Consider the following 144,179-nt stretch of genomic DNA (forward strand, 5'->3'; position numbering starts at 1 on the left):
TGAAACAACCTCTTGGTTTCGAAAATGAAAAATTTCCAAATCATGTGTATAAGTTGTCTAAGGCATTATATGGATTAAAACAAGCATCTAGAGCATGGTATGATAGGCTTAAAAACTTCTTGTTAGATAACTATTTTTTTATGGGAAAAACGGACACAACTCTCTTTGTTAAGCATAAGAACTAAGATATACTTATTGTTCAAATTTATGTTGATGACATTATCTTTGGTTCTACTAATGAATTGTTATGTAAAGAATTTTCATTGTGTATGAGCAAAGAATTTGAGATGAGTATGATGGGAGAGTTGAAGTACTTCCTTGGACTCCAAATCAAACAAAATGAGGAAGGAATTTTCATAAATCAAGCCAAGCACGTGAAAGATCTACTCAAAAGATTTGGCTATGATAATGGAACGGCAAAAAGCACTCCAATGAGTACTACCTGTTAACATAAATATTTATTTATTATTGATTTTGATGATAACAAACTTGATTAAGATTTTGATTAATCTTTTAAAAGCTCCAAATAGTTTTCATATACTTTTATATCATCATTCTCACTTTATAAAGGCTTTATATTCTATGAAATTATTGTTGGTTATTCTCATGATAATGGTTTCAATTAAAAAAGCTTTGAGAATTTTGATAAATAACAAGTATTGCTTAAAATCCTGAAAATGGACCTATTCAACAAGTTTTGAGCCATAGTATAATTTTATAAAGTTTTGGGACCAAACTATAATTTTATAAAAATAGTTCACTGTAGCAGTCACTGTAGAAAACAGCGATCCGACATCTTGATAACGGCTCACTGACATTGAACAGAATTGAAGATTAGACTTTGGACACTAACGACGATCCGACATCTAGATAACGGCTATCCGACAATTTGAAAACTCAGCCCAACAGTCATATTGACTAGTCAAACGGCGATCCGATATCTAGTTAACGATGATCCGACAGTGAGCAGAAAGTCAATAACGGCTAGTTTTCAGCTCCAACTATAAATAAGCTCAATCAAATTCAAACTTTAACGATTCCAACAATTATTATTGAGCAAAGTCGTGAGCATACAACATTCATTGAGCCTTAAATTCCTGTATTCATCTCATTTACTCACACTTTGAATCTTCATTTGTAATCAAACACACTGTGTGAGAGAGATTTATTTTGTAACATTCTTTAAAATCAAATTGAGTGATTGTAAGTGTTGGAATACACTTAGGTTAAGAGATTGGGGATAATTTCTTGTTGTAAAGGTTTATTGACACCTTAGAAGTCAAGTGTAAGCATTTGAAGCCTTGGAGGCGTGGACGTAGGCGAGGTTGGCCAAACCACGTAAAAATCCCCTTGTTTGAATCTCTCTTCCCTTATCTTTTTATATTGTGATAAATTTGTTTATTAATTGCTTTAAATTCGTTTTAGATTTGCATTGAGTTTTTTTTTATTAGAATTGAAAAATTTTTAGAATCTCAATTCACCCCCCCTCTTGGGTTGCATAACTAGAATTTCAGTTGGCATCAGAGCCTTGTTCTCTTGTTAGAACTTAATCGTCTAGAGTAAAAGATTCATTGCAACCCTAATTGACTCAACCTTTAGAGAAGGACAATGCACAACTAGACCACCGTTCTAAAATGCAAGTTATGCAACCCAAGAGGGTGGGTAAATTGAGATTTTAAAATTTATGCAATACAATTCGCACAACAATTTAATCTATTGCCTTAATCAAATCAAAAACAATAAATTCAATCAAGCACAATATTAAAAGAGTAAGGGAAGAGAAAACAAACAAAATGATTTTTACGTGGTTCGGCTATCCCCGCCTACGTCCACGCCTCCAAGCTCACCCGGCTTGAGGATTTCACTATCCAAGCCTTCCAAGGCTTCAAATATTTACAATTGACTTCCAAGGTGTAGAGGTGGCAAAAATACCCGCCCGGTCCGGACCCGGACCGTACCCGGGTGTTGCGGGCCGGGTAATATCCGGCTCGGGTATGAAGCCGGGTCGGTCTTGGGCATCACTTGATAAACCCGGAACCCGGATTTTATTAAAAAAAATTATAAAATATATATTATTTTAAATATTTTATATTTATTTGACTTATTTATTATACATATATAAAGTTTTAAAAACTTAAAGTTGATATTTTCATGTCAAATTTTATTGAAATAAATTTAAAACTTATAAAATTATCAAAAAATAAAAAATATATACACATAAAATATTAAAAAATATAAAATCCGGGTACCCAGATTAAAACCCAGCTCGGACCCGGACCCGGACCGGTTGCATCCGGGCAGGGTCCGGTCATGGCAATACCCGGACCCGGCCCGGGGTTTTGCCATCTCTACCAAGGTGTCAATGGACCTTTATAACAAGAGATCATCTCCCCAATCTCTTCACCACAAGTGTTTATCACACTTGTCCACTTACAATTTGATGAGAAATGAAAATCACAACAATGAAACTCTCTTTAAGAGTGGATAACAAAGTATAGCTCAATAATGCTTCAATAAATGATGATTTGCGAAATGGAAGCTCAATATATGTTATATGATCTTATTTTTGCTTGCATTAGTTCTTAAAATGAAGTTGGAGTTGAGTTTTTATAGTTAAAGCCCGAAAACTAGCTGTTATAGCCAAATTCTAGTACCCAAGTAGTTAGCCGCTTGTAACAGTGATATTACCGTTATTTTGAATTTTACTACAATAATACTGTTCACTAAAATTATAGTTTGGCCCAAAACTTTCTATAATTCTATGATGACCCAAAATGTCATAAAACTTTACAAATAGGTCCAATTTCAGAATTTCCCAATAATTGTTGTCTTTCCAAAACTTTCTAAAATTATGCTATGGCCCCAATATATTATTATTTCTCAAAGAGGTCCTTTTTAACATAATACCCATATTTTTTAAAGTTCTCAAAAGCTTTCACTTTAGTCCAAAATATTCATAAATTATAGTATGGCCCAAAACATTTCAAATGTTTGTAAAAAGGTCCAACTCCGAAATTCAATAATAATACTTATTAAAATCAAAGATTTCAAAACTTTGCATTTAAGTCCAAATTACTCAAATCCACAAAATACTTTACCTTATAAAAATAAAACCGTTTAGTTTATGAAAAGTAATTATTTAAATTAATCTCTTGAGCTTCTCAAATGCTAAATCATACATAAATTAAATCATATCGGCTTTACAAGAATTTATCACACTAATTTGTTCGTTGAGCTCTAAACTTTATTCTTCATTTGGCCGTTGTCCGTTGAGTGTCTTGAGCTTGATTTCACTTGATTCACTTGCATAAATATTACTCTTAAAAAACTAGTGAAAATGTGAAATACAATATTTATTAAATCATTTAATACATATGTTTGTTATCATCAAAATTACATTATGTGTAGCCCTTTAGGCTAACAATCTCCCCCTTTTTGATGATGACAAACATCTCATGTATTTTGACATATATACTCCCCCTTAATACATGGCATATATAATTCAACATATAAATCAAATTCAAAACTCCCCCTGAAAATATGGTCTATAACAATTTGTAAACTCCCTCTTAATATTTCAAAACCATGCACAAATACTTCAAGATCAAAATAGAATTCAAAATACATGACTTCTCCCCCTTCATCATCAAAATTACTATGAATCCATGCTTATACCAAAAATAACACTTCAATGATTAATCAAGAAACAAATAAGAATTAAGCATGCAATTAACCAAAGAGTCACAACATTTCAAGAATTCAGAGAATATCATCCAAATATCACATAACAATCATCCTCAATCTATAATTAAGAGCCTGTTTGGTATGGCTTATTTAAGAGCCATAAGTGCTTATTTAATCGTATAAGCACTTTTTAAAATTTTTTATGGTATTTGGTTTTTTTTTAGTAGAGTTTTTTTAGCTTAAATAAGCTAATTTACCTCTACTAGGAAAAGCCCAAAATTTGAGCTTTTGGGAGTAGAGGTTATAAAGCTTTTCTAAATATATATAATATAAAAAATATCACATAGTTTAATGGTTCAAAAGTGCTTTTTTTATTGACAACCAAACACCCAATGACTTTTTGTCCAAAAGCTCTATTGGTATAAGCTCTACTGCTATAAGCTCTACTGTTATAAGCTCTATTTAATAAGCTGTACCAAACGGAGCCTAAAACAACAATGCATATGAAAAATGTAATGCAGAATTAAACTAAGAACTGAAATCAAGATGAATATGGTGGATGTGGAAAATGAGTTAATATGAACTTTGGATTGTCTCTATGATGTTTCTCGCACCTTTTGGCTATTTGTTTTCCTTTGGATTTTTCATAACCAACTATTACGGAAAACAAGAATACGCTTAAATACCCAAATTCGGATGTTCAAGATTTTGTGTGAAATGGAAGTGTTTGAGTCAATAAAATTTGATCGTAGAGATGATTTAATGCAATGTATGATATTAATTTGATCAAGATGAGCTAAAAATAGCTTGAAATGTAGGAGAAAGAAATGAGCAAGCTTAGATTTTGATTTTGAGATTTGGAGAAACAAGTGATGATTTGATGATTTGAAAGTTAGAAATAATTTGAATGAGCACTTTTGGCATAAAAATGGGTGAGAAATGAAGAAAATTTGAATGGAAATGGAGAAGAGGCTGTGGGTAGAGAGAGAGTGATGAAAGGTTGAAGAAAGCATGAGAAAGGGGGAGAAAAAAAAAACCCTTAAACCCGTGACCAAGCGGCTAACCGCTTGGGGGCAAGCGACTAGCCGCTTGCTCTCGGGTTTGGGACAGCTCCCAAGTGGCTAGCCGCTTGGGGCAGGCGGCTAGCCGCCTCATGGCTGCCCTTCTGTACCATGTTCACTTTCCGGCTTATTTGATCAATCCCGAGGTCATTTCACGATTCCGAAACATCTCAAAAGCCATTTTAATGCATGAATCATAATTATAAACATTCAAAATATGATTAATTCAAACATTTAATTCATCCATCATGCATATATTTTACACAATCATTAAACATATATGCATTCAAAGATTAATAAGCATATCACTCATTTATCATGCTTAGGCATTACCTAATAATTAAAATCAAACAAATTCATCATGATGAGTTGATAAGCTATCATCATATATATATAACCATGCATCATGATAAAGCACTCAATGTTAAACACAATGATAATTCAATCATGTAAACATACAAGTATACTTTCACAAATTCAACTACTATCCATTTTTCATGATCCACTCAACATGATACCAAATGAATTATTAAATACTTACTAAGCTTAAAAGACCATCACTTATAATCAATAAGGCAATAGTTGTTACCAAAACAATTAAATCATATTGTCTCATCATTTTTGCTTACACCATGATCAAGTGATTATTCTCATAAGCTTTTATCAAGGAACTCTCCGCCATTCCTTGATTGTGGTGCCTACAAAAAATATTCAAGTTGTGTGCTTTGGTACCCAAATATTCTTGGATCCTTGAGTGTTAGCAATGGTTCCTTTTGGAACCCAAATACATGTTACTCCATAATATGCATTTCTTTTAACCGGACATCTAAGCTTCATGTGACCATTTTGATTGCAATAATGGCATACAATTTGATCATTAATGGAGGTAGTTTTAACAAAATAACTCTTATAATATTTTTATTTCAAATTTGGCTTATAACCAATCTCTCCTTTATCAAACACACATTTTTGTGAATTAAGCAAGTTATCCAACATCTTTTGCCTATTTGTGAATTTTAACAGAATTTGATTTAGCTCATTGCTCTTCTTCTTAAGCACTTCATTTTCTTTCATTAATTCATCAACATATAATTTCTCATACTCATATGAAGTACTTTGTTTGCATTTAAATGTGCAATTCTATCAACCAACATTTTATTATCTAACTCTAGTCCTTTAATCTTTTCATTTAATGAATCATTGCATTTTTGTAAAGCATCCTTTTCATTTTAAATCTTTGACTTCCTCTATGGCAGTCCTTTTTGGTCTCCATTCCTTAGGTAGCGACCTAATGATTTTCTTAACTTTCTCGCTATTTGAAAAGGTCTTTCCTAGGGCTCCTAGAGTGTTCACTATGTCCGTAAATCTAATATACATAAAATACACACTCTCATTTTGTTCTATTTGAAACAATTCATATTGTCGAGTGTACCTACTAATTTTAGACTCTTTCACTTGATTCGTGCCTTCATAAACAACTTCAAGTTTGTGCCAAATTTCATTAGCACTTTCACCACTAGATACTCTATGAAACTCTTTCTTATCTAGTGCACAAAACAAGGCATTCATAGCTTTGGAGTTTAGAGAATCTTTTTTCTTTTCCAATTTATTCCATTCCCATGAAGGTTTTGAAATATCTTCCCCGACTTCGATTTTAGTCAAAGGCATAAATGGACCATCACAAACAATTTCCCAAATTTCATAATCTAAAGCGTGTAATAAATTCTCATCCTAGTTTTCTCTTTAACTCTAGACGATTAAGTCTACACAAGAGCACCTTGCTCTGATACCAAATGAAATGCAAGTTATGCAACCCAAGAGGAGGGGTGAATTGGGATTTTAAAATTTATGCAGTACAATTCGCACAACAATTTAATCTATTGCTTTAATCAAATAAAAAACACTAAATTCAATCAAGCACAATATTAAAAGAGTAAGGGAAGAGAAAACAAACAAAAGGATTTTTACGTGGTTCGGCTATCCCCGCCTACGTCCACGCCTCAAAGCTCACCCGGCTTGAGGATTTCACTATCCAAGCCTCCCAAGGCTTCAAATATTTACAATTGACTTCCAAGGTGTCAATGGACCTTTACAACAAGAGATCATCTCCCCAATCTCTTCACCCCAAGTGTTTATCACACTTGTCCACTTACAATTTGATGAGAAATGAAAATCACAACAATGAAACTCTCTTTAAGAGTGGATAACAAATTATAGCTCAATAATGATTCAATAAATGATGATTTACGAAATGGAAGCTCAATATATGTTATATGATCTTATTTTTGCTTGCATTAGTTCTTAAAATGAAGTTAGAGTTGAGTTTTTATAGTTAAAGCCCGAAAACTAGCCGTTATAGCCAAATTCCAGCACCCAAGCGGTTAGCCGCTTGATTTATCCGGCTAGCCACTTGTAACAGTGATATTACTGTTATTTTTGAATTTTGCTACAACAACACTGTTCACTAAAATTACACTTTGTCCCAAAACTTTCTATAATTCTATTATGGCCCAAAATGTCATAACACTTTGCAAATAGGTCCAATTTCAGAAATTCTTAATAATAGTTGTCTTCCCAAAACTTTTTAAAATTATGCTATGGCCCCAAATATACTATTATTTCTCAAAGAAGTCCTTTTTAACATAATACCCATATTTTTCAAAGTTCTCAAAATCTTTCACTTTAGTCCAAAAATTCATAAATTATAATATGGCCCAAAACATTTCAAATGTTTGTAAAAAGGTCCAACTCTGAAATTCAATAATAATACTTATTAAAATCAAAGATTTCAAAACCTGCATTTGACAGCCTGCATTTTCCAAATGGTTAACTGGCTCAACGGTTTCACGAGAAATTTATGGGAAAAGTGGTAACTCCCTCTTTCTATATTGATATCAACGATTTCTCTGATATTACTATATGTGGTAGAACTTTGCCTCAAATGCTAAGACAATGGGATAAAGCTTTAGGCATTGAAGAACGAATCTATGAAAATTTAGTTAAGGTGTTTTACTGTAATATGGAGATTTCTGTTAATCGAAAAGATAGAGTCGTAACACATGTTGGAGGTGTTAGGATTGAGTTCGATATGTTTGAGCTTAATCGTATTCTTGGAATATCATGTGAGGGGTTAAATCTGTATACTGTTAGAAAAGAGCTTCACTTTAGTCAGTTTACTCACATTGAGGGAGTTAGGAATATCTGTAGACGTCGCGATCTCTCTAACGAGGTCTGCTCATTGTCCTTTCGGTCTCAATTGTTACCTTTCCAAGTCCGTATTCTTCACAGTATTCTCCAGCACATAATTACACCCAGGCATGGACATGCTGATGAGGTGACTAGATTAGATGTCGGTTTACTTGACTCTCTCATCCGAGGAAGGCAAGTGCACCTTTCATTCACAATTGTGCGTCATATGCTCTCTACCACCGCAGTGTCTAACAGGTCTCTTCCATGTGGTAGCATTATTAGTAAGATTCTACGATACTTTCATGTTCCTTTGACCGAACCTGTCTATGTTGAGACCAAAAAGTTGGGTAGGGAAATAATTTCGGGGATTGGTTTTCATTTGAGGCAAGGCAAGTGGATCAAGGTTACCTCCTCTAAGAATAAGGATACTTTGGTAGCTCCGGATGATAACCGCATGCTCAATGACGTTTATTCTGAGGATGAGTTACCCGACTTTCGTCTTGGCGCTAGACCACGTGCCCCCCGCCGAGCAGCAGCAGAAGTATCATCCTCTCAGGATGACGAGCCAGCCGAGCCAGCCGAGCCAGCTATGCCTCCTGCAGCATTGACCGTTCCTGAGGATCGCATTTAGCAGCTTTTCGACAGAGTGGATTTCTTGTCCCAGCAGCAGCAACAGCTTTAATTTGACTTTGCGACCTTTCGGCAGCAAATGTTAGATCAGCAAATGGAGTTACTTGCTAGCCAGCGCCGTATTCTTGGTCACCTTGGTTATGATCCCGGCATTTCCTCTTCACCGCCCCTATCTTAGTTTTCTGCACCTTTGCATTTCGCACAAACATTACTCATCTCATGTAGTTGTTGTGGTACTTATTGATTTTGATTATGCTTGTGATGCTTTTATGATGTTTTTGTTTGATATGTGGACTTTATTTATGATTGAGTTGATTTTGATGATATGTTTTGGTTGTTGCTTATGATTATGTTGATTTTGTTGGTATGGAGGTTGGTTGCTAAATTGGAATTTATATGGGAGTGTTTTAATTATTTTTGTTGTTAAGGATATGTTCATTTTTAAGGGGAGATTCTACCGAATTTTTTTTTTTACCATGGGTAATTTCTAAACTTCTCTTTTTAATCTTTTCGCGCTTATTTCTTTTTTATGATAAAGGGGGAGATAATTTATCAATTTGTTCTGTTAAATTTTTATTTTTTTTATGAGGTCAAAAATTGATGGGCACATATTTAGGGGGAGTTAAATTCTATAAATATTTCACTTAGGGGGAGCACATATTTAAGGGGAGCAAAATTGCACAAGTATTTTCTTGAAAAGTTTGTCATCATAAAAAGGGGGGAGATTGTTAACATAAATATTTCTTTATTGTTGATTTTGATGATAACAAACTTGATTAAGATTGATTAATCTTTTAAAAGCTCAAAATAGTTTTCATATACTTTTAAATCATCATTCTCACTTTATAAAGGCTTTATATTCTATGAAAATGCTTTTGGTTATTCTCATGATAATGGTTTCAATTGAAAAAGCTTTGAGAATTTTGATAAATAACAAGTATTGCTTAAAATCCTGAAAATGGACCTATTTAAAAAGTTTTATAAAGTTTTGGGCCATAGTATAATTTTATAATGTTTTAGGGCCAAACTATAATTTTGTAAAAATAGTTCACTGTAGCAGTCACTGTAGAAAATGACAATCCGACATTTTGATAATGGCTCGCCGACATTGAACAGAATTGAAGATTAGTCTCTGGACACTAACGGCGATCCGACAATTTGAAAATCCAGCCCAACGATCATATTGTCCAGTCAAACGGCGATCCGATATCTAGTTAACGGCGATCCGATAATGAGCAGAAAGTCAATAACATCTAGTTTTCAGCTCCAACTATAAATAAACTCAATCAAATTCAAACTTTAACGATTCCAACAATTATTATTGAGCAATGTCTTGAGCATACAACATTCATTGTGCCTTAAATTCTTGTATTCATCTCATTTACTCACACTTTGAATCTTCATTTGTAATCAAACACATTGTGTGAAGAGATTTATTTTATAACATTCTTTAAAATCAAATTGAGTGATTGTAAGTGTTGGAATACACTTGGATTAAGAGATTGGGGATTATCTCTTGTTGTAAAGATTTATTGACACATTAGAAGTCAAGTGTAAGCATTTGAAGTCTTAGAGGCTTTCTTAGTGGAATCCTCATACCTGAAAAGCTTGGAGGCGTGGACGTAGGCGAGGTTGGCCGAACCACGTAAAAATCCCCGTGTTTGAATCTCTCTTCCCTTATCTTTTTATATTGTGATAAATTTATTTGTTAATTACTTTAAATTCGTTTTAGATTTGCATTAAGTTCTTTTTATTAGAATTGAATAATTTTTAGAATCCCAATTCACCCCCCCTCTTGGGTTGCATAACTAGAATTTCACTACCATCAAGCTAGACAAAAATGAGAAAGGTAAGGAAGTTGATATCAAGACTTGTCGAGGTATGATCGGATCCTTACTCTACTTGACTGCTAGTAGACCTGATATTATGTTTAGTATATGCTTGTGTGCTAGATTTCAATCTTGTCCTAAAGAGTTGCACATGCTTGCTGTCAAACGAATTTTTCGATATTTGATTGGCACCATTAATCTTAGTCTTTGGTATCCTAGGGGAACTCATATTGACTTAACTTGTTATTCAGATACCGACTTTGCCGGATATAAGGTTGATAGAAAAAGTACTAGTGGGACATGTCACTTCCTAGGTCATTCACTTGTCTCTTGGTTTAGTAAGAAGCAAAACTCGGTTGCTCTTTCAACCACCGAGGCTGAATATATAGCCGCTGGTAGTTGTTGTGCACAAATCCTTTGGATGAAACAAACTCTTAGAAACTATGGTATTAATTTTGATCAAATACCTGTCTTATGTGACAATACTAGTGCTATTAATCTATCCAAGAATCCCATTCAACATTCTAGGCCTAAGCATATAGAAATTAGGTATCACTTCCTTAGAGATCATGTTTAAAAAGGAGATGTTGTAATTAAATTTGTTTATACTGAAAATCAACTTGCAGATATCTTTACAAAACCTCTTAGTGAAGAGCATTTTATAAAGATAAGACATGAGCCTGGAATGATGAATGTTGCATCTTGAATTATGATTTGTTGATTAAGTTGATACGTTTGTTCTTGTATGCATTTATGTTTCATTTATATTTAAATGGCTTATTGAAAAGTTTTAAATCACAAAATGATTTAAAATTGATCAATTTTAAGCCAAAAATAAAATGGTGTGTATAATACAAGTCTAAGAGTCAAAATGATTTCCAAAGATTAACTGTCTTTCAACCGGAAAACCATTTTTCTTAATGATTATTCTTTGGATCACATTCGGATAACCAGATTGGAAATCCGAAAAGCCAGATTTGTAAAGCTTCTTTTTTGCCTTAAAACCGGACAACCAGTTCTTCAAACCTGTAAGCCGAATTGCTTTTGAAAATTTTTTGGAAAATATCCAGTCAACCGGTTAGGGAATTCGGAAAACCAGTTTCAGTTTTTGAACTCACTGCATCATAACCGGATAGCCGGTTATCTAATCGGAAAAGCCGAATTTGCAAACCCTTTTTTTGCCTCAAAACCGGACAATCGGTTCCTCTATCCGGAAATTCGAATTCGCGTAACTAATCTACTGCCTCACAAAGAGCTAGCCGGTTATGTAATCCGGTAAGCCGAATTCGTGAAGTTCTGCCTCAAAACCGGCCAGCCAGTTCTTCTAACTTGTAAGCCGAATTCGTGTGCCATATAAACTGTTCTTCTTTCTCCTTCATTCGGCCAACCGGATAGCTCTCTCTCTCTCAAAGCCGTTTACTTCTCACTCTTTCCAAAATCCATCATCTTCCTATTTTTCCGAATCAAATTGAGTCACAAAAATCATTCCCCATCACTTTGTATGCTCTAAATCATCCTTAAACTTCATTTTCTTCACCTAAATTTCTAGATCCCAAATTCAATCGAGGTTTTCAACCAAAATTTCTCTCTTTAGATTTCATATTCTTAGGCAATTTTTGAACCGAATTACAGCGCACAATCTCTTTCAATCCTCATCATCTTTCTTCTCATTGATCGTTTTAACTTCAAATCAATCAAAATCACAATGTCAAGCTCACAGTCGGTTCGAGGAAAAGGCAAAGAACCGGTTCAACAAACCAACTAGTCATGGCAAGAAGGGGGCAACTTTGTGTCCGTACATTTTCAAAACAAGCATTTAGTCAAACGGTTTCACCAAAGCTTCATGACCCGTGAAGTACGCTCTTCATTTTTCGTTTTACCGGATTGGCTTCATAGACTCAATATTAGTCATAGAAATTTGTATCAATTGTTGGAAGAAGTTGGTTGGATTAATGTACTTATGATTCAGGAGAATGTGTATCCCGACTTAGTGAAAGTGTTTTACTCGAATATGGACATTTTCGAGGAGAAAAAGAATCGAGTAATCACTATGGTTGGAGGAGTGTTGATTGATTTTGATGTTTTGGAGTTAAATTCAATTCTAGGATCCTCCGATTATGGCTTAGAAATCTTCTCGCCTAGGAAATCTTCCAAACTTGATAGTTTTGTTCATGTTGACGCCGTTAGAAATATATGCCGGCATAATGACCTTTCTGTTGAAAATTGCACCATTCATTTTCGCACTCAATGCCTATGTCTCCAATCTCGGATTTTGCTTCGTTTTATTCAGTCTATTGTACTTCCTAGATCAGGGCATTTGGATGAGGTTTCTCATATGGATGTTTCTTTGATTGATTGAAACCTGCGACGTCGTCCGGTTAATTTGGGGTATACCATTATCCGAACTATGCTTTTCATTCCTAACTTGATTACTCATTCCCTTCCGTATGGTCATTTTTTCACTCGGATCCTTAAATACTTTAAGGTTTCGATTAATGAACCATCATGCAAACCCTCTAAGAGTATCGGGGATGAAGCTGTATATGCCTTAGGATTTTAGTGGAAGAATAGAACTTGGGTAAAATTTACTGAAAATAAGTTTACTTTTCTTGCTCCGAGTGATGATCGGTCACTCAACGTTGTGGTTCATGCTGATCAACTTCCTGATTTCTCACTCTCATTTCGGGGCCAGTGTAGATGCCGAGACTCTCCAGTGTCTGCCTCTGCATCCGCTTTACCTACTTCTAGCGAGGTTACTCTTTAGCAGCTTGTGGATGAGGTGAGGACACTCTCTGTGCAGCAGACTGAGTTTCAGCAGCAGCAGCAACAACTCATTCATGGATAACGCCTCCTCTTTGGGCACTTTGGCATTCCATATCCGTATCCTCCTCCATCACCACCATCCTCACCACCTCAGCAGTCTCTTATGCTTGTATTTGGATACACCTACATTTCATTTACTACTTTATGTACTTTTATTTTCGATTATATGGATGGTTGTTATGTTGTTGGATTATGTGTTTGTTTTGGATGATATGGATCTGTTTTGATTGTTTGTTATGTTGTTTACTTATGTTTTGGATATTTTTTAACTAATATGCTTGTATTGAGATTTTGATGATTGATAGGGGGAGCTTTTATTATTTTTTATGATAAAGGAGGATATATAATATGTAAAGGGGAAATATGAGAAATTCATTTGTTCTAAAAAATATTCATATGCACTTATGCAGAGGGAGTCTTTTAAATCTTTTTGAAATTAGTCTCTAACCTTGCATTGATTAAGGGGGAGCTTTTCATAAATAAATTAAATTTTTATAACGTGTTTTGTCATCATAAAAAAGTGGAAGATTGTTAGTCTATATGGCTATAAATATTGATTTTGATGATAACAAACCACATGTTTTTGGTTGAACAAAAATTTGTTCATTGTGCTTTTATAATAAGAAAATGATTTTATGGAGTTAAGTTGTTTTTTTCAAGTTGTGGACCAAAATGAAAGAATTTTACAATCTTTGATTTTAATAAATATTATTTTCAATTTTAGATTTGGACCTATTTGAAACTATTTAAATATTTTGGGCCATTCTATAATTTCACATAGTTTGGGCAATACCATAATTTCACATAGTTTGGGCGATATCATAATTTCAAAAATTTTTGGGATTAACAAAGTATTACTTATAAATTCCAAAATTGGACTTATCTAAAAAGATTGATAACGTTTTGGGGCATAATACAATTATATAAAGTTTTGGGGTCAAACTATAATTTTAGAAAATAGTGCACTGTACCCATTACTGTAGCAAGCAGCTAACCGGATATGACAAGCGACTAGCCGAATTTTGGGCAGTAAGCTTTTGGAACATAAGCGGCTATCCGGATTTCGCAAGCGACTATCCGGATTTCAAAAGTGGCTATCCGGATATGAAAAGCGGCATGCTGGATGTTCTGAAATTCAAGTTTTTGTTGTAATGGTAACATAAAAGTGGCTAACTGGATTCCATAAACAGTAAGCCGGTTATCACCAAAATGTGCATAACGGCTAGTTTTTGAGCTCAAACTATATAAACTCAAATCCAATTCATTTTCAAGCTCTCTAGAAAGCAAAAACAAAAAGCACACAAAATATGTTGAGCTCTCAATTCGCAAATCATTATGCATTGAATCATTTTTGTTCTTCAATTTGTACATCTACTCTTTCAGAGAGTTTTTGTAGTAATTTTCATTTCTTCATCTTAATTGTGAGTGTTTGAGTGTGTGAGACACTTGAGTGAAGAGATTGAGAGATAATCTCTTTGTTGTAAAGGTTCATTGACACCTTGAAGTCAATTGTAAGCATTTGAAGCCTTGGAAGGCTTGGATAGTGAAATCCTCAAGCTTGGATCACTTGAAGGCGTGGACGTAGGCGGTGATTGTCGAACCACGTAAAAATTCGTGTGTTTATTTCTCTTCTCTCTTACTCATTTGTTATTGTGCTTTTATTGAACTTATTGCTTTCAAATTTTTTAAGGCGTTAGATTAGATTGTTGTGTGGTTTTGTTAGGATAATTTTTAAAATACCAATTCACCCCCCCTCTTGGGTTGCACACTTGTATTTCAGAGATTGTTGGCCAATCAACCTAATTCTAGAAGGACTTGGACGTTAATTTGAGACAAGACCTATGTATATATAACAGCATTCGGCTGCAAGAGGGGAATGCATACGGGCACGCAGAGACGCATAAGTTGGAGATATTGGGTGGTGGTCACCATATCATGCATTCTTTTGGTTTTATTGTTCTCCATCTAGTATATTAGGGTTAAGGATGATGTCTTGTTCAATGAAATAAATTACTTTGTATTTAACTAATTGTCCCTAAATATAAGCCTTAATATTTATGGTTTTTATTTCATGTATTTAATTGGATATTGTTAAATATTTTCACTAATTCTTTTGTGCATTATTTATTGTTAGAACTAATATTCAACTAAATTTATGCCTAGGTCTATAAAATTTATACAATTATCTTTGATTCAACGTCTTTCATTAAATTATTTAAATGAGTGTTCAAGAAAACTAACTTTTTGTTATCACACCATTAAGCAAAAAAAGAACATACATAAAATTACTTTCAACTATGCTAGAATTATAATTAGCTTAGATTACTTTTAGTTCTCCTTACATTAACAATTTATTATTTTTGGTTCTCCTAGCTGTTGAGTATTAGAAAATGTATATTTATAAAGGAGAAAATTATTATTTTACATTTCAAGTCTTACTAACACTTCTACTTTTATGTATTTTAGTCTCTTGTAATTTAATTATGTGTGTTTTATTTTAATTAAGTATTTTATATATTTTAGGGGTATCATGGTCATCTTACAATGAACGAGAGTTCAGACAGCAAAACGGACGTCAGTTTGAACTCAGGACAGTCGAAAACCTTAGGATGAGCGTAAAAGGAAAAATGGCACTGTTCATATGTACAGTACTATTCACATGTACGGTACTGTCTACATTACTGTTCACGACACTGTTCACATAGACGGATCGATTACGTGGCATTAACTGATGATGTGGCATTGACTGATGAGGTGTGACGATCTTGTTGGCCTAAAATTCTTATGTACTGTTGATCGGTGATGTGACAGCATGTTAATGGACCAAAAATCGCGCGTACGGTACATGCATATACACAGGATTATAACCAAACCGCGTCACTGTTCAAATTGCGTCACTATTCAAACCGCGTGGTCAAACCATGTGGTCAAACCACGTACTGTTGACTGATGACGTGGCGCAATCCTGAGCGTCCGAAATGTTTTTGATCCAATGACCATGATTTACTCAATGTATCTAGAAAATGGGGCTCTCCCCCCCTAATTTGGCATCCCTGAATTCATTTTTGAGCTCAATGTTCTGTAATTCCTTCTCCTTCTTGTAGTTTCTACGTATTTTAATAAATTTCTATTTTACCCTAGTTCAATTATGAGTAGCTAATTTTCTTTCAAACTTGTGTTGAAGGTGAAGTCTCAACATGTACAATGGGCTTTATTTGGTAAATTTATTTTCTCTTCCCCTCTAATTTTTGTGGATGTTTTGACTTTTCGTCGAAAAATAATAATAATACCGCCCTGGTTTCACCGGCTCCTTAGTACAAGGTTATTATTATTTGACACGATAAGCCCTTAGCACCATATTGATTAGAGTGTGGTTCATGAGGTGTGATTCCCCCCTCATGATTTAATTGGTACTAATAAGGAATATTTAGCCCATGGTGCATGTTGATGCAGATCCAGATACACAAGCGCTTCAATTATAAATTACTTTCACCACAAATCCAACCACCCACATAGAAAATTAATTCTACACGTAATTAAAATCCACCTCCTCGTGGGATCGATACTTATCTCCATTAATCTATTCTACAATAGATTCGTGCACTTGCGAGTTTAATAAAATTTGCACAACAAGTTCTTATAATTTTTTTTCTTATTTAAAAAAAAAAGAGTGAATCTGCATTCTAAGGTTAGTATTTCTTTTCTTTTTCTCTTCTTCAAAATTCTGTAATTTAATTTTCAAGTTATTTTTTTGTAATTTTTGGTTTATCTTATTAATTTATTTTAATTTTAGCTAATTGTTTTCACGAATTTTTTTTTAGTGTGTTTTCATAGTAAACACTTCACACACACAAACACGTTAAAAATAAAGTGAAATGGATTTGCAACAACAACAAGCACCACAGGAGAGGCCATTTAAGGATTACTTCAGTCCCTTAGCTAATTTGAGCACATCATGCATAAGTGATAACTCTCTGAAATGAGAGTTATCATGGCACTTTTAAACTTAAATCAATAATGCTTAGAAAGTAAATGATGTGTTTCTATTGCATTTTTGTTACATTTTGCATAAATATTCATTTTAGTTTAGTCTTAATAAGTTTTGCTTAATTTAAAGTAATTCGTGCTTAAATTGTGTGCATAATTGTAGGTTTCCAGAAGCAGAATTCATGGAAGGAATGTTGATGCAATAGGCTTGCAAAAATAAGAACATGACTACAAAAGAATTGAAACGAATCTGGAACAGTGCAGTTGCTGTAGCCGTTGCTGTAGCAATCATTGCTGTAGCCGTTGCTGTAGCAATCATTGCTGTAGCCGTTACTATAGCAATCCTGGAACAATTCCGTGCAGGATACTTGCAGAATTGCAATCTGCAGTTTCCTAATCTAACTTATGCGCGCCCTAGGCTTCCGTTTACCCTAATTTTCAGTTATCAAAGAAGCACACATCATAAGGAATAGGGAGAGCCGTCACCCAAGGAGAAAACACAAAGAAACAAAAGAAAAACAAGATTCAAGAGAGAGATTGAAGGCCACACAAGAGGAAAAATTGCAGAGATCAATTGGGAGCCCAATCCTTCTTATCCTTCTCTTGTTTTCGTGTTTTCTATTTATTCATGGGGATGTGTTTCATAGCTGAAACTTTGTTCTTTATTTTTCTTTTGCAAACCATGAACTAAATTTAATTGTGGTTGAGTGATAAACAATCTTGATGGTTTATTGACTGAATATATGTGTTTCTGCATGTTTGCTGTAGCAGTTTATTTTGATAGTATTTATTTTTATTCATTATTTCGGTTGATCACCCATTTAATGATACAAGTTAGGAGAGAAACGCAAAAGCACCTATCTTAGTGGAACATATCAGAGCAATACTTGGTTTTAGATTGGGTTTCCTAGATTGAGTTTAACTTATCTCAAAGGGGCCATGCTTAATCTAAAATTAGTGATGAACTAGACATAGGGATTCACCTTGTAGGGTAAATAGAACCTAAGCATGTAATGCTATATCTTATGTTGGCATAACAATTTATCACTGTTAGGTTACATATAGATATAAGATATCCAACATACGACGGCTAAGGATGCATAAAGATTCTGCCCAGTGCTGTAGCAGATACTGCAGCAACCGAGCCAACCATTAGAAAATAATCAAGACTATTAGGAGAGTTTATTCACTCAACTACTTTATATTCCCATTGATTTTATCCTTGAGAATGATGTGATAATTTACTTTGTTGCATTTTACTTATTACGTTTTGATTTTAATTAGTATATTAGTTTCATTAATTGTTTTTATTTTATTTTAGCACAAAATCTACACTGTTAAGATTGATGTAGCAAATCTGATAACATCAATCCCTGTGGAGACGATCTTGAATACTCATCACTTTATTACTTGTTGTGTACACTTGCACATTGACACCAATAGCATTAGTATTTATACACCAACAAGTTTTTGGCGCCGTTGCTGGGGATTGATTGTTCATTGTGATTTGTGAAATTAGTTTTAACGGTGCTAAGTTTTAATTTTATTTTGATTTGTTTATTTTGTTGACATAGGTGATCTAGCAACCCTTGCATGTGCAAATATAAATCTATTGAATTCCAATTTGATCCAGAAATTGAAAGAACCGCAAGGAGATTGAAAAGAGAGCATCGGGAATTACAAGCTGCTGTAGCAATGAATGATTTGCAAGATTTGAGAAACTCGAACCGTAGAGAAGGGATACAACCAATCAATGTACATGAAGGTCTGAATGGACAATGTGTTCAAAGGCAACCAGGGAACAACAATATTATTCACATGGCGAACGATAGAGATAGAGCCATTCAAGACTACGCAGTGTTGACTCCTCAAGCCATACATCCGGGAATAGTTAGACCCGACGTTCAAGCTGACAATTTTGAACTCAAACCCATGATGTTTCAGATGTTTCAAACAGTGAGGCAATTTAATGGTTTGCCATCCGAAGATCCTCATTTACACCTTAAGTTATTTCTGGAAGTGAGTGATGCTTTCAAGATTGCTGGAGCATCGCAAGAAGCATTGAGACTCAGACTTTTCCCATTTTCTTTGAGAGACCGAGCAAGAGCATGGTTGAATTCTCTACCACCAGATTTTATCACTACATGGAATGATTTGACTAACAAATTTTTGATGAAATACTCCCCGCCAACCAAGAATGCAAAGTTAAGGAACGAGATCACATCTTTCCATCAACTTGAAGATGAGAGCTTGTGTGATGCATGGGAGAGATTTAAGGAGTTACTCAGAAGATGTCCTCATCATGGTATTCTTTGCTGCATATAGTTGGAAACTTTTTATAATGGTCTCAACCCAAGCACTAGATTGATGGTGGATGCTTCAGCAAATGAGGCTTTGTTATATAAGTCTTATAATGAGGCTTATGAAATTTTGGAGAGGATTGCTAACAACAATTATCAGTGGCCATCAACCAGACAAGCTGCAACAAGAGGAACAATATGAGTTCATAACATAGATGCCTTGACAGCATTGTCAGCCCAAGTAACTTCATTAACAAACATGGTGAAAGTTATGACCACTGTTCCAGCAAGTGTCAACCTAGTTGCCGAGGTCTCTTGTGTTTATTGTGGAGAGGGACACTTATTTGATAATTGTCCTGGGAATCTAACTTCAGTCAATTACATGGGCAGCTTCAATAAACAGAACCAGGACAATCCATACTCAAACAACCCTGGATGGAGACAGCACCCGAACTTTTCATGGAGTTATCAGAACCAGACTGCTACAGCACCTAGTGGACATAACAGACTTGCTCAACCACCTGGATTTTATCAGCAAAATCAAGAGCAAAGAAACATTAATAATGATCAACTTAGCTCCCTTGAAGCTTTGATTAAGGATTATATTGTGAAGAATGAAGCGGTTGTCCAAAGTCATGCTTTATCTTTGAGAAACTTGGAAAACCAAATTGGACAGCTTGCTACAGCATTAAGCAACAAACCTCAAGGCAGTTTACCTAGCAACATAAAGAACCCAAGAAGAGAAGGGAAAGAGCACTGCAAAGTGATTAACTTGAGATATGGAAAGGATATTGATAGTTCAGTTGGTGTACAAAAAAGAAGAATTGAGTCCAACAAAGGCAAAGAGGACACTTAAGTAGAGAAGGAGTCACAATTTTTCACTTTTCAAAATGCAAATCGACACATCTCTACTACAGCATCTGCAGAAAATTATGATCCAACACCTAGTGGTGAGGCAGCTACAACATTAACATCAACAGAACCGAGTAAAGCAAAAGAGAAGCAGTCTGTACAACCTGTTGCAGCACAGCAGTTTAGACACCCACCACCCTTCCCTCAAAGATTTCAGAAGCAACAACAAGACAAACAGTTCAGCAGAATCTTGGGAGTGTTGAAACAACTACATATCAATATCCATTTTGTGGAAGTTCTAGAGCAAATGCCAAACTATGCGAAAATTTTGAAGGATATTTTGATAAAGAAAATAAGACTTGGAGAGTTTGAAACATCTGCTTTAACACAAGAGAGCAGCAGAATGCTTCAGAGTAAGATACCACAGAAGATGAAGGATCCAGGAAGCTTCACAATCCCATGCTCCATAGGCACTAAATACAGTGGCAAAGCACTTTGTGATTTAGGGGCTAGCATCAATCTCATGCCTTCATCAGTGTTTAAGCAATTGGGAGTTGGTGAATGTAGACCAACAACAATGACTTTACAACTTGCTGACAGATCTCATGCATATCCAGAAGGAAAGATTGAAGATGTGTTGGTGAAGGTGGATAAATTTATATTTCTGGTGGATTTCATTGTGCTAGACTTTGAGGCAGACAAAGAAGTGTCAATCATTCTAGGGAGACCTTTCTTAGACACAGGAAAGACTTTAATTGATGTTAAAAAAGGAGAATTAACCATGAGGGTGAATGACCAGCAAGTTACATTCAATGTGCTGGATGTCATGAAGAGTCCCGATGAGATTGAAGATTGTAATTTTATCAGTGTTGTGGACTTTGTTGTAGTAGAGAGATTACATAGTTGCTGCAGTAAGGAAGAAATCAGTGCTGTAACATTTAAAGAACTTGATGATGAAGATCATGAAGCAGCTAACATAGCATGGTCAGGGGAGAAGCAACCCTTCAGAATTGACGAGCAAATCCAGCAAAGGGAACTCACTCCATACCAACAAGAATTCAAGGTTAATAGGCTGAGAGTGAAGCACTATATGGGAGATGATATGAACAACCTAAAGAATGATCGGTTCTTGAAGGATCTAGGTTGAGGAAATAAGAAAGGTCAGGCTGAAAGACCTAAAATCAAGCGCTAATTGGGAGGCAACCGAATAAGGGAAGTTGTTTCAAGTTTTTATGGCATGGAATTTAGCATTTAAATTATTTAATTTGTCTTTTTGTTATTTTAATTGTGCATCTAATTTTTTATGTCTTTATGTTACATTGTAGCAAGTAAAAAAAAAATGTGGGCAAAAAGAGTAGGAGGGAATTACTGCAGCATCACTTACAGCATAACATAGCAGAAGATTCTCAAACAACAGAGGCATTCTTGCTTTTACAGCAGCAAATGGATTGATAAGATTTTATGATAAGGAGCGTTTGAGAAGTGGATCAAAGAAGAAGTGACCCTTTACAGCCTATGCTGCAGCAGTGCTTCCAGCAACAGGGGAGTATCCCCATACCTACTAGTTTATTTTACTTCTTTCTGCAAAACTTTTCTTTCATTTAGTGTTAATTTTCTAATTCATTCTACATGTCCTTTTATTTAGAGTATGCATGTCTGGTTTATGTGGTTTTGTTTTGTGTGATTGTGAGGACACAGCACCACTCAAATTTGAGGGGGGGGGGGTTGTGTTTCTGAGTGCATGTGTTTATGTTTGTGTTGTGTGTTGTGTGAAGCTCTGTTATCTAATATTTGTGTATAGATTTGAAAACCTAATGAAGATAAATTGAGTGTTATTCAGTATTTATGAGAATGCCAAGTAGAGATAGTTATAAATGGAGGTTGAAATTCTGTCCCGACACTTAGACTTTGGTTGAGTTTTATGAGAATGATGTAGCAGAGCCAGGAAAACAAAAAAAAAAGAGTAGAAAATATCTCAAGTTTGGGGGAAAATTTTTGTTGGATTGTGCCTGTTATTAAATAAATTCTGCTCCAATGGTTTAAGTTGTTGAGTAACCAAGGTTGAGTATGCACCCCATATGCAAACTTGAGTCCAAAGGCAACAAGAGCTATGAGCAGTGCTACAACAATTATATAAAAAAAATTATGATGAAGGAATAAAAAATAAAGAGGTATGCTGCCTAGGATACTGAGTAACCTGGTCTGTTCATGACCCCCATGTTCAACCTTGAGTCAAAGGCATCCAAAGGTAAGACATAGATATAACATCCTGAATGCGTTACTGTAGCAACTCTGACATGTACTTTGAATGAGTAATTGGGTGTCGTCATTACAAGTGATAGGCATTCACATGAAAGCTCAATGTTGCATTGAAGGGTTTAACTGAAAAAAAAAATATTATTGTTGTAGCACAATTTGAGTATATTTGTGATTTCTGCTCCCCCATATGTGAATATATTTGTGTTCTACCTTTGAATTATATGCAATGTCTCTGTAATGTTGTAACACCTCTAGAATTTGACCAAAGTGGCACACACACACTTTGGACAGAATGAGGCCTAAGTCTAAAACTGAACTGCTATGGCTATTTTGTATGATTAAGAGTGTGATCTGAGGGTAGAAGAATCCTTGCAAATTTGATGACAGAGCTAAGTTATTTGTTGCATGATTGTGTGATTGAAGTGTGAATGTTGTTGTCATGACTTGAGGACAAGTAATGGTTTAAGTTTGAGGGTGTGATAACTCTATGAAATGAGAGTTATCATGGCACTTTTAGACTTAAATCAATAATGCTTAGAGAGTAAATAATGTGTTTCTATTGCATTTTTGTTACATTTTGCATAAATATTCATTTTAGTTTAGTGTTAATAAGTTTTGCTTAATTTAAAGTAATTCGTGCTTAAATTGTATGCATAATTGTAGGTTTCCAGAAGCTTACAATTCATGGAAGGAATGCTGATGCAATAGGCTTGCAAAAATAAGGAAAGAACATGACTACAAAAGAATTTAAACGAATCTGGAATAGTGCAGTTGTTGTAGCCGTTGCTGTAGCAACCATTGTTGTAGTCGTTGCTGTAGCAATCCTGGAACAATTCCGCGCGGGATACTTGCAGAATTGTGATCTGCAGTTTCCTAATCTGACTTATGTGCGCCCTAAGCTTCCGTTTACCCTAATTTTCAGTTATAAAAGAAGTACACATCATAAGGAATAGGGGGAGCCGTCACCCAAGGAGAAAAACACAAAGAAACAAAAGAAAAACAAGATTCAAGAGAGATTGAAGGCCACACAAGAGGAAAAATTGCAGAGATCAATTGGGAGCCCAATCCTTCTTATCATTCTCTTGTTTTCGTGTTTTCTATTTATTCATGGGGATGTGTTTCATGGCTGAAACTTTGTTCTTTATTTTTCTTTTGCAAACCATGAACTAAATTTAATTGTGGTTGAGTGATAAACAATTTTGATGGTTTATTGACTGAATATATGTGTTGCTGCATGTTTGCTGTAGCAGTTTATTTTGATAGTATTTATTTTTATTCATTATTTCGATTGATCACCCATTTAATGATACAAGTTAGGAGAGAGCCGCAAAAGGGCCTATCCCATGATACAACATTCTATGGCCTAGAAAATGAAGACCCATATAATCATCTAAATGATTTTCATGCTGTTTGTCAAACTTTTAAATATGAGAAAATTTTAGATGATGATGTTAAACTCAAACTATTCTCATTTTCTTTAAAGGATAGAGCGCGTTCATGGCTCAATACATTGGCTGCTAATAGCATTACATCATGGGAACAAATGGTAATGAAATTTTTGAATAAATATTTTCCAGTGCATAAAACCAATGCTATTTGCAGGAAAATCTCAGAGTTTACTCAAAGAGACGACGAGCAGTTTTTTGAAACATGGGAGCGATTCAATGGGCTACTCTTGAAGTGTCCACATCAGGGGTATGAGAAATGACACCAATGCCAATACTTTTTGGAGGGATTATTGCCGCATGTGCAAGAATGGCTAATGGCAACAAATGGAGGAGAGCTAATGTCAAAAAGTGCATCAGAGATTTGGGAATTCTTCCAGTGACAAGCGGATAATTCCCAACAACGGAGTCGATCACTCAAGAATACTAGAAGAATTAAGGGAGTAAATGAGGTTCACATTAGTGAGTCAAGTTCAGAAATTAAAGAAGTCAAAGCGATAATTGAAGGTCTCTCTTGACAAATAGCATCGTTATCGACTGGTAAATCAACATAGCCACATGACCATGACTCATACTCAAATCAAGCCAATGCCATAAGTGTAATGAGAAAACTATCAAATTACAACCCATACTCCAATACATATAACCATGGATGGAGAGACCACCTTAATTTTTCATGGTCTCAATGATTCCAATAGAATGGACTAGCAGCTCCAGCTCCACCAATGCAACCAATTCCTCAAGTTCCACAAGCTCCTCAAGCCTATCAGCCCCCATTTAGACTATACAATCAGAATTAGAATTACTCTCAACCCAGACCATGGAAGGATTCATTCCAGAATCTCAAGAATCTTACTCACTCCACAATTGAGCAACATAACCGCACCATTGATGAACTACGAAATGAGATGAGAGCAGACTTTAACTCACAAGCCCAATCAGTTTCAAACCTTGAGAAGATGGTGGGACAACTTGCTTCTTCAGTTCAAACTGTTGAGAAAGGCAAGTTTTCAAGTCAACCAGTGCCTAATCATAAAGGAGTGCATGAAGTAAGTACCAATTCACCACAGCAGCACGGAGAGGTCAAAGCTGTCATGACCTTGCGAAAATGGAAAGAAGTTGACAACAAAGTAAAGATGCTAATGACGAAAACAAATCAAATTGTACCTGTAAATGTTGAAGACTCACCACCGGAGGAGAAAGAAGAAACCGACCCATGAGAATATGTTCCTAAAGCTCCTTTTCCTTAGAGGATAGCTAAAGGAAAGAAGGGAAAATCCACAGGTGAGATTCTTGAAATCTTCAAACAGGTAAGTGTTAACATCCCTTTATTTGATGCTATAAAATAAGTGCCATCTTATGCCAAGTTTTTTAAAGACCTTTGTACTAAAAAGAGAAACATTCACGTTCAAAAGAAGACCTTTTTAACAGAAAACGTTAGTTCTATACTTCAACACAAAATTCCTCTAAAAGACAAAGACCCAGGCTCCCCCATTATCTCATGTAATATAGGGAACTACACAATTGAGAATGCTTTGTTGGATTTAGGAACTTGTGTAAATCAATTGCCTTATTCAGTATTTGCGAAACTTGGACTGGGAGAATTACACCTAACTCCAGTGGTGTTACAGCTTGCAGATCGGTCCACGAAAATACCTCGTGGTATTGTAGAGGATGTGCTTATCCAGGTAGACAAGTTTTATTTTCATGTTGATTTCATTGTAATTGACACTCAACTAATCCAGGATTCAAGGAAGCACATCCCCATTATTCTAGGCTGACATTTCTCGGCAACTGTCGATGCTCACATTCAATGCAAGACTGGAAATATGCAATTGTCCTTCGGCAACATGACTATGGAGCTAAACATTTTCAATATTGTCAAACAACCTCACAATGCAGATGATGGAATTGTTGATGTGGATTTAATAGAAACAATAGTTGATAATACAAACATGTTTAACTCACTTTGGTTTGGATTTTGATATTGACAGATCTGTCAATTAGGTCAACGCCCTACTTGACTCAGCACCACCCATGGACACTAATAAATGGAAGTCAAGAGTTGAACAACTAGCACCATCTGAGAAGAAACTCATCCCATCATCAGAATCACTACCGAAACTTGAGCTCAAACCATTACCCAACACTCTAGAATATGGATTTTTTGGGAGAAGAAAGTACTCTGTCGGTAATCATCTCATCATCCCTAAATGACGAACAAAAAGATAAATTGTTGGATGTTTTAAAAGAGCACAAAGGAGCATTAGGATGGACCATAGCAGACATAAAAGGTATAAACCCAGTAGATTGCATGCATTACATTCATCTTGATGAAAATACTAAACCTACTAGGGAAATGCAACGTCGGTTAAATCCTAACATGAAAGAAGTTGTTAGAACTGAAGTCCTTAAGCTATTAGATACATGTATCATTTACCAAATTTCTGATAGTTCATGAGTCAGTCCTATGCAAGTTGTCCCTAAAAAGTCAGGAGTCACAGTAGTTACCAATACTGATAATGAATTTATACCCACTAGAGTGACTACAGGATGGCGTGTATGCATTGATTATAGCAAATTGAATTCTGTCACACGTAAAGATCATTTTCCTTTACCATTTATCGATCAAATGCTTGATAGATTAGCAGGCCATGAATTTTATTGCTTTCTAGATGGCTACTCAGGATATAATCAAATTCTTATAGCACCAAAAGATCAAGAGAAAACCACTTTCACTTAGCCTTTTGGCACTTTTGCATATAGGAGAATGCCATTTGGATTATGTAATGCACCTTCTACATTTCAGCGATACATGTTGAGCATTTTTTATGATATGGTTGAACGATTTCTTGAAGTCTTTATGGATGACTTTTCTGTCTTTGGTGACTCGTTTGATCAATATTTACATCATCTAACACTAGTTCTGCAGAGATGTATCGAGAAGAACTTAGTCTTAAATAGGGAGAAGTGTCATTTTATGGTAAAACAAGGTATTGTTCTCGGTCACATCATTTCGAGCAAAGGTATTGAGGGTGCCAAAGCCAAGGTGGGTCTCATTTCTAATCTTCTTCCACCCAAAACAGTCAGAGAAGTAAGATCTTTCCTTGGGCATGTTGGTTTTTATATTGAAAATATTTACTTGCATATATGATTCAGATTCTCCTCCGTGGGTTATTTGAAACGAATCATAGAATACTCAAATTAGTGCTTGGGTGAATGAGAAATCTGACCTCAAATAGCGCCACTGATTTGAAAATATGAAGAAAAAAATCTCACATTGGATTTTAACTAACTAATACCCTTTCTTGAAACCTATTGGCTTCCAAGTTCACTTGCAAAACACACGAAAATTCAAGTGATTTTTTATTCTTCTTTGCAAATATTCTCTAGCTTTAAGCTTTAGTATGATAGAGTTCAAACATTTATTTGATGTTCGCTGGAATAGTAAGGTTATGCTACCAGCGCTATTCGAATCTGATGTATCATGGGAGACAAACACCAATATAATTCAAGCACCGTTGTGTCGGTGCCAAATTTGTTTTAAGGACATTGTATCCTTATAGGCCTCGAAAATAGTGGTTTTGTCTTATTACATATTGTTGAACAATATGTTATATCTTTGTTGTTTCAATTTATTTATTTATTATTATTATTATATAATTGTTATAAGTATATAAGAGGCTTATTAGTAGGCTTAAGTAGTGCACTAGAAAAGTTTAGTCACAAACACTATATACATTGCCTAAGAGTCTAGGTTTTAAGCAAAATTATTACGATCCTTCCAATATTTTTTAGGAACCTAGCCGATGTATTTTTTCACATAAAATGGACATTCTTATATCATTTGCTAATTTATAATAATATACCAACAAGAAGATGTAAAGAAATAGAGATTAACCGTTAAACAAGAAATAATTAATTAAGAATATAAATACCTGTAATTTAACCGTTTCATCATAAAGAACTAAAGATGGAATAATATAGTGCATGGCATTAAGCAACGGCCATAAGTCGAGCCTGGTTCATTTTGCACAGCTTGTATGAAGCTCGAAGTCATGACACCCGTCACTTTGCCTGTAAAAGCCTGCTTACACAGTAAATTCCAGCCATCCCGTGAAATTACTAATGATATGTCATTTATGCTCCTTTCTACCAAGAGTTTTGGTTCGCTCACGTGGGATACAATGTGAACTGATTTGAGACAATTGAAAAATAAAAAAGCACGGATACTTAATTTTTTTTTTAACAATTATCGTTAGTTATGATATTCGAAATTGAAATATAAGATTTCCAGTACTAATATCTATTAGAAAAGAAAATTAATTTTTTTTATTTCTTTGTATTGTTTGCCATAAATAATGATTTCATTTATGTTTTTTTTTTCAAACCAAAGGAAAATTTTGTCAAAATTGAATAAGTGTCAAAGTTACATCAGAGTTCGATAAAATGGACTCCCCTTAGACCTGAAATGGGAGGTAGGATGTAATAAACCCGCCATATACTTTGGAGATTAGGTAGAAAAGAGAGATGGTCTAATATGAACCTTTTTAGAGAATCTAATTGTTGGGAAAATATGCTCTTTAAAAGCATATGTGTTTATTTAATTGTAATAAATATTTTTTTTATGAATAAAATTAATGAGGTATTTTATTCAAATATCTTAATTGCATTAATATTTATATTAAAGTCCATTTAATCATATTATATGTATTTATGTGATCACCATGTGGATTCACAGAAGACATAAATACAAGTTATCTTATGATTAAATAAATTTAGTTCGCAGTTGGTAAATAAAGTTGGGCACTTTATTTAGGTATAGACTGTAATGAATTCATTGAATGATTTGTCTTAATCATGTATGAATTTATTGATGTAGTACGACTACATTGAACAGGATCACATATGAGATTTAATTAACCTTGAAATGACTGTCAGACTTATTAAATCTCATAGGCATTGATTTTACTGTAATCTTAATCTTGAGTTAGTTATGATTTCATGATTGTAATTGTTATTCCATTTGAGTTACCAATGGGCACGACACATAATTGTGGCAAGATTACTCGGTATCTTGGTGGGAGCAATTATGAGTATTGAAGTTATGGATTAACAATATAGAATTTGTACAACACATCTCTATAGAAAAAGCAAGTAACGTGAGTTTTGTTTTTAATTATTTGGAGCCTAGGGTTTTCACTAAAGTAGATATAAAAGGCTTATTTTCCCTAAAGAAAAGTCAGAGCAGCCACTTTATACAGATCAGAGAAAAAGATTTTTCTCTCTATTGTTGAGAGAAATTTTTTCTCGTGCTAGTTGCTTTGGTAGTGATAAAGGCGCCCACACGTCAAGTGCAGATCAAACTTGAGTCATAACCTGGAAGATCATTGGTGACAGTTCATGATCGAACAAGCGTGGTGGTGACAGATCGTGATCTAACAGGCGTGGTGGTGACGGATCGTGATCTGGGAGCCTAAATCACTTCAACGGAAAAATCCAAATCAGATTTACAAGGTACGATTTCTAGATTACAAATTCTTATATATTATATGAGAGCGATCTTAAAAAGGTTTTATAAAATATTTAAAAACCTAATTTTTTCCAACAATTGGTATCAGAGCCATCTCATAGTAATATATAAGAATTTCGTATGAAATTAATCTTGATATTTATGTATTAGAGTGGCACAATTTATTCAGATGTATATTATTTGTTTAATATATGAATAAAGCATGTTTATGGGTTGTCTTAATTCATGGTTAGATTTTTCGTTGTATTTTTTCTTTGGATATGTAACAAGAGGGGTGGTTTTTTATCATCATGTTTCTCTCTTGATTTATTTTACTGTTATAGAATTTTTGTAAGCCAAAATTGTCCTAGGAAATTTGTAAATCAATCACGGGCGGCATATCAAAGCGACGGAGGCCAAAAATTTCGACAGCGACCACCGACCAGCCAACGTGCGGTACACGCTGGAAGCGCATGCTGGCAGTGCACGCAGCAGGCAGCACACGCTGCCAGCAGTGCGCGCAGCAAACGGTGCGCGCGGCCAGCCTGGCTAGCGGCGCGTGCAGCAGCGGCGTGCGCAGGGTTGGTTTATTTCCGGCGTATCGGCAACGGCAAACTCGGCGTTGATGGCGGCTATCCGTTGAGAAAGGTCTAAACAATGGTCGTTTGTGGAGATGGCGGCTGGGGAAGAAGAAAGAAAGAAAAATATGATTTTAGGGTTTAATAGTTTTTATCATGGAGGTCCCTATGGTTTCATAATTTTTTCTTCGAGCAGAAATGTTTAAATTTTTTGCATTTAAGTCCAAAAACAGTTTTGGGCTTAATGAATCCTAGTTTTAGGACCAATTTCAATAGGGCTTAATGGATTAAAATGCATAGATAAAATTGAATACACTAAATTTATTTTTGGTCCAAAAGTTTTATTTTAATAAATTTATTTATTTCCTTTTCAAAATTAAAATTGGACCAATTATAAATTTAAAAGCCCAATTTCCCCTAGTCCATTAACAAAGACAAGCTTATGAAAAGATGGACATTGACAAGAAGCCCAATGAAGATTAAGCTTAAGGTTAATGTATTTTTTCATTATTAGGAAAGCCATGAATTAAGATTATTTAATTATTTTTCTATATGTTATGTTTTGGATAATAACATGCCATGATAACATGTCATATAGAATAGGTAGTGTCACTCTATGCATAATGATACATGTCATTCATTAATAATGAATCTCATTATATTGTTTGAAATTTGCACATGCTTAATAATAGTTGATATCATCTAGATAATATTATAGAAAGCATGCAATTAACAATATGTATGTTTTAAAAAGGAAAAACCAATTTTAAAATATTGAGTGGGAGAGGGAAAATTAAAGATAATTTTCCTACGGGCTCCATTGTTAGTTCAATAATAAAATTATATATATACCTCGACTTCATGATACGGTGATGCTCCCTACGGAGGGTATATATATTAGATATTTTATTTGATGAACTTCTTCAAAGATAAAATTGAAATATTTTTCAATCGATTGTTCGCCCCAACGGTGAATATTGATATGAAAAATACGTAAATTGAAACAATGGTTATACACTCAACTAAAATTTGTTATTAACCTTCCCAACGAAGCTCTGTTAATAAATTTAGGCCCAAAAGGATAACGATAATTATTTATCATGTCTCTACATGAAAGTAAATAATCTAATGGATAATTGGGTCTAGTAAGTGTAGACATGACTTCCCCAATGGATAGCTTGTCAAAGCGGTACTAGATTATCGTTACAATAAATTAAAATGCATTTATGGTTTTTTTGTATTTTTGTCATTTGTTGTGAATATTGTTTCAAAGTATTTATGCATGTCTATTTTTTTTTTTTTTGAAAAAAATGTCTTCCATCAACCCATTATTAACTATCCTTGTTAAAAATGAACTCACTGGCGAAAAGTATTTAGATTGGAAATGCAATCTATTTAATATTCTCATTGCTAAGGGCTGCAAATATGTGTTGACCCAGCCTTGTCCTCCTGAACCATCGTTATACGATTATAGAAATCAGAGGGAGCCTTATGAGAAATGGTGCGAAGCTAACAAAATGGCTAAGTGCTATATATTGGCTTCGATTTCTGTGGAACTGCATAAGAAGCATTGGAGCATGGAAACAGCCACTGAAATAATGGCTAGTCTTCATAAGATGTTTGGGCAAAATACTCATTTTACTAGAGAAGCAGCATTAAAACGTATTACAGATACTAAGATGGAAGAGGGCACAAAAGTTCATGATCATGTCCTCAAAATGATGGACTATTTGAATGAGGTAGAGATTCATGGTCTTCAAATCAATGATAAATCAAAGATTAATATGGTGATTGAATCTTTACCTGATACATTCAAAGAGTTTAAGGTCAGTTATATCTTAAACAATAAAGATATGACCTTAATTGAATTAATGCACGAACTACATGCTATAGAAGAATTTTATCATAGCAGAAAACTTCCTGAAAAAGGATTCTCTTCAAGGCTTAAGTCGAAAGACAAGAATGAGCAAGCAAGAGTTGGGATCGGCAAACTGTCCACTAAAAAAAGTGGCAAGCCAAAAGGCAAGTGTTACAAATGTGGACAGAAGGGTCACTGGAAGAAAGATTGTCCTAAGATTATTAAAATCAGACATAGGAAATCTTTAAGCTTCCTAATTAGTTCAGATTTCTATTGATTCATACAATAATGAATTATGAGATAACTAATCTTATTTGTAATTCATTTATTTGGTTTTCAGGAAACCAAGAGATTAAGTGAAGAAAGCTTCAAACAGCAGTTGAGGACATGCTAGTTTATATCAATTGAAAGGCTAGATCAATTTTACAAGACCTAAAGTTTTGATATTTGTCTTTATTTTTCCAAATATTAGAGGAATTTAATTTCGGTGACTTATTTTCATAAACAGGAGTACACTGTTATTTTTTGATCCTCTGTTTATTATTTATTTTGGTTATTTATAAAGACAATTTATATCATATAAGTCCATTGATCTATTCAAAGCAAGATATAATGATAAAGAGTATATGCATTTATCTAAGAAAAGAAATGTTTCTTCAAACCAAAATCACCTCTGATATTTATGCTTAAGTCATATAAACTATAATAAGATTTTAAGAAAATGATTAATGATAGACTTGTTGGCCTATTAAGATTGATCATTGTAACTTTATAAATCTTATTTAGAAAAGGAATATGATGATGATGCTTGTATTTGATGATTTAGTGCATACAAATGTATACGGACTAATCAGTTTACATGTTATAAGAGGTTATAAGTATTCTATCAATCTTGTTGAAGAATATTCATTTTATTTATGTTTGTCTAAATGTGTCATGATTCCATTGCTTTTGAAATTCAAAAGAGTAGGTGGATAAGACAGAAGCAATTAGACAGGAACATAAAAGAACTTCGATATGATCGAAACAAAGAATGTCTCTATGGAGAATTCAAGCACTATTTGGTTGTCAATGAACACTATGATACAATAGTGTAATTAAATGGAGAAACAAGATTCTTTTGGATAAAACAAGATATATACTAAGTGGTTTATCATTTACCTTTTTGATTCCAGATACTAATATTTAAAACTACAAAGTTTATTGAACTTAGTTTCATCTATCTCGGTGTCTACTACTCCAAGAAATTATGAAAAAGTCACAAACATGGTTTGAGACACATTCGTATTTGGAGTTTACTAGTATTTCTACTAGAATCAAAGGTAGAGAAGATGGATTTCTGTTCAAAAGCTTGCATGTTTAAGGTATCTTAATGGAATAAGGGAAAGTCTGAATTATAGTCCTCAAGATAGGAATGTATTTATAGACATATTCTTTACTTTTTTTGAGGAAGACTATATAATGACTTATAACCTACGAGTAAGGTAAAACTAGAGAAATAAAAGAGATCAGGTTGATGCAGCTTTCAACACCTGTTATAGAACAGGAAGAACAACAACAATCGGCTGATCACCACAGGATTATCCTTGAACAACCATCACTTTTAGAACCTCGTCATAGTGGGAGGGTAACTAGGTTACCTGCGAGATACATGTTATTGAGAGAAACCTATACGACGATCTCAGTTGAACATGTATAAGATCCCACTAGTTACAACGAAGCTCTAATAGACAAAGATGTTGAATTTTGTAAAAAGGTCATGAATCAAGAAATGGAATCTATGTATTCCAATAAAGTCTGGGAACTTGTAGAGGCACCAAATGGGGTAAAACCTATAAGGTGCAAGTGAATCTACAAGATAAAAAGAGGAGTAGATGGAAGGGTGGAAACATTTAAAGCAAGATTAGCAGCCAAAGGGTTTACTCAGAAAGAAGGAATCGATTATGAGGAAACTTTTTCTGTGGTTGCTATGCTTAAATCCATCAGGATTCTGCTCTCCATTGCTGCAATGCTAGATTATGAAATTTGACAAATGGATGTTAAGATAGCCTTTCTTAACGGGCATCTTGAAGAAGACATCTACATGCATCAACCAGATGGATTCGTACAAAAGGCCAAGAACACATGGTATGTAAGTTGCAGAAATCCATTTATGGATTAAAGCAAGCATCCCGGTCATGGAACATCAGATTTGATCAAGAGATTAAATCGCTTGGATTCATTCAGAACATTGATGAATCATGTGTGTACAAGAAAATTCAAGAAAAATCTGTAACCTTCCTAATTCTTTATGTAGACGATATTCTCCTAATTGGAAACAATATAGGAGTATTGACTACAATAAAGAGTTGGTTAGCGAAACAATTTGATATAAAAGACTTGGGAGAGGCAAGTTATATTCTTGGTATCAAGTTATTACGAGACCGGAAGAATAAAACTTTAGCCTTGTCTCAAGCGGTCTATATCGATAAGATATTGGCTAGATTTAGCATGGAAAATTCCAAGACTGGTTTATTACTATTTAGACATGGAATTACATTCTCTAAGGATCAATCACCTAAAACATCTGAAGAGATAGAGAGAATGAGACGAGTTCCCTATGCAGAAGCTGGGGAAGTCTCATGTATGTCATGCTTTGCACTAGGCCAGACGTCTGTTTTGCGGTATGGATGGTTTACAGATATCAATTTAATCTTGAACCTCAATACTGGAATGCAGTCGAGCATATTATAAAGTATCTGAAAAGAACTAAAAATTATATGCTTGTGTATTCTGGTGACGAACTCATTCCAGTGGGTTATACTGATTCTGACTTTATGTCAGATAAGGATTCCAGAAAATCAACTTCCGGCTATGTGTTTACATTAGGAAGTGGAGCTATTAGTTGGAGGAGTGTGAAACAATCTTGTATCGCAGACTCCACAACTGAAGCTGAATATGTGGCTGCATCCGAAGCTGCAAGAGAAGCTGTATGGCTCCGCAAGTTCCTACAAGATCTTGAGGTGGTACCTGCTGTAACTGCACCCCTTAAACTATTTTACAATAATAGTGGTGGGGTAGCTCAATCTAAGGAACCAAGGAACCACAAGAAACAAAAACATATTGAGAGGAAGTATCATCTTATAAGGGAATAGTGTAGAAAGGTTATATGACAGTACCCCAAATGGCATTAGATGCTAAATGACAGATCTTATTACAATGGCCATTACAGGGAAACCTTTATAACCTGTACTTAGAGCTCTAGAGCATGTGCAATATGCCAGATATGCTTTAAGAGCTAAGTGGGAGATTGTTGGGAAAATATGCTCTTTAAAAGCATATGTGTTTATTTAATTGTAATAAATATTTTTTTCTGATTAATAAAATTAATGAGGTATTTTATTCAAATATCTTAATTGCATTAATATTTATATTAAAGTTCATTTAATCATATTATATGTATTTATTTAATCACCATGTGGATTCACAGAAGACATAAATACAAGTTATCTTATGATTAAATAAATTTAGTTCGCAGTTGATAAATAAAGTTGGGCACTTTATTTAAGTATAGACTGTAATGAATTCATTGAATGATTTGTCTTAATCATGTATGAATTTATTGATGTAGTACGACTACGTTGAACAGGATCACATATGAGATTTAATTAACCTTGAAATGACTGTCAGACTTATTAAATCTCATAGACATTGATTTTACTGTAATCTTAATCTTGAGTTAGTTATGATTTCATGATTGTAATTGTTATTCAATTTGAGTTACCAATGGGCACGACACATAATTGTGGCAAGATTACCCGGTATCTTGGTGAGAGCAATTATGAGTATTGAAGTTATGGATTAACAATATAGAATTTGTACAACACATCTCTTGATGGGTTTTCGGCACTTGATCATAGAATTCTTTGGCCAGAGTGTGTAAACATATTTAGTATGTTAAAAATGATCATTAGAGAAAACCAGTAAGTATCAAGGAATAAGATGTTATTAAATTGATTGGACAGTTGAGATATCAATTTAATTAACGATGTGGTACAAAGGATTGTGCAGTAAAGAAATCAATGTGGCTTGGGACGAATTATTATTCGAGCATACAATTATGGAAGTCAGTTCCTATCTTTTAGTGGAGTAGATTTGGAATTTAATAATTGGGCTAGTTTAATTACAAGCCTAATCATTGTAGCCACTATTGTATGTTCCCAAATGATCCCCGGGTTAGCTCATTTAATTGACTGCACCACTACTGGATTAATAAGCAAGATAACTAGCTATTTGGGTCAAAAGCCTAAATATATCATTTAGTGGGAGGCTCCATTTAATTAGCTTGTGTGTAAGGGTCCTTATGTTATTTTACAAGGTGGGTCCTCTATAGAAAAAGCAAGTAACGTGAGTTTTGTTTTTAATTATTTGGAGCCTAGGGTTTTCACTAAAGGGAGATATAAAAGGTTTATTTTCTCTAAAGAAAAGTCGGAGCAGCCACTTTATACAGATCAGAGAAAAATATTTTTCTCTCTATTGTTGAGAGAAAAATTTTCTCGTGCTAGTTGCTTTGGTAGTGATAAAGGCGCCCACACGTCAAGTGCATATCAAACCTGAGTCATAACCTGGAAGATCATTGGTGGTTCGTTATCTAACAAGCGTGGTGGTGACGGATCATGATCTAACAGGCGTGGTGGTGACGGATCGTGATCTGGGACCCTAAATCACTTCAACGGAAAAATCCAAATCGAATTTACAAGGTACGATTTCTAGATTACAAATTGTTATATATTATATGAGAGCGATCTTAAAAAGGTTTTATAAAAAATTTAAAAACCTAATTTTTTCCAACAATAATAACAACTAATGAATTTCTACAACACAATGATACTACTGAAGTCGTGGCATAAGAACTTTAAGAACTTAATTAGGTGACCTCAAGTTACAAGGATCCTAATTCGGCAAATGACAAATTGCATACGAAAATGACCATTAGCAAACAACAACTGTTCTGCTAGAATAATTTGTCAAATGCAATCGTTGATTAAAAAAAAAAAGAGAGAGAATGGGCCATTTATTTCAGTTAATGAAACTGATATAAATACAAACTCTTAAACAAATTACTGCCTCACCAAATTACTGTTGGATTGATTTTCACATGAATTCACTTTATTAACTATATATATTAAAATTTTATATTTTAACTAACTATTAGTGTATTGCCACATCCATTTCTAGATATAATTTATACAAGAATTTCTATCCTTATGATTGCTCAATTAAATATTTAAGGGAAAAAGAAGGGTATAAAATTCTTGGCGCTCACCGAAGCACTTGCTGAGGTTTGATGATCATCACAAGCACTAAAGGATATGGCTATCCCGCCGCTTGTTCCATTTTTACGAACAGCTGCTGGAGATCTCTGATATTCCCGTTGGTAGTGTCCTTCCCTACTCACATACATTTAAAGATTTACTAGAATTCTAAGAAAAATAATAAATTAATAAAACATTAATCATAAAGTGAAGTATAATTAACCTGTTAATTATCCTGTACATAAAGAGTAGGTCAAGTACAGTTCCACTAAAACAAGTATCAATGACAGCATGAAGTTTCACACCACGGGGCAGCGGCCTCACAATTGTGGCGTTAATTTCATCATCAATTATAGGGCCCTCCGTTTCAAAATCAATAGGACAAATCGCTTCATCGAACCCATCAATCTCATCGAGGTTATAGTCCTTTTGCCTTAATCCATGAAAAATAATGAGTCTCCAGGTTGGCAATCCTGGACTAGCCATTTCATCGCTGATCGCATGTTATGTTTTGTGGGGATCATTCCGGGATTCCTCTCATGTTCTGCATAATCATATGAACTAAGATCATGATTCAAAAGCTGTCGTTTGTTTTTTTCATCTGAACTCTAAATGTATGTGAACGTATAAATCAAAGATATGTTTAATTTTATATATACTTTTTACATATGAATGTAACATGGGAGAAAAGTTGTTTTCACATATTTATTATTGAAAATAATTTTAGGAGGGAAAGATAAAGTTTTATAAAGTAGATATTATCGTTTTTCATGAAAATAATATTAAATGCATTCAGATTAAGGGCTAGTTTGGGATTGTAGTGACCGGCACCAGTGTCTATGCGACCAATTGCTGGAATGGGCCTTTGGAATTTTGAGGGCAAGAGCTGGAGTTTGATGGATAGTATGGGAACAGTAGTGTCAAGGGACAGTAACTGTTGGTGGAAAATTACTTGGGACTGATCACTGTCTGAATCATCAGAAGAATTCTGTAGTGAGAACACTGTTTCATCATTGGGTTCATCTTGTTCAGAGAAGTAGGATTCCAGTTCATCCTTTTCTAGAGAGTAATCAGTAGTGCCTTGAAGATGCTCAACTAGCCGAATATATTTTTTCCTTTTGTTGGGACAATCTTTGGCGTAATGGCCTTTTCTCTTGCAGATGAAACATCTGCTTGATTTTCTCCGTTTAAAGTCTCTGGAAGAAAATGAATTCTTTCTAAAGAATCTGTAAGGCTTTCTGGATCTACAAGGTCTGGATGAAAATTCTAGATTTTTGAATTTCCGAAAATGCCTTTTCTTCTTAGAACTGCATCACAATCCTTTTTCTTCTGACATTTGATCTGCAAATAAGGCTTTTTGCAAGCACTTTGGAATGGTTCTTTATCTTTCAACAGTTCTTTGAAAAACTGTTTCTGCTCACAAAGTTTGTCAAGACAAGTTTTGGCAAGCTGAAAGATTTTTCCAAGAGAGATGTTGTCAAGAATAAGATTGGATGCCGTGAGTTGCTGCTGTATGTCTGGTTGGAGTTCTTCTGGTAGGGAGGCCAGAAAGACATGCTTTAATGTCAGCTCATTGAATCCATTAAGCTTATAGAACAGCAGGGACATTCGTTTGTAATGGAAATCAAGATCCTTAGCATTGAGGGAACATCATTTCATGTTGAGATAGTCCCAGCGTGCAGCTTCAAAAACTACAGAAGGGTCTCCAAGGAATTGATCATGGTGAACCGCAAGAGCACTTGAGACTTCTGGTAAATCAACAAACTGTAATTGGCGGTAGCACCCTAAAGAATCAAACCAATCTCTTAGAGCACCCATAAAATGAGTAGCAAATTCTCTAAGGACTGATTGAGTTGTGGCACCTGGCCGTAGCATTTGGAGGTCAATCCAGGTGGACATTTCATTAAGTCGGTCTCACCATTTATGAGATGGAAGATCATCAAATGTGAACCATGGGCCATTCGATGATTTTTGACTTGTAGAACTGGTCTGGGCTTGAGCGGGAGGGGGTTGGTTTGTGGCAGAAGATTCAGGCATTTCTTCTTCAACTTCGGAGGGAATATCAACATATGGTTCTGTATGAGAAGTTTGGCCTTAGGTAGGTTGGTCAGGTTGAGCCATCAAGATTCTAGTGATATCAACATATGACATTTCAGAGTCGCTGGTGGATGTTGAAGATTCTGTATCAGTTTCGGTATGGCTATCAGAAACAGCTAGATTTGAATAAGAAGTTTGGTCATCTGAAGAAGATGAGTGGTCGACTTAGTGGGCACTAAACTGTTGCATGGGTTCTTTATCCTTGGATTGGATCGGAGGTTGGGATAGAGGGGCTGATGGAGGAGCTGGCGGTGATGCCGGCGTATAACCAGGAGAGGGTTGGCCAGGGATGGAAATAGATGAAGGATGAATTGGGACAGGTCGCGGTGGTGGTCTAGGCTTTGGTTTTGGTTTAGGTGGTGGTTGTAAAGGGTGGTCTCTAAAAAGAGTATGAGTCATGCCAAATAACTTGGAAGGATCATACTGTTTGATCGGGGAAAGCATAGAGGCAAATGGGTGATAAGTTGGACCGATGGAAGGGATAGGAGGAGATGTGGTAAAAATGGTAGGTCTTTGTTTTTCAGATTCAATCTGATCAAGCTCAGCTTTTAAGCATCTGATTTCCCTTTCTTTTTGGTCAAATTCTGGGCCATAGTAGCGCTGGGCAAGCATAGTTCGTAACTCAGAATCGGAATCGAGTGGATCTGCTGCATCTGTGCAGCAATGGAGTCAACTTTTGTCTCAAGTTGTTCAGTTCGCAAACTGATTTTGTCAACTTTGGAATTGATATGCAACAAAGTATCATTCTGTGCTCTGGCATTTTGGGTTTGCCAGTTGAGGACTGATTCAAAAGGTTTGGGAGGTTCAAGGTGGCCAGATGAGGTAATTGGTGAAGGGACAAAGGGTTTGGACACAACATTTCGGTGGGAGTCGGTGTGAGTTTCTAAAGGAGGAAAGGAAGAAGAGTAATCTGAAGAGGTGGAAGAAAACATCATACAAGCTAGTGGTTGGGCAATAGGTGGTGAATGTGAGATAGGAGATGGAACCTCAGGTTTGTAGTGCTTTGCAATCCATCGGAGTTCAGCTTTATAGATAGGTAATGAAGTTGGTGGAGGTGGAGGATCTTGTGGTGGTTGGGGGTCATAGTGGTGACATGAGATTGGAGATTTTTTCTTTTTGGGTTTTTTTTTCCTTGTGTTGGTATAGTCATCGTCCTTTTCCCAGTCATCCCAATAGGGACAATCTGGATCACACATGCCGGAGCCAGGGGCATCCCATAGGAAATGGCCATTTTGCTTTGCTGGATAAACAGGGTAGCCTTCAGTATTGAACCCTGTAATGGGCAGATCTTCCTGGGCTGTCTGAACAGCTGTGATCATTGAAGAATAGGTAAAGGAGAGCCGAGGAAGCTCTTGTGGAGCACTTGGAGGTGGTTTAAAAGTCATTCGAACTGTTCCATCTTGGCGTCTTTCAAACAGGCTTTCAGATGTCTGAATTGGAGCTGTATACTTATGAAATTGTTCATAGTTAGAGATCCATTCAAGAGGCATAAGCTTAATGAGCTCATGACGTGGAATTTGTCTTAGGATTTGGATTATGGTTGGGATCTAGTCAGATTCGGCTAATACCATGAGGGTATCAGAATGGTGTTCTGGAGTGGGGAGATCTAAGGCATGATTTTGAAGCCTATAGACCAATTGGTGGTGTAAGGTGGCAATTTTGGCAGAAGAAATTTGTTCAGCACCTTAGATCTGAACTTGGACTTTTAAGGTTGTGGGCAAATTGGGGTCTTGGAGAGAAAGGTTAAAGTTTGGAACAAAGGTGAGTAAAACACTGCCTGCATGAAGAGTTGTGAGGACAGTGCCAATAACAACATCTTGGTACTGTTTAAACCAGGTATCAAGCATGGCAAGGTGAGCTGTAACCGGTAATCCCTTTGGTAGTGTCGTTAAGGTGCACCAAATTTAAAACCTTACCACTAATATAAATAATTAGTACAGAGTGAGTAAGGATCGATCCCACAGAGACTATGCTAGTTATATTTATTATTAACTCCAAAGCAAGATTTAAAATAAAATAATAGTAGTAATAATAATAGTAATAATAATATAAATTAATCTAATTAAAGAAAATGCCAATTAAAAATAAAAGGGGGGTTTATGAATTTTTAACTAAATAGTAAGAAATAAAGAAATTAAAATTACGAACAAGAATTTAATAAAAACTTTAATTAAAGGAGAAAGAAATAATAATGATGAAAACTTTGGTTAAAGGATCATTCGCCACCACCAAACATGCACATAATATATCAATTCTATTATCAATTTATATTGAAACTATCAGTCGTAGACAACAATAAGTTCTGTTAGTCTCAATCTTTCCTTAGTGTGTCGTTAGGTAAAATAAGCTCTTCACCTAATCTCTAACCATTAAATAATTTAAAATAAGCTCTTTAAATTTAAGATAATGGAAGCATTAAACAAAGAAAGATATTAGATTGATCTAGGCAATAAACACACAAGCTCGGATTATTTAACCTAGGTTATGTTCTTCAATTGAAATCACTAATTCCAACTGCTACTAATGATTAAAATATCAAGACAATTACGGATCAAGAATTTTAATTTAGCAATAATATTTATTCAAGTCCTATTTAATTGGCCACTTAAATAAAACAAGAATAAACCATGAACATTAATTATAGAAGAACATAAACAATCTCAATTAAATAAATTGAATGATAGAATTTAAATTTAATTGCATATCATGTTTAGGGTTTTGAATTCACCCTTAACCAAATAAAAATCTAGCCTAACATAATTGAATTGGGAATAAGAGAATTGACAAAACCAATCATGGAGATTAATTCAAACGGCTGCCTTTTTTCTTCAATTGAATTCCTTCTGGCGTCTTCCTTGTTTTTTTTTTTCTTGCAGAATTGGATCAGCCCCTGCTCTCCCTCTTCTCCCTTCCGTCCAGCAGCTGTTCTCCTTTTATAATGCTAGTTGACCGAATTCTTCTCCAACAAATCCAAAGAAATCCTTTTTCAATTAGAATTGAAATCCTTTTCCAATTTAACGCCACCCAAAGCCATTAATTCCAACTTTTGAAAGTCAATTGTGGGCCCGTTTAAATGCTTTCCACTTTTGCAATGCCATGCACGTGTACTCCAATTGCCAATTGGAGAACATTAAATCTTTTAATTATTCAACATTTCTCAATTGGATTAATTGCTTTGATTTTTGTCTTCCAATTTAAGCTTCATTCCTTCTCAATTTGAATTTCTTCATGCCTTTTTATTATCCACAATCTCCAATTAATTTCCTATTCAATAAAATAATACAATGAATTAAAAATAAGAAATAAAAATAACTAGCAAATATATAAAAAAAATAAAATATATATATTAATTAATTCCCTATTAAATTAAAAATTAACTAAAATAACTAGAATATTTAAGATCAAAATAAGAAAAAGATGGAGAAATTAAAAGCAAAATATATGGAAAATATGCACTTATCACCCTTTCGTCCATGAAGAGTAAGGATTAATCAGATGCCTCCAAGATGAAGATGAGTATAACCTTCTCGTTTCCAATTGGAAAGTAACTCTGAGGGGATTTCGAGAGTAACATATTGCTCAGCAGAGGTGGCTTGAAGAGCACATTGATCCAGGCGAGAAGACTGGATATATTCTTTGGGGTGAGGCCGTCTGGTAGAGATGAGAGTGCGTATACTGCTGGTAAAGGAGCTAGGTCGTTTGTACAACTGATAAGGGCTGAGGAGAGGATAGGATGACTCACTAATTTGGGCAGATTCAGGGATGTAGGAATATTCGACAAGGTTTTCGATCTTATGAGTGGTATGAGAAGTGCAAGATCTGGGCAAAGAAAGAGTAGAAGAAATAGTAACAGGAGTGGAAGATGAAGTGGAAGCCATGAATGAGAAGTTCTCTCTCTGCTCCTGAAGACTAAAGATCAAAATAGAAAAAGACTTAAATCATACCATTTTGATCAGGAAAAGAAGTGTTTTGAAAACAGAAAAGTTTCAAGGACTGGTATGGCTCTGATACCAAATGAGGATACCAAATGAGACCAAATGAGGTATCTGTACATGGCGTTGTTCTACCAAATCTACGACAGCACAAGTCTGTCCTTAGGGCCAGTAGCCCGCAAGTTCTGGTTTCCAGCCGATATACAGTAAAACTTAAAACATTTCGTTTGAGGTTATATAACCTAAAACAGACTTTCCTTATCTTAAAACAGGGTACCAAACCGTTTAAGAAATTATCATAAGTTTTCTGATGCACAAGATCCTTACTGGAAGGCAAGTGCAGAGCATACTTCCTTAAGTTTTCAAAATGAACAAATTCAATTCTTTATTCTTTTTCTTTCTTTAGATCTTCATTTGCAGAGAGAGAGAAGAGAGTTTAGAAATTCATGGGTTTTGAAAACACACGAGAGTTTTTTTCTTGGAAAACTTCTATATCTTACAAGCGAGGGAGAATCCTTTATATAGGAGAATTCTCGGGGAGATAGGACAGGACCCCTATCTTTTACAAAAGCAAAAGTAAAAGATACATCATGACACAACTTTAATTATTACAAAGTGACAAAGTGTGCTTTAATAATTAAAGCATGACTTTGACAAAAGCAAAAGCTTAAAGTAAAAGCAAACTTTAATAATTATACAAGACAAAAGCATAACATAATTATTACAACAAGACAAACTACTTTATGGAGAGCGGAGGTTCATGTAGTCATCTTCAGATGAGCTGTCTGTTTCATCTGGATCAGTATCATGAGAGTTATCTAAACCGTCAGCAGCAAGCATATTAGGAATTATACTATTTGACGCTCTACTGAATCGGTGTGACCCCGCTACTGATGGACCATGGACTTGCGGCTCAAATGGCTGAAACCTGGTAACAACTTGGCAATTAGGACATTGGCCAGTCACTGCCTGATGACCACATCTGTTGCACCTTTCTGTTCTACTTGCCATTGGTTTGATTGACAAGTTATGCTTGAGTTTGCGAATTGTGATTGGATACCTATTCTATCATTTATAGTTAATATTTGAAAACTAAGAATAAGTAGAAGCGAATCAGATTCACATTCACTTGCTTTTTGGTTTGGTCTGGTGAAGTTTCTTTGAATCTAATTCTGCCCAATTTTCTAATGGATTCGGTCCTGACAAGAGGAAGATAATTTTTTTGAGGATAAAATAATTAATGCCCGTCTTGACAAAGATATAAGGCAGGGAATTCGACCTGTCTAGCTAGAGATATTCTTTTAATCCAAATAGGCATGGCACAAGCTTGGCACCACAAATATAAAGTACTTTCTCAAACTCAATTAATTATTTAATGAATCATTTTACGGTCTCTTTACTAATGAATAGTCGGACTAACCAGCTGAATGCATAATGTGTTATAATCGAAAGAGTAATGATATAGTCACAAACTCTTGTACAAACTTATTTTGTACAAACTGATGTGGCATGATAAGATTGGTTGAATTAAATATCACTTGGCCCACGTGATTTGTTTTTATTATTTTATATTTTCATTCAATTAATGAATTAATGCCACGTCAGTTTGTATAAAATAAATTTGTACAAGAGTTTGTGGCTGTATCATCACTCTAATCGAAATAAGGGAAATTAAAATAAATTATTTATTTTGACAGTGGGTATTGGAATTGGAATTGGTTGTGCAATATTCCTATTGATGTGCGTACTTTATGCTAGAATGAAAATGAATTTTTTTAAAATTTACTAAAATACCTTTTATTAATTATTGTACTTAGTATTATTTGTAATAAGAATAAAGCAATAATGAAACTAAAGCAATAATAATAATGACAATAATATTTACTAAAACAATAAAATTAATAAATTTTAATAATGATAATATTAATAAAAATAATGTTAACATTAATTAATAATAATTAAAATAATAAAGTTAATATAGTTTTGACGACGATGACGACGGCGACGATGATAATAATAATCATAATTTTTAATAATGATAATTGACAACAAAAGTGTTGATTTACTTATAAATATAAGAGTATCTAATTATAATACAAACTAGTGAGTTTGGAGTTGATTCAATGGAAATCTGAAAATCTAGGAGTCAATTATTAAATAAAATTAATTTGTTATAAAAGAAACTATTTGTTTTAAATGTGATAAACATTACAAGATCCACTCTTGGTATTTAAATTATACTCATAATACTCTCTCATATTACATTTTATATTTGTTTAATTCTAATATGACTTAATTATTAATTAACTACTTATGGATAAATACTGGGATAAAGTACATAATGTGCCACACCAACATGGCATTTCGATTCGACATTATGTCTAAACACCATATGGATCCAAAGTGGATATAGATTTAAAGATTAAAACAAAATAAAAATAATGAAAAATATATAACATGTAAATAATAAAATATAAACTTGAGAAAATAATTAATTTCATAATTTAAATCCTTTACCTTAAAATATTAACCATTTATATTTACAAATAAAACACTATTTTTATTTCCCAAACATTTGAAATATACTACAAGAAAATTAATTATTCAAGAAAAGAGAAGAAATTATTTTCTAAGCTTCTGTGTTCCTTTTCTTCTCTCCAATTCTCCTTTCTTCTCCCCTCTTCTTTTTATAGGCCCAATGCCTCTTCTCATTCTTATCTTATTAACTTTTAATTTGTTTTATTATTATAAGGAAAGAAAGAAAGATACGGCAACAGTCAAAAGTGGTGGCCGCCACTTGACTATCACTTTATCAATTGTCTCCACCCCCCCTAATCAATGCTATCTATCTTCTTTGTTTTCTCGCTTTTCGCTTTGATTTCTTCTTCATTTCTGAAATATATCTATAACATAAAATTAAGATAAAATTAGCATACTACAAATTAATTTAACGTAAAATTATATTAGGGGAGCATTAAATGAATCAAAATTGTAAGTAAAAAATTGATAAATTTAACCTTTATTAAATGTATATTTTCTAGTGTTTATCACACTCTCAACCAGCTTATTGCTAGTCCTAAGCAAATTATGCGATAATATATAGGAATTCAAACCTAAATTGAAATCCTTTTTTTTAAGGCAATTGTGTTTACTTTGCTTAAATTAATGACAATAATCAAATAAAAATATAAGTATTATATCTGTGCTAAAAAAAATCATTCTCACATCAATCATTCACAAAAATCAGTTAGGTAAACTATTACAAATGATTAATTATCAAAGCTATATTAATCAATGCCACTTTCAAGAATGTCACTCTCAAAAGAAAATAAACCCAATAAAAACGGTCACTCCAAGGATTGATAGATTGGGAGATAAAAGAAAAATAATATCATATATTCTCACCAAGATGAAAGAATAATGTCTATATCTTAAAAAAATATTATTTCAAATCAAATGAATTACTAGTCAAACTAATAATATTATTTGTATTCAATTTTATACATCACCACATCTTTTAATCTATAAAACTAGCTTTTACTTCAAACTATAGTTCTATAAAATCAAGGACTTTTAATAGGACGTAACATAGCAAGGGACATGGCTAACAAAGAAGGGATAGTAAGAAAAGTAAAAAATGTGTTTGAGAAAAATAGAGAAACTGCAAGGTGCTTCTCACTTTCATTCATTTATTTCTATTTTTTTATTTTTTATTTTTATGATTATTTTAACTCTTTTTTGGGTGATGCATCACATTTCTAAAAAAAAATCATCTATATATTTCTCAATCACGAATAGGTAATGGAAAACATAAAATATAAGGTAATACTCCAAATCAGTGTGGGATAGGATCATGGTAAGTTAACAAACAAAATGTATATATATATATATATATATATATATATATATATATATATATATGTATGTATGTATGTATGTATGTATGTATGTATGTATGTAGTAGGCTCAAAAGGGGTAACTATAGATACTTCAATAGAGATGGCTAGAAAAGGTTGAAGTGGATCAATGATGGCCTTTCTATCATTTTCTAGAGTTCTAAATAGCCTTTCATACATATTATTTTAATAGACTTTCAGATATAGCAACACAAATAAAGCTTTTTTAAATTTTTTTCATTGGTTGACTTTAAAGAAAATATAGAACTCATGTATAAAATAAGCTATGAAAAATAGTAAAAAAAGAAAGCAGGTTACTCTCCATGAAAAATTATAGGGTCAAAAACTCACTTCAAACTTATTATGAGATTTACATTCCTTCAAATAACTCAATCAATGTCACTCACCAAATCTTTCAATTCACACTTGTCACCAACAAGAACATGCAAAGTGGCAAACATGGTGTAATATAACTCAAAGCCAAAGATAATACAAATACCATAATTTAGAAGTCATCATGTCATCCAATGTTAAAAGATCACATGAAAAACATTAATTTTTTTTCTTTTTTAAAGTACCTCACTCGCAAATCTATTGTAAACATTGTCCTCAACGTTTGTACTCTAAAGATATACATGCAAAAAGGCGAAAAAGATAAAGAAAACATAAATAACAAAAGAAGAATTTGGAGAGACCACACCTGAATTGGTTGGAGAAGCTTAAAAAAAATGACAAAGAACAAGAAAACAGTAGAAAATAATTTTTCTTTGTTTTTATAACAAACCAAACATCGTCGATACTAAGAGGTGCGTTTCTAGAGCTGTTAGACCCTATATCCAGCCATCTTCAATTTAAGTTTATCCAAATCTAGTAAAAACATTAGCAGGACTAAGAATTTAGTAAAACTATATTAGACGCAACTATCAATTATTCCACAATTGTTAATTATTCCCTCCCCAACCAGAAAGAAGTGGAGTTTAGAAGACATTACCTTAACATTATAAGAGAAGATATCTACAAATAGAGAGTTAAATTTAATTTGCGCTTCTTATTAGGACTACTACCAGCTTTAATTGACCTGATCGAGCACCAAGGTCTTGAGATCTAGCCCTAGTTTGTAAGTTCATAAAATATCAAGTACTTGGTTAGCAGTATTAGCACAAATAAAGAGTTTTTTTTTACTATTATTGAAATGAAATGATTCTTGATTGCATGGCATTATAAAAGTTATTAACATTTAGCAAACCAATGGGTTTTTAATGAATGTTCAAATGGGCCCAAAATATAAATATAATCAATGCCTCAAAAGTTGCAAGATCTCCTAAAAAGAAAATGAAAGCATCTACAATATTTCACATTTAAGATATTCTCTCTTTCATACTTAAGACAATTAACTCCTCTCTACTTAGTAGGTCGGCCAAACATTCCAAAGGTTTTAAGGCTGTTGAGATGATGCCTAACACTTAACTTACTCTAGTATAAGCAGCTTTTGAGACAAGATTTGATAACCCTCGTTCACCCCCTCTATATGCCAGGTATATTTTTTTTTCTATTAAGACTCAACCAATATCTATAGCTGCCTCATTGAATTATTTGTATTTGCCATAATGAAAACCATAAAGCATACAAAACGTTGTTGAATCGTTTGCTTAAAGCTGCTGCCATGGGGAAAATTCTCAAAAATAATTTATGAGTATTTGAAAAAAGCTCGTGTTTAAAGACCTTAGTAATAGGTACAATAATACACATATGTAAATGAGGTGGTGTGTTTGTTAAATGAAGCGTCAAGCTGATGGCTCAAGACTTAAAGGCAAACAGTAAAAAGAAACCAGCATTATTAGATATAAAATCACACCATTAAAAATAATAATGTAACAAATAAAAGAACAATATAATAAAAGGATATTTATTGGTAATTATGATCATGGTTACATTTAATAATGGCTAGAACGTCCTCTATGGGTTCGGGATAGGCTTCTGATCCAATTTTCTTATAAGTTGGCAAATAGGGTCACTTATAGTTAGATTCTAAGACTATATCATAAAGTTCTTTCTGGACTAATGGACATAACTGGGAAATTGCATGCTATATGTATTAGCTCTTTGTCTTAATCTTGTCTTTCATTTTTGTTGGACACTATGCCCAAAGATGTATAAGGACCTCCGTTGCTGTTTTTTTGGGCACATTTATGGCAAGAAAATTAAAGTTATTTAGCTCTTTGTTTTCTTAAATAGCTTTGTTTTCCACAACTAGGCATGTAGGCAACTAATTTTAGAGGTAACTCTTGCTAGTTGTACTTTTGTTTAGATTAACAAACATATGTCAATAGGAATGTTATTTCTCATTGTTGTGTAAATTTTAATGTACTCGCAAGCGCACAAATCTATTGTAGTATAGATCTATGGTGACGAGTGTCGATCCCACGAGGAGGTGGATTTTAATTGTGTATAGAATTAATTTTGTAAATGGGTTGTTGGATTTATGGTGGAAATGATTTGGTATATGCTAAAACTTAAATTAAAATGGCGAGAATAAATTCTAAAATTGGAATTGCAATGGCGAGAATAAATTGAAGCGAAATCTATTGAAATGACGTACTTGGGTATCTGGATCCGTATCAACATGCATCATGGGCTAAATCATCCATATTAATGCCAATTAAATCATGAGGGGGGAATCCACACCTCATGAACCACGCTCTAATCAATATGGTGCTAAGGGCTTATCGTGCCAAATAATAATAACCTTGTACTAGAGGGCCGGTGAAACCAAGGCGGTACTAGACAATAATATTATTATTTGTCGACGAGAAGTCAAAACATCCACAAAAACTAGAGGGGAAGAGAAAATAAATTTACCAAATTAAGCCCATGACACATGTTGAGACTTCACCTTCAACCCAAGCTTGAAAGAAAATTAGCTACTCATAATTGAACTAGGGGCAAAATGGGAATTTATTAAAATATGAAGAAAATACAAGATGGAGAGAGAATTATAAAAAATGGATCCCAAAAATGGATTCAGAGATATCAAATTAGGGGGGAGAGGCCCCCTTTTTATAGATACATGGAGTAAATCATGGCCATCGGATTAAAAACAGTTTGGACGCTCAGGATTGCGCCACGTCATCAGTCAACAGTCCACGGTTTGACCACGCGGATGAACAATAACACGGTTTGACCCGACTTTGAACAGTAACGCGGTTTGACCCGGATGAACAGTAACGCGGTTTGGTTGAAAATAATCCTGTGTGATGCATGCACCGTATGCGAGATTTTTCGTCCACTGATATGCTGCCACGTCACCATCAACAGTATATAAGAATTTTAGTCCAATAGGATCGTGACACCTCATCAGTCAATGCCACGTCATCGGTCCGTCTATGTGAACAGTGTCGTGAACAGTAACGTATACAGTACCGTACACGTGAATAGTACCGTACAAGTGAACAGTGCCATTTTTCCTTTTATGCTCCTCCTAAGGTTTTCGACCGTCCTGAGTTCAAAAGTGATGTCCGTTTTGCCATCTGATTTCTCGTTTATTGTGAAATGACTATGATGCCCCTAAAATACATAAAATACTTAATTAAAATAAAACACATGTAATTAAATCACAAGAAGGTTAAATACATAAAAGTAAGGGTTGTTAGTAAGACTTGAAATATAAAATAACGGTTTTCTCCTTTATAAATATGCATTTTCTAACACTCAACACACCCGCCAACCAGCTTATTGCTAGTCCCTAGCAAATGAAGCGAAAATAAAATTCAAATTCAAAATGATTTTTTTTTTTTAAATTTAGAAACACTCGTGTTTATTCAATCATATTAATGATAGCAATCAAATAAAAGTATAAGCATTATCTCCAGTCTAAAGTAACATCACACCCACATCAACCATCCACATGAATCAGCCCAGTAGACTTTGTTATAGCTACTTTCAAGAATGACATGTCAAACCCCAAAATCTCACTGGAAGTAGTGACACTCTCACAAAGAAATTAAACCCAATAAAAATAGTCACTCCAATGAATGATAATTGAGAGAAAATAATGAAGAAGTGATATCACATGCTCTCACCAAGATGAAATAAATATGCCCTCAGCTTAAAAATAATACTATCTCAAGTCAAATAAAAACTGTTAGTCAACCCAATTTATTTATTTATTTATTTTTTATATGCACCACTACATCTTTTTAGCCCATATAACTAGCTTCTACTTCAGATTATAGTTCCCTAAAATCAGGAAGGACTTTTATTAGGATGTAACGTAGGCTAGGGACATGGTTAACAAAGAAAGGAAATAAGGAAAACAAAGTGTATGTTTGAGAAAAATGCAGAGAATTTTTTTTTTTTCGGAAGTTGCAAGGTGGATTTCACCTATTATTGTTATTTTTATTCTTTTGAAACAACAACTTTTGTTTCGTTGTTTTTTTTTTTTTTTTTTGCTATAACTTCACTGAACAACATAATTATTTACATTTTCTCAAACATAAATAGGTGATGGAACTTATAAGATATCGGGTAATACTCCAAATCGGAGTGGGTCAAGATGATAAGTTGACAAAGAAAATGTTTTTTTTTTTTTTTAAAGGCTCAAAAGGGTTAACTATGGATATTTAATAAAATGGATGGCTAGAAAGGCTCAAACGGATCAAAGATGGCCTTTCCATCGTCTTCTAGGGCTCTAAATAACCTTCCATATCTATTAGTTAGATGGGCCTCCAAATGTAGCAACACACTTTTTTTTTCTTCTTTTTTTTTAATTTTTATTAAGGGTTAACTCAAAAGAAATCTAGAGATCGTGTATACAATAATAAACTGTTAAGCTGTATAAAGAATGGGCAAAAGGGTTACTCTCCAAGAAAAATGATAGGCTCAAAAACTCACTTGGTACTTATTATGACATGTTCATTCCTTCAAGCAACTCATATATGTCTCCGACATCAACATGTAGAGTAGCAAACATAATGTAACATCACTTAAGACCAAAGATAATACAAATACTAAAATTTAAAATTAATCATGTCACCCAATGTTAAAACAAATCACACAAATTTTTTTTTTTAAACAACATTCTACCCCCCAACCTATTCTAAACATGAAAGGAAAATATGCATGCAGAAATGTGAAAATGATGCATAAAAACTAATTAGAAAAGTTACACGTAAAATGATAGAAAACGAAAATGATTTTTTATTTTTTTTAAAGAAGATGCGTTTTTAGAGGAACTACACTCCATATTCAGCCATCTTCGACTCAAAAGTTGGAAAATGTATATTTATAGAGGAGAAATTAAAAAGAAGAAAAACAAACATAAACACATAATAAAGAAAAAGAAAATGTCTGAATTTTTTTTTAAGTTTTTTTTTTAATTTTTTTAAACGATGAAGATGCGTTTCTAGAGTCACTACACTCCATATTCAGCCATCTTCAACACAAAAAGTTAGCAACAGTTAGTTTCTACAACAAAAAATTAGTAAAAACTTAACCAAAATTCCACAATTGTCGACTATTCCCTCCCCCCAACCAGAACGAAACATTGTCCTCAATGTTTGAAATGAAACATTGTCCTCAATCTTCAACACAAAAAGTTAGCAACAGTTAGTTTCTACAACAAAAAATTAGTAAAAACTTAACCAAAATTCCACAATTGTCGACTATTCCCTCCCCCCAACCAGAACGAAACATTGTCCTCAATGTTTGAAATGAAAGAAGTAGAGTTTAGAAGACATCACCTGGGTGGTGCAACACAGAAGAAAATATTTACAGGCGGAGAGTTAAATCTAATTTGTACTTCTTACTGCTGCTACTGTTACCATCATTATTTGGACGCTCCAACACAAAGGTCCAGGGGTCTGGCTCCGGTCTATAAGCTTGTAACAGATCAAGTAGCTCATTAGCAGTGTCAGCACAAATAAAGAGTTTTTTCATATTAGCGGGAGTGAAATAGTTTTTTATTGTATGGTTAAGAAATGCGATAAAGCCATCATAAAAGTTATTGACATTTAACAAACCGATAGGTTTTTGGTGGATGTGCAGATGGGCCCAAGATGCTAGCGTGATAAGTGCCTCTAGTGTTGCAAGATCTCCTGGAAGGAAAATAAAAGCATCAGCATGATTAAGCATTTAAGTTATTCTTTCTTGCATACCTGAGACGACTAACTCTTCTCCAGTTGATGAGTCAAACAAACTGCCCAATGGTTTTAAGACTCTTGGGATGATGCCTAACACTTGACTTCCTCTGATAAAAGCTGCTTCTGAGACCATTTTTTATAACCCTCGATTACCTCCTCCATACGCCAAGTGTAATTTTCTCGCTGCTATGCTTCGACCAAGATCTATGGCTGCCTCAACGAACTCTTTATGTTTGCCATATGTAAATCCAGAAAGCACACAAATGTTCTTGAATTGTCTATTGGGAGTAGCTGACATTGTGATACTTCTCAAAAACAATTTGTGAGTGCTTGACAAAAAAGAAATCACATTTAAGAGTCTTGGTGATAGTGGGTCATGGTTGTGTATGAGGTAATATGTCAGTGTCAAATAACGCGTAAAGCACGTGGCTCGCAAGTCAAAAAGAAAACAGTAAAAAGGAAAAAGCAAACAGTAATAAAATTATTAAAGACAATAATGCAAACAATAAGACAATAGTGAAATAAAATAACAATAAAGTAAAAGGATATTTACAGGTAGTTGCGACTGTGGCTCACATCTTCCTCTGGTTTTACGTCCAGAAACGGCTTGAACGCCCTCTATGGGTCGAGGATAGGCTTCCTATCCAGTTTTCTTATAAACTGGCAAACAGGGTCGTTTATAGTCAGATTCCCGAGACTATATCGTGCATGCTCTTTCTGGAATAATGGCCATAACTGGAGAATCGCTCCTTGCACATATCCACTGGGATGCGTTTCAAGAGACAAAAGGATATCATCCAATGACTCCTTATTCAAGCCATCCCTAATGAATTGAATCTTATCTTCCCTGTTATCAGACACCATTCCTGCCGATCGTACTTTAGCCTCGATTAACCAACGGATGTCAGCAGGTATGTTATTCCTCAAGAGTAATCGCATGCGTTCGGACCGAGCTTTATAGATCGTAAGGAGGGCATTCTGAGGAAGTGAAGGGAATCGCTTGTGAAGCTTCGCTAGAATCTCGTTTCTGTCCATACCTTCGCCTCAGAATATCAGTTATTATGGGAAACTAAAGTAACCGACTTGATTGTCACGGAGTACCGTTATCCGCCACTTCACCGGGGTAACAAACTAAAGCACACAAATAGAAAAACAAATAAAAACACAATTAAAATCGTCCTCTTATTGAATTTACCTCAAGCTCCAACTGGATGTCGTAAACACTTCTCTCAATGTCTTTGAGTTGGCGTTCTAAACCCTCAACATAGGCTACTAACTCTGGTGGTTGTAGAGCCCAAATGCGTTGTGTTTTACAAAATTGAATCTGCCTTTTGAGATGAGTTTTGACACATTGAAGTGGTTTAAGAATGTTCAGGAGGAACGGTCTAAGTATAAGACTCATGATTAAAAATGATAAGAGAAAACTTAATGGTAAAATAAACACACACTTATGCAAAAACAATTTCAATTAGCAAAAGAATAATAATAAAAAGAAAGAAAGAAAAATCAAATCAACGAAAAGAAAGAAAAAAAATCAATTCAAATTTGGTGGGTCACTCAAATTTATTTCGGTGTCTTCGTCATGTGGTTGGTACTCTAGATATGGCTTTAATCTTTGACCATTAACTTTAAACGTGACACCGTTCTTTGGGTCCTTAATTTCAATTGCCCCATGTGGAAAAATAGTATGAACAATAAAGGGACCAGACCAACGAGAGCGTAGCTTACCTGGGAATAGGTGCAAGCGAGCATTGAATAAAAGCACTTTCTGACCTGGAGTGAACGATTTCCTCATAATTTGCTTATCATGGAAGACTTTCATTCGTTGCTTGTAAATCTTGGCATTTTCGTATGCATCATTGCACGATGCTCGAGTTCTGCCAGCTGTAATCTTCTTTCTGAGCTGGCTTGCTGCATGTCAAAATTGAATTTCTTGATGGCCCAATATGCACGATGCTCGAGTTCCACAGGTAGGTGGCAAGCTTTTCCATACACTAGCCTATAGGGTGACATCCCAATCGGGGTCTTGAAAGCTGTTCTATATGCCCATAAGGCATCATCAAGTCTTAATGACCAATCTTTTCTGTCTGGCCTCACCGTCTTTTCTAATATGTGCTTTATTTCTCGATTGGAGATCTCAACTTGGCCACTGGTTTGCGGATGATACGGGGTCGCCACTTTGTGTGTGATTGAATACTTTGTCAAAAGAGCTTTGAATGCTTTGTTACAAAAGTGGGCACCACCATCACTGATTATTGCTCGAGGGAATCCAAAGCGTGAGACAATATTGCTTTTCAAAAATCCTATCACCACCTTGTGATCATTGGTTCTAGATGGAATTGCTTCTACCCATTTCGATACGTAGTCAACAGTAACCAATATGTATTGATGGCCAAAAGACGGGGGAAAGGGTCCCATGAAGTCGATACCCCATACATCAAAAATCTCAACCACTAAAATTGGATTTAGTGGCATCATATTCCTTCGCGTAATGCTCCCCATTCGTTGACACCTATCACACGAAGAACAAAAAGTGTAAGCATCTCAAAATATAGTTGGCCAATAAAAACCACATTGTAAAACTTTAGTTGCTGTTTTCTTAGCACTGAAATGGCCTCCACAAGCTTGTTCATGGCAAAATGAAAGAATATTCTGAATTTCATTTTCTGGGACACATCGTCTAACAATTTGGTCTGCACAATACTTGAACAAATACGGGTCATCCCAAAAGAAATTCTTTATCTCTGCAAAGAATTTAGCCTTATCTTGCTTGGTCCAATGCTCTGGAAGTTGACCTGTAACAAGATAATTCACGATGTCAGCATACCACGGTAATACTTCCACATTCATCAATTGTTCATCAGGGAATGACTCATTTAATGGTAATGGCTTTGTAGTTGTGTCAAAATGGAGACGAGAGAGGTGGTCCGCCACAACATTCTCTGTGCCTTTCTTATCTTTGAATTCCAAGTCAAACTCCTGTAAAAGTAACACCCAACGAATTAGTCTGGCTTTTGCATCTTTCTTTGTGAGAAGATATTTAAGAGCAGCATGATCCGTGAATATAATTATTTTACAACCAATGAGATATGATCGAAATTTTTCCAATGCAAACACTACTGCTAGCATTTCTTTTTCAGTAGTTGAATAGTTCAACTGTGCATCATTCAATGTCATACTAGCATAGTAAATAACGTGGGGGATTCGATAAACTCTTTGTCCTAATACTGCTCCTACTGCATAATCAGATGCATCACACATGAGCTCAAATGGTAAGTTCCAGTTCGGGGCCTGAATGATGGGTGATGATGTCAACAACTGTTTTAATTTTTCAAACGCCACAAGACATGAATCATTAAAGACAAAAGGTGCATCCTTAGCAAGTAAATTGCATAAGGGTCTAGAAACTTTGCTAAAATCTTTAATGAAACGTCTATAGAAACCAGCATGCCCAAGGAAAGATCTTACTTCTCTGACTGTTTTGGGTGGAGGAAGATTAGAAATGAGATCCACCTTGGCTTTGTCAACCTCAATACCTTTGCTCGAAATGATGTGACCGAGAACAATACCTTGTTTTACCATAAAATGACACTTCTCCCAATTTAAGACCAAGTTCTTCTCGATACATCTCTGCAGAACTAGTGTTAGATGATGTAAACATTGATCAAACGAGTCACCAAAGACAGAAAAGTCATCCATAAAGACTTCAAGGAATCGTTCAACCATATCAGAAAAAATGCTCAACATGCATCGTTGAAATGTAGCAGGTGCATTACATAATCCAAATGACATTCTCCTATATGCAAATGTGCCAAAAGGGCAAGTGAAAGTAGTTTTCTCTTGATCTTTTGGTGCTATGGGAATCTGATTGTATCTTGAGTAGCCATCTAGAAAGCAATAAAATTCATGCCCTGCTAATCTATCAAGCATTTGATCAATAAATGGTAAAGGAAAATGGTCTTTACGTGTGACAGAATTCAACTTTCTATAATCAATGCATACACGCCATCCTGTAGTTACTCTAATGGGTATCAATTCATTATCAGCATTCGTAACTACTGTGACTCCTGACTTTTTGGGGACAACTTGTACAGGACTGACCCATGAACTATCAGAAATTGGGTAAATGATACCTGCGTCTAATAGTTTAAGGACTTCTGTTCTAACAACTTCTTTCATGTTAGGATTTAACCGACGTTGCATCTCCCTAGTAGTTTTAGCATTTTCATCAAGGTGAATGTAATGCATGCAGTCTACTGGGTTTATACCTTTTATGTCTGCTATGGTCCATCCTAATGCCCCTTTGTGCTCTTTCAAAACATCTAACAACTTACTTTTTTGTTCGTCATTGAGGGATGATGAGATGATTACCGGCAGAGTGCTTTCTTCTCCCAAAAACGCATATTCCAAAGTGTTGGGCAATGGTTTGAGCTCGAGTTTTGGTGGTGATTCTGATGATGGAATGAGTTGCTTCTCTGATGGTGCTAGTTGCTCAACTCTTGACTTCCATTTATTAGTGTCCATAGATGGTGCTGAGTCAAGCAGGGCATTGACCTCATCGACTGATCTGTCAATATCAAAATCCAAACCAAAGTGAGTTAAACATGTTTGTAAAGGATCACTAAGGTTTGAAACAAAAGTATCATCAACTAATGCTTCAATTAAATCCACATCAACAATTACATCATCTGCACTGTGAGGTTGTTTGGCAATGTTGAAGATGTTCAGCTCCATAGTCATGTTGCCGAAAGACAACTGCATATTTCCAGTCCTGCATTGAATGTGAGCATCCGCAGTTGCCAAGAAAGGTCGGCCTAGGATAATAGGGATGTGCTTCCTTGAATCCTGTATTGGTTGAGTGTCAATTACAATGAAATCAACAGGAAAATAAAACTTGTCTACCTGGATAAGCACGTCCTCCACAATACCACGAGGTATTTTCGTGGACCGATCTGCAAGCTGTAACACCACTGGAGTTGGGTGTAATTCTCCCAGTCCAAGTTTCACAAATACTGAATAAGGCAACAAATTTACACTAGCTCCTAAGTCCAACAAAGCATTCTCAATTGTGTGGTTCCCTATACTACATGAGATAGTGGGGGAGCCTGGGTCTTTGCATTTTAAAGGAATTTTATGTTGGAGTATAGAACTAACGTTTTCTGTTAAAAATGCCTTCTTTTGAACATGCATATTTCTCTTTTTAGTACAAAGGTCTTTAAGAAACTTGGCATAAGATGGAACTTATTTAATAGCATCAAGCAAAGGGATGTTAACACTTACCTGTTTGAAGATTTCAAGAATCTCACCTGTGGATTTTCCCTTCTTGCCTTTAGCTAACCGCTGAGGAAATGGAGCTTTCGGAACATATTCTCGTGGGTTGGTTTCTTCTTTCTCCTCCGGTGATGAGTCCTCAACACTCACAGGAACAATTTGATTTTCTTTTGTCACTGGCATCTCCACTTTGTTGTCGACTTCTTTTCCTTTTCGCAAGGTCATGACTGTTTTGACCTCTCCATGCTGCTGTGGTGAACTGGTACTTGCTTCATGCACTCCTTTAGGATTAGGCACTGGTTGACTTGGAAACTTGCCTTTCTCAACAGTCATTGCCAAGGTCTGAACTGAAGAAGCAAGTTGTCCCACCATCTTCTCGAGCCTTGAAACTGATTGAGCTTGTGAGTTGAAACCTGCTCTCAACTCATTTCGTAGTCCATCAATGGTGTGGTTTTGTTGCTCAATCGTAGAGTGAGTAAGATTCTTGAGATTCTGGAATGAATCCTCCCATGGTCTATGTTGAGAGTGGTTCTGGTTCTGATTGTATGGTCTGAATGGTGGTTGAGAGGCTTGAGGAATTTGAGGAATTGGTTGCATTAGTGGAGCTGGAGCTGCTGGTCCATTCTGTTGGAGTCCTTGAGACCATGAAAAATTGGGGTGGTCTCTCCATCCAGGGTTATATGTGTTGGAGTATGGGTTGTAATTTGATGGCTTTCTCATTACACCTATGGCATTGGCTTGATCTGAGTATGAGTCATGGTCATGTGGTTCTGTTGATTTAGCAGTCGATAACGATGCTATTTGTCGAGCAAGACCTTCAACCATCTCCTTGACTTCTTTGATTCCCGAAGTTGACTCGCCAATGTGAACCTCATTTACTCCCTTAATTCTTCTAGTATTCCTGAGTGATCGACTTCGTTGTTGGGAATTATCCGCTTGTCGCTGGAAAAACTCCCAAATTTCTGATGCACTTTTTGACATTAGCTCTCCTCCACTTGTTGCCATTAGCCATTCTTGCACATTCGGCAATAATCCCTCCAAAAAGTATTGGCATTGGTGCCATTTCTCGTACCCATGATGTGGACACTTTAAGAGTAGCCCATTAAATCGCTCCCATGTTTCGAAAAACTGCTCGTCCTCTCTCTGGGTAAACTCCGAGATTTCCCTGCGAATAGCGTTGGTTTTATGCACTGGGAAATATTTATTTAAAAATTTTGTAACCATTTGTTCCCATGATGAAATGCTATTGGCAGGTAAAGTATTTAACCATGAACGAGCTCTATCCTTTAAAGAAAATGGGAATAGTCTAAGTTTGACATCATCGTCTGAAAAATTCTCGTATTCAAAAGTTTGACAAATAGCATGAAAATCGTTCAGATGATTGTATGGGTCCTCATTTTCTAGGCCATAAAATGTTGGGAGACAATTTAGCACACTAGGTTTTAATTCAAAACTCCTAGCAGCTACATTTGGGTATCTTATGCATGATGTGCTCAAATTAGCTAAGGGACTAAAATAGTCCTTAAATGGCCTCTCTTGTGGTGCTTGTAAATCCATTCCAAATTTATTTTTAATGTGCTTTTGTGTGCGAAGTGTTTTTTCTAATTCAAGGTTTATAGGTTCAAGATTAGGTAACAATTTAAAAGAAATTATTCACAAAAATTAATTCTATGAATTAAAATTACTTACCTCCCCGGCAACGACGTCAAAAACTTATTGTGTAAATTTTAATGTACTCGCAAGCGCACGAATCTATTGTAGTATAGATCTATGGTGACGAGTGTCGATCCCACGAGGAGGTGGATTTTAATTGTGTATAGAATTAATTTTGTAAATGGGTTGTTGGATTTATGGTGGAAATGATTTGGTATATGCTAAAACTTAAATTAAAATGGCGAGAATAAATTCTAAAATTGGAATTGCAATGGCGAGAATAAATTGAAGCGAAATCTATTGAAATGACGTACTTGGGTATCTGGATCCGTATCAACATGCATCATGGGCTAAATCATCCATATTAATGCCAATTAAATCATGAGGGGGAAATCCACACCTCATGAACCACGCTCTAATCAATATGGTGCTAAGGGCTTATCGTGCCAAATAATAATAACCTTGTACTAGAGGGCCGGTGAAACCAAGGCGGTACTAGACAAGAATATTATTATTTGTCGACGAGAAGTCAAAACATCCACAAAAACGAGAAGTCCTTTAAAATGGAATACTAACGTTGGAGGTTGTGAATCCTAAAATGATTTATAAAATTATATTAGGCCTCTTAGGTGAAATTTTACATGCAGAAGTTTTTTAAGATGGTCAAAAAGGGTTTGTCTTATTGACGTACTCATGATGTATACTAAAAATGATGAAATGATGAAATTTAATTGTCAAACAACACACTTAAATGAAGACACAACATGAAATTCAAAACTTAAACAAGGAACAACATGATGCTTAAAAGATTTGCATGCTCATCATTCAAGACGTAGAAACAAATGATAAAACAATACAAATGGTAAAACAATAGTAAAATGAAATGAAAAAATGTTAAACACCCATTAAATGTGCAAAAGACTTAATCAAGATTTGGCAGGTCACTCAAATTTATTTCGATGTCTTCTCATACATTTGATATTCCATTTATGATTTTAATCTTTGACAATTAACTTTAAACCCGACTCCGTTCTTTGGATTCTCAATTTCAATAGGCCTATGTGTTAGAATAAAGAGATACATGAACCATAATTTTGATGATAATAAACCACGTATTAAGGGTAAAATGGTAAATTTATATTTCACAATCTCACTAGTTCTTGAAGGGAAAAATTTATTGAAGTAATACCAAGCACAAGACACGCAATAGACAACAGCACGATCAAGGACGAATATTAAGAGTACTAGCTTAAAGTGATCTCCATTGCTATAATCCTTTTAAAGCCCGTATGATTTAATGTATGCATGATTTAGCATTCAGTCATCTTTTCTCATTAACTAAAGGTTTTATAATTATAAACAAGTAATTTTATGAAATTGGTTGTCTTTCAAAATAATGGGCTAAAATGAAAGGTCTTGAAAACTTTGATGTCGATAAAGTATTGTTTGAAGTTCTAAAAATAGACCTATTTGCAAAAGTTTAAAATGTTTTGGGACAACGTATAACTTTAAAAAGTTTAAAGGAAAAACTGAAAATTTAGTAACCAATTAATTTGTAGCGGCTAACCGCCTGAGGTCTAAAAACATAGTGGTTGGCTAGCTAAATCTAGTTATAACACCCTAGAAAAATCCTACATTGGCAAAGCTCAAGAGAGATGCTGGGTTTATAAGGGGTGATCCATTCCTTCATTGGCAAGACTTGTTTTGGGGTGTATGGACGCCCTAGAAACAAAACCGTGTAGGCCTTGTTAAGGTCTAAAATCGACAATATCTTACTAGGTCTGGGCTGGGCCAAGACAGATGGTATCAGAGCAGCTCCACTGTCCTCTTGAGCAATGCTGGGGCAAACCTCAGCAAGGATGCTGAGTCCTTAAGGGGGTGTATCTAACACCTTAGGCAAATCCCACATCAGCAAACCACTGGAGAGATGATGGGTTTATAAGGGGTGATCCGCACCTTAATTAGCAAGACGTCTTTTGGGGTGTATGGACGCTTTAGAAATAAAATTGTGTGGGCTTTGTTAAGGCCCAAAGCAGACAATATCTTACCAGGCCTTAGTTGGGTCATGACAGATGGTATCAGAGTGGCTCTGCGTGTCCTCTTGAACGATGGTGGGGCAAATCGCAGTAAGGACGCTGAGTCCCTAAGGGGGTGTATGTAACACCTTGGGCGAATCTCACATCGGCAAAGCACTGAAGAGATGTTGGGTTTATAAGGGGTTATCCTTACCTTAGTCGGCAAGACTCGTTTTAAGGTGTATGGGTGTCCCAGAAACAAAACTTTACAGACCTTGTTAAGGCCCAAAGTAGACAATATCTTGCCAGGTCTGGGTTGGGTCGTGACAGTGGTAGCACCCTACGCGAATCCCACATCGGCAAAGCACGGGAAATATGCTGGGTTTATAAGGGGTGATGAACACCCTAGATTGGCAAAATGCTTTGTGGAGTGTATAGGAGCCCTACAAACAAAACTGTGTAGGCCTTGTTAAGGCCTAAAACAGACAATATCTTCCAAGGTTTTGATTGGGTCATGACAAATTGTATCAGAGTAGCTCCGCGTGTCCTCTTGAATGATGGTGGGGAGCATTGACTTCTGGTGAAAGCCATGACTTGGGAATCCAGTATCAGTAAACTATGTGGGTAATTTTAACCGACAGGCTCAAAACAACTTGTACTCAAATACTTACAACCCTAGATGGAAGCAGCACCCAAACTTTTTGTGGAGCAATCAGAATCAGAATGCTCTAGCACTGAGTGGACAGAACAAAAATACTCAACCATCTTATTTTCATCAACAGAATCAAGGGCAAAAACACACCAGCCATGATCCTCTTACTTCATTGGAAACCATGATTAAGGAATACATTGCGAAGAATGAAGCAATTGTTCAAAGTCAAGACGTATCTCTAAGAAACCTGGAAAACCAAATTGGATAGCTTGCGCAGCAATAAGTAGCAGATCTCAGGGAAGCTTGCCCAGCAACACAGAAGATATAAGAAGAGAAGGAAAGGAACACTGTAAAGTAATCAACTGAAGATCTGGAAAGAATGTTGATATCCCTGTTGATGTGTCTAGAAAAAGGTTGGAACTTAATTCCTCACAAGAAACACCTTAAGAAGAGAGCATGTTACAGGAACCCAACCACCAAGATACTGGTGTTAGTGGTCAAGCTGTAGCAACTATGGAAGGGAATCAACCAATGAATAAAGAAAAAGAAGTTGCAATACCAGTGGTAACAACTTACAACAAATTAAATGAGCAAAGATCGGTACCTCCTGAAGCTACCCAGCAATTTAGGCATCCACCTCCTTTCCCACAGAGATTCCAGAAACAAAAACAAGACAAGCAGTTTAGTAAATTCTTGGAAGTGCTGAAGCAATTACACATCAACATCTCTTTTGTGGAAGCATTGGAGCAAATGCCTAATTATGTGAAATTCCTAAAAGACATCTTGGCAAGAAAGAGAAGGTTGGGAGAATTTGAAACTGTTGCTTTAACACAGGAAAGCAGTCATTTGCTCCAAAGTAAGATTCCTAAAAAATTGAAGGATTTAGGAAGCTTCACAATACCACGTTCCATTGGAACTACGTACAATGGCAGAGCACTCTGTGATTTGGGAGCCAGTATTAATCTGATGCCATTATCTGTATTTAAGTAGTTGGGAGTAGGAGAATGCAGGCCAACAACAGTTACTCTGTAATTAACTGACAGATCTCTGCAATTAGAGACCATCCAAGGTTATATGTGTTGGAGTATGGGTTGTAATTTGATGGCTTTCTCATTACACCTATGGCATTGGCTTGATCTGAGTATGAGTCATGGTCATGTGGTTCTGTTGATTTAGCAGTCGTTAACGATGCTATTTGTCGGGAAAGACCTTCAACCATTTCTTTGACTTCTTTAATTCCCGAACTTGACTCGCCAATGTGAACCTCATTCACTCCCTTAATTCTTTTAGTATTCCTGAGCGATCGACTCCATTGTTGGGAATTATCTGCTTGTCGTTGGAAGAATTCCCAAATCTCTGATGCACTTTTTGACATTAGCTCTCCTCCACTTGTTGCCATTAGCCATTCTTGCACCTTCGGCAATAATCCCTCCAAAAAGTATTGGCATTGGTGCCATTTCTCGTACCCATGATGTGGACACTTCAAGAGTAGCCCATTGAATAGCTCCCATGTTTCGAAAAACTGCTCGTCTTCTCTCTGGGTAAACTCTAAGAGTTCTCTGCGAATAGCATTGGTTTTATGCACTGGAAAATATTTATTTAAAAATTCCCATGATGTAATGCTATTCGCAGGCAATGTATTGAGCCATGAACGAGCTCTATCCTTTAAAGAAAATAGGAATAGTCTAAGTTTAACATCATCGTCTAAAAAACTCATATTTAAAAATTTGACAAACAGCATGAAAATCATTCAGATGATTATATGGATCCTCATTTTCTAGGCCATAAAATGTTGGGAGATAATTTAACACACTAGGTTTTAGTTCAAAACTCCTAGCAACTACATTTGGTATCTTATGCAAAATGTACTCAAATTAGCTAAAGGACCGAAGTAGTCCTTAAATGGCCTCTCCTGTGGTGCTTGTTATTGTTGTTGCAAATTCATTTCTCTTTTATCTTTAATTACAATGTATTTGTGTGTGCGAAGTGCTTTTTTAAGTTCAAGGTCTATGGGCTCAAAATTAGGTAATAATAACCTTCAACCATGCATGCAAAAAATACAAAAAAAATGGGAACAAAATAATTAAAAATAAAGAAGAAGGAGAAATTACGATACTAACCTTATCACGCTATTACACCCTTTATATAAAAACACACTAAGAAAAATACGTGAAATAAATTAACTAAAATTAAATAAATTAATAAGATAAATGAAAAATTACAAAGAAAAATAACTTGAAAATTAAATTACAGAACTTTGAAGAAGAGAAAAAGAAAAGAAATTCTTACCTCAAAATGTAGATTCATTTTTTTTTTCTTTTTTTTAATAAGAAAAAAATTACAAGAAAACAACTAAAAGAAATTATGTACAAAAATTAATCTACGAATTAAAATAACTTACCTCCTCGGCAGCGGCGCCAAAAACTTGTTGTGCAAATTTTATTGAACTTGCAAGCGCACGAATCTATTGTAGAATAGATTAATGGTGACTAGTGTCGATCCCACGAGGAGGTGGATTTTAATTATACGTAGAATTTATTTTCTATGAGGGTGGTTGGATTTGTAGTGAAAGTGACTTAGATTATCCTAAAATTTGAATTAAAATGGCGAGAATAAATCGAAGAGAAATCTATTGAAATGACATACTTGGGTATCTGGATCTGCATCAACATGCACAATGGGCCAAATATTCCTTATTAATACCAATTAAATCATGAGGGGAATTTCACTCCTCATGAACCATGGTCTAATCAATATGGTACTAAGGGCTTATCGTGCCAAATAATAATAATCTTGTACTAAGGAGCCGGTGAAACCAGGGCGGTATCTAGACAAGATTATTACTATTTATCGATGAAAAGTCAAAACATCCACAAAAATTAAAGGGGAAGAGAAAATAAATTTACCAAATAAAGCCCGTGGCACATGTTGAGACTTCACCTTCAACCCAAACTTGAAACAAAATTAGTTACTCATAATTGAACTAGGGCAAAATGAGAATTTATTAAAATACGTAGAAAATACAAGATGGAGTAGGAATTGCAGAAAATTGAACTCAAAAATGAATTCAGGGATGTCAAATTAGGGGGGGAGGCCCCCTTTTTATAGATACACTTAGTAAATCATGGCCATCAGATTAAAAGCATTTTGGACGTTTAGGATTGCGCCATGTCATTAGTCAACAGTACACGGTTTGACCACGCGGTTTAAATAGTGACACGGTTTGACCACGCGGTTTGAACAGTCAAACAGCTTGAATAGTGATGCGGTTGGTTGTAAATAATCTTGTGTATATGCATGTATCGTACGCGCAATTTTTGGTCCACTAACATGCTACTACGTCACCGATCAACAGTACATAAGAATTTTAGTCCAATAGAATCGTGACACCTCATTAGTCAATGCCACATCATCGGTCAATGCCACATCATCATTCCGTATGTGTGAACAGTATAGTGAATAGTAACATGGACAGCGCCGTACATGAGAATAGTATCGTGCATGTGAAGAGTGCCATTTTTCCTTTTATGCTCCTCCTAAGGTTTTCGACTGTCCTGAATTCAAAATTGATGTCTGTTTTGCGGTCTGATCTCTCGTTCATTGTGAAATGACCATGATGCCCTTAAAATACATAAAATACTTAATTAAAATAAAACACACATAATTAAATCACAAGAGACTTAAATACATAAAAGTAGGAATGTTAGTAAAACTTGAAGTATAAAATAACGAATTTCTCCTTTATAAATATACATTTCCTAACACTCAACATTAAGCACTTATGCTTTATTTTAAAACAAATCCTAATGAACTTGGCATGAAAAATAAAATTTATACTCCTTGAAATATATTTCACCTTGGCTAAGGATTTCTCATGCCAATCTATAATATCTTATAGGGGATATCCTTTTTGTTTATTGCAAAGTGATGAATTCTGATGTGGTAGTAATTTATATATTATTTTTATGTTTTCTTAATTTAATTTTATATTAAATTATATTTTATTATGTTAATTTTATCATAATTTGTATATTTTTTTATTTTAGGTATAATTTAGGATTAAAGAAGAATTAAGAAATACGGTTTTGACATCCATTTGCTAAATCTCATAGTCATAATATGCTGTTATAGCCAATAAGATTCTAATGGACTTCAGTATGGCTACCGATGAAAAGGTTTCCTCATAGTCTATACGTTGTGTTTGATGATAACCTTTAGCAACCAACCTTGGTTTATAGGTCTCTACTTTTTTATCTAAGCTTGAAAATCCACTTGCATTCGATAGGTGTAATACCTTTAAGTGGATCCACTATAGTCCAGACTTGGTTGATTCTCATAGAGTCTATATCTAAATCCACGGCTTGAAGCCACTTTTAGAGTTGATATATGATATTGCCTCTTCACAACTAGGAGGGTCGTCTCTATGATCTTTATCACCCAATAAAAATATGTCATTCATTTGATGAAGTAAATTATATCTTTTCGGTGGGTGAATTACCCTACTAGATCTATGGAGCTTTTGTGTCCCTTGTGTTTGTACTTCAACAAACACTTCATTAGATTTATCCTTATTAGAATTCTCTATTAATTCTAATTTTTCTTCCTTGTCCACTTTATTGAATAAACTCTTTTTCAGGAAATATGGCATTTCTACTGACCACTATCTTTTGGTCAGATTTAATGTAGAAGTAATAACCCAAAGTTTCCTTTGAGTATCCAATGAGCCTCCCACTATTCGCTCTAGCTTCAAGTTTCTCACTCATGAGTGTCTTGATAAAAGCAGCATATCCCCAAATCCTAAGATGATTTAAGCTTGGTTGTTTACCATGTCATATTTCATATGGTATTTTAGTATAGCCTTGGAAGGTATTCTGTTTAGTACATATGTTACAGTAAGGAGAGCATATCCTCGAAGAGAAATTAGTAAGTCCATATAGCTCACCATTGATAGCACCACGTCTAAGAGTGTGCGGTTTCTCTTTTTGGATACTCCATTAAGGAGGTGTCCATGTGAAACAATATTATTTTCTTTACGGTATGATTGAAATTCTCCATTGAGATATTCACCATGCCGATTTGACCACATGATTTTAATAACCTTTCCAACCTGTTTCTTTACTTCATTTCGGTATTCTTTGAACATTTCAAAGACTTCAAATTTATGCTTCACTAAATACAAAAAACTATACGTTAAGTGATGATCAATAAAAGTTATGAAGTAGTATTATCCACCCCTTGCCATTTCATTAAATGGCCCATACACATTCATATGTATGATTTCAAGTAAATCAACGACCCTTGCATTTTGTCCATCGAAGGTTGCCCTGGTCATTTTTCCTTGAAGACATGATTTACAAGTTGGATAAGGTTCCAAACCAAATGAACTTATCAATCCATCTAAAGTCAATTTTGTGGCTCTATCTTCTCCAATATGACCTAGTCTTAAATGCCACTTAAACTTAGGGCTTATTTCTTCTCTTTCACATTTATGTATTATGGTATTTACTTTCACAACATGCTCATTATTTTCTTTCATGTTTAGTACATACAGATCATTATCCAAAGTACCCTGTGCAACATATTTATTCTCATGATAAATTTTACAAATTTTATTTCTGAAATAAAATAAGTAGTTGTCTTTGCATAAACATGAAATTGAAACTACCTTTGTGTAACACTCCACCTATTAAAAAATATTTAAAACCTCATTAGTTTTTAATAAAAATTTTATACAGTAAGCAAAACGTCTTTACAAAATATAGAAGGTATACAAAAATTCCTTGGTTTATATTTCAATAACTTTATTATCACATAAAGCTAAGATATTTATTTTTTTATTGAAACAAAGTTAAGCTCATCATAAAATCTAAGGTTTTTTATGCCCATATACACTTCGCCTCGATTAGGACTTGGCGCTAGCTTGCCTTACTCATCATTACCTGCAACGTAAGGACTTTATGAGTTAATGCACAATAAGATAACACTTTGATGCATGTATAAGGACCATATTAAGTTTTTAAAAGAACTTAGAAAAAAAAAAACAACTTTATAAGGGCTCGAGGCATGTTGCACGACAAGGCGAGCACTCTTATTCTTTAAACAATATGCCCTGGGGCCTAATTAGTTGATCGTTTGGACGTTACGTATTGCCATCCCCAAAAGATTTCTTTTTACTTGGCTTTGAGGGCTTGCCCTCCTTGGGAACTTTACCTCCTTGTAGTACAACAACCTATTTTTGATAAATTCATTTTTTTAAAATTTCTTCTTATAAAGTAATCCATGAATTGTTTGTGTTCAATGCAACTTATATTATAACATGTGAACTTCTTGGAGGCGGCAGCGCCATCCATATAGAGATTAAACAAAATGGGATTATAATATAGGTGACAGATCCGACCATAGCAAGGAGTAAATAAAAAATATCACAATATAGGTGGCATAGTTGACCATATAAAATTTAGAGTCTAACTAATAACATCATAGTAGCATCACAAAATAATGAATTAGTTAAAACTGAAGTTAAATTTGAAAAGAATTTCCCTACATTGTAGTTGAAGTGTTACTTACCTCTCCATGACTTCTCTAGACCTTTCTAACTTGATTATTCCTCTACACTTGATGTTATAACTTATAATAAAAGAGGATTGAATTTCTAGGTTACATAAAAAATGAAAGGGGTAGGGGTATTTATATGGTTTCTAAAGGCTAATGGACGATTAGGATTTTGCCACCATAACTCTTGATTAATGGTTGAGATTATCCTTCATTAATACCTTACTAAATTCTGGATTTCCTAACTATCTCTACAAACTTCTCTTACATCATCACTTATGTCATTGCTTATGTCATCATTACTTAGAATTAAATATTATTATAATATTTATAATTATTTTAGTATTTAAGAGGACTTGTTGGTTTAAAAAAATCTATCATATTCAAGTGAGAAAGTTTAATATCGCAATTTCAAATAAAAGACATACAATATTATTACATAAAATTAAGAGATTCCTTAGTTTATACGAATGAACAAAGGAAGTGTGGACCAAAGGAATTTTCTAGCTAACCACTAAAGACAACGCTCAAATAACAATAAGAGAAAGGGAACGTCAGTGGTCTAAGATTAGAATAGAAGGAAGCACCCAAAGAATCATCAGACGGAAGTCCTACAAAAGCAAGGGAGCAATTAATGCGATAGAACTCACCTTGGAGGATGTCGAGCTAACACTAGAACATGTTTTAAATGTGGAAGGGAAGGACACTTCCTCAAGGACTGGCTAAAAAATGGTACGCAACAGCAAAAGGCTAATGCTCGAATATTCACTCTCACCAAGGTAGATGCAGAAGGAAACCCCTCAGCAATATCAAGTGCACTATCTATCTCTGAAACTCTTGCACATATGCTAATAGACTTAGGAGCTACACATTCATTTGCCTCACCCGTATTCATCAAGAAAATCAAAAAGGTCCCTGACATAATAAATAGGTCTTTTAGTGTCATGGTACTATCGGCTGACATATTGAACTCAAGGCAACTGGTTAAGGCATGTGGGTCAGCATTAGTGGTCATAACCTATGTGTTGACCTAATAATCCCGAGATGCATGACTACAATGTAATTCTTGGCATGGATTGGTTATTGAAGCACCATGACAAGATAGATTGCAAGAAAAAACAGGTAACTTTTCAACCACCACAAAAGAAATCATTTACCTTCAAATGAGGGTGTAAAGAGAAAAAAATGCTTGTCATTTCCGTCTTAAAAGCAGCCAAACTATTAAAGGGAGGATGTCAAGGGTACTTGGCAAGTGTGGTCATTGAAACAAGAGAGAAAAGGCTTGGAAGATATTTCAGTTGTGAACGAATTTCTTAAGGTCTTTCTAGAAGAACTCCCAAGATTGCCACTGGATTGAGAAATTGAATTCACAATTGATTTGTTACTTGGAACTACCTCCATCTTAAAGGCGCTCTATAGCATAGCCCCATTAGAATTAAAAGAGTTAAAGAGTCAATTCCAATAGTTACTAGACAAAGGCTACATACACCCAAGCCGTTAACCATGGGATGGCACCAGTACTCTTCGTTAAAAAGAAGCATGGATCAATACGAATGTGCATTGATTATCGAGTGTTAAATAAGGTGACTATCAAGAACAAGTACCCGCTTTCACGCATCAATGACCTTTTGATCAGTTGCAAGGAGCATCAATATTTTCAAAAATTGATCTACAATCAGGATATCACCAATTAAGAATTAGAGAGGCAAATATTCATAAAACATCATTTAAAACATGTTATGGACACTATGAGTTTGTCATCATGCCATTTAAGGTATTTAAAGACTACCTAGACAAATTTATTGTGGTTTCCATTGACGACATTTTGGTCTACTCACCAACAAAGGAAGAGCATGCTGAACATCTAATGATCACACTTCAGACCTTAAAGAAGAAGTAACTTTATGTAAAATTCAAGAAATGTGAATTTTGGCTTGAAAAGTTATATTCCTAGGACACATCGTGTCGAATGATGGAATCTCAGTAGACCCCTCAAGGTGGAAGCTGTGAGCCAATGGTCCTGACCGACTAATATAAGAGAAGTAAGAAGCTTCTTAGGTTTGCCTAGATATTATCAAAGATTTGTAAAAGGTTTCTCTAAGATCGCAATGCCATTGACACAGTTGACAAAGAAGAATGTCAAGTTCATGTGGACGCCAAAATACGAGGAAAGCTTCGAAGAGCTAAGAATTCATTATGCCAAACCCCATTAGGGGTGGGCATTTTACCCGACCCGACCCGACCCGACCCGATAAATTTCGGGTTCGGGTCGGATCAGGTCGGGATCGAAACCCGATCGGTTTGAAATTTACAAACCCGATCGGGTTGTGATCGGTTCGGGTCAAACCCGACTCGATCCGAATACCCGATCGGGTTCTTAAAAAAAAAAAAAAAACGTACTGACCCGAATTGACCTGATTTCAACCGACCCGAACTGACCCGAATTGACCCGAACTGACCCTATTTCAACCGACCCGAATTGACCCGAACTAACCCAAATTGACCCGAACTCAATTCTACCCATTTTAAATCCAACTCGATCCAACCTGAACATAACCCGAATTAATGACCCGACCCGAACCGACCCGAATATAGTTCGGGTTAGTTCGGGTCGGGTCATTAATTCGGGTTATGTTCGGATTGTTCCTTGTCTAACCCGAACAACCCGAAACCCGATCGGGTTGACCCGAACCCGACCCGAACCCGATTTTGCCCACCCCTAAACCCCATGTTTGTCTACAATATATCAAAATTTCAAAATATAAAATATGGATAAAATTAGATGGAAAATAATTTAATTTATATAATTAAAAATAAAATTATATTTTTTTACTAAGAGTTTCACATTCCTCTAACTATTAGTATTTAGCTAAAACTATTTGAAATAAAGGGAATTGTTAAAAATAAAAATAATAATAATAAAAGCCTTTGAAAATTGAAAATTGAAAATTAAACTAATTTTATTTATTAAAAATATATTACAAAGAGAGATGAGAAGAAGAATTTGAGGGGAAAGAAGAGACGGAAAGGTGCATAGAGGTGTGTTCCCCCCCCCCTCTCTATTTATACTAATACATGATTAATCCATATCACATAAATAAATAAAGTTAATTACATCTTAGCCATATATTGTCCCACTAACAAAACATAAACCTACATTAATCCACTCAAACACATCCAACACATTCCACTAACAATTACCACACCTAACATAGTAAAAACTTATAATGTCGCAATTACCACATTTACCGTAGTAAAAATAAATTTACAACAAAAGTCGCGGATCCTCTCCACAATGACCTAATTTCTCGGACTTCCGGAATTCAAATTTGACATCCATACATTTGTTTGGAGCTCAAATTGCGAAAATTATTATTTTTACCTAATAAACATACAAAAATACACAAAATCAAATATTTAGAAAAATAATTAGAAATTACATAATTACAAAGGAAAATTATATTATAAGCACAAAATAACATTTTTACCCCTTAATAAACATACAAATTTTAACACTAATCAGCTATGCTAGAATTCGAATAACATTTATTGACTTGCTCAAAATGTTTGAAATGTGATAGTTGTGCTTGTATTTAAAAATTGCATAATTAGTAAATCCTTCTTTTGTAGTTTGAAATATGATAGTTGTGGATCTTGACCTAGAGCTTAGAATTCATAGCCTACAGCAACAGCACAACCTCTAGCAAAGCCTGATTCTGACGATTACGATATGGACACTGATGAGCATCCAATGCCTAAGGAGCCTCCAGTTTTTAAGGGAGTCCTACAACAGTTGATAGGTGAGGTTCGATCACTTTTTGAGCGGTAGCAGCAACTGCTTCAGTCTCAATTTGCTACTTTCTAGCTTTAGCAGCAATGATTATCGATCAGCAGTAGTAGCTTCTAGGCCCATTCTTTCTACCCTCTGTGTTCCACCTCCCAACTCTCACCACATCCACCACAATAGCTTTCATTATTTTCTATTACTTTACATTTCACATAGACATTTATCATTTCACGCCAAACTTTTGAACTTTGTTTACATTATTTTTTATTTAGATAATTTAATTATATTTGGATTACATGCATTATCTTAATTGGATTCTACGTTTACTTGGTTGATTTGCCTATTTACTTTAGTGATATTTGAATTTTGAATTCTCAATTTGCTTTGATGCCTTGAGATATATAACTTTTTGATAAATTACTGAAAAACTTTCTTGAGAATATGCTTGTAGGGGGAACTGATGTTAATTTTAGATTACATTTTTTCTTGTTCGGTAAACCTTTTTCTTCCAATATCCATTTTCCATCAACTGCATAATTTCTTTTTTATAATGAAGTGGGAGAGAAGTAATTGATCTCTGTAAATGATTTAAACTGGTATAACTTGCTAAAATTGGCAATTTTCACAAGTTTTAAATGTTATAATATACGTAAGGGGAGTAATTTTGAAGTCATAAATACTTGTCAGGTTGTCATCATAAAAAAGAGAGAGATTGTTGACATAAATATTTTTATAACTTTGATTTTGATGATAACAAATTATGTATATCAAAGGTTAAAAATGTTGAAGTTTTTAAAACTAAATGACATTCTTAGGTCGTATAGTGTTTTGGGACAAAATTGAGGTTCTGGAAGTAAACAGATAACTGCTAACTCTGCAACAGTTAGTTGATAACTTGAGGTTACATTTTGATTGATTCTAGATTATAACAGTTAACCGATAATATACAAATAGCAACCCGACTTCGATTAGTGAATGCTCTGAAATTAAAAGGTAAACTGACAATTCCAAATGATGATCCAAAAATTCAAATTTTACCATAACAGTTACTTGGCACAACTCAAAATGGCAAACCAACTGAGGTTAATGGAGATATGATCATTTTTAGAAAGTTAATAGTGGCGCTACTGTAAGAAAGGCTTCATAAGGTTCAAACTAGAGAGAAGTGCTACAACTACTATAAAGCTTATTATTGCATATTAAATTGTCTTAAGCTTAAATTAGTTCATTCCTTCATTAAATCACACATTGAGCTTTCATTTGTAAACACATATATTGTGTGAGTGAAAATATGTGTAATCTTCATTTCAACATTAAAAATTGAGTGATTGTGAGTGTAAGAAATAATTGAGATAAGGGATATGAAAGTCCTTAGAGTTGTAAGGGTCCATTGACACCTTAGTAGTTAAGTGTAATCTTGCTAGAGTCTTAGAGTTATAAGGCTTGTATAGTGAAATCCTCAAGCACGGTGATCTTGGAGGCATGGACGTAGGTGAGTTTTGTCTAACCACATAAAAATTCTTTGTTCGATTCTCTTTCCCTTATCTCCTATAAATTCATCTGTTATTATATTTTTTATTTCAAGTTTGTAGCATAAATTTGTATTGAATTTTAAACTTATTGTTAAATAACTTCTAGAAACCCAATCACCCCTCTTGAGCTGCTTAGTTAAACTTTCGTAATTTATTACTCTGATTCTCTGTCACTTGGGAGTTAATTTTAATTAGCGTATTAGCATGCATTTGTGAGAAACTATCACTCAACCTCCCTTAATCAGTCATGGGGACCCCAATGGACATCACATGGCCCTTAATAATAATCACTCAAATCAAAGGAACCTCAAGACTCACTAATAATAAGCAATCGCCAACTCAAAAAGGAGAACCCACAAATCTTATCTTCTCCCTTAAGCTTATCTTGACACTCTCTTGTTGCTATCATAGTCCCTAAGGACAAATAGGCGTGTCGCGATTAGGAAGCTCAGAAGGGTCCCAACTTTTTGACCAAATATCAAGAGAGACCAAAACATGTCATCTAGAGGGGGACCACGTGATTCTTGAGTAAACAATGATCCTTTAATGAGAAATTGCCACTTCTCATTGAAGAAAAATTCAAAGGACCTTAAATATTTGAACTCTAATTGAAAGTATGTAAATGACCCTACATAAAGGGAGCCACCACCAACCAGGTTCCATTACTTGTCTTGAGGGACCTAAGGATGCCTTACGAATCCTATTATATAAACCAAGCTTAACCTAAGAGGGGGCTTTTTCCCTTTTTCATTTCTTCTCCCTAGCTTCTTCTCCATAATTCTCTAAAAAAATGGACGTCTTTTACCTTTCCTACTTTTTTAAATGCTCTCCACCTCTTCCATTCTTATAGCTCTCGTAACGCGACACCAAATATCATATAAACTCTAAACCTCCCATCTCTACTACGCATCTCTCTATAAAGAGGTCGTTTTCATCACTCTTTATCTCAATCCTCATCTTCTTAAGAGGCAACCGCTACTTATAAACTTCTCTATGGCAAGAAAAACATAGCCAACCTCCTCATTATCCTTTACATATAAGGATACTCCATTGAAGTACCTTCACAGAAAAACATAGAGCTCCTCTTGACGGGCCTAAGAGGAAGAAATGCTATGAATAATCATTTAATGTTACTGCTTGTAATGTAAAGAATAATTTTTAATATTATATTTTATGTATAGCGGATGGGTTGTTAAGAAACTCCTTGGGTACATAGGCCATAAGCTAAACCACATAAATCTTAGGGAAATTATCATTCATATACCCTATATTTGCTCTGTTATCAAAAACTAGTACAACACTTTGAGGGTGTATCAATCGTCCACCCTTAGTTGACAAAATGTATTAGCCGACCACCAAACCGTTAGTTTCCGTTTGAAAGTTAACGGAATTATAGTGAATTGACGATTTTACCCTTGAAAATTATTACTTGTATACCCTTAAATTATCACTTGTATCATATGAAAAGACCAAATTACCCTTTTGACGTCATCATACTTAAACGGCAACTAACGGTTTGGTGGTCAACTGATACATTTTGTCAACTTAGGGTGAACGATTGATACACCCTCAAAGTGTTGTAGTATTTTTGATAATGGAGTAAACTAAGGGTATACAAATGATAATTTCCCTAAATCTTATGTGTCCTTTATGTTTATCCTAATATATGCCTTAAGCTCCCTCTAGGGCATCCATGAAGTTGTAATGCTTGCCAAGAGCATCCTTCGACCCTCAGAGCTCCCTTGCGGACCCTAAAAGCCTTTTAAGGCTCCTTGAGCCCCATACAACCCTTTCAGGCTGCCTTAGGCATAGCATTTTAAGCTATCTAGAGCACTACGTCACTGATGGATAAGTATATTGATATATTTTCCCTTTAATTATATATTTGTTAGCCTTTTATTTAAAATTTTAGCTAATTAATCTATTTTTATTTTATAGTGTAATAAATTAAAGATTACATAATAAATTATGCTTAAAGAAATGAAATTAGAGAGAAGTCGAAGATTATTTGAATTTAGTAATAGTGGGCTTATGGCTAAATTGGAAGTAAAATTTAGTGGCCCAATAGTTTCCTTGTTGATTATAGATTTGGAGAAGGCAAAGAGCATCAAATAAGTCAGCCACCACTAACTATATAAGCCAAATTTTTGCTTTTGCATAAGAATACATGAAAGGAGAAGAATAGATGAACTACGAGACAGAGAGAAAAATTGAAGGCCGTAGCTTCATAATGGCTTCCGTTAGTCCTAATGTCCTCAACCTCTTCATGTCTTTCTGATATTTTATATTAAGGCTAAGAATGAAGACCTATTCAATGAAAGAAACACTTTTTCACTCAATTAATTCCCTATATGTGTGCTTTAATGTTTATAGTTCTTGTATCACATGTTTGGTCGAACATTATTCAATCTTTTCACCAATTCTGTCATGCATTATTGATTGTTAAAATTAAGATTTGACTAAATTTATGCTTGGATCTATAAAATTTATATATGATTATCTTGAATTTTGTGTTTTTTATTAAATTGTTTACATACAGTGCTTAGGAAAACTTTGACTCTTTGTTATTCAGTATGTTTACATATGATGCTTGGATATCATACTATTAAGAAGAATATGAACCTATATAATATTAAATTTAATTGAGCTTAATTGTTATATTCATGAGTAAACATAGATTGATTTGGAGTTGTCACTCTAAAAGTAAGAATTGATTGGTAATTAGACAATTGTTGAATTGAACTGTGGTAGATTCTAAAATCTCAGTAGCTTCAATCTCTTGTATTCTTATGTTAATTGACTTGCCTTTAATTTAATTGTATCTTTAGTTTTAATTTTCTCAAGCAAGATATTTTCTTTTCTAACTAGGGTAGAGATTTAATTAGCTTAGATCAAATTTGACTTTCCTAAAAATTGACAATCCCTATGGATTCATCTTCCTTATTCTTAGTCTATATTCTAAAAGATTCATGCGCCCGTGAGTACATTAAAATTTACACAATAAATTTTTGACGACATTAATGGAGACTCTATTAGAAAGATTAATTTGATCTAGGTTGATTTTATTTTCAATATAGTTGTAGTCTCAAAAAAAAAAAACAAAAACACAAAAAAAGGAATAATTTTTAAGTTTTTGTCAATTGTGCACTTTGACCAACTCTTGGTCAAAGTCACATGAATTCAATTTCATTGTTAGACCAAAACCAGCAAAGAACCAATTTTGATCCCCCAAGATCCACTCAATCGATCTTTAATCTAAGAATGGTTAATAATCAACACGAGCTTGATGATGATAATAGTATTATTATCAAGAAACAACAGAAACCAAGTTAGCAGAAACCAAGGATTATAGTGGTTCGGCCGCAATCTTTATTGTATATGAAGCCTTATGGCTTCATATACAATAAAAGATTGATGTTGACACAACCCTTAGAGACCAGCACATTGATATTGTTTTGTTAGTAACAAACCCATAAATTTTCTGCTTATTTTAATAGTTTTACCAGTCGTTTAAAATAGCCTTTGGACATGTGTTAAACCTGTTAGCCTATATGACTATAAAATGTTATTTTGATGATAACAAACCACATGTTTTGGATAAACAACGAATTATACATTATGTTTTTATAACAAAAAAAAATGATTTTATGAAATTGGTTGTTTTCAAGTTTATGGTTTAAATTGAAAAGTTTTTAGAACTTTTAAATCAACAAGTATTGTTTAAAATTTTGAAAATGGACCTATTTGCAAAGTTTTATAATGATTTGGGCCATAGTATAATTATAGAAAGTTTTGGGTAAAATAGTAATTTTGGAAAATAAATGTTTGACTGTAGCAAGCGGCTAATCGGATTCACCAAAGCGGCAAATTGGTTATCAAGCAGAAGCTCTCTGAAGTAAAAATGGCTAACCGAAAAATGAAAAGCGACAAACTGGATGTGTAAAAATTTAAATCTTTGACTATAATGGTAACATAAAGCAGCAAACCAGTTAACATAAAGCGGCAAGTTGGTTATCATCAGAAATTCAATAACGGCTAGTTTTGGAATGGTTGTCAGCCTAAAGGGCTACATATTATGTAATTTTGATGATAACAAATATGTGTCTAAAGTGATTTAATAAATATTGTATTTCACATTTTCACTAGTTCTTGAAGGATAATACTTATGCAAGTGAACCAAGTGAAATCAAGTTCAAGACCCTCAATACACAACGCTCGACCAAGAATAAAGTTTAGAGCTCAACGGACACATTATTACCACAATTCTTGTAAATTCGGTAAGATCTAAATATGTATGGTTTAGCATTTGGGAAGCTCAAGATTTTGTTAAATAAATTCTCATTTTTAAATAAACCAAAGGTTTTGCAATTATAAGCCAAGTATTTTATGCAATTAGTTGTTTTTCAAGATGTGGACTAAAATTAAAAAGTTTTGGAATCTTTGATTTTAATAAGTATTGTTTTGAATTCTGTATTTGGACCTATTTACAAATATTTGAAACATTTTAGGTCATATTCTAATTTCTAAAAATTTTGGGGCTAAAGTGTAAATATTAAAAATGGACAGAGAGTTAATAGCTAACCGCCTAAGGGCTAGCAGCTAGCTGCCTGAGGAAAATTTCATATTTTCAAAATTTTGACAAAATTGAAAAAGTTTTGAGGACTTTGAAATTTGTAAGTATTATGTTAAATTTTGAAAAAGGACTTCTTTGAAAGATATTATTATTTTTTGGGTCATATCACAATTGAAATTCTAGTTATGCAACCCAAGAGGGGGGGTGAATTAGATTTCTAAAAATTATTCAGTTCTAATGCAAACCTTAATGCAAATCTAAAATGAATTTAAAGCAATGACTAATAAATCAATCACAATATAAAAAGATAAGGGAAGAGAGATTCAAACACAATGATTTTTACGTGGTTCGGCCAACCTCGCCTACGTCCACGCCTCCAAGCTTTCCGGGCTTGAGGATTCCACTAAACAAGCCTCCAAGGCTTCAAGTGATTACAATTGACTTCCAAGGTGTCAACAAACCTTTACAACAAGAGATTATCTTCAATCTCTTAACCCAAGTATATCCCAACACTTACAATCACTTAAAACAAAAGATTACAAATTGTTTTTCTCTCACACAATATTTAAGATTACAAATCAATGCCCAATGTGTGAATAGATGAAGAATGAATGTGTTTAAAGCTCTTTGAAGATTGTATTCATGAATATAAGCTCAATGATAATGTTGTGATCAACTCTTGTTTGAATTTGAATGAACTTATTTATAGTTGGAGCTGAAAAATAACCGTTACTAATTTGTCTGCCCGTAAACGGATTGTCGTTAACCGTTAACGGTTAACCGTTTATTCTGGTCAAAGTTACCATTGGGCCAAATTTCAAATAAATGGTTTGCCGTTTATGCTTACCCTTTCACCGTTAAATTCCAGAGACCTGCAAGATAAACTTCAGCTATCCGTTTTTACTAAACGGTTAAAGATTAGCACGAAATGACATTCTGGAATTTATTGGTTAGCCGTTTATTATTAACGGTTCACCGTTTATTTCCAGTAACCTGCAAAACACATTAGCCTTATCCGTTTTTCTTAACCAGTTAGAGCTTAATCAATTTGTTATTCTCTGGATTTAATCGGTTAACCGTTTCAAAGTAAAGGTGAACCGTTTACTTCCAAAATCATAGTTTTAGCCAAAAATTGCAGGAAGTCATTTTCCAATTGAAGTTTGACAGATATCCATCTTTTATGAACAAAATAAGAAAGATTATAAGGCTTTCTTTTATTAATGTATAACTCCAACATTTAATCAAAAACATTTAAAGTTTGTTATGATCAAAATCAATATTATGAACATATATAGGTTAACAACAATGTTAGAAAGTTTTGGGAATAGTGAGCATTATTTAGAAAAATTCTGGAGTTGGATCTGTTTGTAAAGTTTTATGACTTTTTTGGTCGCAGTAAAATTATGAAAAGGTTTGGGCAAAAGTGTAATTTTGATAAATAGGGTTACCATAGCAAATTCAAATTATAATGGTAACTTAACTGTACTGAAGAGGTGAGTCACCTAATTAAGCGGCTCGCCATTTACTTGCTGGAATTTGCCTCCAATGGTAGTTTTTGGGCTTAATCTATGTAAACTCAAATCCAACTTCAATTTTGAAACTTTTGCAAGCATAAACAAGTGTAACAACATATTTTGAGCTTCCAATTTGAAAATCATTATAGATTAAACCTTCAATGAGCTATTATTTGCATATCCACTCTGAAAGAGAGTTTTTGTTGTAATATTTATTTTCTCATCAAATTTGTGAGGGTATAAGTGTGAGAAACACTTGGGGTGAAGAGATTGAGAGAAAATCTCATAATTGTAAAAGTTAATTGACACATTGGAAGTCAATTATAAAGAACTGGAAGCCTTGGGAGGCGTAGGCTGGGATTGCAGAACCACGTAAAAATCATTTTGTTTGCTCTCTCTTCCCTTGCTCTTTTGTTATTGTGTTTTATTAAATTTATTTATTTTTTATTTCATTAAGGCAATAGATTAAATTTTTGTGTGTTTTTTTAGCTTAAATTTTTTAAAATCCCAATTCACCCCCTCTTGGGTTGCATAACTTGCATTTCATTTGGTATCAGAGCTTGGTTCTCTTATTAGAACTTAACCATCTAGAGTAAAAGATCCATGGCAACCCAAAATGACTCAACCTTTAGTGGAGGACACTCCACAACTAGACCACCATTCTTTAACTATAATGACTACCCATATTGGAATACTAGAATGAGAATTTATTTACATGCTTTAGATTATGAAATTTGGGAAGTTGTTTGTGGTGGTCTATTCATTCTTATGACTAAAAATGAGGTGGGAGATGATATTCCAAAACCTTCAACCCAATGGAGTGAGTTAGAAAAGAAAAAGATATCTTTAAACTCCAAGACAATGAATGCTTTGTTTTGTGTTCTTGATAAGAAAGAATTTCATAAGAGTGTCTAGTTGTGAGAGTGCTCAGGAAATTTGGAACAAACTTGAAGTTGTTTATGAAAGTACAAATTAAGTGAAAGAATATGAAATTAGTAGATACACTCGACAATATGAATTGTTCTAAATGGAACAAAATGAGAGTGTATATTCTATGTATACTAGAGTTACAGACATAGTGAACACTCTTAGAGCCCTAGGAAAGACCTTCTCGAATAGTGAAAAAGTTAAGAAAATTATTAAGTCACTACCAAATAAATAGAGACCTAAGAGGACTGCCATTGAGGAAGCAAAAAATATAAATACCTTGCCTATTGATGATTTGATTGGCTCTCTTATTTCTTATGAGGAAGACTTGGTAGCCGAAAAAGGCAACGAGAAGAAGAAGAAAAGCATTGCTCTCAAAGCCTCAAAACATGAAAGTGATGAGGAAAGCGAGCTGGATGATGAGGAGATGGTTATGCTGGCTAGGAGATTCACAAAATTCTACAAGAAAACTAGTGAGCGGAGAAAGTTCAGAAACTACAAGAATCAAAAAGAAAAGAATGAGCAAATTACTTGCTATGAATGCAAGAAGCCCGGGCACATACGATTGGAATGTTCTCTTCTGAACAAGCTCAAGAAGAAGGCAATGGTAGCCACATGAGATGACATCGATGAGGAAACAAGTGATGAAGAAGAGCAAAAAGAGATGACAAATCTAGCTCTTATGGCAATCGGGGAAGAATCATTTGATGAACTTGATGAGGTAGTGATCTTCCAACATATGATGAGTTACATGATTCTTTTAAAGAATTGCATGATGATTGGATATGAATAGGAAAAAAGAATGTATCCTTTAAAAAGAAAATGCTAGAAACTTCAATTGAAAAGGATGTTTTACAAAAATGCAATGATTCATTAAATGAAAAGATTAAAAGACTAGAGTTAGATAATAAAATGTTGCATGATAGAATTTCATCTTTTACAAAAATGCAATAATTCATTAAATAAAAAGATTAAAAGACTAGAGTTAGATAATAAAATGTTGCATGATAGAATTTCATCTTTTACAAAAATGCAATGATTCATTAAATGAAAAGAGTAAAAGACTAGAGTTAGATAATAAAATGTTGCATGATAGAATTTCATCTTTTACAAAAATGCAATGATTCAATAAATGAAAAGATTAAAAAACTAGAGTTAGATAATAAAATGTTGCATGATAGAATTTCATCTTTTAAAGGTAAACAAAATATTTCATATGAGCATGAAAAATCACATGTTGATGAATTGATGAAAGAAAATGAAGTGCTTAAGAAAAAGAGTAATGAACTCAATGAAATTGTGTTAAAATTCACACGTGGTCAAATGAACTTAGAAAAATTACTGAGCGCTCAAAAATGTGTGTTTAATAAAGGAGGACTTGCGTATAAGCCTAACTTGAAACAAAAATATTATAAGAATTATTTTGTTAAAGCTATCTCTGCAAGTGATGATAAGATTGTTTGTCATTATTGTAATCACTATGGTCTCATGAAAAATAGATGTCCGGTGAAAAGAAATGCATATTATGGTGTCAAATGTATTTGGGTTCCAGAAGGAACCATTGCTAACACTCAAGGACCCAAAAAGTTTTGGGTACCTAAAACTTATAAACTTGTTCTGCAGGGATCAAAGAAAAGGAAAAACAAGTGGTACTTGGACAGTGGATGTTCAAGACACGTAATAGGGAATTAATCTTTGTTTTCAAGGTTTGCTAAGATCGACAACGATGGAAATGTTTCCTTTGGAGATAATTCAAGGGGAAAGATCATTGGTATTGACAATGTCGGTAATGTATCCTCTACTCTCATTGAAAATGTGTGTTTGGTTGAAAACTTGAAACCCAATTTACTTAGCATTAATCAATTGTGTGATAAGTGTTATAAAGTTGTTTTTGGTAAAACTAGATGTGTTATTGAGAATGCATATGGTGGCAAGATTTTGTTAGTAGGAAATAGATGTGTTAATATTTATACCATTGATATAGATTGTGCATCTACTATTGATAAATGTTTCTCCGCATTGCATGATGATGGGTGGTTGTGGCATAAAAGACTAGGTCATGCAAGCATGGATTTGATTTCCAAAATTTTGAAGAATGATTTAGTTAAAGGTCCTCCAAAAATCGGTTTTCAAAAAGATATGATTTGTGCAGCTTGCCAATTCGGAAAACAAATCAAAACTTCTTCTAAAACAAAGATTGTTTGTCATTATTGTAAAGCTATGTCCGCAAGTGATCATAAGATTGTTTGTCATTATTGTAATCACTATGGTCTCATGAAAAATAGATGTCCGGTGAAAAGAAATGCATATTATGGTGTCAAATGTATTTGGGTTCCAGAAGGAACCATTGCTAACACTCAAGGACCCAAAACGTTTTGGGTACCTAAAACTTATAAACTTGTTCTGCAGGGATCAAAGAAAAGGAAAAACAAGTGGTACTTGGACAGTGGATGTTCAAGACACATGATAGGGAATTAATCTTGGTTTCAAGGTTTGCTAAGACCGACAACGATGGAAATGTTTCCTTTGGAGATAATTCAAAGGGAAAGATCATTGGTATTGACAATGTCGGTAATGTATCCTCTACTCTCATTGAAAATGTGTGTTTGGTTGAAAACTTGAAACCCAATTTACTTAGCATTAATCAATTATGTGATAAGTGTTATAAAGTTGTTTTTGGTAAAACTAGATGTGTTATTGAGAATGCATATGGTGGCAAGATTTTGTTAGTAGGAAATAGATGTGTTAATATTTATACCATTGATATAGATTGTGCATCTACTATTGATAAATGTTTCTCCGCATTGCATGATGATGGGTGGTTATGGCATAAAAGACTAGGTCATGCAAGCATGGATTTGATTTCCAAAATTTTGAAGAATGATTTAGTTAAAGGTCCTCCAAAAATCGGTTTTCAAAAAGATATGATTTGTGCAGCTTGCCAATTCGGAAAACAAATCAAACTTCTTCAAAAAAAAAATCATATTTCTACTTCAAAACCACTTCAACTTCTTCACATGTATTTATTTGGACCTTTAAGATATGTTAGCTTAAGTGGTAAATATAATGCATTTGTAATTGTGGATAATTATTCTAGATACACATGGGTATTGTTCTTAGCTAATAAGGATGATGCCTTTGATACATTTAGAGTTTTCTGTAAAAAGGTTCAAAATGAAAAATGATATGTCATTTATTGTATTAGAAGTGATCATGGTGGAGAATTTGAAAATCATGCATTTTAGAATTTTTGTAATGATTTTGGCATTGAGCATCAATTTTCATCACCTAGGACTCCATAACAAAATGAAGTTGTCAAGAGAAAGAATATGTTTATTCAAGAAATGGCTAGGACCATGTTGAATGAAAATACTTTGCCTAAATATTTTTGGGCCGAAGCCATCGACACTGCTTCTTATATTTACTAATTTTTTGTTGTAGAGACTAACCGTGTCTAACTCTTTGTGTTGAAGATGGCTGAATATGGAGTGTAGTTACTCTAGAAACGCATCTTCTTTGTTTTTTTTTTAAAAAAACCCCAAAAAAAAATTCTAAACATTTTCTTTTTCTTTATTAAGCTTTGACAATTATTTTTTTTAACTTCTTTTTAATTTCTCCTTTATAAATATACACTTTCAAATTTTTGAGTCGAAGATGGCTGAATATAGAGAGTAGTGCCTCTAGAAACGCATCTTCTTAGTTAAAAAAAAAATTATTTTCTTTTTCTATCATTTTAAGTGTAACTTTTCTAATTAGCTTTTCTGCATCATTGTTCACCTTTCTGCATGCATATGTTCTATTCATGTTTAGAATAGGTTGGGGGTAGACTATCGGTTTTTTTTTAAAAAAAATTGTGTGAATTTTTTTTAATATTGGATGACATGATGACTTTCAAATTTTAGTATTTGTATTATTTTTGGTATTAAGTGATGTTATGCTATATTTGCTATTCTATATGTTGATGTCAGAAATAAATATGAGTTACTTGATGGAATGCACATGTCATAATAAATACCAAGTGAGTTTTTTAGCCTGTCATTTTTCTTAGAGAGTAACCCATTTTGTCGATTCTTTATACAACTTAACAGTTTATTATTTTATATACAATCTCTAGATTTCTTTTGAGTCAACCCTCTAAAAAGAAAAAAAAAAGAAAAAAAATGTGTGTTGCTACATCTTGAAGTCCATCTAACTAGTAGATATGGAAGATTATCTAAAGCCCTAAAAGACTATGAAAAGACCATCTTTGACCCGTTTGAGCCTTTCTAGCCATCCCTTTTGTGAAATATCCATAATTAACCCTTTTGAGCCTCTAAAAATAAAAACTTTTCATCTTGACCCACTCCGATTTGGAGTATTACCCGATATCTTACAAGTTCCATCACCTATTTATGTTTGAGAAAAATGTAAATAATTATTTTGTTCAGTGAAGTTGTGCCAAACAAAAGTAAAAAAAAAAAACAACAAAAAATTGTTGTTTCAAAAAAAAGAAAAAAAATAACAATAATAGGTAAAATCCACCTTGCAACTTCCAAATAAAAAAAAAAATCTCTCTACATTTTTCTCAAACATACACTTTGTTTTTCTTATTTCCCCGCCTTTGTTAGCCATGTCCTTAGCCTACGTTACGTCCTAATAAAAGTCCTTCTTGATTTGGTACTATAGCATAAAAAAAGGAGAAAAAAAGAAAAAAATAATTAATAAATAAATTGGGTTGATTAGTATTTTTGTTTGACTTAAGATCGTATTATTTCTAAGTTGTGGGCATATTTTTTTCATCCTGGTGAGAGTATGTGATATCACTCCTTTATTATTTTCTCTCAAATTTAGCATTCATTGAAGTGAAAAGCTGTTGAGCATGAGAAGTATGCCAAGATATGAACAGTATTGAGTGTTAAAAAATGTATATTTAGAAAGGAGAAAATCATCATTTTACATTTCAAATCTTATTAACACTTCTACTTTTATGTATTTTAGTCTCTTGTAATTTAATTATGTGTTTTTTATTTTAATTAAGTATTTTATGTATTTTAGGGGCATCATGGTCATTTTACAATGAACGAGAGTTTAGACGGCAAAACGGACGTCAGTTTTGAACTCAGGACAGTCGAAAACCTTAGGAGGAGCATAAAAGGAAAAATGACACTGTTCACATGTACGGAACTATTCACATGTATTGTATTGTCTACGTTACTGTTCACGACAATGTTCACATAGACGGATCGATGACATGGCATTGACTGATGATGTGGCATTGACTGATGAGGTGTCACGATCCTATTGGACTAAAATTCTTATGTACTGTTGATCGATGATGTGGCAGCATGTTAGTGGACCAAAAATCGCGCGTACGGTACATGCATATACACAGGATTATTTTCAACCAAACAGTGTCACTGTTCAAACCGCGTCACTATTCAAACCGCATGGTCAAACTGTGTCACTATTCAAACCATGTGGTCAAACCGCGTACTGTTGACTGATGACGTGGCGCAATCTTGAGCGTCCAAACTGTTTTTGATCCGATGGCCATGATTCACTCAATGTATCTATAAAAAGGGGGCTCTCCCCCCTAATTTGGCATCCCTGAATTCATTTTTGAGCTCCATTTTCTGTAATTCCTTCTCCATCTTGTACTTTCTATGTATTTTAATAAATTCCTATTTTACCCCTAGTTCAATTATGAGTAGCTAATTTTCTTTCAAACTTGTGTTGAAGGTGAAGTCTCAACATGTGCCATGGGCTTTATTTGGTAAATTTATTTTCTCTTCCCCTCTAATTTTTGTGGATGTTTTGACTTTTCGTCGACAAATAATAATAATCTTGTCTAAATATCGCCATGGTTTCACCATCTCTCTAGTACAAGGTTATTATTATTTGGCACGATAAGCCTTTAACACCATATTGATTAGAGTGTGGTTCATAAGGTGTGGACTCCCCCCCATGGTGCATGTTGATGCGGATCCAGATACCCAAGCGCTTCAATTATAATATTTTCCACTTTAATTTAATTCTGCCATTCCAATTTAAATTCTAAGATAGTCTAAATCACTTCACCACAAATCCAACCACCCACATAGAAAATTAATTCTACACGTAATTAAAATCCACCTCCTCGTGGGATCGACACTCGTCTCCATTAATCTATTCTACAATAGATTCGTACACTTGCGAGTTCAATAAAATTTGCACAACGCTAGCATTGACAATTCATGTAGACTTTGTTATTCCTAGTGTAAACCTAAAGAGAATCATTTGTTTGCAAATACATTAAATTTACACAACAATTTTCACTTTTGGGGCTCATATCTTATATTAGATAAAAACTATTTTATGTTGCAATAAGACCTTAACCACAGTGAGATTGTACTACCTACCGGTTTATAGGATTATTGATTTTCTATTAATTCGTATCACAATGCATTCCCATGTGAAGTAATGTCCTCTAGGTGGGTTTAGTTAAGAATACTACTTCAATACAATTTATGTCTCACTTTGATGGATCAGAGCCTTTCCACACTACGACACATATTAATTGACCTTAACAATGGCTTGACTCCACTAACCAAATACGCCCTTTAGCATGAGACCCTAGTCAATGGGCCTAGTTTTGACTTTTAGGCAACAACTCGATTCCACCTTGTATTAGAGATGACCAACGGGTCCAATCGGCTATCAAAGGAAGGCCTATGCATGCTCGTACTCGTGTCGTGCCATGTCCACCATTTGCTTTGTGCCATGTAGTGTTGTGTCTAATTTTTCTAACTAATAATGCCATGTCCACATGTGTCGTGCCATGAGTCATGTCATGCCATGCTTAAGAAAAAAAGCACAATAAGCCTTTTTTTTTAAATTTTTTTTAAGAGGGCATGCTAAGTTATTGGTGTACTTTTCAAGCCTATATTGGGCTCACGTCCTTTAGTCAAATTCAGTAGAATTAAAAATTCAAAACTCACATCAATATTCAATAATAATTAACCAATAATAGTAAGAGAATGTAATATTAATTACTAGAGTGTATCTTACAGTATTAGAATTCTTTTTTTAATATTTAATAACAACAACAATAATAACAAAAATTTTCTTGAGGGTTAGCTTAATTGTTAATTTGAACTTAAATAAACTCATAGATCATAGTCCATAATAACATTAATATATATTTATAAAATCATGATACTTATAATTTTATTTATTAAAATCATGATATCAATTATTCATTTAATAAATTATTAAAATTAATTAGAGTATTTTTTTAAATTAAGAATTAAATGAATTTAAAAAACTTGCGCCAATAAAATATATTAAAATATTAAAATTTCAAATTATTTGTAAAATCATAAAATTTTAAGTTTAGTTTCATTAGAAAGTGAAATGTGCTTATCACGGGCATTTTCACGTGCCGTGCTTTAGCCCATATCTAATTGTATTGTATTTTTCAGACCCTCGTGTCTAAAATTTTAAGCCTGACCCAGCCCACTTGCATGTTGTATCGTGCCGTGTGCCCTACCGAAAGGTGCTCGCGTCATGTCTTGCTGTACAAACACGTGCCCTATTGGTGGGGCCATAAAAATGAACATAGTGGATTGTGAATGTATTGAGATAAAAATATGACGATTTAGTATACTTCTTATTATTACACTCTATCCATAGAACATTGGCAATTACATCGTTTATAATTGTAATTATATATTTAGGAAAAATAAAATATTACAGCAAGAATTTTACTGAGTAGATGTCGAATTTTTTAGATGAGCACAGTTAAGGCTCCTGCAATGACAAAATAAAAGGCTTCTGACTTATCCTCTTGAGAAAAAAAAATAAAAAATATAGAATGAGTAAAAATTACACTAAAATTTTTAGATTCTAGGTGGATTGATTGTATTTTAATTATGGATGAATGCTTATTTAGTCCTTATATTTTAACTTAAATATCCGTTTAGTTGTTATATTTTGAAAAAAAAAAACCCCAAGATACTTCAACTTTTAATTAACCTAGGATTCTTATAAAACTCACTCTTGCATATGTATGAAAAAGAAACTTTGGTTTAGAAACTTCATGATAATTAGCACCAAAACACCGCTTTTACTTTCTTGCAATGGTGATATACTTTTATTTAAGGGTGAGTTATTTTAACTCAAAATTTTGTATAGATAGTTTGTGATAATGAATTACAATGAAATAGTCAGTTCAATTTTTACTTTCAAATGCTTAAGGTAAAAGGACACTTACATCCCTAAGGTTTGAAGAAATAGTCATGTAGACCCTTAGATTTTTAAATCTCCTTTTGACTATAATACCATTTGTATAGTTTGAATAAATGGTATTATTAGAATATTTTTGTCTAATGGACTAATATTATTAGAATATTTTTTAATATATAAAATAACTTTTAAAATGTAAATTGTTATATTTATTTTGATAATAAATTTTATATTTGTCTTAAAATTTCTAAATAAATCATTGGGTTAAATAGATTTCATATTTAACAAAATATATCTCATGTATTAATAATAATAAAATTATTTTATATACTAAATTTAATATCATGTTTCTATTTATTATAAAATTTATTTTAATATAATATAAGATTGTAAAGTATTAAAATATTAAAATTATCGATTGTCACATTTTTTTAATATTTTATTTCAACTTATTATAAAGCATTGAAGTCAATTTTTTTTTTGAGTTAATAGAATCTAGGGTATTATAATTAAAAGGGAAAATATCCACCGTCCACCTGATTTTGTCCACTTTTTCAAAAATACACAAATCTTAATTTTTTTAGCTGCGCTCCACCTGAACTTATAATTTTTTTCACATTTCCACCTCTGTCTGCAAACCGTCAAGACATTGTTGACGTCATAAGGCTAAAATGATAATTTCACTTGGGCTTAAAAAATGACGTCGTTTAAGATCTGTAATAAGTAAAAAAAAAAATTATTTGGCCCCGAAAAATTGACAGGGTGAAAGTGAAGGTGAAGAAAGAGAAGCTGCAGAAGCAAGCAAGAAACGAGAGGTGGTGAAATTTTCGAATCCTAAGCTGATTGCTCCGCCGCCGATGAAGCTCGAGGTTGAAGATTTTGAGCAGAATCCTGCTGCCCACTACTTGGTGATTAATCTTCTTTATCAATTAATTAATTTTAGTTCTTTATGCATGACTGAAGACCAATAAATAATAAACTCTTTTTTTCTCGAATTTTTATTGTTGTTTTTACATATCACATGCATGAAAGAAACACCCTCCACACCTGATAACAGTAATAAAGTAATATTTTATACAAATAAAAATTTTATTATTAAGGGTTATATATATATAATTTAATGTAGGCAAAAATAGAATTAAATTATTTTTATTGTTTTTGTAAACAAAATTATATAATTAATAATTATGAAGACGCCACAGTCCACACTGCTTTCTCCGCCGCTTTAAAACTTGCTTTTAAAAAAATAAAAAAAAAGAAAGAAAAAAGAAAAGGCAAAGCCAAAATCTTCTACTTTGAAAGTCATTGACCGTAGTCATGGCGGAAAACACAGAAATTGCTTCCAGTCCCAGAAAACAAGAAAAAAAAAAGCATACTCTCGCTATTGCTGAAATTCCAACTCAATCTCCCTTTCTTCTTTAATCAACAACCAAAGAAAGTAGAAGAAACTGTTGTTTCTAAAGGGACTGCCAAAACGTCAACGGTTAGTGAAGCCGATGACAGTAATGCTAGTAGTGTGAAGCTGAGCTTGGCTAGGTTTCCGGACGCCGCCCGTCCGATTCTTCCGTCGCCGATTGAGCTCGAGGCCGAAGAGCCCACCGGGCGGACTTCCAATCTTGTTGTTCTCTGGCAGGTTCGCTTTCTTCCGTCTGTTCCTGTTTGGTTCCCGAGAAAATGTGGGGTCCTTTTGTGTTGCAAGATTGCGAGATTTTATAATATTTGTTTAAAAAATAAAATTTTTGAAAGGATTTAAAGATTTTCAGTCTTTATTTAGGGCTACAATACTCACAAAGCTAATATTTTGGCGTTTATTTAGGGTAAATATGTAATTTTTTATTTTCAGGGTTAAAAAGTAATTTGAATAAAATTCTGTTAGTTTTATTGACGGTTTGCAGATGGAGGTGGAAATGTGAAAAAAATTATAAGTTCAGGTGGAGCGCAGCCAAAAAAATTAAGATTTGTGTATTTTTGAAAAAGTAGATAAAATCAGGTGGACAGTGGATATTTTCTCTAATTAAAAAGAGGGTCTTCTTATCCCTTACTAAATATTTTGGAGTCACCATGACCATTTACTCAAATCTTAAAGGTGTAGGTGTTTTTTTTCCCAATGCTTAATTAAACATTCCCTTTGAGGTCAGAAGTGTTAGAAAAATAGCACAAAGAAGATATTTTGAGGCTAATTTGAGCAAGAAAAATATTGAAAATATTTACTTGCATATATGATTCAGAATCTCCTCCGTGGGTTATTTGAAACGAACCATAGAATACTCAAATTAGTGCTTGGGTGAATTAGAAATTCGATCTCAAATAGTGCCACTGATTTGAAAATATGAAGAAAAAAATCTCTCATTGGATTTTAACTAACTAATACCCTTCCTTGAAACTTATTGGCTTCCAAGTTCACTTGCAAAACACACGAAAATTCAAGTGATTTTTTATTCTTCTTTGCAAATATTCTCTAGCTTTAAGCTTTAGGCTCCGTTTGGTACAGCTTATTAAATAGAGCTTATAACAGTAGAGCTACCAATAGAGCTTTTGGACAAAAAGTCATTGGGTGTTTGGTTGTCAATAAAAAAAGCACTTTTAAACCATTAAACTATGTGATATTTTTTATATTATATATATTTAGAAAAGCTTTATAACCTCTACTCCCAAAAGCTCAAAATTTGGGCTTTTCCTAGTAGAGGTAAATTAGCTTATTTAAGCTAAAAAAACTCTACTAAAAAAAAACCAAACACCATAAAAAATTTTAAAAAGTGCTTATACGATTAAATAAGCACTTATGGCTCTTAAATAAGCCATACCAAATAGGCTCTTAGTATGATAGAGTTCAAACATTTATTTGATATTCACTGGAATAGTAAGGTTATGTTACCAGCGCTATTCGAATCTGATGTATCATGGGAGACAAACGCTAATATAATTCAAGTACCGTTGTGTCGGTGCCAAATTTGTTTTAAGGACATTGTATCCTTATAGGCCTCGAAAATAGTGGTTTTGTCTTATTACATATTGTTGAACAATATGTTATATCTTTGTTGTTTCAATTTATTTATTTATTATTATTATTATATAATTGTTATAAGTATATAAGAGGCTTATTAGTAGGCTTAAGTAGTGCACTAGAAAAGTTCAGTCACAAAGGCTATCTACATTGCCTAAGAGTCTAGGTTTTAAGCAAAATTATTATGATCCTTCCAATATTTTTTAGGAACCTAGCCGATGTATTTTTTCACATAAAATGGACATTCTTATATCATTTGCTAATTTATAATAATATACCAACAAGAAGATGTAAAGAAATAGAGATTAACCGTTAAACAAGAAATAATTAATTAAGAATATAAATACCTGTAATTTAACCGTTTCATCATAAAGAACTAAAGATGGAATAATATAGTGCATGGCATTAAGCAAGCGGCCATAAGTCGAGCCTGGTTCGTTTTGCACAGCTTGTATGAAGCTCGAAGTCATGACACCCGTCACTTTGCCTGTAAAAGCCTGCGTACACAGTAAATTCCAGCCACCCCGTGAAATTGCTAATGATATTTCATTTATGCTCCTTTCTACCAAGAGTTTTTGTTCGCTCACGTGGGATACAATGTGAACTGGTTTGAGACAATTGAAAAATAAAAAAGCACGGATACTTAATTTTTTTTAACAATTATCGTTAGTTATGATATTCGAAATTGAAATATAAGATTTCCAGTACTAATATCTATTAGAAAAGAAAAATAATTGTTTTTATTTCGTTGTATTGTTTGCCATAAATAATGATTTCATTTATGTTTTTTTTTTTCAAATCAAAGGAAAATTTTGTCAAAATTGAATAAGTGTCAAAATTACATCGGAGTCCGATAAAATGGACTCCCCTTAGACCTGAAATGGGAGGTAGGATGTAATAAACCCGCCACATACTTTGGAGATTAGATAGAAAAGAGAGATGGTCTAATATGAACCTTTTTAGAGAATATAATAACAACTAATGAATTTCTACAACACAATGATACTACTGAAGTCGTGGCATAAGAACTTTAAGAACGTAATTAGGTGACCTCAAGTTACAAGGATCCTAATTCGGCAAATGACAAATTGCATACGAAAATGACCATCAGCAAACAACAACTGTTCTGCTAGAATAATTTGTCAAATGCAATCGTTGATTAAAAAAAAAAAAAAGAGAATGAGCCATTTATTTCAGTTAATGAAACTGATAGAAATACAAACTCTTAAACAAATTACTGCCTTACCAAATTACTGTTGGATTGATTTTCACATGAATTCACTTTATTAACTATATATATTAAAATTTTATATTTTAACTAACTATTAGTGTATTGCCACATCCATTTCTAGATATAATTTATACAAGAATTTCTATCCTTATGATTGCTCAATTAAATATTTAAGGGAAAAGAAGGGTTTAAAATTCATGGCGCTCACCGAAGCACTTGCTGAGGTTTGATGATCATCACAAGCACTAAAGGATATGGCTATCCCGCCGCTTGTTCCTTTTTTACGAACAGCTGCTGGAGATCTCTGATATTCCCGTTGGTAGTGTCCTTCCCTGCTCACATACATTTAAAGATTTACTAGAATTCTAAGAAAAATAATAAATTAATAAAACATTAATCATAAAGTGAAGTATAATTAACCTGCTAATTATCCTGTACATAAAGAGTAGGTCAAGTACAGTTCCACTAAAACAAGTATCAATGACAGCATGAAGTTTCACACCACGGGGCAGCGTCCTCACAATTGTGGCGTTAATTTCATCATCAATTATAGGGCCCTCCGTTTCAAAATCAATAGGACAAATCGCTTCATCGAACCCATCAATCTCATCGAGGTTATAGTCCTTTTGCCTTAATCCATGACCCGAGTAATGAAAAAATAATGAGTCTCCAGGTTGGCAATCTTGGACTAGCCATTTCATCGCTGATCGCATGTTCTGCTTTGTGGGGATCCTTCCGGGATTCCTCTCATGTTCTGCACAATCATATTAACTAAGATCATGATTCAAAAGCTGTGGTTTGTTTTTTTCATCTGAACTCTAAATGTATGTGAACGTATAAATCAAAGATATGTTTAATTTTATATATACTTTTTACATATGAATGTAACATGGGAGAAAAGTTGTTTTCACATATTTATTATTGAAAATAATTTTAGGAGGGAAGGATAAAGTTTTATAAAGTAGATATTATCGTTTTTCATGAAAATAATATTAAATGCATTCAGATTAAGGGTTAGTTTGGGATTGTAGTGACCGATAAAATAAGATGCTTTAATTATATGGATGAAATAAGCTGCTGATTAGAAAAATTGCTTGGTGTTTGATAAATTGTATTTGTTACAGTTACTTCAAGCTTGAAAAGTAGAGCATGTACGGGATCTAAATATTATCAAAACTTATGAATAAACTATTTATAGAACTTCTACCACAATCCTAATTAGGGCCTAAATATTAAGTAAAAAATTTGATTGTATTAAGATATTTTTAGTGATATTTCACTTTAAGCTAAAAAACAAGCATACTTAAAGGAACTTACACCATGTTCGGTAATGAGCAGCCATATATGTCTTTTGAGACACAACTGATCAACGAGGAAAAAAATATAAATATGAAATAAAAATTGATTGTGTATAATAATTAGTTGATAGAGTATGGTAAATATAACTTTTAAATAATAATTTTAACAAAAAATAATAACTTTACTAATAAAGTTTTCCTCATACAAGTATAGAAAAAAAAAAATAGCTTCCAAACCACAACAATAAGTATTTGTCAAACATTTTACGTTATAATTTAAAAGTTGCTGCTGCCCAAACATAATATTGAATAGGACCTTAATGACTAAAGCTCAATCATATATGGTGTTCACTCAAACGACAACAAGACTTTTAGTAAATGTATTTTGGATCCAATGTTGTTCCAAGTTTCTAATCATTTATAAATCTTTGTGCCACGTTTGTATTTTTCACGGTTTACAATCTTAATAGTGCATAGATAAGATTCAATTGCATAGCATATCCGGTAATTACCAATAGCAAGTTATAAAAAGATGGAGATCGAAAAGCTAAGATCGCAACTTCAAAATCTAAAATGTTTGAATAATAATAAATGTACCTGTGAGTATATTCCATTTATTTCGATGTCTTCTTCATACATTTGATATTCCATTTATGGTTTTAATCTTTGACAATTAACTTTAAACCCGACTCCGTTCTTTGGATTCTCAATTTCAATAGCCCTATGTGTTAGCCTAAAGAGATACATGAACCATAATTTTGATGATAATAAACCACGTATTAAGGGTAAAATGGTAAATTTATATTTCACAATCTCACTAGTTCTTGAAGGGAAAAATTTATTAAAGTAATACCAAGCACAAGACACGCAATAGACAACGGCACGATCAAGGACGAATATTAAGAGTACTGGCTTAAAGTGATCTCCATTGCTATAATTCTTTTAAAGCCCATATGATTTAATGTATGCATGATTTAGCATTTTAAAAGCTCAAGATTTTGTTTAATCAGTCATCTTTTCTCATTAACTAAAGGTTTTATAATTATAGACAAGTAATTTTATGAAATTGGTTGTCTTTCGAAATAATGGGCTAAAATGAAAGGTCTTGAAAACTTTGATGTCGATAAAGTGTTGTTTGAAGTTATGAAAGTAGACCTATTTGCAAAAGTTTAAAATGTTTTGGGTCAACATATAACTTTAAAAAGTTTAGAGGTAAAACTGAAATTTTAGCAGCAGTAGCTGCTAACCAATTAATTTGTTGCGGCTAACCGCCTGAGGTCTAAAAACATAGTGGTTGGCTAGCTAAATCTAGCTATAACACCCTAGAAAAATCCTACATTGGCAAAACTCGAGAGAGATGCTGGGTTTATAAAGGGTGATCCACTCCTTCATTGGCAAGACATGTTTTGGGGTGTATGGACGCCCTAGAAACAAAACCGTGTATAAAATGGACAATATCTTACTAGGTTTGGGCTGGGCCAACACAGTTGGTATCAGAGCAGCTCTGTTGTCCTCTTGAGCAATGCTGGGGCAAACCTCAGCGAGGATGCTAAGTCCCTAAGGGGGTGTATCTAACGCCTTAGGCGAATCCCACATTAGCAAACCACTGGAGAGATGATGGGTTTATAAGGGGTGATCCGCACCTTAATTAGCAAGACGTCTTTTGGGGTGTATGAACGCTTTAGAAATAAAACCGTGTGGGCTTTGTTAAGGCCCAAAGCGGACAATATCTTGCCACGCCTTAGTTGGGTCATGACAGATAGTATCAGAGTGGCTCCGCGTGTCCTTTTGAACGATGGTGGGGCAAACCGCAGCAAGAACGTTGAGTCTCTAAGGGGGTGTTTGTAACACCTTGGGCGAATCTCACATCGGTAAAGCACTGAAGAGATGTTGGGTTTATAAGGGGTTATTGTTAGCCTAAAGGGCTACACATAATGTAATTTTGATGATAACAAACATGTGTCTTAAGTAAAAATAATAAATATTGTATTTCACATTCTCACTAGTTTTTTAAGGATAATATTTATGCAAGTGAATCAAGTGAAATCAAGATTGAAGACACTCAACGAACAACGGCGAAATCAAGAATAAAGTTTAGAGCTAAACAGACAAATTATTGCGACAAATTCTTGTAAAGCCGGTATGATTTAATTGATGCATGATTTAGCATTTGAGAAGCTCAAGAGATTAATTTAATTAAATACTTTTCATAAACTAAAAGGTTTTATTTTTATAAAGTAAAGTATTTTTGGATTTAAGTAATTTGGACTTAAATGCTAAGATTTGAAATCTTTGATTTTAATAAATATTAAATTTCGGAGTTGGACGTTTTTACAAACATTTGAAATGTTTTGGGCCATACTATAATTTATGAATATTTTGGACTAAAGTGAAAGGTTTGGAGAACTTTGAAAAATATGGGTATTATGTTGAAAAGGACGTTTGTGCGAAATAATAAAAATTTTGGGGCCATATCATAATTTCAGAAAGTTTGGGAAAGACAACTATTTTTGGAAGTTCTGACATTGGACCTATATTTGCAAAGTTTTATAACATTTTGGGCCATTGTATAATTATAGAAAGTTTTAGGCCAAAGTGTAATTTTAATAAATAGTGTTACTGTAGCAGAATTCAAAAATAACGGTAATATCATTGTTCCTGATCGGCTAGCCGGATAATCAAGCGGCTAACAGCTTGGGCGCGGGAATTTGCCTATAACGGCTAGTTTTTGGGCTTTCACTATAAAAACTCAACTCAAAATTCATTCTAAGCATCAATACAAGGAAAAACAAGATCATATAACATATATTGAGCTTCCATTTCGTAAATCATCATTTGTTGAATCATCATTGAGCTATAATTTGTTATTCACTCTTAAAGAGAGTTTTATTGTTGTGAATTTCATTTCTCATCAAATTGTGAGTGTACAAGTATGGGAAACACTTGGGGTGAAGAGATTGGGGATAGAATCTCTTGTTGTAAAGGTTCATTGACACCTTGGAAGTCAATTGTAAACATTTGAAGCCTTAGGAAGCTTGGATAGTGAAATCCTCAAGCCGAGTGAGCTTGGAGGTGTGGATGTAGGCGGGGATAGCCGAACCACGTAAAAATCCTTGTGTTCGTTTTCTCTTCCCTTACTCTTTTAATATTGTGCTTGATTGAATTTATTGGTTTGATTTGATTAAGGTAATAGATTAAATTGTTGTGCGAATTGTATTGCATAATTTTTAAAATCCCAATTCACCCCCCCTTGGGTTGCATAACTTGCATTTCATTTGGTATTAGAGCTTGGTTCTCTTGTTAGGACTTAACCGTCTAGAGTAAAAGATCCATGGCAACTCATAATGACTCAACCTTTAGGGAAGGACAATCCACAATTAGACCACCGTTCTTTGACGGTAATGACTACCCATATTGGAAAACTAGGATGAGAATTTATTTACAAGCTTTAGATTATGAAATTTGGGAAATTGTTTGTGATGGTCCATTTATGCCTTTGACTAAAAACGAAGTTGGGGAAGATATTCCAAAACCTTCAAGGGAATGGAATGAATTGGAAAAGAGAAAAGCTTCTCTAAACTCCAAAGCTATGAATGCCTTATTTTGTGCACTAGATAAGAAAGAGTTTCATAGAGTATCTAGTTGTGAAAGTGCTAATGAAATTTGGCACAAACTTGAAGTTGTTTATGAAGGCACGAATCAAGTGAAAGAATCTAAAATTAGTAGGTACACTCGACAATATGAATTGTTTCAAATGAAACAAAATGAGAGTGTGTATTCTATGTATACTAGATTTACGGACATAGTGAACACTCTAGGAGCCCTAGGAATGATTTATGGTATCAGAGCCATACCAGTCCTTGAAACTTTTCTGTTTTCAAAACCTCTTCTTTTCCTGATCAAAATGGTATGATTTAAGTCTTTTTCTCTTTTGATCTTTAGTCTTCAGGCGCAGAGATAGAACTTCTCATTCATGGCTTCCTCTTCATCTTCCACTCCTGTTACTCTTTCTTCTCCTCTTTCTTTGCCCAGCTCTTGCACTTCCCATACCACTAATAAAATTGAAAACCTTGTCGAATATTCCTACATCCCTGAATCCGCCCAAATCAAGGAGTCGTCCTACCCTCTCATTAGCCCTTATCAGTTGTACAAACGCCCCAGTTCCTTTACTCGTAGTATCCGTACTCTCATCTCTACTAGAAGGCCTCACTCTAAAGAATATATCCAGTCTTCTCGCCTGGATCAATGTGCCCTTCAAGCAACCTCGGCTGAGCAATATGTTACTCTCGAAATCCCCTCAGAATTGCTTTCCAATTGGAAACGAGACGGTTATACTCATCTTCATCTTGGAGGCATCAGACTAATCCTTACCCTTCATGGCAGAAAAGGATTACCGGTTACAGCTCGCCTTGCCGTGCTTGATACCCGGTTTAAACAATACCAAGATGCTGTTATTGGCACTGTCCTCACAACTCTTCATGCAGGCAGTGTTTTACTCACCTTTTATCCAAACTTTAACCTTTCTCTCCAAGACCCCAATTTGCCCACAACCTTAAAAGTTCAAGTTCAGATCCAAGGTGCTGAACAAATTTCTTCTGCCAAAATTGCTGTTGAGTGTTAGAAAATGCATATTTATAAAGGAGAAAACCGTTATTTTATATTTCAAGTCTTATTAACACCTCTACTTTTATGAATTTAACATTCTTTTGATTTAATTCTGTTTGTTTTATTTTAATTAAGTATTTTATGTATTTTAGGGGCATCATAGTCATTTCATAATAAACGAGAAATCAGATGGCAAAACGGACATCACTTTTGAACTCAGGACGGTCGAAAACCTTAGGAGGAACATAAAAGGAAAAATGGCATTGTTCACATGTACGGTACTATTCACGTGTACGGTACTGTATAAAATACTGTTCACGACACTGTTCACGACACTGTTCACATAGACGGACGATGACGTGGCATTGACCGATGATGTGGCATTGACTGATGAGGTGTCACGATCCTGTTGGGCTAAAATTCTTATGTACTGTTGATGGTGACGTGGCAGCATATCAGTGGATGAAAAATCTCGCGTACGGTACATGCATCACACTGGATTATTTTCAACCAAACTATGTTACTGTTCATCCGAGTCAAACCGCATTACTGTTCATCCATGTGGTCAAACCGCGTACTGTTGACTGATGACGTGGCGCAATCCTGAGCGTCCAAACTGTTTTTAATTCGATGGCCATGATTTACTCCATGTATCTATAAAAATGGGGCCTCTCGCCCCTGATTTGATATCTCTGAATCCATTTTTGGGATCCATTTTCTGTAATTCCTTCTCCATCTTGTATTTTCTTCGTATTTTAATAAATTCCCATTTTGCCCCTAGTTCAATTATGAGTGGCTAATTTTCTTTTAAGCTTGGGTTGAAGGTGAAGTCTCAACATGTGTCATGCGCTTAATTTGGTAAATTTATTTTCTCTTCCCCTCTAGTTTTTGTGGATGTTTTGACTTCTCGTCGACAAATAATAATAATCTTGTCTAGATACCGCCTTGGTTTCACCGGCCCTCTAGTACAAGGTTATTATTATTTGGCACGATAAGCCCTTAGCACCATATTGATTAGAGCGTGGTTCATGAGGTGTGGATTCCCCCCTCATGATTTAATTGGCATTAATACGGATTATTTAGCCCATGATGCATGTTGATACGGATCCAGATACCCAAGTACGTCATTTCAATAGATTTCGCTTCAATTTATTCTCGCCATTGCAATTCCAATTTTAGAATTTATTATCGTCATCTCAATTCCAATTTTAGGATAATTTAAATCACTTCCACCACAATTTCAACCACCCATTTACACAATTAATTCTACATATAATTAAAATCCACCTCCTCGTGGGATCGACACTCGTCACCATTAGTCTATATTACAATAGACTCGTGCACTTGCGAGTACATTAAAATTTGCACAACAAGTTTTTGGCGCCGTTGCCGGGGAGGTAAGTAATTTTAATTCATAGAATTAATTTTTGTGAATAATTTCTTTTATTTGTTTTCTTGTATTTTTTTATTAAAAAAAGAAAAAAAAAAGTGAATCTACATTTAAAGGTTAGTATTTCTTTTCTTTTTCTCTTCTTTAAAATTCTGTAATTTAATTTTCAATTTATTTTTCTTTGTAATTTTTTATTTTTTATTTTTATCTTATTAATTTATTTTTAGTTAATTTATTTCACGTATTTGTCTTTGTGTATTTTTATAGAAAGGTTTTAATAGCGCAATAAGGTTAGTATCGTAATTTCTCCCTCTTATTTATTTTTATTTGTTTTGTTCCCATCTTTATTTTCATTTTATTTGTTTTGCATGCATGGTCGTAGGTCATTATTACCTAATCTTGAACCTATAGACCTTGAACTAGAAAAAACACTTCGTACACACAAACAAATTAAAAATAAAATGGATTTGCAACTACAGGAGAGGCCATTTAAGGACTACTTCAGTCCTTTAGCTAATTTAAGCACATCATGCATAAGATACCCAAATGTAGCTGCTATGAGCTTTGAACTAAAACCTAGTGTGCTAAATTGTCTCCCCACATTTTATGGCCTAGAAAATGAGGATCCATATAATCATCTGAATGATTTTCATGCTATTTGTCAAACTTTTAAATACGAAAATTTTTCAGACGATGATGTTAAACTCAAATTATTCCCATTTTCTTTAAAGGATAGAGCTCGTTCATGGTTAAATACTTTACCTGCTAATAGCATTTCATCATGGGAACAAATGGTAACGAAATTTTTGAATAAATATTTTCCAGTGCATAAAACCAATGCTATTCGCAGGGAAATCTCAGAGTTTACTCAGAGAGATGACGAGCAGTTTTTCGAAACGTGGGAGCAATTCAATGGACTACTCTTGAAGTGTCCACATCATGGGTACAAGAAATGGCACCAATGCCAATACTTTTTGGAGGGATTACTACCAAATGTGCAAGAATGGCTAATGGCAACAAGTGGAGGAGAGCTAATGTCAAAAAGTGCATCAGAGATTTGGGAATTCTTCCAGCGACAAGCGGATAATTCCCAACAACGGAGTCGATCACTCAGGAATACTAGAAGAATTAAGGGAGTAAATGAGGTTCACATTGGCGAGTCAAGTTCAGAAATTAAAGAAGTCAAAGCGATAATTGAAGGTCTCTCTCGACAAATAGCATCGTTATCGACTGCTAAATCAACATAACTACATGACCATGACTCATACTCAGATCAAGCCAATGCCATAGGTGTAATGAGAAAGCCATCAAATTACAACCCATACTCCAACACATATAACCCTAGATGGAGAGACCACCCCAATTTTTCATGGTCTCAAGGACTCTAATAGAATGGACCAACAACTCCAGCTCCACCAATGCAACCAATTCCTCAAATTCCTCAAGCCTCTCAGCCCCCATTTAGACCATACAATCAGAACCAGAACCACTCTCAACCTAGACCATGGGAGGATGCATTTCAGAATTTCAGGAATGTTACTCACTCCACGATTGAGCAACAGAACCGCACCATTGATGGACTACGAAATGAATTGAGAGCGGGCTTCAACTCACAAGCCCAATCAGTTTCAAGCCTCAAGAAGATGGTGGGACAACTTGCTTCTTCAGTTCAGACCTTGGCAATGACTGTTGAGAAAGGCAAGTTTCCAAGTCAACCAGTGCCTAATCTAAAGGACTGCATGAAGCAAGTACCAGTTCACCACAGCAACATGGAGAGGTCAAAGCAGTAATGACCTTGCGAAAAGGAAAAGAAGTCGACAACAAAGTGGAGATGCCGGTGACAAAAGAAAATCAAATTGTACCTATGAATGTTGAGGACTCATCACCGGAGGAGAAAGAAGAAACCAACCCACGAGAATACGTTCCCAAAGCTCCATTTCCTCAAAGGTTAGCTAAAGGAAAGAAGGGAAAATCCACAGGTGAGATTCTTGAAATCTTCAAACATGTAAGTGTTAACATCCCTTTACTTGATGCTATAAAGCAAGTTCCATCTTATGCCAAGTTTCTTAAAGACCTTTGTACTAAAAAGAGAAATATGCATGTTCAAAAGAAGGCATTTTTAACAGAAAACGTTAGTTCTATCCTCCAACATAAAATTCCTCTAAAATGCAAAGACCCAGGCTCCCCCACTATATCATGTAGTATAGGGAACCACACAATTGAGAATGCTTTGTTGGATTTAGGAGCTAGTGTAAATCTTTTGCCTTACTCTGTATTCGTGAAACTTGGACTGGGAGAATTACACCCAACTCCAGTGGTGTTACAGCTTGCAAATCGGTCCACGAAAATACCTCGTGGTATTGTGGAGGACGTGCTTATCCAGGTAGACAAGTTTTATTTTCCTGTTGATTTCATTGTAATTGACACTCAACCAATACAGGATTCGAGGAAGCACAACCCCATTATTCTAGGTCGACCTTTCTTGGCAACTGCGGATGCTCACATTCAATGCAGTACTGGAAATATGCAGTTGTCCTTCGGCAACATGACTATGGAACTGAACATCTTCAACATTGCCAAACAACCTCACAATGCAGATGATGGAATTGTTGATGTGGATTTAATAGAAGCATTAGTTGATAATACTTTTCTTTCAAACCTTAGTGATGATCCTTTACAAACATGTTTAACTCACTTTGGTTTGGATTTTGATATTGACAGATCAGTCGATGAGGTCAACGCCCTACTTGACTCAGCACCATCCATGGACACTAATAAATGGAAGTCAAGAGTTGAACAACTAGCACCATCAGAAAAGAAACTCATCCCATCATCAGAATCACCACCGAAACTCGAGCTCAAACCATTGCCCAACACTTTGGAATATGCATTTTTGGGAGAAGAAAGTACTCTGCCAGTAATCATATCATCCTCCCTAAATGACGAACAAAAAGGTAAGTTGTTGGATGTTTTAAAAGAGCACAAAGGAGCATTAGGATGGACCATAGCAGACATTAAAGGTATAAACCCAGTAGACAGCATGCATTACATTCACCTTAATGAAAATGCTAAAACTACTAGGGAGATGCAACGTCGGTTAAATCCTAATATGAAAGAAGTTGTTAGAACAGAAGTCCTTAAGCTATTAGACGCAGGTATCATTTACCCCATTTTTGATAGTTCATGGGTCAGTCCTGTGCAAGTTGTCCCTAAAAAGTCAGGAGTCACTGTAGTTACCAATGCCGATAATGAATTGATACCCACTAGAGTGACTACAGGATGGCGTGTATGCATTGATTATAGGAAGTTGAATTCTGTCACACGTAAAGACCATTTTCCTTTACCATTTATTGATCAAATGCTTGATAGATTAGCAGGCCATGAATTTTATTGCTTTCTAGATGGCTACTCAGGATATAATTAGATTCCCATAGCACTAAAAGATCAGGAGAAAACTACTTTCACTTGCCCTTTTGGCACATTTGCATATAGGAGAATGCCATTTGGATTATGTAATGCACCTGTTACATTTCAACGATGCATGTTGAGCATTTTTTCTGATATGGTTGAACGATTCCTTGAAGTCTTTATGGATGATTTTCTGTCTTTGGTGACTCGTTTGATCAATGTTTACATCATCTAACACTAGTTCTGCAGAGATGTGTCAAGAAAAACTTAGTCTTAAATTGGGAGAAGTGCCATTTTATGGTAAAACAAGGTATTGTTCTCGGTCACATCATTTCAAGCAAAGGTATTGAGGTGGACAAAGCCAAGGTGTATCTCATTTCTAATCTTCCTCCACCCAAAACAGTCAGAGAAGTAAGATCTTTCCTTGGGCATGTTGGTTTCTATAGACGTTTCATTAAAGATTTTAGCAAAGTTTCTAGACCCTTATGCAATCTACTTGCTAAGGATGTACCTTTTATCTTTACTGATTCATGTCTTGTGGCATTTGAAAAACTAAAGCAGTTGTTGACATCATCACCCATCATTCAGCCCCCAAACTCGAGCTTACCATTTGAGCTAATGTGTGATGCATCTGATTATGCAGTAGGAGCAGTTTTAGGACAAAGAGTTGATCGAATTCCCCATGTTATTTACTATGCTAGTATGACATTGAATGATGCACAGTTGAACTATTCAACTACTGAAAAAGAAATGCTAGCAGTAGTATTTGCATTAGAGAAATTTCGATCTTATCTCATTGGTTGTAAAATAATTGTGTTCACAGATCATGCTGCTCTTAAATATCTTCTCACAAAGAAAGATGCAAAAGCTAGACTAATTCGTTGGGTGTTACTTTTGCAGGAATTTGACTTGGAATTCAAAGATAAGAAAGGGACAGAAAATGTTGTGGCGGACCACCTCTCTCGTCTCCATTTTGACACAATTACAGAGCCATTAATATTGAATGAGTCATTTCCAGATGAACAATTAATGAGTGCGGAAGTATTGCCTTGGTATGCTGATATAGTTAATTATCTTGTTACAGGTAAACTTCCAGAGCATTGGACCAAGCAAGGCAAGGCTAAATTCTTTGCAGAGATAAAGAATTTCTTTTGGGATGACCCGTATTTGTTCAAGTATTGTGCTGATCAAATTGTTAGATGATGTGTCCTAGAAAATGAAATTCAGAATATTCTTTCATTCTGCCATGAACAAGCTTGTGGAGGCCATTTCAGTGCTAAGAGAACAGCGACTAAAGTTTTACAATGTGGTTTCTATTGGCCAACTATATTTCGAGATGCTTATACTTTTTGTTCTTCATGTGATAGGTGTCAACGAATGGAAAGCATTACGCGAAGGAATATGATGCCACTAAATCCAATTTTAGTGGTTGAGATTTTTGATGCATGGGGTATCGACTTCATAGGACCCTTTCCCCCATCTTTTGGCCATCAATACATATTGGTTGCTGTTGACTACGTATCAAAATGGGTAGAAACAATTCCATGCAGAACCAATGATCACAAGGTGGTGATAGGATTTTTGAAAAGCAACATTGTTTCACGCTTTGGATTCCCTCGAGCGATAATCAGTGATGGTGGTGCCCACTTTTGTAACAAAGCATTCAAAGCTCTTTTGACAAAGTATTCAATCACACATAAAGTGGCAACTCCGTATCATTCGCAAACCAGTGGCCAAGTTGAGATATCTAATTGAGAAATAAAGCATATATTAGAAAAAACGGTGAGGCCAGACAGGAAAGATTGGTCATTAAGACTTGATGATGCATTATGGGCATATAGAACGGCTTTCAAGACCCCGATTGGGATGTCACCCTACAGGCTAGTGTATGGAAAAGCTTGCCACCTACCTGTGGAACTCGAGCATCGTGCATATTGGGCCATCAAGAAATTCAATTTTGACATGCAGCAAGCCAGCTCAGAAAGAAGATTACAACTGGTAGAACTTGAAGAAATTCGCAATGATGCATACGAAAATGCCAAGATTTACAAGCAACGAATGAAAGTCTTCCATGACAAGCAAATTATGAGAAAATCTTTCACTCCAGGTTAGAAAGTGCTTTTATTCAATTCTCGCTTGCACCTATTCCTAGATAAGTTACGCTCTCGTTGGTCTGGCCCATTTATTGTACATACTGTTTTTCCACATGGGGCAATTGAAATTAAGGACCCAAAGAATGGTGTCACATTTAAAGTTAATGGTCAAAAATTAAAGCCATATCTAGAATACCAACCACATGGAGAAGACATCGAAATAAATTTGAGTGACCCACCAAATTTGAATTGATTTTTTTTTCTTTTCGATGATTTGATTTTTTCTTTCTTTCTTTCTTTATATTATTCTTTTGCTAATTGAAATTATTTCTGCATAAGTGTGTTTGTTTAACTATTAAGTTTTCTCTTATCATTTTTAATCATGAGTACCTTACTTAGACTGTTCCTCCTGAACATTCTTAAACCACTTCAACGTGTCAAAACTCATCTCAAAAGGCAGATTCAATTTTGTAAAACACATCGCATTTGGGCTCTACAGCCACCAGAGTTAGTAGTCTATGTTGAGGGTTTAGAAACCCAACTCAGAGACATTGAGAGAAGTGTTTACGACATCCAGTTGGAGCTTGAGGTAAATTCAATAAGAGGACGATTTTAATTTTCTTTGTGTGTTTTAATTTGTTTTTCTGTTTGTGTGCTTTAGTTTGTTACCCCGATGAAGTGGCAGATAACGGTACTCCGTGACAATCAAGTCGGTTACTTCAGTTTCCTATAATAACTGATATTCTGAGGCGAAGGTATGGACAGAAACGAGATTCTAGTGAAGCTTCACAAGCGATTCCCTTCACTTCCTCAGAATGCCCTCCTTACGATCTATAAAGCTCGGTCCGAACGCATGCGATTACTCATGAGGAATAACATACCTGCTGACATCCGTTGGTTAATCGAGGCTAAAGTACGATCGGCAGGTGAGTTACCTCCAAAATTTATTGCATACATGCCTGGTTGTGGTAAAGGAAATTATGCAAGAAAACGACGAGCTCGAAGAATTTCTGTTGCTTGTCATAAGTGTGCCAGAATGAGTTGCAATAAAAACCCATGTTCTTTAGGAATGGTGTCTGATAACAGGGAAGATAAGATTCAATTCATTAGGGATGGCTTGAATAAGGAGTCATTGGATGATATCCTTTTGTCTCTTGAAACGCATCCCAGTGGATATGTGCAAAGAGCGATTCTCCAGTTATGGCCATTATTCCAGAAAGAGCATGCACCATATAGTCTCGGGAATCTGACTATAAACGACCCTGTTTGCCAGTTTATAAGAAAACTGGATAGGAAGCCTATCCTCGACCTATAGAAGGCGTTCAAGTCGTTTCTGGACGTAAAACCAGAGGAAGATGTGAGCCACAGTCGCAACTACCTGTAAATATCCTTTTACTTTACTGTTATTTTATTTCACTATTGTTTTATTGTGTGCATTATTGTCTTTAATAATTTTATTACTGTTTGCTTTTTCCTTTTTACTGTTTCCTTTTTGACTCGCGAGCCACGTGCTTTACGTGTTATTTGACACTGACATGTTACCTCATGCACAACTGTGACCCACTGTCACCAAGACTCTTAAATGTGATTTTTTTTGTCAAGCACTCACAAATTATTTTTTGAGAAGTATCACAATGGCAGCTACTCCAAATAGACAATTCAAGAACATTTGTGTGCTTTCTGGATTTACCTATGGCAAACATAAAGAGTTCGTTGAGGCAGCCATCGATCTTGGTCGAAGTATAGCAGAGAGAAAATTACACTTGGTGTATGGAGGAGGTAACCGAGGGTTATCAAAAATGGTCTCAGAAGCAGCTTTTATCAGAGGAAGTCAAGTGTTAGGCATCATCCCAAGAGTCTTAAAACCATTGGACAGTTCATCTGACTCATCAACTGGAGAAGAGTTAGTCGTCTCAGGTATGCAAGAAAGAATAACTGAAATGCTTAATCATGCTGATGCTTTTATTTTCCTTCCAGGAGATCTTGCAACACTAGAGGCACTTATCACAGTAGCATCTTGGGCCCATCTGCACATCCACCAGAAATCCATCGGTTTGTTAAATGTCAATAACTTTTATGATGACTTTATCGCATTTCTTAACCATGCAATAAAAAACTATTTCATTACTTCTAATGTGAAAAAACTTTTTATTTGTGCTCACACTGCTAATGAGCTACTTGATCTGTTACAAGCTTATAAACCGGAGCCAGACCCCTGGACCTTTGTGTTGGAGCGCCCCAATAATGATGGTAACAGTAGCCACAGTAAGAAGTACAAATTAGATTTAACTCTCCGCTTGTAAATATTTTCTTCTGTGTTACACCACCCAGGTGATGTCTTCTACACTCTACTTCTTTCCTTTCAAACATTGAGGACAATGTTTCGTTCTGGTTGGGGGAGGGAATAGTCGACAATTGTGGAATTCTGGTTAAGTTTTTACTAATTTTTGTTGTAGAAACTAACTGTTGCTAACTCTTTGTGTTGAAGATGGCTGAATATGGAGTGTAGTGACTTTAGAAACGCATCTTCATCGTTTAAACAAAATAAAAAAAAATTCAGACATTTTCTTTTTCTTTATTATGTTTTTATGTTTATTTTTCTTCTTTTTAATTTCTCCTCTATAAATATACATTTTCCAACTTGTGAGTCGAAGATGGCTGAATATGGAGTGTAGTACCTCTAGAGACGCATCTTCTTAAAAAAAAAAACCATTTCTTTGTTTTCTATCATTTTACGTATAACTTTTCTAATTAGTTTTTATGCATCATTTTCACATTTCTGTATGCATATTTTCCTTTCATGTTTAGAATAGGTTGGGGGGTAGAATGTTGTTTAAAAAAAATTGTGTGATTTGTTTTGACATTGGATGACATGATTTATTTCAAATTTTAGTATTTGTATTATCTTTGGTCTTAAGTGATGTTACATTATGTTTGCTACTCTACATGTTGATGTCGGAGACAAATATGAGTTGTTTGAAGGAATGAACATGTCATAAATAAGTACCAAGTGAGTTGTTGAGCCTATCATTTTCTTGGAGAGTAACCCTTTTGCCCATTCTCTATACAGCTTAGCAGTTTATTATTTTATACACGATCTCTAGATTTCTTTTGAGTTAACCCTTAAAAAAAATGGTAAAAAAAAACGAAGAAAAAAAAAGTGTTGCTACATTGGGAGGCCCATCTAACTAGTAGATATGGATGATTATTTAGAGCCCTAAAAGACGATGGAAAGGCCATCTTTGATCCGTTTGAGCTTTTCTAGCCATCCCTTTTATTAAATATCCATAGTTAACCCTTTTGAGCCTTTAAAAAAAAAAACACTTTTCTTTGTCAACTTATCATCTTGACCGACTCCTATTTGGAGTATTACCCAATGTCTTATAAGTTCCATCACCTATTTATGTTTGAGAAAATGTAAATAATTATTTTGTTCAGTGAAGTTATGCAAAAAAAAAAGCAAAAAAAAGCAAAAAACAAAAAAACAAAAAAACAAAAAAACAAAAGTTGTTGTTTCAAAAGAATAAAAATAACAATAATAGGTGAAATCCACCTTGCAACTTTAAAAAAAAATAAATAAATTCTCTGCATTTTTCTCAAACATAAACTTTGTTTTCCCTATTTCCCTTCTTTGTTAGCCATGTCTCTAGCCTACGTTACGTCCTAATAAAAGTCCTTCTTGATTTTAGGGAACTATAATATGAAGTAGAAGCTAGTTATATGGGCTAAAAAGATATAGTGGTGCATAACAAAAAATAAATAAAAAAAAGATAAATAAATTGGGTTGACTAGCATTTTTGTTTGACTTGAGATCGTATTATTTCTAAGCTGAGGGCATATTTATTTCATCTTGGTGAGAGCATGTGATATCACTTCTTTATTATTTTCTCTCAATTACCATTCATTGGAGTGACTATTTTTATTGGGTTTAATTTCTTTGTGAGAGTGCCACTACTTCCAGTGAGATTTTGGGGTTTGACATGTCATTCTTGAAAGTAGCTATAACAAAGTCTACTGGGCTGATTCATGTGGATGGTTGATGTGGGTGTGATGTTGCTTTAGACTGGAGATAATGCTTATACTTTTATTTGATTGCTATCATTAATCTGATTGAATAAACACGAGTGTTTCTAAATTAAAAAAAAATCATTTTGAATTTGAATTTTGTTTTCGCTTCATTTGCTAGGGACTAGCAATAAGCTGGTTGGGGGGTGTGTTGAGCATTAGAAAATGCATATTTATAAAGGAGAAAACCGTCATTTTACATTTCAAGTCTTACTAACACCTTTACTTTTATGAATTTAACATTCTTTTGATTTAATTCTGTTTGTTTTATTTTAATTAAGTATTTTATGTATTTTAAGGGCATCATAGTCATTTCACAATAAACGAGAAATCAGATGGCAAAACGGATATCACTTTTGAACTCAGGACGGTCGAAAACCTTAGGAGGAGCATAAAAGGAAAAATGGCACTGTTCACATGTACGGTACTATTCACGTGTACGGTACTGTATACATTACTGTTCACAACACTGTTCACATAGACGGACGATGACGTGACATTGACCGATGATGTGGCATTGACTGATGAGGTGTCACGATCTTGTTGGGCTAAAATTCTTATGTACTGTTGATGGTGACGTGGCAGCATATCAGTGGATGAAAAATCTCGCGTACGGTACATGCATCACACAGGATTATTTTCAACCAAATCGTGTTACTGTTCATCCGAGTCAAACCGCGTTACTGTTCATCCGAGTCAAACCGTGTTACTGTTCATCCGCGTGGTCAAACCGCGTACTGTTGACTGATGACGTGGCGCAATCCTGAGCGCCCAAACTGTTTTTAATCTGATGGCCATGATTTACTCCATGTATCTATAAAAAGGGGGCCTCTCCCCCCTAATTTGATATTTCTGAATCCATTTTTGGGATCCATTTTCTGTAATTCCTTCTCCATTTTGTATTTTCTTCGTATTTTAATAAATTTCCATTTTACCCATAGTTTAATTATGAGTGGGTAATTTTCTTTCAAGCTTGGGTTGAAGGTGAAGTCTCAACATGTATCATGGGCTTAATTTGGTAAATTTATTTTCTCTTCCCCTCTAGTTTTTGTGGATGTTTTGACTTCTCATCGACAAATAATAATAATCTTGTCTAGATACCGCCTTGGTTTCATCGGCCCTCTAGTACAAGGTTATTATTATTTGGCACGATAAGCCCTTAGCACCATATTGATTAGAGCGTGGTTCATGAGGTGTGGATTCCCCCCTCATGATTTAATTGGCATTAATACAGATTATTTAGCCCATGATGCATGTTGATACGGATCCAGATACCCAAGTACGTCATTTCAATAGATTTCACTTCAATTTATTCTCGCCATTGCAATTCCAATTTTAGAATTTATTATCGCCATCTCAATTCCAATTTTAGGATAATTTAAATCACTTCCACCACAATTTCAACCACCCATTTACACAATTAATTCTACATATAATTAAAATCCACCTCCTCGTGGGATCGACACTCATCACCATTAGTCTATACTACAATAGACTCGTGCGCTTGCGAGTACATTAAAATTTGCACAACAATTGCCACCCTACACCACCAATTGGTCTATCGGCTTCAAAATCATGCCTTAGATCTTCCCACTCCAGAACACCATTCTGATACCCTCATGGTGTTAGCTGAATCTGACCAAATCCCAACCATAATCCAAATCCCAAGACAAATTCCCCGTCATTAGCTTATCAAGCTTATGTCTCTTGAATGGATCTCCAACTATGAACAGTTCCATAACAATACAGCTCCAATTCAGACATTTGAAAGTATGTTTGAAAGGCGCCAAGATAGAACAGTTCGAATGACCTTTAAACCTCCTCCAAGTGCTCCTCAAGAGCCTCCTCGGCTCTCCTTTACCTATTCTTCAATGATCACAGCTGTTCAGACAGCCCAAGAAGACCTGCCCATTACATGGTTCAATTCTGACGGCTACCCTGTATATCCAGCAAAGCAAAATGGACATTTCCTATGGGATGTCCCCGGCTTAGGCATGTGTGACCCAAATTGTCCCTGCTGGGATGATTGGGACGAGGATGATGATTATTCCACCACAAGGAAAAAGAAACCCAAAAAGAAAAAATCTCCAGCCTCATGCCACCACTATGACCCCAAACCACCACAAGATCCTCCACCTCCACCAACTCCATTACCCATTTACAAAAAGGAACTCAAATGGATTGCAAAGCATTGCAAATCTAAGACTCCATCACCAATCCCACTTCCAACACCACCACTGACTTGTATGATGTTTTCATCTACTTCTTCAGACTATTCTTCTTCTTTTCCTCCTTTAGACACTCACACAGACTCCCAACGAAATGTCGTGTCCAAACCCTTTATTCCTTCACCAATTACCTCATCTGGCCACCTTGAACCTCCCAAACCTTTTGAATCAGTCCTCAACTGGCAAACCCAAAATGCCAGAGCACAGAATGATACTTTGTTGAATATTAATTCCAAAGTTGAAAAAATCAGTTTACGAACTGAACAACTTGAGAAAAAAGTTGACTCCATCACTGCCCAGATGCAGCAGATCCACCAAAATCTCCAGTCCAGAATTACTCAACTCGATTCTGAGTTACGAACTATGCTTGCCCAGTGCTACTATGGCCCAGAATTTGATCAAAAGGAAAGAGAAATCTTACGCTTAAAAGCTGAGCTTGATCAGATTGAATCTGAAAAACAAAGACCTACCCTTTTTACCACATCCCCTCCTATCCCTTCCATAGGTCCAACATATAATCCATTGCCACCACCACCAAAACCTAAAACGATTCTTTAGAGGTTATAGAACCCAAAACAGACTTTCTTTAATCTTAAAACAGGGTACCAAACCGTTTAAGAAATCAAATAGTGAGAAAGTTAAGAAAATCATTAGGTCGCTACCTAAGGAATGGAGACCAAAAAGGACTGCCATTGAGGAAGCCAAAGATTTAAATGTATTACCTATTGATGATTTAATTGGTTCTCTCATTTCATACGAAGAAGATTTGGCAGCTGAAAAAGAGCATGAGGAGAAGAAGAAAAGCATTGCTCTCAAAGCCTCGAAAAATGAAAGTGATGAGGAAAGCGAGCTGGATGAGGAGGAGATGGATATGCTGGCTAGGAGGTTTAGAAAACTTTTTAAGAAATCCGGGGAGCGAAGAAAATTTAGAGACCTCAAGAACCGAAAGGAGAAAAAGGAAGTAATCAAATGTTATGAGTGCAAGAAGCCTAGCCATATAAGAATGAAATGCCCTCTTCTCAACAAGCTCAAGAAGAAAGCAATGGTAGCCACATGGGATGATAGCGACGAGGAAACAAGTGATGATGAAGAGCATCAAGAAATGACAAATCTAGCTCTCATGGCAATTGGAGATTAATCGGATGATGAACTTGATGAGGTAAATGATCTTTCTACTTATAATGAATTATATGATGCTTTTAAAGAATTGCATGATAATTGGATAAAAATTAGTAAAAAGAATGCATGTCTTAAAAAGAAAATGGTCAAGCTCACAAATGAGAATGAATCTCTAAGTGCAAAGATTACATGCCTGGAATTGGAGAATAAAACATTGCATGATAGAGTTGCATTATCAAATGAGAAATCTAGCACTTCACATGAGCATTTAGAATCATATGTAGATGACTTGAATAATGAAAATGATGCTTTACAAAAATGCAATGATTCATTAAACGAAAAGATTAAAGGACTAGAGTTAGATAATAAAATGTTGCATGATAGAATTGCATCATTTAAATGCAAACAAAGTACTTCATATGAGCATGAGAAATCACATGTTGATGAATTAATGAAAGAAAATGAAGTGCTTAAGAAGAAGAGCAATGAGCTAAATCAAATTGTGTTAAAATTCACAAATGGGCAAAAGATGTTGGATAACTTGCTTAATTCACAAAAATGTGTGTTTGATAAAGGAGGTATTTGTTATAAGCCAAATTTGAAACAAAAATATTATAAGAGTTATTTTGTTAAAACTACCTCCATTAATGATCAAATTGTATGTCATTATTGCAATCAAAATGGTCACATGAATAATAGATGTTCAGTTAAAAGAAATGCATATTATGGAGCAAAATGTATTTGGGTTCCAAAAGAAACCATTACTAACACTCAAGGACCCAAGAATATTTGGGTACCAAAGTACACAACTTGAATAATCTTTTGTAGGTACCACAAACAAGGAAGGGTGGAGAGTTCCTTAATAAAGCCTGTGAGGATAATCACTTGATCATGCTCTAGGCAAAAATAAAAAGGCAAGATGGTTTAATTGTTTTGGTAACAATTATTGCCTTATTGATTATAAGTGATGGTCTTTTAATCTTAGTAAGTATTTAATAATTCATTTGATATCATAACATTAAGTGCATTAACATGATGTGGATAAATTTATCTTGGCTATTGACTATGTTGAGTGAATCATGAATTTACAAAAGCATGCTCGTACGTTTACATAATTAATTTATTATTGTGTGTAATCATGATGCATGGATAGATATATATATGATCATAGCTTATCAACTCATCATGATGGTTTTGTTTGATGTTAATGTTTATGAAGTGTTTAAGCATGATAGATAAGTGGTGTGCTTGATTTATTAACTTTTGAATGCTTATATGTTTAATTATTGCAAAAAATATATGCATAATGAATGAATTGTATTTTTGAATTAATCATGTCCTAAATGTTTATAATTCGAACTATAAAGTTTTATCGTATCTCATAATTGTGATGTATATGCATGATGAATATGTTCTAAATTTGAGTTTTATAATTTTTTATGTTAATTATATTGATTCATGCATTAAAATGGCTTTTGAAAGTGTTCGGAATCGCGAAATGGTCTTAAAATCGATCAAAAATAGTCGGAGAGCAAAAATTGGTGCACATGGGCAGTCATGAGGCGGCTAGCCGCCTGCCCCAAGCGGCTAGCCGCTTGGGTGCTGTCCCAAACCCGAGAGCAAGCGGCTAGCTGCTTGGTCACGGGTTGGAGTTAATTTTTTTTTGCTTCTTCTCCTTCCTTTGTTATTTTTCTGCACTTGTTTCTTCTCTCTTCAAAACCGTGAGCCACTCTCTTCCATTTCCAATCAATTTCTCTTCATTTCTCAACCATTTTTATGCCAAGATCAATCTCTTAAACCATTACCCATGCATTTAACCTTCATTAAACACTTTCTTCACTTGTTCTTCATCATTTCTCACGCGTGAACAGTACCTCTCCATTTCTCTCTCAAATTTCTTCATCTTTCACTCATTCTCTTGCCAAAATCAATCATCCAAATCATTATTCATCCATTACTCTTTCAATTTTCGTTCTCAAAACTTCATTTCATCAACTCTCCACATAAAACCCAAAATCAAAAACCTAACTACCCGTTTCTCTCTCTACATTTTCAAGCTTCCTTTAGCCCATTTTTGATCCAATCTACATCATATATTATCTTCATTCATCTCTAGGATCGATTTTCTTGGCTCAAACAAATCCATTTCACTCAATTTTTGGAAACCCGAAATTGGATCTTTAAGCTTGTTTTTGTTCCAACAATGGTGGATGGTGATAAATCCATGAGCAAACAAGTTGCCAAGAGATGTAATGACAATTATGGAGGTAATACGGAGTTCATATCAACCCACTTTTAGCATCTACCTCTACGGAAACGGTTTTACGACAATTTTATGTTGAGGTCGATTATAGCTCCTTATTTTGTTAACATTCGTAATTTGAAGAATTTAGAAATTTGTGACAAATCTCTTAGTTATTTTCTCATTGCTATGGGCTAGAAAAATGTTTTAGTTATTAAGGAGCAATACTATGAAAATTTAGTTAAGGTGTTTTATTCGAATATGATTATGGGATCCTCGAATATAATTGTTACAAGTGTTGGGGGAATTCATATTGAATTTGATGATTGATGATTATATATGTGTCGCTTGAAGAATTGGAGTTGTTGGTTTGTTATAATTGTTTAAGCTTATATGGAAGTGTTTTTAACCATGTTGTATATTTAAGGATTTGTTCATTTTAAGGGGAGACTCTGTCGAAATTTTTGCTCGCACAAAATTGGTAATATCTTTATCGACTTATTTTTTATGCTCTTGTTTCGATTGCATCTTTCTATTTTTCATGAAGGGGGAGATAAATATGATATGTTTTTGGATTATATCATTTTGGTTAAATTTTTTAATTGGCCATATATTTAGGGGGAGCATACAATATGATTTTGGATAATATGCATTTTGAGCATTCTTTTGATGGCATGATGGTTCATGATCATTTTATGATTAATTGGATGTTTGGTTATTATATGTAACACCCCAAATCTAACACGTGCGGAGCACGTGAAGAAAGAGGTTACTCACAAATCATTAATCTTTACTCATAAGTTTCAAACTGAAATTCCTCCAATTCTTATTCAAATAAATCCATAAATCCAAACGTCAAATACTAAATAATCTCTCTCGAGGACATATGAAAATAATAACAAAAGTCTCAAACTCCAAATTACACGTTCATAATAAAAGTAATATGTCATCAATAAAGACGATGACAAATTGGTCAAGATAAGGTTGGAAGATCCTATTCATCAAATCCATGAACGCTGCAGGAGCATTAGTTAATCCAAAAGGCATAACTAAGAACTCATAGTGTCCATAACGAGTTCGAAAAGCTGTCTTCGATACATCCTCACTTCTTATTTTCAATTGATGGTAGCCAGATCGTACATCAATTTTAGAGAATACCGCTGCACCTCGTAATTGATCAAAGAAGTCATCAATTCGGGGAAGAGGGTATTTATTCTTGACGGTAACCATATTCAACTGCCGGTAGTCTATACACAACCTCATTGAACCATCTTTCTTCTTTACGAACAAAACGGGAGCACCCCAAGGCGACACACTAGGACGAATGAAACCCTTATCTAGTAATTCTTGTAGCTGGACCTTTAGTTCTTTTAATTCAATGGGTGCCATCCGATATGGCGCCTTGGATATAGGTGTAGTACCAGGAACTAATTCTATAGTAAACTCAACCTCTCGATCTGGGGGTAGTCCAGGAAGATCTTCAGGAAATACATCAATAAACTCCCTTACAATATGTATGTCTTCAAGGCACGCCCCATCGGGATGGTCAGCAACTATATACGCTAAAAATCCTTCACACCCCTCTTTAGCATTTTCATTGCCTGAACCATAGAAATCAAAGCTTTATGACTCTTATGATTCCCTTGAAAATGAAATTCTTCCTCGCCAGGTAGGCTAAAAATAATTTCCTTAGCAAAACAATCTATTGAAACATGGTAAGGTCCTAACCAAAATAGGCGACGGATTACAAGCTTAGTCTTGTTAGCTCCCTTGCCATAAACACGTAGTCCACATATAGCCTCATTGAGCTTCTTTCTTGAAGCTCCAGGTCCTGGAGGAGTATCGATGTAGACCTCTATAGTCCGGCTTAGTCTATCATCCATTCGCTGCTTATGAAGTCTCCTAAGATCTTTGACAAGAACTCCTCCTAAGATAAATTGTTCGGTCCTATCAATTTCGGTCCATCCCTTATTCTTGACACTTTTCATACCTATATTGTCCTTCTTCATGTCTACAAAACAAATGTAATCGATTTAATTAGACAATCTAATTAAACCGTAAAAGAAAGTCTATAGAATCTGAACCTAGTTGCTCTGATACCACAATTGTAACACCCTAAATCTAACACGTGCGGAGCACGTGAAGAAGGAGGTTACTCACAAATCATTAATCTTTACTCATAAGTTTCAAACTGAAATTCCTCCAATTCTTATTCAAATAAATCCATAAATCCAAACGTCAAATACTAAATAATCTCTCTCGAGGACATCTAAAAATAATAACAAAAGTCTCAAACTCCAAATTACACGTTCATAATAAAAGTAACTAAATAGAAACACAAGTCTATTCCTCCTCTTATTCAATAGCAAACGGAAACTGGAAATCACTAACTCCACAGCTAAGTGCACCTCTCAAAAGAAACTTAATCTGCAAAAAAGTAATGACGAGGGGTGAGCCGTCAACTCGGTAAGTAAAACCATTCCTAACACACTAGGCCTATTAATACCAAAAATATTGCAAGCCTTCTTTTAATTAAAACATATATCATAATCCATAATTTTCATAAAACGATATATCACAATAACATAAGATAAATTCTTAATAATTCAGAATATTCAAAAGCATATTTACTTACGAAGCAAATCATGTAATACGTATACAGAAAACAAACAGGTTAGCTCTTGTCACATAGTGTCACCTACAGTCCCGGTGACCCGGCCAGAAACAGAATCAGAATATCGTGTACACATTCAGAACAGAAACCCAGTACTGGTCCAGACAGATATATCGTATATTACGATCAGAATCAGAATCAGAATAACTATGGACAATGAGCCAAAACATTAGGAATCTCATACAATCACCAATAATTGAAATCAAACATGGGTACAAAACATTCGTATCAGATTCATAAAAATTCATATCAATAATTTAGGCTTGGACAACATTTTAAAGATAAAATCATAAAAGTAGGTATGTAACAAAATAACTTACATATTCAAAAGCATTTATAAAATACTTTGTTAAAAAGAATTTAGCTTTAAAACATTTACATAAAACTAATTTTATTATCAAAATCAAGTAGTATAAAAACATTTATACTTATAATAATAATATCAAAATACTTATACATATCCAGTATACTAGGAATAAAGTTACTTACCTCGACAAATGAACTTGGATTAACACACCTCTAAGCTTCTAAGAGCCTCAAACACCTTCAAAACCTTAAACAAATACAAGATATGACAATCAATAACTTATTCTAAGAATTTGATTTTCTAATTCATACCCGTACAGGTCTGATTCTCGGAATTTTAACTCTTAATCCAAGTCTCAGAATGATATAAAATCCTATGGAACCATTCTGGACATCCATGAGTACCCTATGTAAAATTTACAAGAGAATCCGATATCAAAAACATTTTAAAAACTATTTACTTCTCAGCAAATTCGAAGCTGTTTTCACATAATCTAAACCAAACAGAACGGGTTCCGTGATTTTTATAGTTCCGTGATTTTTATAAAATAAAATACTAATCAGAAAATTATGAAATTAAAACTGGGAATCCTAGACACATATATTAACATACATATAAACTTTCAGAATTGTTTGAGTTCATTTGATGGTACAAATAGTCTTGTGAATCTGATCACAATACTGGAATCGTGGATTTCCAGTGCAGTGGTTTCTATTTCCAAAATACTTATAAAATTGAAAACGAAGTTGAATTTAATGAAATAAAATTTAATCAAGAAGCCCTACATGTCTAGTTTCCAGAAATATAAATTTTATAAGAAAATGCGTTCAGAAAATATAGCTTTAAAATTCGAGATCCGCATGCTGTCCAGAATTATCTTGTGCTTAATTACCAATATTGCCAGTTTATTGGTGTCAGTTTATAGAGTAATGCATCTCAGAGAAGGACAATATGGGTATGAAAAGTAAAGAGCTAGTATTGCCAGTTTGTTTATGCCTAACATAATACCATTTGTTCATTCACAATTACCAATATCATAAACGCGTCTCTTTAGGATTCTGAGATGCATACAAAAATACTGCAATAGTAACTTTGTCATGACACTTGACTTACAATATTTGTATCATAATACCTTTAGAAGCATATGCTATAACCTTACCATGTTGCATTAAAACGCAACCCAAACCTTTTCTGGAAGCATCACTGTAAATCACAAAACCTCCACCTTCAGAAGGGAGAGTTAAAACGGGGGCAGTCACCAAATGACTCTGGAATTAGCACATTTGACAGTCCTCTATTTAATTAGCACATTTGACAGTCCTGTATTATTAATCCACCGTTATCCACATGAAATACATTGTAACGCCACAAATTCCCATACATATTAAATTATGGAAATTGGGCTTTCATTGAGAATTATGGGTGGCCTATAACCCTTATTTAGAAAGGGGTACTAATTAAATAGATGTTATTTATGAGATCATTTTGGAAAAGGGTTATTTTTCCTTATTGAATAGGGTTTCTTAAGATCCCCTATAAATACATACTTTTCCCCCTTCCATAACTCTAAGTTCACAACGTTTATTCTTCTTCTCTGCTGCTCTTTACCCTCTTACCCAAATCCTAGGATTCAAACCTTTGTTTAGGAGAGAATCAAAGCGACGGGTAAGTTATTCTCCATGTTCTCAACAGATTTCTAATCACTCTATCTAACTAGGGTTTATATTGGCACGATTCTAATGGTTGTAGATCATGATGCATGGTTTAGAATATATTTAGACTTTGCTTAGGGTTTTGATTTAGTATGAGTTTAGTTAATCAATCCTTGACGTATTAAGCACAGGATAATTCTGGACAGCATGAGGATCTCGAATTTTAAAGCTATATTTTCTGAACGAATGTTCTTATAACATTTATATTTCTGGAAACTAGACATGTAGGGCTTCTTGATTAAATTTTATTTCATTAAATTCAACTTCGTTTTCAATTTTATACGTATTTTGGAAATAGAAACCACTGCACTGGAAATCCACGATTCCAGTATTGTGATCAGATTCACAAGACTATTTGTACCACTAAATGAACTCAAACAATTCTGAAAGTTTATATGTATGTTAATATATGTGTCTAGGATTCCCAGTTTTAATTTCATAATTTTCTGATTAGTATTTTATTTTATAAAAATCATGGAACCCGTTCTGTTTGGTTTAGATTATGTGAAAACAGTTTCGAATTTGCTGATAAGTAAATAGAAATCTGTTGAGAACATGGAGAATAACTTACCCGTCGCTTTGATTCTCTCCTAAACAAAGGTTTGAATCCTAGGATTTGGGTAAGAGCGTAAAGAGCAGCAGAGAAGAAGAATAAACGTTGTGAACTTAGGGTTATGGAAGGGGGAAAAGTATGTATTTATAGGGGATCTTAAGAAACCCTATTCAATAAGGAAAAATAACCCTTTTCCAAAATGATCTCATAAATAACCTCTATTTAATTAGTACCCCTTTCTAAATAAGGGTTATAGGCCACCCATAATTCTCAATGAAAGCCCAATTTCCATAATTTAATATGTATGGGAATTTGTGGCGTTACAATTTCTCCCCTCCTAACAAAAATTTCGTCCTCGAAATTAAAAGGTTACCTTATGCATGGAAGAGTTGAGGATACTTCTCCAACATTTCGGCTTCTCGCTCCCAAGTGGCTTCCTCAATAGAATGATTCATCCATCGTACCTTCACTAGGGGAATAACTCTATTCCTTAATACTTGTTCGTCTCGATCGACAATCTCAATTGGCTATTCCTCATACGACATGTCTTCATTTATCTGAATCGGTTGATGGTCTAGCACATGTAAAGGGTCTGCAATGTACTTTCTTAACACAGACACATGAAATACATTGTGAAGCCTAGACAGACTTGGTGGTAAAGCTATGCGATAGGCCACCGGACCAATTCTCTCTAAAATCTCAAATGGTCCAATAAATCTAGGGCTAAGCTTTCCTGTCTTCCCGAACCGAAACACCCCTTTCCATGGCGATACTTTCAAGAAAACAAAATCTCCTTTTTCGAATTCCAACTCACGTCTACGACGATCTGCATAACTCTTCTGTCTGCTCTGAGCTGTTTGAAGACGTCCTCTAATCAACTTGATTTTATCAACAGTAATCTGTATTAATTCTGGACCCAAAAGTTTTCTTTCACCAACTTCATCCCAGCAGATTGGGGACCTACACTTTCTTCCATATAATGCCTCAAATGGTGCCATGCCAATACTCGAATGGAAGCTATTGTTATAAGCAAATTCGATCAACATTAGTTGCTCTTCCCAACCACCACTCAAGTCTAGGACGCAAGCTCGAAGCATATCCTCAAGGGTTTGAATAGTCCTTTTGGATTGCCCATTTGTCTGTGGATGAAAAGCAGTGCTAAATCTCAATTTCGTCCCCAACTCTTTATGTAAGCTAGCCCAAAATCTTGAAGTGAACAGTGGATCTCTATCAGACACTATTGACACTGGAACCCCATAAAGCCTCACTATCTCCTTAATGAACAACTTAGCTAGTTGCCCTACATTGTCTGTACTCTTCCTTGCCAAGAAATGAGCTGATTTCGTCAATCGATCAACAATTATCCAAATGCAATCACATCCCCTCCTAGAACGAGGTAATCCAGAAACGAAATCCATTGTTATGTGTTCCCATTTCCACTGAGGAATAGGAAGCATTTGTAAAGTTCCTGCTGGTCTTTGATGCTCAATCTTTACTTGTTGGCAGACTAAACATCGAGACACAAAAGCAGCAATATCTCTCTTCATATTCCTCCACCAAAAACTTTGCTTTAGATCACGATACATCTTAGTACTACCAGGATGCATACTGTAAGATGATTCATGAGCTTCTCTTAAGATCTCTGCCTTTAACTCTTCGTCTGCTGGCACGCATAACCTTTGTCCCAACCATAATCCATCCCCATTATCAAGTCTAAATCCGGGCTTATGTCCTTTGCTCACATCTTCACGGATTTTATTGAGTTCTATGTCGTTCTTCTGAGCTACCTTAACTCTATCAATTAGAGTGGGTTGGACTGTCAAATGTGCTAACACGTCTGCTTGCCCATGAGTAACTACCTCAATCCCACATCTCCTCAAGTCTTTTACCAAATGAGATTGCATGGTGATAAGATGAGCCATGCACCCAGATGATTTCCTACTCAAGGCATCTGCTACCACATTTGCCTTACCTGGATGGTAATTAATAGAACAATCAAAATCCTTCACCAACTCCAACCATCTTCTCTGCCTCAAATTCAATTCCTTTTGAGTAAACAAGTACTTCAAACTCTTATGATCGGTGAAGATCTCACAAGTCTCCACATATAAATAGTGTCTCCAGATTTTTAGAGTAAACACTATAGCAGCCAATTCCAAATCGTGTGTTGGGTAGTTTTGTTCATGATTCTTTAGCTGCCTAGAAGCATATGCTATAACCTTACCATGTTGCATTAAAACGCAACCCAAACCTTTTCTGGAAGCATCACTGTAAATCACAAAACCTCCACCTTCAGAAGGGAGAGTTAAAACGGGGGCAGTCACCAAATGACTCTTGAGCTCTTGAAAGCTCTTTTCACATGCCTCATCCCAATTGAACTTCACATTCTTCTTAGTCAAATTAGTCAATGGTGCTGCTATGCTAGAAAATCCTTTGGCAAAGCGCCTATAATAACCTGCCAATCCTAAGAAACTCCTTACTTCAGTCACACTAGCAGGCCTTTCCCAATTCACAATTACCTCCACTTTGGCTGGATCTGCTGAAATACCATCCTTCGTCACTATATGTCCCAAAAACATCACACGATCAAGCCAAAACTCACATTTCTTAAATTTTCCATACAACTTCTTCTTCCGCAATGTTTCTAATACAATCCTCAGGTGCGACTCATGCTCCTTCTTACTCTTAGAGTAAATTAATATGTCATCAATAAAGACGATGACAAATTGGTCAAGATAAGGTTGGAAGATCCTATTCATCAAATCCATGAACGCTGCAGGAGCATTAGTTAATCCAAAAGGCATAACTAAGAACTCATAGTGTCCATAACGAGTTCGAAAAGCTGTCTTCGATACATCCTCACTTCTTATTTTCAATTGATGGTAGCCAGATCGTAAATCAATTTTAGAGAATACCGCTGCACCTCGTAATTGATCAAAGAGGTCATCAATTCGGGGAAGAGGGTATTTATTCTTGACGGTAACCATATTCAACTGCCGGTAGTCTATACACAACCTCATTGAACCATCTTTCTTCTTTACGAACAAAACGGGAGCACCCCAAGGCGACACACTAGGACGAATGAAACCCTTATCTAGTAATTCTTGTAGCTGGACCTTTAGTTCTTTTAATTCAATGGGTGCCATCCGATATGGCGCCTTGGATATAGGTGTAGTACCAGGAACTAATTCTATAGTAAACTCAACCTCTCGATCTGGGGGTAGTCCAGGAAGATCTTCAGGAAATACATCAATAAACTCCCTTACAATAGGTATGTCTTCAAGGCACGCCCCATCGGGATGGTCAGCAACTATATACGCTAAAAATCCTTCACACCCCTTCTTTAGCATTTTCATTGCCTTAACCATAGAAATCAAAGTTTTATGACTCTTATGATTCCCTTGAAAATGAAATTCTTCCTCGCCAGGTAGGCGAAAAATAATTTCCTTAGCAAAACAATCTATTGAAACATGGTAAGGTCCTAACCAATCCATTCCCAAAATCAAATCAAAATCGTGCATCTCTAAAGGTAGGAGATCCACAAGGAATTCTCTATCACACAATCTGGTCACACATGACTTATATACATGATCTATTAACTGGCAATCCCCCATAGGGGTACTAATTGTCACGTGAACATCGAGTGGTGTGATAGGCACATCAGCATAACGGGCAAACACACAAGATACAAATGAATGTGTAGCACCAGGATCAAAAAGAACTTTGGCTTCTCTAGAGAATAAGGACAATGTACCTGATACTACATCATTGGACACCTCAGCATCTTTCTCCGTCAGCGCAAAAACACGCCCTTGCACCTTTGGTTTTTTCCTCTGCCCTTCGTTAGTCGAAGTATTTGTAGTCTCGCCACGTCTCTTTGGGCAATCCATAATCTTATGCCCAGATTCTCCACAAGCAAAACAAGCTCCAGTTTTCCAATGGCATTCACCAGGGTGCCTCCTTTCACAATGTCGACAAATGGGGTAGTTCCTCCGAGCGGTTTCACCAGTAACACCCTTGTTATCCCATTTGTTACCTCCACCATTATACTTCTGGGAGTGAGTGCCCTGCCTATAAGAACTTCCATTTTGCGGTCCACCTTGTTGATTCTTCTTATTTCTCTGATCCCTTGTAACTTGAGCTTCAATAATATCCTTCTCCGCAAGAATTGCTCGGTCCACCAAATCGGCATAATTGTTAATCTTAAGGATGGTCAATCGCCCTTTAATGTTAGGACGTAACCCTTCCAGGAACTTTCTACACTTACTGCCCTCATTAGCAACCAAGGTAGGAGCAAAACGAGAGAGGGCAGTAAATTGTTCCTCATACTCCGCAACAGACTTTGTTTCTTGAGTCAACCTCAAGAAATCAACCTCCATCTGATGTCAAACTCGTTCAGGAAAATACTTTTCATGAAAAGCCTCCAGAAATAACTCCCAAGTAATGGGTACATCTTGCAAGTCAGCCCTTAAAAGACGAGATTTGGCATCCCACCAGTGGTCTGCCTCATCCTGAAGGACAAATGAGGCTAATATTACCCTTTGATCATCATTACAACCCATAGCCACAAATATCTTCTCCATCTGTTTTAGCCATGCCTCTGCAACCATGGGATCAGCAGTCCCCTGAAAGGTAGGTGGTTCCAATTTCTTAAACCGTTCTAAGTTCACCATAGCTCCATGATCTCTTGCGCCACCTTGCCTTTCAACTGGCACATTCTCTTGTGCCCCAACTCTGCCTCTAGCCATATCTTGAATTAACTTACTTTGTTGTTCCATCAATCTAAGCATTGCGCGCATCATAGGATTTCCTTCGTTAGCCATCTCGCGCAAGGTTGGGTTAGCGTCGTCAGCGATACCTAAAACATCTCTCGAGCTAGAGGCATGCCTAGCACCTCCCCTACGTGACATCTTTTGACTATAACACGGAGAATAAATAAATAAATAATTAAAAAGGGTAAATAATTCATAGCTAAAGGTCGTGCAAGCGCGCAGAGTACTGAATAAGTAGTATAACTAAGAAAATTTGTTATTGAAAACAAGAGCAATAAATAGTATAACTAAGATCTTTGACAAGAACTCCTCTTAAGATAAATTGTTCAGTCCTGTCAATTTCTATCCATCTCTTATTCTTAACACTTTTCATACCCATATTGTCCTTCTTCATGTCTACAAAACAAATGTAATCGATTTAATTAGACAATCTAATTAAACCGTAAAAGAAAGTCTACATAATCCTAACCTAGTTGCTCTGATACCACAATTGTAACACCCCAAATCTAACACATGCAGAGCACGTGAAGAAGGAGGTTACTCACAAATCATAATCTTTACTCATAAGTTTCAAACTGAAATTCCTCCAATTCTTATTCAAATAAATCCATAAATCCAAACGTCAAATACTAAATAATCTCTCTCGAGGACATATAAAAATAATAACAAAAGTCTCAAACTCCAAATTACACGTTCATAATAAAAGTAACTAAATAGAAACACAAGTCTATTCCTCCTCTTATTCAATAGCAAACGGAAACTGGAAATCACTAACTCCAAAGCTAAGTGCACCTCTCAAAAGAAACTTAATCTGCAAAAAAGTAATGACGAGGGGTGAGCCGTCAACTCGGTAAGTAAAACCATTCCTAACACACTAGGCCTATCGATACCAAAAATACTGCAAGCCTTCTTTTGTTTAAAGCATATATCATAATCCATAATTTTCATAAAACGATATATCACAATAACATAAGATAAATTCTTAATAATTCAGAATATTCAAAAGCATATTTACTTACGAAGCAAATCATGTAATACGTATACAGAAAACAAACAGGTTAGCTCATGTCACATAGTGTCACCTATAGTCCCGGTGACCCGGCCAGAAACATAATCAGAATATCGTGTGCACACTCAGAACAGAAACCCAGTACTGGTCCAGACAGATATATCGTATATTACGATCAGAATCAGAATCAGAATAACTATGGACAATGAGCCAAAACATTAGGAATCTCATACAATCATCAATAATCAAAATCATATATGGGTACAAAACATTCGTATCAGATTTATAAAAGTTCATAACAATAATTTAGGCTTGCATACATTTTAAAGATAACATCATAAAAGGTTGTCATGTCATAAAATCATTTACATATTAAAAAGCATTTATAAAATACTTTGTTAAAAAGAATGGTTTGAAAACATTTACATAAAGCTAATTTTGTTATCAAAATTAGTAATCCTTTAAGTAGTATCAAAACATTTATACTTATAATAATAATATCAAAATACTTATACATATCCAGTACATTAGGAATGAAGTTACTTACCTCGACAAATGAACTTGGATTAACACACCTCTAAGCTTCTAAGAGCCTCAAACACCTTCAAAACCTTAAACAAATACAAGATATGACAATCAATAACTTATTCTAAGAATTTGATTTTCTAATTCATACCCGTACAGGTCTGATTCTCAGAATTTTAACTCTTAATCCAAGTCTCAGAATGATATAAAATCCTATGAAATCATTCTGGACATCCATGAGTACCCCATGTAAAATTTATAAGAGAATCCGATATCAAAAACATGGGGTACTCATTTAATTAGTACCCCTTTAATATGTATGTTTTTGATATCGGATTCTCTTGTAAATTTTACATGGGGTACTCATGGATGTCCAGAATGGTTCCATAGGATTTTATATCATTTTGAGACTTGGATTAAGAGTTAAAATTCCGAGAATCAGACCTGTACGGGTATGAATTAGAAAATCAAATTCTTAGAATAAGTTATTGATTGTCATATCTTGTATTTGTTTAAGGTTTTGAAGGTGTTTGAGGCTCTTAGAAGCTTAGAGGTGTGTTAATCCAAGTTCATTTGTCGAGGTAAGTAACTTCATTCCTAATGTACTGGATATGTATAAGTATTTTGATATTATTATTATAAGTATAAATGTTTTGATACTACTTAAAGGATTACTAATTTTGATAACAAAATTAGCTTTATGTAAATGTTTTCAAACCATTCTTTTTAACAAAGTATTTTATAAATGCTTTTTAATATGTAAATGATTTTATGACATGACAACCTTTTATGATGTTATCTTTAAAATGTATGCAAGCCTAAATTATTGTTATGAACTTTTATAAATCTGATACGAATGTTTTGTACCCATATATGATTTTGATTATTGATGATTGTATGAGATTCCTAATGTTTTGGCTCATTGTCCATAGTTATTCTGATTCTGATTCTGATCGTAATATACGATATATCCGTCTGGACCAGTACTGGGTTTCTGTTCTGAATGTGCACACGATATTCTGATTCTGTTTCTGGCCGGGTCACCGGGACTATAGGTGACACTATGTGACAAGAGCTAACCTGTTTGTTTTCTGTATACGTATTACATGATTTGCTTCGTAAGTAAATATGCTTTTGAATATTCTGAATTATTAAGAATTTATCTTATGTTATTGTGAATATCGTTTTATGAAAATTATGGATTATGATATATCCTTTAAACAAAAGAAGGCTTGCAGTATTTTTGGTATTGATAGGCCTAGTGTGTTAGGAATGGTTTTACTTACCGAGTTGACGGCTCACCCCTCGTCATTACTTTTTTGCAGATTAAGTTTCGTTTGAGAGGTGCACTTAGCTTTGGAGTTAGTGATTTCCAGTTTCCGTTTGCTATTGAATAAGAGGAGGAATAGACTTGTGTTTCTATTTAGTTACTTTTATTATGAACGTGTAATTTGGAGTTTGAGACTGTTGTTATTATTTTTATATGTCCTCGAGAGAGATTATTTAGTATTTGACGTTTGGATTTATGGATTTATTTGAAGAAGAATTGGAGGAATTTCAGTTGGAAACTTATGAGTAAAGATTAATGATTTGTGAGTAACCTCCTTCTTCACGTGCTCCGCACGTGTTAGATTTGGGGTGTTACAATTGTGGTATCAGAGATTAAGCTGATCGTGTGATGTTTTTGGGACATATAGTGACGAAGGATGGTATTTCAGCAGATCCAGCCAAAGTGGAGGTAATTGTGAATGATACAAATATTGCCAGTTTGTTTATGCACGTAAAGCTAGTATGGTATGATATTGGAAAATTGTGGAGGATCACAAATTTGTTATTCATTTGCTCCGCACGTCATTATCCTGTGCTTAATTACCAATATTTTAAGGTTGTCATGACAAAGTTACTTATGAGAGAACTTTGGCTTCTCTAGAGAATAAGGACAAGGTAAAATGTAATCTGTAATCTGTAAAATGTAATGCGATACCTAATACACGATTCCAGTATTGTGATCAGATTCACAAGACTATTTGTACCACCAAATGAACTCAAATACTTCTGAAAGTTTATATGTATGTTAATATATGTGTCTAGGATTCCCAGTTTTAATTTCATAATTTTCTGATTAGTATTTTATTTTATAAAAATCACGGAACCCGTTCTGTTTGGTTTAGATTATGTGAAAACAGTTTCGAATTTGCTGAGAAGTAAATAGTTTTTAAAATGTTTTTGATATCGGATTCTCTTGTAAATTTTACATGGGGTACTCATGGATGTCCAGAATGGTTCCATAGGATTTTATATCATTCTGAGACTTGGATTAAGAGTTAAAATTCCGAGAATCAGACCTGTACGGGTATGAATTAGAAAATCAAATTCTTAGAATAAGTTATTGATTGTCATATCTTGTATTTGTTTAAGGTTTTGAAGGTGTTTGAGGCTCTTAGAAGCTTAGAGGTGTGTTAATCCAAGTTCATTTGTCGAGGTAAGTAACTTTATTCCTAGTATATTGGATATGCATAAGTATTTTGATATTATTATTATAAGTATAAATGTTTTTATACTACTTGATTTTGATAATAAAATTAGTTTTATGTAAATGTTTTAAAGCTAAATTCTTTTTAACAAAGTATTTTATAAATGCTTTTGAATATGTAAGTTATTTTGTTACATACCTACTTTTATGATTTTATCTTTAAAATGTTATGCAAGCCTAAATTATTGATATGAATTTTTATGAATCTGATACGAATGTTTTGTACCCATGTTTGATTTCAATTATTGGTGATTGTATGAGATTCCTAATGTTTTGGCTCATTGTCCATAGTTATTCTGATTCTGATTCTGATCGTAATATGCGATATATCTGTCTGGACCAGTACTGGGTTTCTGTTCTGAGTGTGCACACGATATTCTGATTATGTTTCTGGCCGGGTCACCGGGACTATAGGTGACACTATGTGACATGAGCTAACCTGTTTGTTTTCTGTATACGTATTACATGATTTGCTTCGTAAGTAAATATGCTTTTGAATATTCTGAATTATTAAGAATTTATCTTATGTTATTGTGATATATCGTTTTATGAAAATTATGGATTATGATATATGCTTTAAACAAAAGAAGGCTTGCAGTATTTTTGGTATCGATAGGCCTAGTGTGTTAGGAATGGTTTTACTTACCGAGTTGACGGCTCACCCCTCGTCATTACTTTTTTGCAGATTAAGTTTCTTTTGAGAGGTGCACTTAGCTTTGGAGTTAGTGATTTCCAGTTTCCGTTTGCTATTGAATAAGAGGAGGAATAGACTTGTGTTTCTATTTAGTTACTTTTATTATGAACGTGTAATTTGGAGTTTGAGACTTTTGTTATTATTTTTATATGTCCTCGAGAGAGATTATTTAGTATTTGACGTTTGGATTTATGGATTTATTTGAAGAAGAATTGGAGGAATTTCAGTTTGAAACTTATGAGTAAAGATTAATGATTTGTGAGTAACCTCCTTCTTCACGTGCTCCGCAAGTTAATCCTAAGTACGGGTATGAATTAGAAAATCAAATTCTTAGAATAAGTTATTGATTGTCATATCTTGTATTTGTTTAAGGTTTTGAAGGTGTTTGAGGCTCTTAGAAGCTTAGAGGTGTGTTAATCCAAGTTCATTTGGAGTTTGAGACTTTTGTTATTATTTTATTAGTTAATAAGCATATATTAGAATATTAGTTACTTTTCATGGATTAGTATTTATTATGAGTAAAGTTTAAAGCATATATCATAATCCATAATTTTCATAAAACGATATATCACAATAACATAAGATAAATTCTTAATAATTCAGAATATTCAAAAGCATATTTACTTACGAAGCAAATCATGTAATACGTATACAGAAAACAAACAGGTTAGCTCATGTCACATAGTGTCACCTATAGTCCCGGTGACCCGGCCAGAAACATAATCAGAATATCGTGTGCACACTCAGAACAGAAACCCAGTACTGGTCCAGACAGATATATCGTATATTACGATCAGAATCAGAATCAGAATAACTACGGACAATGAGCCAAAACATAATGACTTATACGTGGCACTTTGCACTATATGTGGCACTTTGCGACGCTTTAGCCTTCAAGAGGTGGCCCCCGTACAATCATAAATAATTAAACCATATATAGGCATAAAACATTCTTAGCAGTTTCATAAATGTCCATAACAATAATTTAGGCTTGCGCCACCGTGCCTTTCAACTGGAACATTCTCTTGTGCCCCAACTCTGCCTCTAGCCATATCTTGAATTAACCTTTTCCATACAACTTCTTCTTCCGCAATGTTTCTAATACAATCCTCAGGTGCGACTCATGCTCCTTCTTACTCTTAGAGTAAATTAATATGTCATCAATAAAGACGATGACAAATTGGTCAAGATAAGGTTGGAAGATCCTATTCATCAAATCCATGAACGCTACAGGAGCATTAGTTAATCCAAAAGGCATAACTAAGAACTCATAGTGTCCATAACGAGTTCGAAAAGCTGTCTTCGATACATCCTCACTTCTTATTTTCAATTGATGGTAGCCAGATCGTAAATCAATTTATGCTCTTACCCAAATCTTAGGATTCAAACCTTTGTTTAGGAGAGAATCAAGCGACGGGTAAGTTATTCTCCATGTTCTCAACAGACTTCTAATCACTCTATCTAACTAGGGTTTATATTGGCACGATTCTAATGGTTGTAGACCATGATGCATGGTTTAGAATATATTTAGACTTTGCTTAGGGTTTTGATTTAGTATGAGTTTAGTTAATCAATCCTTGACGTATTAAGCACAGGATAATTCTGGACAGCATGAGGATCTCGAATTTTAAAGCTATATTTTCTGAACGAATTTTCTTATAAAATTTATATTTCTGGAAACTAGACATGTAGGGCTTCTTGATTAAATTTTATTTCATTAAATTCAACTTCGTTTTCAATTTTATACGTATTTTGGAAATAGAAACCACTGCACTGGAAATCCACGATTCCAGTATTGTGATCAGATTCACAAGACTATTTGTACCACCAAATGAACTCAAAAAATAATTAAAAAAGGGACACTATCAATTAGAGTGGGAATTAGATGAAATAAATAATTAAAAAGGGTAAATAAATCATAGCTAAAGGTCGTGCAAGCGCGCAGAGTACTGAATAAGTAGTGTAACTAAGAAAATTTGATATTGTAAACAAGAACAAATCCGAAAGGACAAATGAGCTCTGATACCACAATGTCATGACCCAACCTAGACCTGGCAAGATATTGTCCGCTTTGGGCCTTAACAAGGCCCGCACGGATTTGTTCTTGGGGCGCCCATACACCCCAAAACGCGTCTTGCCAATTAAGGTGTGGATCACCCCTTATAAACCCAGCATCTCTCTCGTGCTTTGCCGATGTGGGATTCGCCTAGGGTGTTACATACACCCCCCCTTGAGGACTCAGCGTCCTCGCTGAGGTTTGCCCCACCATCGTTCAAGAGGACACGCAGAGCCGCTCTGATACCACAATTGTAACACCCCAAATCTAACACGTGCGGAGCACGTGAAGAAGGAGGTTACTCACAAATCATTAATCTTTACTCATAAGTTTCAAACTGAAATTCCTCCAATTCTTATTCAAATACATCCATAAATCCAAACGTCAAATACTAAATAATCTCTCTCGAGGACATATAAAAATAATAACAAAAGTCTCAAACTCCAAATTACATGTTCATAATAAAAGTAACTAAATAGAAACACAAGTCTATTCCTCCTCTTATTCAATAGCAAACGGAAACTGGAAATCACTAACTCCAAAGCTAAGTGCACCTCTCAAAAGAAACTTAATCTGCAAAAAAGTAATGACGAGGGGTGAGCCGTCAACTCGGTAAGTAAAACCATTCCTAACACACTAGGCCTATCGATACCAAAAATACTGCAAGCCTTCTTTTGTCCCCTTCAGATACATGAACCAGTATTCCCTGACCTTCCATCTACCTCAGCCTTACCTCCATTTCCGGAATCTCCTTCTAAAGCCGAACAAAAGATAAATTCTTAATAATTCAGAATATTCAAAAGCATATTTACTTACGAAGCAAATCATGTAATACGTATACAGAAAACAAACAGGTTAGCTCATGTCACATAGTGTCACCTATAGTCCCGGTGACCCGGCCAGAAACATAATCAGAATATCGTGTGCACATTCAGAACAGAAACCCAGTACTGGTCCAGACAGATATATCGTATATTACGATCAGAATCAGAATCAGAATAACTACGGACAATGAGCCAAAACATAATGAGTTATACGTGGCACTTTGCACTATATGTGGCACTTTGCGACGCTTTAGCCTTCAAGAGGTGGCCCCCATATAGTCTCAAGAGGTGGCCCCCGTACAATCATAAATAATTAAACCATACATAGGCATAAAACATTCTTAGCAGTTTCATAAATGTCCATAACAATAATTTAGGCTTGCAAATTATTTTATAGATAAAATCATAAAAGGTTGTCATGTCATAAAATAATTTACATACTAAAAGTATTTATAAAATACTTTCTTAAAAAGAATTTAGGCTTTAAAAAATTTACATAAAACAAATTTTGTTATGAAAATCCATTAATCTTCTAAGTAGTATAAAAATATTTTTACTTATAATAATAATATCAAAATACTTATACATATCCAGTATACTAGGAATGAAGTTACTTACCTCGACAAATGAACTTGGATTAATACACCTCTAAGCTTCTAAGAGCCTCAAACACCTTCAAAACCTTAAACAAATACAAGATATGACAATCAATAACTTATTCTAAGAATTTGATTTTCTAATTCATACCCGTACAGGTCTGATTCTCGGAATTTTAACTCTTAATCCAAGTCTCAGAATGATATAAAATCCTATGGAACCATTCTGGACATCCATGAGTACCCCATGTAAAATTTACAAGAGAATCCGATATCAAAAACATTTTAAAAACTATTTACTTCTCAGCAAATTCGAAGCTGTTTTCACATAATCTAAACCAAATAGAACGGGTTCCGTGATTTTTATAAAATAAAATACTAATCAGAAAATTTTGAAATTAAAACTGGGAATCCTAGACACATATATTAACATACATATAAACTTTCAGAATTGTTTGAGTTCATTTGGTGGTACAAATAGTCTTGTGAATCTGATCACAATACTGGAATTGTGGATTTCCAGTGCAGTGGTTTCTATTTCCAAAATACGTATAAAATTGAAAACAAAGTTGAATTTAATGAAATAAAATTTAATCAAGAAGCCCTACATGTCGAGTTTCCAGAAATATAAATTTTATAAGAAAATTCGTTCAGAAAATAGAGCTTTAAAATTCGAGATCCTCATGCTGTCCAGAATTATCCTGTGCTTAATACGTCAAGGATTGATTAACTAAACTCATACTAAATCAAAACCCTAAGCAAAGTCTAAATATATTCTAAACCATGCATCATGATCTACAACCATTAGAATCGTGCCAATATAAACCCTAGTTAGATAGAGTGATTAGAAATCTGTTGAGAACATGGAGAACAACTTACCCGTCGCTTTGATTCTCTCCTAAACAAAGGTTTGAATCCTAAGATTTGGGTAAGAGCATAAATTGATTTACGATCTGGCTACCATCAATTGAAAATAAGAAGTGAGGATGTATCGAAGACAGCTTTTCGAACTCGTTATGGACACTATGAGTTCTTAGTTATGCCTTTTGGATTAACTAATGCTCCTGCAGCGTTCATGGATTTGATGAATAGGATCTCATAAATAACCCTTTTCCACCATAATTCTCAATGAAAACACAAATGGGTATGAAATTAACTTATGAGCTAAAGGTTAGCTTTATGTAAATGTTTTCAAACCATTCTTTTTAACACAGTATTTTATAAATGCTTTTTAATATGTAAATGATTTTATGACATGACAACCTTTTATGATGTTATCTTTAAAATGTTATGCAAGCCTATATTATTGATATGAACTTTTATGAAACTGATACGAATGTTTTGTACCTATGTTTGATTTCAATTATTGATGATTGTATGAGATTCTTAATGCTTTGGCTCATTGTCCATAGTTAGTCTGATTCTGATTCTGATCGTAATATACGATATATCCGTCTGGACCAGTACTGGGTTTCTGTTCTGAATGTGCACACGATATTCTGATTCTGTTTCTGGGTCACCGGGACTATAGGTGACACTATGTGACATGAGCTAACCTGTTTGTTTTCTGTATACGTATTACATGATTTGCTTCGTAAGTAAATATGCTTTTGAATATTCTGAATTATTAAGAATTTATCTTATGTTATTGTGATATATCGTTTTATGAAAATTATGGATTATGATATATGCTTTAAACAAAAGAAGGCTTGCAGTATTTTTGGTATCGATAGGCCTAGTGTGTTAGGAATGGTTTTACTTACCGAGTTGACGGCTCACCCCTCGTCATTACTTTTTTGCAGATTAAGTTTCTTTTGAGAGGTGCACTTAGGTTTGGAGTTAGTGATTTCCAGTTTCCGTTTGCTATTGAATAAGAGGAGGAATAGACTTGTGTTTCTATTTAGTTACTTTTATTATGAACGTGTAATTTGGAGTTTGAGACTTTTGTTATTAAACATGGAATTAAACCTTAAATTATTGATAGGACTTATGAAACATTATAGGTGTAGTACCAGGAACTAATTCTATAGTAAACTCAACCTCTCGATCCGGGGGTAGTCCCGGAAGATCTTCAGGAAATACATCAATAAACTCCCTTACAATAGGTATGTCTTCAAGGCACGCCCCATCGGGATGGTCAGTAACTATAAACGCTAAAAATCCTTCACACCCCTTCTTTAGCATTTTCATTGCCTTAACCATAGAAATCAAAGCTGTATGACTCTTATGATTCCCTTGAAAATGAAATTCTTCCTCGCCAGGTAGGTGAAAAATAATTTCCTTAGCAAAACAATCTATTGAAACATGGTAAGGTCCTAACCAATCCATTCTCAAAATCAAATCAAAATCGTGCATCTCTAAAGGTAGGAGATCCACAAGGAATTCTCTATCACACATTCTGATCACACATGGCTTATAGACATGATCTATTAACTGGCAATCCCCCATAGGGGTACATTGTAGACCCTTTACATGTGCTAGACCATCAACCGATTCAGATAAATGAAGACATGTCGTATGAGGAACAGCCTATTGAGATTGTCGATCGAGACGAACAAGTATTAAGGAATAGAGTTATTCCCCTAGTGAAGGTACGATGGATGAATCATTCTATTGAGGAAGCCACTTGGGAGCGAGAAGCAGAAATGTTGGAGAAGTATCCTCAACTCTTCCATGCATAAGGTAACCTTTTAATTTCGAGGACGAAATTTTTGTTAGGAGGGGAGAAATTGTAACGCCACAAATTCCCATACATATTAAATTATGGAAATTGGGCTTTCATTGAGAATTATGGCTGGCCTATAACCCTTATTTAGAAAGGGGTACTAATTAAATAGAGGTTATTTATGAGATCATTTTGGAAAAGGGTTATTTTTCCTTATTGAATAGGGTTTCTTAAGATCCCCTATAAATACATACTTTTCCCCCTTCCATAACCCTTAGTTCACAACATTTATTCTTCTTCTCTGCTACTCTTTACGCTCTTACCCAAATCCTAGGATTCAAACCTTTGTTTAGGAGAGAATCAAAGCGACGGGTAAGTTATTCTCCATGTTCTCAACATATTTCTAATCACTCTATCTAACTAGGGTTTATATTGGCACGATTCTAATGGTTGTAGATCATGATGCATGGTTTAGAATATATTTAGACTTTGCTTAGGGTTTTGATTTAGTATGAGTTTAGTTAATCAATCCTTGACGTATTAAGCACAGGATAATTCTGGACAGCATGAGGATCTCGAATTTTAAAGCTCTATTTTCTGAACAAATTTTCTTATAAATTTATATTTCTGGAAACTAGACATGTAGGGCTTCTTGATTAAATTTTATTTCATTAAATTCAACTTCGTTTTCAATTTTATACGTATTTTGGAAATAGAAACCACTGCACTGGAAATCCACGATTCCAGTTTTGTGATCAGATTCACAAGACTATTTGTACCACCAAATGAACTCAAAAACTTCTGAAAGTTTATATGTATGTTAATATATGTGTCTAGGATTCCCAGTTTAAATTTCATAATTTTCTGATTAGTATTTTATTTTATAAAAATCACGGAACCCGTTCTATTTGGTTTAGATTATGTGAAAACAGTTTCGAATTTGCTGAGAAGTAAATAGTTTTTAAAATGTTTTTGATATCGGATTCTCTTGTAAATTTTACATGGGGTACTCATGGATGTCCAGAATGGTTCCATAGGATTTTATATCATTCTGAGACTTGGATTAAGAGTTAAAATTCCAAGAATCAGACCTGTACGGGTATGAATTAGAAAATCAAATTCTTAGAATAAGTATAAATGTTTTGATACTACTTAAAGGATTACTAATTTTGATAACAAAATTAGCTTTATGTAAATGTTTTCAAACCATTCTTTTTAACAAAGTATTTTATAAATGCTTTTTAATATGTAAATGATTTTATGACATGACAACCTTTTATGATGTTATCTTTAAAATGTTATGCAAGCCTATATTATTGATATGAACTTTTATGAAACTGATACGAATATTTTGTACCTATGTTTGATTTCAATTATTGATGATTGTATGAGATTCTTAATGCTTTGGCTCATTGTCCATAGTTAGCCTGATTCTGATTCTGATCGTAATATACGATATATCCGTCTGGACCAGTACTGGGTTTCTGTTCTGAGTGTGCACACGATATTCTGATTATGTTTCTGGCCGGGTCACCAGTACTATAGGTGACACTATGTGACATGAGCTAACCTGTTTGTTTTCTGTATACGTATTACATGATTTGCTTCGTAAGTAAATATGCTTTTGAATATTCTGAATTATTAAGAATTTATTTTATGAAAATTATGGATTATGATATATGCTTTAAACAAAAGAAGGCTTGCAATATTTTTCGTATCGATAGGCCTAGTGTGTTAGGAATGGTTTTACTTACCGAGTTGACGGCTCACCCCTCGTCATTACTTTTTTTGCAGATTAAGTTTCTTTTGAGAGGTGCACTTAGCTTTGGAGTTAGTGATTTCCAGTTTCCGGTTGCTATTGAATAAGAGGAGGAATAGACTTGTGTTTCTATTTAGTTACTTTTATTATGAACGTGTAATTTGGAGTTTGAGACTTTTGTTATTATTTTTATATGTCCTCGAGAGAGATTATTTAGTATTTGACGTTTGGATTTATGGATTTATTTGAATAAGAATCGGAGGAATTTTAGTTTGAAACTTATGAGTAAAGATTAATGATTTGTGAGTAACCTCCTTCTTCACGTGCTCCGCACGTGTTAGATTTGGGGTGTTACAATTGTGGTATCAGAGCGGCTCCGCGTGTCCTCTTGAGCGATGGTGGGGCAAACCTCAGCGAGGACGCTGAGTCCCCAAGGGGGGGGTGTATGTAACACCCTAGGCGAATCCCACATCGGCAAAGCACGGGAGAGATGTTGGGTTTATAAGGGGTGATCCACACCTTAATTGGCAAGACGCGTTTTGGGGTGTATGGGCGCCCCAAGAACAAATCCGTGCGGGCCTTGTTAAGGCCCAAAGCAGACAATATCTTGCCAGGTCTGGGTTGGGTCATGACATTGTGGTATCAGAGCGGCTCCGCGTGTCCGCTTGAGCGATGGTGGGGCAAACCTCAGCGAGGACGCTGAGTCCCCAAGGGGGGGTGTATGTAACACCCTAGGCGAATCCCACATCGGCAAAGCACGGGAGAGATGCTGGGTTTATAAGGGGTGATCCACACCTTAATTGGCAAGACGCGTTTTGGGGTGTATGGGCGCCCCAAGAACAAATCCGTGCGGGCCTTGTTAAGGCCCAAAGCGGACAATATCTTGCCAGGTCTGGGTTGGGTCATGACAACTAGGTTAGGATTCTGTAGACTTTCTTTTACGGTTTAATTAGATTGTCTAATTAAATCGATTACATTTGTTTTGTAGACATGAAGAAGGACAATATGGGTATGAAAAGTGTCAAGAATAAGGGATGGACAGAAATTGATAGGACCGAACAATTTATCTTAAGAGGAGTTCTTGTCAATGTGATATGATGTTACATAGGTTAGCTTTATGTAAATGTTTCATACGAAACACAATTCAGAATAACATAGTCCTAACATTGTGTTGATAAAATAATTGGGTCCAGAATTAATACAGTTTATTTATCAAACTGTATTAATTAAATACGTGTTAGATTTAATTATGTATGGTTTAATTATTTAGATTTGGGTCCATGATAAGGTTTAACACGTAATTTATATGATTACGTTTAACACGTAATTAATTATGTATAAATCCCACTCGTAATGAACGGGTATGAATAGTGTTAAAAATCATTATGTCATAAAATAATTTAATTGTCAAAGGATGTATTGCAACCTTATAATACGTGTTAGGTAATTTATCTTAGGATGTCGTTATTAAAAAGCATTATGTATGCTTTTACAATTAGGTTAGCTTTATGTAAATGTTTCATAAGTCCCAGCATCTCTCCCGTACTTTGCCGATGTGGGATTTGCCTAGGGTGTTACATACACCCCCCCTTGGGGACTCAGCATCCTCGCTGAGGTTTGCCCCACCATCGCTCAAGAGGACACGCGGAGCCGCTCTGATACCACAATTGTAACACCCCAAATCTAACACGTGCGGAGCACGTGAAGAAGGAGGTTACTCACAAATCATTAATCTTTACTCATAAGTTTCAAACTGAAATTCCTCCAATTCTTATTCAAATAAATCCATAAATCCAAAAGTCAAATACTAAATAATCTCTCTCGAGGACATATAAAAATAATAACAAAAGTCTCAAACTCCAAATTACACGTTCATAATAAAAGTAACTAAATAGAAACACAAGTCTATTCCTCCTCTTATTCAATAGCAAACGGAAACTGGAAATCACTAACTCCAAAGCTAAGTGCACCTCTCAAAAGAAACTTAATCTACAAAAAAGTAATGACGAGGGGTGAGCCGTCAACTCGGTAAGTAAAACCATTCCTAACACACAAGGCCTACCGATACCAAAAATACTGCAAGCCTTCTTTTGTTTAAAGCATATATCATAATCCATAATTTTCATAAAACGATATATCACAATAACATAAGATAAATTCTTAATAATTCAGAATATTCAAAAGCATATTTACTTACGAAGCAAATCATGTAATACGTATACAGAAAACAAACAGGTTAGCTCATGTCACATAGTGTCACATAGTGTCACCTATAGTCCCGGTGACCCGGCCAGAAACATAATCAGAATATCGTGTGCACACTCAGAACAGAAACCCAGTACTGGTCCAGACAGATATATCGTATATTACGATCAGATCAGAATCAGAATAACTATGGACAATGAGCCAAAACATTAGGAATCTCATACAATCATCAGTAATCGAAATCATATATGGGTACAAAACATTCGTATTAGATTTATAAAAGTTCATAACAATAATTTAGGCTTGCATACATTTTAAAGATAACATCATAAATGGTTGTCATGTCATAAAATCATTTACATATTAAAAAGCATTTATAAAATACTTTGTTAAAAAGAATGGTTTGAAAACATTTACATAAAGCTAATTTTGTTATCAAAATTAGTAATCCTTTAAGTAGTATCAAAACATTTATACTTATAATAATAATATCAAAGGGTAATGGGTGCATCTTGCAAGCCAGCCCTTATGAGACGAGATTTGGCATCCCACCAGTGGTCTGCCTCACCCTGAAGGACAAATGAGGCTAATATTACCCTTTGATCATCATTACAACCCATAGCCACAAATATCTTCTCCATCTGTTTTAGCCATGCCTCTGCAACCATGGGATCGGCAGTCCCCTGAAAGGTAGGTGGTCCCAATTTCTTAAATCGTTCTAAGTTCACCATAGCCCCATGATCTCTTGCGCCACCTTGCCTTTCAACTGGCACATTCTCTTGTGCCCCAACTCTGCCTCTAGCCATATCTTGAATTAACTTACTTTGTTGTTCCATCAATCTAAGCATTGCGCGCATCATAGGATTTCCTTCGTTAGCCATCTCGCGCAAGGTTGGGTTAGCGTCGTCAGCGATACCTAAAACATCTCTCGAGCTAGAGGCATGCCTAGCACCTCCCCTACGTGACATCTTTTGACTATAACACGGAGATTAAATAAATAAATAATTAAAAAAAAGTAAATAATTCATGGCTAAAGGTCGTGCAAGCGTGCAGAGTACTGAATAAGTAGTATAACTAAGAAAATTTGCTATTGTAAACAAGAGCAATAAGTAGTATAACTAAGATCTTTGACAAGAACTCCTCTTAAGATAAATTGTTCGGTCCTATCAATTTCTGTCCATCCCTTATTCTTAACACTTTTCATACCCATATTGTCCTTCTTCATGTCTACAAAACAAAAGTAATCAATTTAATTAGACAATCTAATTAAACCGTAAAAGAAAGTCTACAGAATCCTAACCTAGTTGCTCTGATACCACAATTGTAACACCCCAAATCTAACACGTGCGGAGCACGTGAAGAAGGAGGTTACTCACAAATAATAAGCTTTACTCATAAGTTTCAAACTGAAATACCTCCAATTCTTATACAAATAAATCAATAAATTCAAACGTCTAATACTAAATAATCTCTCCCGAGGACATAAAAAATAATAATAAAAGTCGCAAACTCCAAATTACACGTTTTAAGGTGTAATTCAGATTATGTTATTTACTTTTTTTTAACATAAATGTTTCTTGAAACTGAATAATGACATTTATACGACAAATACCACAATGTCATGACCCAACCCAGACCTGGTCCAGACAGATATATCGTATATTACGATCAGAATCAGAATCAGAATAACTATGGACAATGAGTCAAAACATTAGGAATCTCATACAATCATCAATAATTGAAATCAAACATAGGTACAAAACATTCGTATCAATTTCATAAAAGTCCATATCAATAATTTAGGCTTGCATAACATTTTATAAATAAAATCATAAAAGTAGGCATGTAACAAAATAACTATATTCAAAAGCATTTATAAAATACTTTGTTAAAAAGAATTTAGCTTTAAAACATTTACATAAAACTAATTTTATTATCCAAATCAAGTAGTATAAAAACATTTATACTTATAATAATAATATCAAAATACTTATACATATCCAGTACATTAGGAAAGAAGTTACTTACCTCGACAAATGAACTTGGATTAACACACCTCTAAGCTTCTAAGAGCCTCAAACACCTTCAAAACCTTAAACAAATACAAGATATGACAATCAATAACTTATTCTAAGAATTTGATTTTCTAATTCATACCCGTACAGGTCTGATTCTCGGAATTTTAACTCTTAATCCAAGTCTCAGAATGATATAAAATCCTATGGAACCATTCTGGACATCCATGAGTACCCCATGTAAAATTTACAAGAGAATCCGATATCAAAAACATTTTAAAAACTATTTACTTCTCAGCAAATTCGAAACTGTTTTCACATAATCTAAACCAAACAGAACGGGTTCCGTGATTTTTATAAAATAAAATACTAATCAGAAAATTATGAAATTAAAACTGGGAATCCTAGACACATATATTAACATACATATAAACTTTCAGAATTTTTTGAGTTCATTTGGTGGTACAAATAGTCAATATCATTGCCTTAAGCATATATCAAATTAATAATAACCTTTTGTTATTATTTTTATATGTCCTCGAGAGAGATTATTTAG

The 144,179-nt window shown here is 34.6% G+C and overlaps 2 protein-coding genes and 3 non-coding genes across 8 annotated transcripts; 2 read left to right on the top strand and 3 right to left on the bottom strand.

Annotated features, from left to right (window-relative positions):
- Positions 1 to 19,405: 19,405 nt before the first annotated feature.
- On the bottom strand, positions 19,406 to 19,512 carry LOC112496144 (small nucleolar RNA R71). The gene has a single exon (XR_003062627.2). It is a non-coding gene; the product is annotated as a small nucleolar RNA R71 (small nucleolar RNA).
- Positions 19,513 to 19,762: 250 nt separating this feature from the next.
- On the top strand, positions 19,763 to 21,502 carry LOC107174497 (uncharacterized). The gene is made up of 2 exons (XM_052432671.1): positions 19,763 to 20,309; positions 20,421 to 21,502. Exons 1-2 carry the CDS (start codon positions 19,763 to 19,765, stop codon positions 21,500 to 21,502), a joined length of 1,629 nt encoding a protein of 542 aa, XP_052288631.1.
- A 6,501-nt stretch (positions 21,503 to 28,003) lies between these two features.
- On the bottom strand, positions 28,004 to 96,176 carry LOC102608172 (metacaspase-1-like). Of its 4 annotated transcripts, none has more exons than XR_008050835.1 (3): positions 37,607 to 37,745; positions 37,313 to 37,436; positions 28,004 to 28,146 (listed from the first exon to the last, which is right to left on the bottom strand). XR_008050835.1 is itself a non-coding variant. In XM_052431749.1 (3 exons), the coding sequence occupies exons 1-3, from the start codon at positions 94,987 to 94,989 to the stop codon at positions 28,027 to 28,029; spliced, it is 537 nt and encodes a 178-aa protein (XP_052287709.1). In that variant the 5' UTR covers positions 94,990 to 96,176; the 3' UTR covers positions 28,004 to 28,026. The 4 variants fall into 4 exon arrangements, 2 of the variants coding, with proteins under 2 accessions (XP_052287709.1, XP_052287708.1); XM_052431749.1 differs by lacking the exons at positions 37,313 to 37,436; positions 37,607 to 37,745 and adding exons at positions 94,485 to 94,608; positions 94,697 to 96,176; XM_052431748.1 differs by lacking the exons at positions 28,004 to 28,146; positions 37,313 to 37,436; positions 37,607 to 37,745 and adding exons at positions 93,026 to 93,542; positions 94,485 to 94,608; positions 94,697 to 96,176.
- Positions 59,704 to 59,807, top strand: LOC127899570 (small nucleolar RNA R71). Its single transcript, XR_008051448.1, has one exon. It is a non-coding gene; the product is annotated as a small nucleolar RNA R71 (small nucleolar RNA).
- A 6,235-nt stretch (positions 96,177 to 102,411) lies between the features above and the next one.
- LOC127899572 (small nucleolar RNA R71) lies at positions 102,412 to 102,515 on the bottom strand. Its single transcript, XR_008051450.1, has one exon. It is a non-coding gene; the product is annotated as a small nucleolar RNA R71 (small nucleolar RNA).
- Positions 102,516 to 144,179: the final 41,664 nt, after the last annotated feature.

The sequence above is a fragment of the Citrus sinensis genome, chromosome 8 (genome assembly GCF_022201045.2).
Source record: "Citrus sinensis cultivar Valencia sweet orange chromosome 8, DVS_A1.0, whole genome shotgun sequence".
NCBI lineage: Eukaryota > Viridiplantae > Streptophyta > Magnoliopsida > Sapindales > Rutaceae > Citrus > Citrus sinensis.

Excerpts from the sequence above, each read along its gene's own strand:
- LOC107174497 (XM_052432671.1), top strand. The coding sequence starts at position 19,763 with ATGGTGAAAGTTATGACCACTGTTCCAGCAAGTGTCAACCTAGTTGCC. Across the intron at positions 20,310-20,420 it reads GGATATTGATAGTTCAGTTG|CATCTGCAGAAAATTATGAT; the intron begins GTGTACAAAAAA and ends TCTCTACTACAG.
- LOC102608172 (XM_052431748.1), bottom strand. The coding sequence starts at position 94,989 with ATGCGATCAGCGATGAAATGGCTAGTCCAAGATTGCCAACCTGGAGAC. Across the intron at positions 94,609-94,696 it reads ATGTACAGGATAATTAGCAG|GGAAGGACACTACCAACGGG; the intron begins GTTAATTATACT and ends GTATGTGAGCAG. Across the intron at positions 93,543-94,484 it reads AAACCTCAGCAAGTGCTTCG|GCTTTTACAGGCAAAGTGAC; the intron begins GTGAGCGCCATG and ends CTGTGTACGCAG.